Raw genomic sequence first — 140328 nt, 5'->3', positions numbered from 1 at the left:
CTGGCCATTGCCTTGGGTTCTGATAGCCTGAAGGGAGGATGCTCTGAGGGATGACTCAGTGCCAGCAGGGAGGGTGGGATGTAGGCATGGACTGAGGCATCCCATGGGGCCATGGACAAGGGGAGGTGCCCTGGTTCCCTGCTCGATCCAGTGTCCTCACATGTCCCTGCCCACACAACCCCTGTCCGCCACTAGTTGCCCTAACTGGGAGGTTTTGGCCACAGGGAGCAGCTGTGGAGAAGGTGGCTTCTCAGTGCTCCTCCAAGGCTTTCAGTTCCCATTTCTTGCCACTGTTTCCTGCAGCACCACACAGGCTCTACCAGCAAAAACACCACATCACAGTGTAAGGGCAGCTGTTCATCTTCAATAGAACTGTTTTTTTCCTGAGGTCTCCTAATTGCTCATGCAGCCAGGAGGAGCCTACCAGATGTAGAGCAGCAGATCCCATTTTTTAAAAAAAAATCACTGTTAGTGTCCAGTTGGAGTTGGGACATTTCTAGCAGGATCGCCTGTGGGCAGGGTTGCTCTCTTCCAGTAACCTCGTGGACTGTTTTGTTCCCTCAGACACTCCAAGGGAAGATAATTTCTACATTGGTGGGAATTCTCTGACTTCACAGGTTCCAGTGCAAGGGCAGTGCCATAGTGGGCAGGCACTGGGCCTCCCGCCCCACAGCCATAGGGCTCCCCTTTCCTGCTCTCTCACGGGACAGTCTGGGTCACCCCAGCAGGTGAGGCTGCTGGTACAGAGGGCTGTGGGGAGGCCATTCCTGTCCTGAGGGGCTGAGGCGATGGCCGGAGGGCTGTGGGTGTCTGTGGGTTGAAGTGACGGCAGGTGGGCCATGGGTGTCTGTGGGCTGAAGTGAGGGCAGGAGGACTGTAGGTGTCTCTGGGCTGAGATAATGGCCAGAGGGCTCTGGGTGTCTGTGGGCTGAGGCAATGGGCAGAGGGCCATGGGTGTCTCTGGGCTGAGGTGATGGCCGGAGGGCTGTGGGTGTCTCTGGGCTGAGGTGACGGCAGGAGGGCTGTGGGTGTCTGTGGGCTGAGGTGATGGCAGGAGGGCTGTGGGTGTCTGTGGGCTGAGGTGACGGCAGGAGGGCTGTGGGTGTCTGTGGGCTGAAGTGATGGCAGGTGGGCTGTGGGTGACTCCAGGCTGAGGCAATGGCAGGTGAGCTGTAGTGACTGTGTGCTGAGGTGATGGCAGGTAGAGTGTGGGTGTCTGTGGGCTGAGGTGATGGCCAGAGGGCCGTGGGTGCCTCTGGGTGTCTCTGGGCTGAGATGATGGCGGGAGGGCTGTGGGTGTCTCTGGGCTGAGGCAATGGTGGGTAGGCCATGGATGTCTCTGGGCTGAGGTGATGGCAGGAGGGTTGAGAGTGTTTGTGGGCCAAGACAGTGGCTGGAGGGCCATGGGTGTCTGTGGGTGTCTGTGGGCTGAGGCAATGGGCAGAGGGCCGTGGTGTCTGTGCTGAGGTATGCAGGGGCGTGGGTGTCTGTGGGCTGAGGCAATGGGCAGAGGGCCATGGGTGCCTCGTGGGCCTGAGGTGAGTGATGGGGGAAGGCCATGGGTGTCTCTGGGCTGTCTTCATGCCTTGGATCATGATGTGGGTGCATCTGGGCAGCTTTTTCCTTGTGGACATGGCTGCACAGGCCAGCCAGTGTAGATTTGTGACCTCCTCTGCATTCCTTTCTGCAAGTGTTTACTTTAAAGTCTCAACAAGACCTAAATTAATTCCCTTAATGTGCTTTTGGCCATCCCCTTTCCGCAGCCCTGTGGAGGAGCTGGGGAGGTGCTGGCCCCTGTGCCTGTGTCAGGCAGGCTGTGAGATGAGGCTGAACTTGCAATCCCCCTCCTCATGCTTCTCTTTGCAGGGGCCTCACTGAGGAGCTATGGGGTTGAACAGAGATAGAATAGCACAAACTGGGGTTTTGGATTGAAGAAGGGGGGCAAAAGGACCCCCAAACTTGCACATAGGTAAAATAGGTGGTATTTCTGCCTTGGGAACACCATGGTACTCCCTGGAGAGATTCCTGAACATTGAGCACCCCCCTCGGGGCACAGACCTGGGCTTTGCAGACCCTAGTGTCTCTCTGCCTTGCAGCCTGTGGCAGCCAAATAGGAGCCTCAGTGGACAAAGCTTGTTGCTTCTAGCACAGCAAAATTCTAAACTTTAACCAAACCATGCATAATAAATGTTAATAGCACCAATTTCAGTGCTTATGGCATCATAAAGAAACTATTAAAAGAAAGAAAAGCAGCAAAATAGGTTTGTTGCTCACTTAATTGTGGAGGCTTTATTATATCCTGCTGTGCTGATGATAAAGGCCTATTACCAAGGCTGAATCCCAGTTAGGTCAGGTGTGTTCTATGTCATTATAGTCACGAGCATCAGGTGTTTCAGTAGTGCAACAAACTATTTGGGATTAGCAGGGCAGTTCTTTAAGAGTTTGCCCACATAGAGGCATAGACTCTTGATTTGGCCACCATTATTGTCAGCATTGCACACTTACATGGCTGCTGTGTATGCAAAGGTGTGGACAGATGGCTTGGAGATCATTAAGCTGAGTTAAAAATGGCTCTGTTTCTCCTTTTCCTGCTTCCTTCCCCTGGTCATTAGTTAAATGACTGGAATGTGGGTTAAATAAATACCCACAAACCACCTGTGTCTTTCATTTACTTCCCAGAAAGAAGAGACCAACACTGCTACCTGTTACTTCTGTGATGAAAATGGCAAGACAGTTCTGGATCTGCAGTAAACTCCAAGCTATGTGACAGCTACAGGTAAGCTCAGAAATTAAGCTGTTACTATGAAAAGCCAAAAGTTTGGAACCAATTTATTCCTTGTGTTGTTTGTTCTTCATGTTGAGTGCTGGAAAGTAAATTCAGTTTTGTGCTGTGCTCAGATACAGTCCTTTCCATAGGCTAAGTGTTCTGCAAGTTCCCAGGACACAATGGACTCTTTTGGAGGTATGGGGAGGCTGGATGAGCAGGTGTGGGACAGGGACTCAGGAAAGCATTGGAGCTGGGTTACAGTTATCAGATGCTAGACTTGAAAGAAGTTCTCAGTGTGCCTTCCTCTTCCCTTTCCTTTCCCATGAAGTCTAAGGCCTTGCATTATTAGCTCCTGCCCTTTGTTGTTCCAAAGAGAGGCTGGTCCTCCTGCAGCCTTTGCAGCTCTGAGAGAGCACAGACCTGCCCCAGGCCCAAACATGGACATAGGCTTGGAGTCTTAATGTCTAATTATTATAGCTAGTATTCAGAGGGAGCCTTTTTTTAAAATATTAAATGAATATTTACATGCTTTTCTGAACTGTTGTCTCAGACTTTGTATAGATTCAGGAAGAGTGTATTGAATGTTGATAAGTGCATACTAAAGAGGATGTGGTTAAGTTCACATTTGAAAATAGCTTTTCCACCACAAGGATTAGCATCTACTGCCTTTCTTTAACTGGTAACTTTTATTCTTAGTGTCAACTTCTGACAGCATCTCTGGAATATATTTGTAAATATATTTGCCAAAGTTATGTACTGGATAATTCCTCTGTTTCTAGCATGTTTGAAATGACCACATACAAAATGTAATTAAAAATTACCATGATACATGAATTGCATGCTCCTATCAGCTTTTAAACATCTTACTAGGAAATACTTTTTTCAGGATTTTTACTTTTTTTAATTTAAACTACTAATTAATAACTTACTAATTAGTAGTTTATTTAAATTACTATTTAAATTTACATTATGAAAATAAGTATATGTACCAAAGGGGACTGGCTAAAAGTATTTGTTTGTGTTAGAATATTATGAAGGATTTTCACACTAGCAGCCATTACAAAACCCAACTAATCCAGGAGTATGGGAAAGCCTGTGGTTTTCACATTGTTGAGGTGTGTGGAAAGGAAGAGATTACAGAAGAGGCTTGGGGGGAAATAAATGAGGGGGAGAAGAGGTTGACTTTTTTTATCTGGCGTATTGATTGGTTGACAATTTAGACCATATATATTTCTCTGTCCTCTCTGACTGGTCAGGATTAAAGATGTCTTGGAAAAGAAGGAAGATGTCTTAGATTCTCAACTATGATGAATTTCCACCTGGTGATTATCATATTCCTTTCTTTATAGAGTGCTAAGTTTTTGATTTAGTTTCCTCTGCAGAGAAATGGAACATGACTGAAGCAGACATTTACACTATGGTAGGTTTCAGAAGGTCCGTGAGCTTTCAGCAATGCCCTACACAAACACAACACAAATGTTAAAGTGTTTCTTGAGATAATGCTTCACCAGCGTTAATTTCTGAAATTGTATAAATACTGAAAGCACTTGGAAAAAATATCATTTTCCGTAGGTTTTCTGCTGATGATTTTGGTTGACTCGACCTTACTATACAAGCATGTTCTTATTGCACACTCTGTGTAAGTAGAGCACTCCATAATAATAAAAAATAGCAGGACACAAGGGGACATCATACTGTCCTTTCCTTCTTCCTTTTGTTTGAGCTTTCAGCCATCTTGGTAGGAAGTCTCCTTTTTATGTGTATTTCTTTATACTTAGCAACTGAATGTAACTTTTGTCTGTTTATGGGTTTTGCAGCATTTGAAAGATGACACTTTCCCACTGCACTGAATACTCTGCTCTTCTGTATGAATGATGTACACAGTGTTGGGGTATATACGTTATTTTTCACCAGAAATAGGTTCAGTTTCATGAAAGTAGAGAATAGCAGAGAAAATTTGCTGATTACCAGCACAACTTAGGCCGATGCATAACAGGACAGTACAACAAATATGTGCTTTAGAATATTTCATTTTCTCTCTATAACCTGCTTCTTAACTTTGCTAAAATTCAGCCTGTCAGTGTTGGTACTGTCTTCTTGTTAGCCCTTCCTAGTGTGTTTGGTAAACTGCTGAGCTGAGTGCGTTTGGGAGGGTGGACACAATGCTGCTGTCACTGCAGTCTGTGATAGAATGAGAATTGGTTTTGGAGCAGTATCCTTAGTGCTGCTATTCCCCGTGGAATCAGGAGTGGGCAGATGCTTTAGTGGGCATGTAGCCTGCATCATGCTCTTTGGAGGAGGCTACCATAGTGTGGGGATTACTGTACAGGCAGCAGTCCCTTCCAGTGCTGTGAGCCCTGCTTGGCTTGGAAAAAGGTAGAAGAGAGGAGGTGCACAATCTGCCACCCCCTTACTAGGCCTTCCTGTCTTCAAGAAACCATCAGAGCAGCACATTACTTTAGGGTACTGCCAGTACATCACCCCGGAGAAGATGGGTGTCTTATTTGAAACATACCACTTTCTCTTTTCAAAGATCTTTCTCCAAGCCTTGTGGACTGTATACTTCTGTCCTCACCAAGGAACTACAGAAATACTCAGCTGTGCAATCCCCTCTCCCTCTCCATATTCTTGGGAGAATGATGGACAAGGAATTCCAATAAAACTGCTTTTGTGCTTAGGTGGTCAGGCTCTATCTGTCCATATCTGTGAGATCAAAGAGCTTAATGAACACTTGCACTCCTGGGACTCAGGAGTTTACCTTTCAGCCTAGTAAACTTATCCCTGGAAGTGCCCTGCTTTTTCACTTGGAAATTGTGGTGTGCAGAATGAAAACTTGTAAGTGTTAGAATAGTCATTCCACAGACTTTCACTGAGCTATGAATCCCTGTTCCTAAGTCAAGACACTTCTCCCAATTCTCTCTCTCCCCCAGCACAACAGAGCTATTTGCTTCAGTAAATCCCCTGACAGCACTGTCTGTTGTGTGGCCCCTACTGTGCCACACCCAAACTGTCCAAGATCTTCCATGAATTTTCTTCATGCTGCTCACAATAGTGAGAGAAAAGTGGTAATCAATGGAGAAAGCATTAAAGCAGCTGAGGCTTATAGAGCACAGTGAAGGGGCATTGCCAGCGCTGTCCTGGCTCCCCAGATGGGATGTCCTAGAAGCTGCAGCTGCTTTCCCATCTTACCTTAACTCTCTGAACAAGGGTGGAGAGGAAGGAAGAAGAGAGAGACATTTCCGCTGTGATTGCAACAGGCAGTGATAGGCAAATTCCCTCTCCCTGCCCTGTGACAAGCCTGGTGTTGGTCATAAACTGCTGCAATCCTTATCGGGGCTTTTGGGGCCGCTTTTAAAAATAATTTCATCTTTGCTGTCACGTCTTCCTCCCTCCCTCGCTGAGCAGAGACTGACTAATTAGCAGTGGTTCAGTGGCAGATGCTATTGTGAAAAGGGTTTGATGGTGATCTAACTGGGAATAAAATTGTCTTAAAGGTCCAGGCAGACATTTTCTAACCTCTCTGTGATACAGGCTGTGTTGGCTGGTGCATGAAACCAGCCCACGCAGATGTGAAGGATAAACCCTTCTGCATGCAAATGGCTGCTCCTCTTCCAAGGTGGTACCTGTGGCCTTCTAGTTCATCCTGCACCAGTCCTCACTGGTGTGTTAAAAGCAATAATGGTGTTTACTGAGCTACCTAATCACATTTCCTACCAGGAGAATAAAGTGCCAGAGTTGATGGTAGTTTGTTACCTGTGTCACTCCTCCAAACACAGTTAGCAAGCAATCAGCTTTGGTTGTTTTCTTCTCAGTCTGAAATCACATTAAATCACATTAGTCATGTAAAAAGCTATACTGTTTTGAAACAAATATTTATCAACATATCCTATGGGGTTTATTTTTAGTCTGCTGATTTGTTTGACTACTATCTCATATGACCATGACATTTGTAAACAGTGCAGTGAGGATGTGTCACTGCCCTTTATGTTGGTATTTTTCTGTTAATTGTTATCAGATCACAAAAATCACATATTGAACCCTAAAGTCTCATTTTCACAACGCAGACAGGAGAGCTATAACTTGAGTTCTTGTGGTTACCTGCTCTTCCAGTGCTTTTTAGTTTGTTTTGCAGAGGAATGATTCAAGTGTGTAAATGTAGAGGACTAGTGCCATTTGAGGTGTCTGAACTTCAGCTATTGCTGTAGAGGAGCAGCGGCCTCCCAAGTGCCCTGTGCCATGATCTCAGCCCAGAGAAGACCTTGTAGATGCCCAGAAGTGGCCAAAATGTCTTGGACAACTTGTGAGGCAGTGTCCCTCAGCCCAGGTTTGTGCCAGCTGTTTCCTGTGGGTGTCACCAGGGAGATACCTTCAGCTCCCAGCCATCTGCTGATGCCTTGAGGAGATCCTCATGCCTCCCACTGAGCAGGCACAGGCTCAATCCTCTCAGCTACTCCCCAGCTACTGCATCACTCACTGCAAGCTTGGTGATTTGGGCATCCTACAGAGAATGATGTACATAGGGTGTTTTTCCCTGTGATACTATTTGGGAAAGCTTCCTCACATGTATGAGAAAATACAGTGGTCTTGCCAGCAGAAGTAGGGAAAAGCCTAAAAGTGTTAGGTTAAAACTGCCATGCTTCAATGTGTAATGAATTTGGCTTTTTATACATAACTGAAATATATCTGTGTAAGTCAGCTGTACCCATTGGTTGGAGGCTCCTAGAGATATCCAGCAAAGATCAGTGAGCAGTTTGGAGGCACAGGGGCTGCAGCAGTGGTGGGCTGTAGGAGGCCACTGAGACACCCAAGAAAGCAGCTTGGCCTCTTGCATTCCTCCTTGTTTTTAATGATAAACTGTAGAGAGAGATTTCCTGCAGTACTTTCTCATACTGAGCTGTTTTTCTCCATAGTAACTTCTGCAGCTGTCACAGGAGTGGAATGAGCTTTGAGACTGGGGGATGTGTTCTCCTCCATCTGAGGTGATGTTCAGGAGTTAGGCTGGAAGATTTTATACACCAAACAAGAGGCTGAGGCCACCAGTGGGGACATGTGTGAATTCTGTCAGGCCTCTCTGAAGGACACAGGTCTGGCAATGCAGCATGGACATCTCATCTTAGGTACTTCTCACCAGTTGTGCCCTCTCAGGAGAGGGACAAGAGCTGCCTTGGTAGGGCATGTCCTGTGGATGGGACTGCTGCCTTCTGCTTGTGCCACTGCTCTCAGGTGCTATTGCTGGCACATCCTTCCAGGCTGCAGAGCAGTGTGACACGGTGGGCTGCTCCATGCATGGCCAGGCTGCCCAGGAAACAAGTTTAACTGACCATGGGTGGTGTTTTCAAAATAAATCAAGGCATCTGTCCCCACTCATCTCTATTTTCATCCTGCCACAGATTGCCACACACCTTCTCATCTTGTGTGAGCACCCAGATGTGTCATCCAGACTGTGACAGAACAAGTGCTGTGTCAGAGCAAGTGCTTAATGTGCCTTTTCTAGCCTGGCTGATTTTGGTAAAAATTTGCCCATCTGCTGCTGCAGGGAGGTTTAAGTTCCTAAATCCCTTTATCTGCTTGAAAAAATCATTAGCTGCAGAAATAGAGAACCTGGTAGATGCAACTGCCAGTTATGAGAATGAATGAAAAAAACCCAAAGAAATGATTGAGATGGTCAATCAGTTTGTTGCCTAGGAGAGGAGGATTTTTGGGATGCTGGGATTCCTGCTGCATTAAAGGTATGCACTGACAGACCAGCAAGGCAAGAGAGAGCCAGAGGGCCTTGTCACTGTGTCATACTGATGGCTTGGTTCAGACCTCAGCTGGGGTGAGTGGGTGGTGTCTGTCACCTTTGCTTGACAAACTCGTGGTCACCAAACAACAAAGTGATTGTTATAAGCCTTCAGAATATTTTATAGGGCATGCATTTGCCCATGTTTATTGTATTTTTTTGAGCATAGGTAGTCTCTGTTATTTCAGAAGGGAAATCCTGCAGTGTTCCAGCCTTTGTGAGATCAGGGAGGCACCTGTGCCAGCAGGGAGATGGGTGCTTGGCACACAGCCCAGATTCTCGTGGTTAATGGGGCAGCCTGACTGGCTTTCCTGCAGTTCCAGCCAAGCTGAGAATGGCAGGAAGAGCCACACTCTACTTCCTGAGGAATGGGGACTTTAAAATTCATGTCAGTGCCATCCTTCAGCTCTGCTTAGCTAAAGATAAATGCTAATTATCAAGGCCTTTCTCAATATGAATGGGCATACATCAACTCCTGAAAAATGCACTTGCTGATTTAGTTAAAAAACAAACAAATCAATTTTGGGGCTTTTGAGCATTTAAGCTGCCTTAAGTAAGCAATAGATTTTTTTTAGAAGAAATAACTTACTAGGAGGCAATCCAGTGAGTCCACTAGGAATAGTAGGAGCACTAGGAGACCCAGATTCAAATCTTAGTTTTGCCATCATTTCCCAATATATTCCTGGAAAAAACAACTAAATAATTTGTTGGACCAGAATTATCTTTCAGTGTATTCACAGTATACCTTTCAGATAAACCCAAAATGATGGCAGGTTTGTTAAAACAGGAATAAAATCCACCTTGCTGATGGGATAATGTGATAACTAACTGGATAAAAAATGTTTTTATAGTAGTTTTGTACCACTGAAAAGTCATGTGCTGTGAGTCCATTGCTTGTCTGAAATCACAGAGGAGAATAGCATGTCTTGAAAAGAGCAACTGCTGAAACAACCTTGTAGTGTATCTACACTGATTGAGTGAAAGGATGATTCTGTCCTCATAATCTTAATATTTTTATCTGCTTGCAGTGAACTGATAAGGCTGATGGAGAGGCACTGCCTGATAAGTGCTGTACAGTGAGGTTTTGGTTGTTGGATGGGGTCCCACTCTACCAGGATTAAATGGATACTGGAACAAAAGAATAGAGAAGGTCCCAAACAGAGGCACTACTTTTCAAATAATCAAACAAAAAACCACTAAAGATTTTGGTCAGTTTGAGGCAGCTGTAGCATTTGTTTCATGGAAACCTCTGGTGATGAGTAAAATTGTGCTCTGTTGATGAAAGCACCTTCTTCCAGAGACCACTGCCTGCTCCTGACCTGTTGCTAATTAGTCTCCACCCTCTGATGCTTAGTCATTGTATTATTTGCCCTTTTCCATGGCTGTTTTTGGCATGGAAACTGAGACAAATATTGCTCCCCTGCTGGAAATCATTGTCATGTCATCAAGTGTACCTGTAAGCCCAAACAAAAGGGAATAGATTTTCTTTTTGGCCAGTAATCTCTGAGAGGAATGTTTTGTGGTTCAGGCATGTTATATGTTATGGTGATGCACCATAGATAGTTTCTGTAACATCCCAAATTCTTTTATTAGTTAAAAGAGCAAAGCTATTAATCAGCCTTTAAAGCTACTGTCAGGAAAAGGTGGAGGGGTTCCACACTCAGGGCCCTTCAGTAGGTGCCTGTGTTTGTGCTTTCCTGTAGCCTGCCATGAGGTCTATTGCCTCCAGCCACGACTTCCCAGTTCCTAAGAAGATTGTGCAGGAAGCTGTTCTGCAACTTTCATGCATCCTTTGTTCCATGTATCACTGGCTTGAACGCCTCCAGCCTCATAAGGTAAAGTTCTGTTTTGGTCTGTTTCCTTGGAGGAAGAAGAGTGGGACAAGTTTCCAGTGTCACCAGTGTCTTTCCCTGGTGTGACTGACTTCCTTGATTTGGCAGGCATTGCTACCACAGGGCTGTTCTTGACAACGTGTCTTTCTGCTGAGCTGTGCTTGACCAGATCTGGTTCAGGCTTGGTACAGTGACTCAAATGGGCTGGAGAGACCCTCAGGACTTATGGAAGCAATTAGCTTTAGATGACTGAGTTGGAAAGTTGCTTAGTGGTTGCACAGTAGGTTTCTGTAGCAGATGCACAAACATCCCATAATGCCTTAACCTCTGAAGTGGGACAAGAGCTCCTGGCTGTGTTCACTGTGATGGGTGGCAGCAAAGCTGTGGTGTGTATGCCTAGGCAACAGAAGCAAAACTTGGTCATTAAAAGCTTTAATTAACAAGTAACACAGATAACAGTTACCCAAGAATCCATGTCCTATACTGTACTGTTCCTTCCCCAGTTATCTCTGAATCCTGTGTCTGCTGCTTTATTTTCTTCAGCACTTTGGGCCTAGGTGGCATCTTACCTTTCCAAATGGGCTTGTCAATTGAAAAGTGTAATTTGCCTGGATGGCATGGATGTGTGCACTACTTGTTCAGCTCTTGGTGGGAAATCCAAAACACCTAAACATGTCTGGGCAGTGCAAGGAGTGTAAGGGTGCTTTCCTAGAGGGCTGGGAGGAGTCTGCTGAGCCCTCTGCACAACAGCAAGTTCCAGCTTTTTTTTTTCTTTGTTGTATTTCTGTGGGAATGAGGATGGCTGTGCCATTCCAGTAGAAGCAATTCCACCCAGTACATGTACTGGGCTGATGTAGACAGTGTCTAAAAATGCCACAAATGTGTTGACAACTGTCAGTGACTAATTTGAAGAAAGGATAAGAAGGTCATAGTAAAATGATTTCTGTGTGGCACAGCAATTATAAGAGTTGGAGTAGACCAAGCACTCAGTAGCACACCAAAGACTGGTGGCTTTTTCTACTTTCTCCACATCCTTTTCTTAATAAGCATCTGTTGCAATACAATCAAAGATCCAGGAGGAGAGAAAGAAAAGAAATGTGTGCATTTGTGTGAAATGATAAAATAAAGGCAGATTTTTTCAAATATGCTTCATGAAATAGTTCTGTGGTAACCCCAGGAGTTATGAAAGGGGCAAATGTTCACCACTAAATATTTGTTCCTCTTACAGTGAGCCTTGACAAAACTCAAATAGTCTCTGACCTTACAGAACTTAGTTTACAGTATCAGTAGTTTCCTGCCATGACTCAGTGGCTGGAACAGTAATATCTGACTGTCGTTTTTTTTCCTCTCTATTTCCAGATCTCTTTTGAAGCTTCTCAGAGTGGGCGGGGAGAGGCAAGTGACAGATATAGTCCTGGTTTTTGCCCTTCCTCTTGCACTGCCCCCTCCTTTAATTTTTTTTTTTCCCTAAACAACCTTCTCCTGCATTTTCTGTTCCTTTCAGTCCTCTTATCCATTGGTTTTCCCTTTCATACATGTCCTGGACCAAATCTTACTTTCCTTTTCATTCCTACTGGTAGCATCTATGCCTGATGATAATGCCTGGGAAATACTGAGATCATTCCCCTGGTTTTTTCCCCTCAGTGATGCTTTTCTACTCCAGATCAAACCTCTTAACATCCTCCCTTCCTCTGCAGTTATCTTGCTGAGCCTGCACTGCTGTAAGAAACTCTGCTACCGGCAGAGATTGATTGAGTTTTGTATAGTCTGGACTGGAAATGGTCTATGAATAAGGCTGGAATAAAAGTTGGCTGGAAGATTGGGAGCAACCTGACCTTTGTCTTTGGGTCCTCCATAGCTGAGATAATGAGTGATAATGGAGTAAGGCAATGGCAAGCCCCACTTGTGTGGAAATGCTCTGAATTCTGCCCCCTGGCCTTGCTATCCCAAGATTGCCCTGCCTCAAGGCTAAGAAGCAGTAGTTGATGTTTACACCTGACAGTTGTCAGCAAGCCCTGAGATCTTCCCTGGAGCTTGCAGTGAAATCCTCCTGCTGCTGCAGCCTTCAGTCTGGAGGTGGCTGGCCCAGGAGAAAGCACTGGCTCAGGGCTGGGGCAGCTAGGAGCAGGGAGGGTGTTCCATCACACCAAAGGGATGGTCCTTGACCCCCACTACTGAAGGAATTGTCCTGACTGTGTAGTCCTCACTGTGCCTTCTGACCCCATGTAGCCTTTTGGTCTGGACAGCAGAGCAAAATTACCTACTTGTCAAAATGAAGGAGAAGACTCCAGAGTCCTGATGTGCTAACATCTATTTAACTCCCAGATTTTCCAGTACTGACTCTTCATCTTCTCTTCTGGAGAGCTCTAATCCCTGGGAACTTCCACATTTAACAAGTCCTTTGAATTTGCAAGTGATAGTCCTGAGCCAACCTTCTAGACTGCAAAATTATTTAATCCTTTGAGTTGTGTAGTTTCTTTCCTGCTGAACTTAACTCTTGTTTAGGATATGAATTAGGAGCCATCTTTACTGGAAAACTTACCTTGCTTCTGAAGCCTTGCAGTAATAATCATGGCTCTGCTGCATGTATTCAGGAGGTGTGAATCTGGGAGGCTGACAACAGATAGAGGCCAAAATTAAGTGGAAGGTATTTTAGTCTGCTCAAGGCTACCTTCAGCTTTGAATGATCCTTTCAATTTCTGTCTCAGCACAGCAGGCCCCAGGCTGGGAAAGTATCTGAGCTCAGTAGAAGCTTCTGGTACATGGAGTAGGTTGTTATTTCTCTGAGGGGACCTCTTCAGGACATGTGAAGCTCATGAATGATTTCAGATGTGCAGCTTATCTGTTACTTGCTGTAGAGACCCCGAATACTGCCCTGGTAGATGAGGTGTAGAGCTGAGGCCAAATTGGAGCTCAGTGTTTGAATCTACTGACAGCTGTCAGATGACCATGCTCTTGCAGCCTCTGTTTCTGGGAGTCCTCATGCTCATGTACACAATGAGTTAGAAATGTGTGTCAGACAAAAATGTGAGGGGACAATCCACTGAGACAGCCCTCCACTTTTCCAGTGGGACATATAACATTTAGTAACATTCATGGTTCTACTGAACTAAACTCTGCACTATGCCTAATCTGGAACCAGCCTAGGTCTTTTATGTCTTGGTCTGGAGAATCAGAAGATGAGTGAGACTGCAGGTACTGAGGGTTCACCTTGGGGAGCATTCAACATCAGTCTGTAATTTTTGTTCAGCATGTTCTGTTTTGTGGACGGAAGCTTGATTAATTACATAATTAATTAACCTTGAATTTATTTTTTTTTGAAATGGAGTTGTAAAACTGACCCAGCTCTGGACATCACATCAGCAATGTATTTCAAGTCAAAATTACTTGGAAGTCATCACAATATTTTGTTTAGGCTGTGATCTGAGGATGTTTGTGGGGAAAAAAAATGTAGAAAGAATTATTCTAGGATACTGAAATTGGCCCTCAGATCAGTTGTGCAGTATTTGCCAATATGAGGTGTATTCATGCCTTTTGTGACCTGTGTTCAGGAGAACACCTAATGGCAAAATAGACAGCAGAGCAGAACAAACTGCTTTTCATGTGGAAATACAAGAACAAGTGATATCTGCACAGGGGCCAGACTTCTCTTTAGCTTGAAGGACTCCATTCAATTGCTTTTTAGCTGTGCTCAAGGGAAGTCTAGAATAAGTTCTTAGATGAGCAACAAGGAATGTTTTCAGTGCTATGAAATATAAACTAGTTGGATTTGCTTTATTTGAAAATGAAGAGGCCAACACAATAGAAAAGGTGATTCTTTTATGAAATCTCTACTTCTGGGGCATCTTCCTTGTTTCCATATGGATGTTCACGTTGCTGTTTGGGGTGTGATGTCCCTGAGCTGTGGTGGCTGTTGGTGCCTTCTCGGATTGCTCGTGGCTGAAGGGAGAGGCTGTGAGCAGGCAGAGCTGGCCAGCAGCTCTCCTCTAGGAGTGTGTGTTAAGCAACAGAATTGTTTGAAGCTGTTCTCAACGTCTCCAGGCTAGATATAAACACATGGTGAACGACTGCTTTGAAAATTGCTTTTCTTTTTCACTTTCTTGTCCTATGTATCTTCAATGTTGTTTTATCCTTTTCTTTTCCTTTTTTCCAATATGTGCAATTTCCTATGAGAATTCAGCCCTTCAAAGCCCTGAAAGACGCTTGTGTACATACTAAAAAAAAAAAAAAAAAAAAGACTTCCCGTCTTCCCGTTTCCCATGGCTGGGATTTCCAGAGGGCTGTCAGCCGGAGCTGTGAGCGCACCTGCCCGGCCCCGGGCACCTTTCAGACGGGCATCGTTCAGCGGAGCGCCGGCCCCGCCGCTGCCTGAGGCTGCAGCGCCCTCTCTCGGCCCCGCGGCCGGGGGAGCCGCCGGCAGCTCCTGCCCAGCCTCGCCAGCCCGGCGGCTCCCCCGGAGCAACGCCCACCCTTCCCGGCTGGAGACTCTCCTCACCTGCGTGAGAAGTACATGGTTTGTTCAGCTGGAGAAGGACCAGGACAGTAATGCCCAAAGGATGATATTTTATCTCCTGCTTGTACAAACAGTAGCTCTGCCTCAGAGGGTTCCTTACTTTAGGATCTCGAAGTGTTGAGGGATCTGGTATGCTCGAAGGAATAGAAACCTTCTGAAAGTTTAGGTCGTGGTTAAGTTGCTCTGCACAACAGAGAGGCTGCTTCTGGAAAGTTGGTAGCAGAATTACCCTTGCAAGCCTTTTGCTTGATAGCTCCTCTTTTCCAGGTACTTCTTCAAAACCAAGTCCTGTCAGTGTAGGTCCTTCCTTTTAATAAGGAACAATTTATCAAGACCCTGAAGCCTCTCAAATCTATATACAGATAGACCAGTCAAGGGAGAGTCCTAGAGAGCTCCCAGAGACATCAGATACTGAAAGTGAGCATATCAAGTCTGGCTGATAAATAACAGCCAATTTAGTCATCTAAGTTCTCTACTGCAAAGCTCTCCTTTACCTAGCTTGAAATTTTGGGTTTGCTAAGTAGTGTGAGTACCATGCTGATTTCAGAAATTTTTTTCCTTGTATTACTGTCTCCGAATTCAATTCTCATATTTAACACCATCATTTGCATGTGAAATCTTTTATATTCCTGAAGGTAATGAGAAAGTGAAATGAGTCCTGTCGTTTCAGAACAGTATTTTGTGATCAGGAAAGTGACAGGTCTGCTTTCTCAAGCACTGTATGGAGCATATTAGGCCCAAGCACTGTGGAATTATAAAGTAGAAGTCAGACATCCCTTTCAGATCTTATCATGAAGGTGTCTGTGTGTTTCTGTAGCTCTGTGCTATGGTTACCATCTATCCAATGTCTTTCCATGACTTCTGGTCTTTTGGAATCCCAGTTGCTTGGCACGGCCCCTTAAGCTGCTCTGAGGATGATTCTCTCACAAAGTGTTGGGTGCTTGCACTTGACATTGCACCTGCTGTTTTACAAAACCATTGATTCTGTGACCAGACCTTTAGCCTGGCAGCACACAAAGGTAACTTGGAGACACAAATACTTGTAAGTGGGTGCTACATCAACCAGTGTTTTGTACTTTATTCTGTGGTTTTTATTATAGCTGAAATGGAGGTGAACAGACAAATCTATGCCTTTGCTCATTTTTTGTCTTTAATAAAGTACATATATTTCTGGTATAATCTTATTGCTGCTATAGATCCTTCCTTCATTCTTATACTATCAAGGGATGGTGAAACTGGTTTTAGAGGTCACCCAGGAGTTTCTGTAGCATGGTCCAGGCTCAAAGGTATCCAGACTGCACTTTTTCCCCAGTAAGGCTCTGTCACAGTGGGCCTTTGCTCTTGTAGGGGTCCTTTGAGCCTTGCAGAAGCAGTCTGGACTCAGAAGCTCTCTGGTGGCCACAGGGTCTAAGATCTCACACTGGTATTGCTCCTCTTACCTGCTGTCTTTGAGATCTGAAAGCTGGTGAGAGAGACACCATATGCTCAGGACCAAGTGGGATCTATAAATCCTACAGAAGCGTTTGCTGCATTATCTCAATCAAATTTTGGGTTTAAATTGCTTAAAAAGCAAGTAAAACCTGTTTCTTCTGGCTAAGAGCTGAAGTGCTTAAGCAAAGGTCTGTCTTGCATGGAGAGTGGAGATGCTTATACTTCCAATCTTTTCATGCTCCAAGAACACATATAAATCACATTTTTACCAGGAAAAATTGATTTCCCAAATGATTCCCTGGATATTGGGAGGGTTTTGGTTTTTCTACACATCCTTCAGTCTCTTGTCCTGTAGCAGGAGATGGAAATAATTTTGGAGGAAGAATCTTTATTAGTGATCTGGATGAGGCAATCAAGGACACTCAGTGAGTTTGCAGATGACACCAAGTTGGATGGGAGTGTTGATGTGCTTGAGGGTAGAAAGGTTCTTCACAGAGGTCTGAGCAGCCTGGATTGATGGTCCTGAGGTCAGTTGTGTGAGGCTTAGCAAGGTGAAGAACTGGGTCTTGCCCTAAGGTCACAACAACCCCATGCCTTGTTACAGGCTGGGGGAAGAGTGGCTGCTGAGTGTCCCCACGGGAAAGGGCCTGGGTGTGCTGGTTGCCAGCAGCTCAACACGAGCCAGAGTGTGCCCAGGTGGCCAAGAAGGACAATGGCATCCTGGCTTGTATCAGAAGCAGTGTGGCCAGCAGGACCAGGGCACTGATTGACCCCTGTACCCAGCAGTGGTGAGTCACCTCAAATCCTGTGCTCAGCTCTGGGCCCCTCACTGCAAGAAAGACATTGAGGGGCTGGAGTGTGTCCAGAGAAGGGCAATGGAGCTGGGGAAGGGTCTGGAGCACACAGGAGATGAGGAGGGCCTGAGGGAGCTGGGGCTGTTCAGCCTGAGGAAAAGGAGGCTCCAGGGGAACCTCATGGCTCTCTACAAGTACCTGGAAGGAGATTGGAGCCAGGGTGGGTGTGTCTGGGAGTGTGTGTGTCACTTCTCCCAAACAACGAGCAATAGGATAAGAGAAAATGGCCTCAAGTTGTACCAGGAAGGTTTAGATCAGGTATTATGAAAAATTTATTCCCAAGGAACTGGAACAGGCTACCCAGGGAAATGAGGGAGTTGCAATCCCTGGAGCTATTTAAAAGATTTGTAGATGTGGTGCTTAGGGACATGTTTTAGTGGTGGGCTTGGCAGGCATGGACTAATGGCTGGACTCAGTGGTCTTAAAGTATTTTCCCACATAAATGATTCTATGATAATTTCTTAGCACTTCTCATGTTTCTTCACTTCCTACAGAAAATATAAGGACTCTGAAGTTTTGAATCCTTTACCTTCTGGTCTCCAGAGGATTTCTCTTGGCATGTATATTCTGGGGGCCCTGTCTCAGTCATCGAAAAAACAGAGGGTGGAATTGGTGAAAGTGGATTTTTTTGCGCAGTTTGCTGCATAGACTGAGATATCAAAATACCACCCATTATAGTTTGTCAGGACTTGGTGTGTCACCTAGTAACAGACTTTGCAATTAGATATCTCTGTTGCCCCTGCATGTTGAAAAATCCTGCCAAGCTTGGGAGGACTCTGCTGCTGTTGTCTCACTTGAAAGATCTGTACTGGCTGATGGGCACTGAGGATTTTTCATTAACTCCAGTGTTTCAAAGCCTTGGAAATTTGTGTCATGTTCTTTCTCAAATGCCTACCTTTGGTATCTTTCCTTCCAGCATGTGCTTTCCCCTAAATACCTTTGGTATGTTGCTATGCAGTGGGATATTCCTTCCCAGTTGCTTTCTGGTACCTGCTGCCTTTGGTGGGAGCCCTTCTAAGCTCTAAAGCATAGAGAATTTTTCTTCAGAAAGTCTTGTCACTTTGAGTTGAGGGTAGCTTAACATCTGGAGCAGCAACCTAAATATTTATATGTGTCTACTACAGTGAGTCTCCTTGGTAGATCATCCCAGTTAATGAATTTTCAATATGGCTTTAGGTAGCTGTTGTTTTCATAAACAAATGGCTTTGCTGTGCATATTTCTCCACGAGGGGTGGTTTGAGCCAAGTGCTGCTGACAGCTGTGAGCAAGTGGCGGTGCCATCTCAGACATTTCTCGTCCCTTTGATGTCACCCACTTAGTGGTAATGCAGCACAGTGGTTGTTAATGAGAAAGTGGGGTGCACTGTGCGCTGTCATTGCCACACAAGAGCTTTGGTGCTCGCACGTGTCTTTAGTTCTGTGTGTGAGCACCCTGCTGAATCAGTGGGCAGCGTCAGGGAGACGCTTTCGAGTGATTTGTTTTATACAGCAGCGAACAAGCAGCCTGGCTCAGAACAGCTTCAAAGAATGACATTTTTAATATTTTGATTGACTCAATCCAAAAAGGGATGAGACTCCAACAGCTTGGGAAGACGCAGTCACTGTGGTAGGTGTTACCCAGTGATTAATGTCTCTTACTTTAAATACAAACCTTTCAGCTCCTTTCATACATTTTTGCTAGCAACAGCAGATTCTGTGCCAGTCTCCTTGGTCTGAATTTCTCTAGGTGCAGACACTATTGCCAAATTTGGTTTCTTGGCAATTTTGGGCTTAGGAGTTCAGCTCTGACTGTGCATTCAGATACCCAAGTGTTCTGCCTGGACATTGTTGATTCTTTGAGCTGATTTATAGAATGTGTTATTCTGCTTTTCTGAGGCATTTTTACTGTATGGAAAACATTTTGTGCTTATTATCACTTGCCACATGCATTTAATCTATTTTTGGTAATTCTTCAGGGCCCATCACCATGGTATCCTAGCACTAGTGAACATAATGCTGATATCCATTCAATGTGAACCAGTGATGCACAACTCCTTCTAATATTAACACAGCTTTGTTATGTTAGTGCTTTTTCATTTTGCAAATACAAAGCATTTATGCTTTTTTAGAAAAGGGTTGAGACCACACATACTGCAGACAGAACAATTTCTAAAGGCCAAATGAAGCTAACAAAAGCAGTGGACCAACCATGCCCATTGCTGCAGACTACACCTCCTTGCTGTCTTGGTGACACGCTGGAGGGTTTTTTGGTTGGTTTTGGTTTTTTGTTTGGTTGGTTTTTGTTGTTTGTTTTGGTTTTTTTAATGAAAGTATCTCTTATAGTGACACATAAGGCCAAGTGTTGTGGATATCCATGTCTTGTGGTACTCTCTAAATAATTTCTTGTGACATGTAGACTACTCTGATGTGTAGAGGGTGTAACAGGTTGCCCGTGTAAGGAGGGGCACTGGTCTAACACACAGGGGCAGATGGTCACTAAAGCTGATGCCCAGCAGTGGATCCAGGTGTGCTGACTGCTGTCAGTCTCCAGTGTCACTCACTGTCCTGCTTTCAACCCACATGAGTGCAGAATAGTGATTCAACCATTTCTAGCTTTCTCACAGCTCACACTGTAGGAAAACAAACTGCTTAGGGAACTGTGTAGAAGATAACATTGTAAGAGGTTGTGATTCAGCTCTTTTTTGTTCAACACAACACAGAATTTTATTAAGGTAAATGTCTCTGTGCAAGACAATAATACATGTGTTTAATGTGTTCAGTACTTCTCTTGCTGCTGACATTTACCTCTTGCTAAATCATTATGCAAACGATTCTGAACTAAGTGCTTCACAACTAAAAACTGAATGAAGACAATGCTGTGTTTATTCTTTTGGCAAGTGCAAGCTCAGGTGATATTTGAAAGACATCTGTGTGGGAAAGGTGTAAACACCTTTAGATCCAAACCAAAGCAGGAGCCTTGTGCTGCTGTGAAAGTCTGTGCTGGGAATGCCTGTCCCTGGTAAATGCTGGGCAGGTGTGCAGAGAAAAGGCTGCTCTGAGAGCCAAGAGCTGTCTCCTGGGGCTGCTGCTGAGTCTCAGCTGGCTTCTGCTCCTAGTGTACATGTCCTACCAAAAGTGGAAGGAGGGCTTGGTGTTTGAAGGCCAAGATCCAAAAAGGCTCCAAATGACTTGAATGCCAACAAAAACTGGACTCTCCTTTCCTTTTCCTTCTCAAACAGCAGCAGGTCTCCCACTTTTTGTGGAGCATTTCACCAATATAAGGCAAGTAGTTTTTATTTACATGTCTAGATGTGGTGTGGCAACTTTATAAAAGTAATGCGTGTGTATTTTTGCTATGCCTAGAAAATATTTTTAGAAGGAAGTTTAGTCTCTTGACAGAAGATAGTTTTAAAGTTTCTCTCTGGCCATAGGTGTGCAGTCTCTGTTAATTGTGTGTCTTCATGGGGAGAGGGTGAGCACAGCCCCATCTGTCTCAGGGCTGTTTCCAGCTGCTGCATGTCCTCCATGATTATGCCATCCTCGTAGGAGATAAGCTGTTGTGATTGCTAAACAAGCAACTCCAATTTACAGTACTGGATGGAATTAGATGACAACTTGCTGTAAAAACTTGTAGGCTGACCATGCAGGCAAATGCTACTTTTGCCAGTAAGGGCACTATTTCCTGTCCTTGAGTTTTTATGCCCTTGTTCTGTATATTATTCTCCTCATAAAAGGAAGTTTGGTGTTCCCAGTATGTGCTGGAACTCTCTGCAGTGTTCCAGTGGATTCCCTGTTTCTGTGAGTATAACATTCCAGAGTGGCATGGCTCACCAGAGGCCAGGAAAGACCATGCCTGTGTTGTTGTGGAGGTTGGCAGACCTGTAAAAGCTCTTGGCCAAAGGCAGGATCAGCACTACCTGTCAGTTCTGAAGGATGCTTTTCCTGGCTGCTAGAAACTTCACATTTTCCCAATGCAGGCTCTAGCTGTTCTTCTCCCCCTTCACCTTTCAGAGGGTTTTCTCATGCCTGAACCACATCATCTCAGCTGTGCAATAAACTCATCACTTCCTACACTCTTCTGAATATTATGGACATTAGAAAGTAGATTGTTTCTTTCTTCCAAGCCACAAACTTATATATATATCTGTAACTGTTTTCATGAGTTCCCTAGTTTCTTGAGAGAAATAATCTCATCATCTTCCTTCTTTTCCTTGATTGAAAGGCCAGAAAACTGTCCCAACATTTTTCTTGTTCCCTGTATTCTTTCCAGTCATTCTCATATTTTGTCAGGTGCAGTGCCTAGCCCTGGAAGCAGGCATGAGGGAGATGGGACCTGGGAGCAGGGCTGTGTGCACTGGATGTGTGACTTCAGGAGCACTGGAGGCTTCTAGCTCAGTCTGTCCATGCCAGTGCTGTGTTTGAGTCTGTAACACCATGGTGCAGCTGACTCCTGGTTTCCCTGGTGACCCATCCACCTCCAGGTCCTTCTCTGCATTGCTGCTGCCTGGACAGGTTATTTTCCTCCCTTAGCTGTGAACTGACTCTTCCTGTCTGACAGAAGCATCTTTCAATTTTCTCTATTGAATTTTCCCCCCTCCCAGAGCACTTCTGCAAGCACTCTAAAAAGTTTTAAGGTCCAAACCTGCTGTCCAAGATACTGACAGTCTCATCTGTCTTGCCTCCTGGCTTGTGGTGCCTTGAAAGGCTGTGGTCACTTTTCTTCTACTTGTTTGTGTTTTTCTGTCCTCAATCCCAAGCCCAAACAGCAAAATACAGCCTGAACATAGCTCATGAGTGTCAAGCCAAGAAATATTGATCTTGCTGCCGTTTATTTTGGCAAGGAATGGCTGGAAATGGCCAGGACTCAGCAGCTCCCTCCTAATGCATCCAAAAGCCCAAGCTTGATGAGCAGCAGGACCTGAACAGTCCAGCACTGGCATGTAAAATCCCAATATCAATAGTAAAACACCACAATAATCTACTGAGTGACAGATCAGTTTTCTTTCCACTAATACCAAAACTAAGTACATGTTTTGATTCAAACTGGCAGTCTAGAAACCAGCTTTCACTCTGCAGACATGTGAAACTCTGACATTTATTCCTTTCAATCTATTGCATGAAATTACCACAACTTCTTTTAAAAATGAATTACAAGCTAGCTTTTTCCTGTTTCCCCTTTTCCTGCCAGACTTAGGGAAACTGTGGCTTGTAGTTCATGTAAGATATTCACACTGAACACACAAGCTGGGCTTGAAGGATCCAGCCCACCCCTCTGCCTCTGTGTCACACTGTACACTGCTGGCCCACTGCTGTGAGTTTCCCACTGTTTCCCCTGGAGTTTTGGTGGATAACTCACTGGGAGCAGCTGGAGCTCCAATAAGCCCTGAGCACAACTCAGACTCCCAGGCACTCATGACAGTATTTTTCCTCAGTTAAACAAATGGTTTTTGTTGGATTTTGTGGTTTTGTATTTTGCTATTTTAGTACCAGAAGGAGCTGCTTTGCTGGGACACTTACTCCTTGTTACAGGGATATTTTGGTAAGATGTGTGTAGTTTTACGAGGAGATTTGTATAATTTGGATAATTATGAGCAGTGGTCCAGGTCCCTGCAAAGACTCAGGGGACAGTTCAGAAAACTTAAGGCTAAAGGGTGACTCCAGCAGGTGTGACCTGAGTGTTACACAGCTCTCTTGCTCACTGCTGTTTCACAACCTTGCTGGTTTGCTGCTAACATCACAAAGAGTGTCCTCAAAAGGGAATAACAATTTACAGCAGACTCCCATCAGGTGGCAGAGGACAGTGAGCTGTGATCTTGGTCTCTCCTTCTGCCATTTGCAAGCTGGCATCTTTTCCTGAGCACTATCTGTATTTTATCCTTAGGTTCAACCTCTATATTCTTCTGTTTTCTGTCTTCTCATTTGACAGTTCACAAATAAAAATCCCTCTTAACAATTTCTTCTGTAACTACATAACTGGAAATGCAAGTGTAAATGGAAGTGTAAAGTTTCTTCCTGTTACTTATTAGTCAATGGAATACATTTTCTAGTCTCAGAGAGATTACAGTCGTATTTCTTGCCACTTTTTTCTAACCTGCTTTCTCAATTAACATATTCCTTGGAGGAAAACTTTTCAATTCAGCCATCAGAGTAGCCAGAGCTGTTTTGTATGCTGTTTCTCTTTTCATTACTCAAGCCTGTATCAGGAAGGACAACAAATAAGAGTTGTATGAGTGTCTATTCACAGCCCATCAAGGAACACAGCAAAATGTGAGCTGCCTGATTGCTGGCTCAGCCAAAGTCCAGGGCTGTTGTACTGTTCAACTCCATGTATTTTTATCTGCTCATGTTTCAGACTTTGTGTGCAAGAATTTAGATTGAAAATGTTACTTAAAAAGTCTGTATGTGAGAGAAGGAAGGAAAGATCCTAATATAAGGCTAAAGAAACTAGTGTGTGGCTTGACTGTTGTGGTCCAGTCATTTTTTCCTTAAGTCTCAAGGGGTTATAGATTGATGACTCTGTTATTTATTTATTTTATTTCTTTTTCTTACTGAAGCATATGATTAAGCCCAGAAGCTCCTTGAGTCTGTAAATATGAAGAGTCTTGGCATTTCATGCCTTCTGTCACACCAGCTAGGTTGCTGGTTTCTGTTTTCCTCTTAATGTTTCTGCTTCTAAGCCACCTTTCTGTATGCTCCCTGTGCCAGGGTTATTTTGAGGTGACAGCAATCCTTTCCATGTCAGTCCAGGATCTACTCTTACTGAAGGAAGCAAGAAATGGCAATATTTTCCTTGCCTTGCAGAACTAAAGTGGTAGAGGAGGGAAGTAGAGATCATAGATGGATGTCAGGCCTGGTTCTTGGTGGTTTTTGCTTAGTTGTGTGAAGGATGTGATATGCAGGGCCTTTTTCAGGGTAGTGTGGTTGTGAGAATTGATTGTTCCTACCTGAAACTCCACTTGTGAGCACCATGGCAAGGTGTGACCTTCCTAGCCCTGGGCAGGAGCAAGTCTTGACATTGACAGCTGGGCTGTACTGAGATCAAGTGAGGGTTGGTAACACAGCTCTAGGTCAGGAATAAGGGAGGAGGCAGAGGACTCAGTGTGTGTGTAAGACTTGAGGTGGAGCTTTGGTTTGGACAAATGCTGTACTGAAAGTGGGCAATGGCTTAGGGGATGCTTTTGGATGGATGGGAGTGGTGGGGAAAAAATATGGGTACGGGTGGGAGGCCTCAGAACTGGAACTGCCAGGCTGCTCCATAGCAGAGCACACTACAATTCTGAGCCCTTGTTTTACTCTGCTCTGCCACTCTCTGCTATACATATATAATGTGGAAGCAGAAAGCCTTTACATTCAACCCACAGAGAAGACAGATGTTTCCTCATGGTAAGGGAAGCTTTGAGATGACAGATATTGCAAAGCACACCTTTTAAAAGAATTCAATTGGGTGCCAATTAGCTATAATGAAATAAGTTTAGTGTGGATGTTTTCCATGGGAAGTGAGCAGTAGATGCTGCAATGTGCAGTGTGAATGGCAGTATCCTGCATTGCAGGGCCTTGCTGTGAGAGGGTCACAGATGGAATTGTTTGCAGGTGTTCCAGGCATGTTTCCACTGTCAGTGTAAATACTGGGGATGAGTGCACCAGCTGGCTAGACTCTGGGCTGACCTAGACAGCTTTTGGAAATTCAGGATATGCCATTCCTAAAAGACTCTTAATTTTCCCATCCCACCCTGATTGAAAAATTCTTTATTCAGCCAAAATGTGATGGAGAGAGTGAAGAGTCCAGTTCAGTTCCTGTTGAGAGCAGTAACAGATCTCAGCCAGGGCAGGAGCTGGCTGACAGTGGCTGACAGCATCCCGCTGCATCAAATCAGTCCAGTCCTGGCACGTAGCAATCCAGGGCAGTGTCTCCAGTATCCATGAATTTTCTTTAAAAGTTTGGAATCAGATTCTGTTCTAGTGCTGGTGTAAGGACTAGCCAATTTGGCAACAATTTCCTTTATGCTACCTTAAGACCTGATTCATGGCTCTGGTCTGCAACAACAGCGACAAATAACCCCCAAAGAAACCCAGCAAAAGGGCTCTTAGGTGAAGCACTCCAGCCCCTCCATGGTGAGTGCACATAGGTTATAGAAACAATATCCTTTGATTCATTCAAAGAATATTGTATCTTTTTTCCTGTGTAAAGAAAAAACAATTTAAGAAAGGAACAAAGAACGAAAAGGATTTTATTGTAAGGAAAATAGTTTGAAATGAGCCTGGGCATGGCAGCATCTACAAAGTTGGTGTTTGCTCGCTGTAGTAATCACATCTTTGGCACAAAATGGGTGACTGAGGAAACACCACAGTCAGCGCAATTGGTTATTTCTAAGGTGTATCACTGGACTTGTTAATTTTTGCTATTTTTATAAATTGGTCAATTGTAGACTTTTATGCATAGATAGGATGGATTTGTGTTAGATGAGCTGTCTGAAAAGTTATTCATCCAGAGAGAAACAAGTGGGTCAACCCTTGAGACAGGTTACTGAGACCACTGAGATCACTGGAGTCATCTCCATGGATTGCAGCAGCTGCTCCTAGATCTGTTGGAGCCTTTGCATGCTAAGGTTTTAAACACCTGCAATCCTGGAGATGTCTTCAGGAGCCACCTAAAAACTCTTTCTTGCCTTATTTCTGCTGTTGGGGTGGGAAGGTCTGGCAGCACCCACACATCCTTTCAGTGCAGCCTGGGGATGTTAGGGAGCCCTGGGAGCATGAGCCAGGCTGCTGCATGTGGGTGCAGCCCTACACTGAACATTCTGCTTCTCAGCCCTGACTCTTATTCTGAGGACTTGACCTCTAGAAATCATATTGTACCTCTGCAAGAGTTAAAATCCATGAGAAAAGTTTATGCAGTGCTATTGAACAATATGTATTATCCACAGTAATAAATTATGGCCATAGGGCCCAGCCTGGGTGAAAAGAGACCTGGTGTATATTCACTTTTAAACCTGATTTCTGTTCTCTGCTACACCATACAACAGGAATGAGCAGTTCTGTGTGAACACACCTGCCAGTTAACACCTCTGATATTGCTGTCCCACTGTGTTAATGAAGAAGAGAATGTAAGATTTTCTACCTCATTTTCGCCACGTGCAAGCTTTTATTTTTGCAATAGGAACTCCATTTGAACAATGTGCTTCTGTGTATGCTGCTGCCCTAATGCTTTCAAGTAGCAACTGCTTTGATTTGGGCACAGGCAAATTGGCACTTCTCCTTACATGTTCCTCCTCTCCATTTATGACCAGTTTATGTGGAAATACATTCAGCTGGCCTTACTCAAAGTAGAATTTTCAATGAGAAGGTGAATTTATTTCCCATAGTTAAATTATTCCTTTGCTATATGAAAGATCTTGCTGTTTGCTGTGAGGTATACAATAGGCTTCTTGCTGGCATTTCAGGATGGAGGGAGCCAGGAAATGTTGGTGAGTCTTGCTGCAAGTCAGAGGAACTTGGCATCATACTCCTACATGGGAATGGAATTCTTCCCTGCTTGCTGCTGGAGTAGTCCTTAAACAAATAAATAAGGGGACCAGTCAGACTGAAACTAATTCTCCACCCTGGTGTGGAATTTGCTAGATTTTGAAAATGCTGGTAATATAATTTCTGTTAGCCCTTCTGAACTTTCTGGTTACCAGTGGGAGATCTGTGTTGGATGGAAGCTGGGGTGTAGTCATAATCTTGGAGAAAGAGGATGGTGGCAGCTTCTCTGAGGGCAGCCAGTGTGAGAACTTCTGATTCGGGTAGCAGAGCAGCACAGGCAGGAAGCCTCTGTGTTGCACCAGCCTGGGCTTCACCAGGCTTATGACTAAAGGTGGTCTTTAAAAAGTCATGGTGCCAACTCCACATGGGTCATCACCAGGCTGCTCAAGGGGAGGAAGGTGTGCTCCAGTGGTGTCCTTCATCTTGCATCAGAAGTGCATCACAGAGGGTGCTACTTGAGCTCAGTGCCATCTCCTTGGTAGGGCCGTGCTCCTCACACCACTGACACCAGTTTTAGGGGAAAAAATCTGTCCGTTGATTAACAATTTCCAAAGGGCCTCTTGAAAAATGGCATGAAATACCCCAAGAGGTAATTTAGATGGTGATCACTGAGGTGCTCTGCAGGGGAGCAGAGAGGAGCTGCCCCATGTCCTGGGGTGCTGCCCAGGGACAGTGTGCACAGTGCCTTTGGTGGGACCCTGGGTGTGACCCCAGCATCTGCTCCCCCACCCAGGCATGGAGCAGCTTGGGCTGGGCAAGACCCAAGGAGTCAGGAGACTCCTGAAAATCTTGAGAAACGCTGATGTTGTGCAGCAGTCTTGCACACTCCCCTGGCTCTTGCTTGTGTTTGGGCTACAAGGTGTGATGGCAGCAGGCTGATATTTCTTTGTGGTTGTTTAGGTGGATGGGAGTTTCTGCCCCTTGGGGAAGGTGCACTTATCCCTTAGGGGATGTGTGTGGCACAGCCAGACATTTTTTTTGTCTTTACCCCTTATTTGGGTGACAATTCAGAGATGTTTGCAAGCACCATTTAAAACAATGCACAGTTTTTGTTCCATTATGAGAATCACATCGTAGATTCTCTCTTTCTAATATAATTTGCAACTAAAAATAATTTATATGTTGTCAGCCAAAATGCAAGTCATGTCTAGAATATGGATAGAATACTAGAAAAGTATACATGCATGCTTTAAAAAACTCCTTTTGCCTCAAAATTTGAGCCAAGAAGAAAATTAATTTAGCATCTTTAATATTTCAGTATCTCTTGAGTAGAGATGATTTATTTTCAAAATTCTGTGGCACTAGATAATCAAATTTCATTTTTAGATCACGCTACTGCTTTTTAAAGTTGTAAAATAGAAATTAGTGAAATATGCTGGCTTTTTCAAAGATATGTTGTCTGTGAGGATGAAGTAAAAATAAAGATAGTGAAAAAATATATATTGGGCTGCTTCTTAATGCAGTCTCTGCCACAGCTGACTTCCAAGCATCTTGGCAATCTTCACCTTAAAGAATTTTAGTGATTCAGCATCACTCCAAAAAAAAAATTTTTAACCCAATTTTACTAAAATTGACAAATACTGTCTTGAAAAATTCCCAAGAAGGAAAAGCTTACACAGTTCTGTGGTTTAGCCCCAGCCAAAGCCAGGACACACAATCAAGTAAGAATTCATTCCTTGGTTATACATTGCTTCGTTCATATTTTTCATAGAAACAGATGAAACTTAAATTCCAGAGCATGATGTGAAGGAAAGTGATAGTCTAGTCACAAAAGTTTGTTCCTTTTTTTTTCCCCCCGACTGTGTCTCTTTTTCCAATCAATGTTTATTTGTATTGCTGTCTGAATTGGTTTTGGACACTGACCTTATGATGTTTCCCTAACTTGAGACCTCGCAAAGTGAAAGACAGTTTCCTTAAGCCCCAGAAGGAAACAAATTAGATGGGACCGGGTATTTAGATCACATTGTGCAACCAAACTGAAGGGAAAAGTCTTTGGCTTGCTGCCAGGCCAGCTGTGGCTCCTCAGATGTAGCTGACTCAGAGCATATCAGACAGTTCGTGCTGGAAGACACGGTGACGGAGTGGTTTTGGACAGGCTTCCAACTTGTGTTTGAGCAGGCAGGGAGAAGGAAAACAGTGCAAAACCATGGCATTTCTTCTGTAATTCAAAATAACCTGTGTGATGGGGGACCCTCAGGTTAAAACATGTATTTACAATACTGAACACTTACAGTTTGTGCCCGACTTGCACTGGCCAAAGCTTCCGGACTCATGTCAGGAGCTGGGCTGTAGAAGTGGCCAGAGGCCACAGTCTGTTCTGCTTCCATTTGGAGCTTGCTGAAGCCATCCCTAAAAATAGATACCTGCCTGTGAGTCACAAATTACCAGTCTGAAAAGAAATTATATTCATAGCCCTGAACTTTAAGTATGTTGGGAGCCTTCCCCAGGATGTGTTTTGGGGAGAGGGTCCTCATCATACACGAGTGCCTGTGGACTTGGCAGCACCCTGAGCTGGGGACTGTCTGGGTTGCTGGGTGCTCTGATTTCTCCCTGCTGAATTCTTTTGTCCTATCATCACTTTGAATATGAGTTAATTCCAAAGCAGAAAATACTCAGGGCTGTCTGTGAAAAACACAGCCAATTCCTGCTTGTGGTTATTGCCTGTGCACCACGAGCACTCAGCATCACTCCCTCCCTGTGTGATGGATACAGCAGTAAGAATTTAGAGGAAAAATCCTCATAAATTGCTTTTGGCATGTGCTGTCTCCATTCACCCTTAAGGATGCTGCCTGAAACACTGTTTTTCCTAAAATTCAAAGTGTTTCTTTGCATAGGAAATTGAAGATCTTAAAAAAATTCATCTCTGTTGGTTCATGTCATACTGTGCCTTTTTGGCAGAGGTTCCAACAGTGGGACTCCTTTATTTGGAGCATTAGGTTGATTGAACTTATAGGTGTGAATAGTATTTGCTTTTAATTTAAAAGAGACAGTGAAAGGGTTGAGTGGCTTGCCTCTCTCAGGTGTATGATTTGTTCCACACAGTACCTCTCTTGATGTTGGCTGTACCAGTGACTAGAAAGAGGAGTTTTAGCTGCTGGAGTAACTACACCAGTTGGGGAAAAAAGTTAGTATGGAAGATATTTAGCCCTGAGCCTCAGAGCTACAGAAAGAAGTTGGCTGTTTCTTTAGGAAAATGAGTGCTTTCAAAGAACAAAGAAGATTTCAGAACACCCTCTTGTTCTGATAAATAAAAATATTTGCAACAGTGTTTTCAGACTCCCTGCTGACAGAGGGGGCCAGGCCCATATTCTCAGAGCCCCCTGTGTCCCACCCTCCTGGGGCAGCAGCATCCAGGCACACTTTGCAGAGTGCTCCACTGCCTCAAGCCTTGGTGGGGCTGTGCTTTCTGCATGGGGTTTTCCAGGGCATCCCAGAGGAGATCTGCACTTATGATTCAGATTTGGGGGGGCAGGCTTTGGTTCATCTGGATTCTGGACATCATTCGGAACAGCTTGGAGCTTAGCCACTAACACTGGTTTTTCTTTTCCTTTTTTTGGTTTGTATGACAATCATATTCAAGTTCTTCCTATCAGAGCTATTGGTGTGTTTCTGAAATTAGTGTATTCAGGAACAGTTTGTTTAGTTTGTGTACCACAATACATATGTTTTCCCATCAGTGTATTAAGGCAGTGGATAAATACATAACTATTTGTAAGAATTCAATTCTGTTTCCTTAAGTTGCTTTAAGAACCTTCTATTACCCTTCATATGCAAAGCAAGTCTGTAGCTGGAATTCATATTAAAGGAAACATCCAGCAGCATAATCCATTTCACCTCTGCAACTGTGTTTACCATTCTTAATAATAGTGGTTACTTATCTGTGGTTTGGTTTTGCAGTTCTCCACATATGTTAGGCATACAATTTCCTGTTATATTTTAGTTGGCAAAAATAGAACTGACATTTTTCACACAACTTGGTTTTTATTTTCTAATATCTGTATAAAAGACTAGATTTACTGACAGATTGTTTCAGAAGGACATCCAGCTTCCCCCAGACCTGAAACCTTTGGAAGTTTAAAGCACTTAGGAAAGACTGACATCCTTCTCTTGTGTGACACCTTCAGCACTGTTAACAAGGCCCCACTGACTGGGGACAGACTGCAGGGCATCCCCTCACTTCACTGAGTTAACTGTGGGCAGCACCTCAGAAATGACCACAAATACTTAATTAACTGAGTAGATCCCCCTTGACTGTCCCACCTTACAGAAACAAGTTTCTGGACTTCTGAGGTCACTGTTGCAGCTTTTGAGCACTGGCCATGGGAAGCTCAGAATTGTTTTTTGTCTCCTAGACCCTGAGAAAGGGTGGGTTTGGACCTCCAAAAATCCAGATGCTGTCTCTGAGAGCTGTGAGAGAAGGAAATGAAGTCAGGGACAGACAGCAGCCTAGGTAGGAGCCTCTTGCTAGGAAAAGTGGGACAGGAGGGAGGATGTGGAGAAGAGGTACAGCTGAAGCTGCTTCCCATCCTTTTCACAGCATGGCCCTTCTGCCTGAGCTTGGTCTGAGGTTTGGTATTGCAAGGAAAAATTCCAGACACATTACTCATTTATGTTAGAGTCTGTTGACCTGATACTGTAAGCTGGGAAAACAGACTTGAAACAAAGAGGCCAGACATGAGTGAACAGAATGGTAATGACTTTACAGTAAATGGTGTCGTTCTGAGGAGGTTAATAATATGCTCATATTTTACTGAATATATTAAAAATCTTAGTTAAATATTGTATGTTACTGGAAGGGAAATAAAATTTTATTTAAGTGGGAGCATTTTAATTTTATCACATTTCCTTTGATTTCCTTGAAGTCTCCAAAAATGATTTTACAGGATTTTTAAAGTTGATAGCATATATGTAATTTTTCTAGGCTTGCTGCTGAAAAAAAAAAAAGAAAGCAAGGCTTCAAAATTAACATGGTTAAAATCCAAGCCCTGCCAAAACTTACACATGTGGACTTGAAAGCCTGCAAGTATTCTCCATGCACCAATTCAAACTACTCACATGAGTAAAGTTAAGAGCTTAATTGCATGCAGGTATTGTTTCCTCAAAATTAGGTAATTTGGTTTCTGAGACTGTGAAGACCTGGTGTTATGCAGCTCCCATGACCCCTGAAATAAGAAAGCATTGTAAAGACTGCACAAAATGACTTCTTTTGTTAAAATATTACTGAGATGAATGCTCCCCTCCCCGCTCTGATTGATATAATCTGAACGTTACATCATTTCATCTAAAAGAGCTGCAGGTTTATAAACTTCTTTGTGCAGAGCCATATGAAATGAAAACTAATGAGGTTCAAAAGGTTTCTGAACATTTTTAAAAAGTTTCATTTCAGTTTCCCATCTGGAAACTACCAGAATTGAGGGGGGAAGGGCTCTTCATTTTTTTGCACAAGATCCTCTTGAGATCTTTTGTTACTGTGAATTGGCCCTCAGGAGCCCACAGAGTCTATTCCCAGATGTTTTCCCACACGCCTTTTGGAGCAGAACCCCAGGAGTTTTCCCATCCTCCCTCCCCGTGGTCTCTGTATGGCACAGGTTAATGCAGGGGGTGAATCCCACCTCGTGGACAGGACTGAGGTGCAGCAGCAGCTTTTTGCAGCACCAGCTGTCTGGCAGAGGTGGCTGTGCCTGTGCTCTGGGCAGGGCTGTGTGGAGGCAGCGGTGGCTCCTGGTCCCAGCCACCACCCTGCCAATGCTGTTCACCTTCCTTCCTCAGGCCCCAGGGGTCTGTATATCTATTCCTCTATATATCCCCTCTTTCCTTGCTTGTCATTTGGGTTCACATCCTTTATAAAATCTCAGGCTGGGCCTCTTACATTAGTTTCAACTGAGAGCACATTTATCTCTTTCCTATGAAGTGATTTTTTTCCCTGTAAGCAGTTGTGAGTCCAGTTAGAGATGACCTTCTTTCCTGAGTGATATTGTCAACTGTTCTTTAATTCTCATGTGCTGTCTCCTAATGAAAAGCATTTTTTCAGACACCTCATCAGGCCAATGTCTGTCCTTTCCTCACGGGACAGGAGCCCTCTGATGACAGGGCTCTCCCATTTCAGACTAAACTAATTACTCGATTTAACATCTGCTGGCTCCCTGGAGCAGTCAACTTTTAATATCTCTCCCCAGTTTCTGTAAGATGGCTGGTTTTGTGTCACAGTTCTGGCTCCTGGGAGCTGCCTTTCAGTTGCAACACCCAGTACTCTCAAAGCATTTTAACAGAAGTTGCTTGTGATTTACTTCTGACAGAACCTCCAACTTAAGCCAAGATCCTTTTAGGTGTGTATTTTCAAGGCTGAATATTAATTTTTGGGGTAGCCAGTTTTGGCCCCCAAGCTTAAACTGTTTAAAAGTTGTTCTGAATTTTTGGAGTTCATTGACAGGAGTTCATCCTCCAGGGATCCTGGCATTATCCCAGAAAAAAGCTGTTTAAAGTCTGGAAGCAAACAAAATGCTTTCCCTTCCCCTTGCAGCCTTTCCTGCTGTGTATGGGCTTTCACAGATCATCCCAAATACACCTCTCCTTCTTCCCTGTGAGCAGCAGCAGCACTAGCCAGGCTATGTGGCTCTGGGCTGCACTACCTCCTCCCTAAAGCTGTAAAATTCTACTTTCCTTGACTTAGCATACCCCCAGCTCCAATGAAGAATCAGAGTCTTGAGGTTAGTGTATCTGCAACAGTGTGACAGCACTTGTGGGTGGCCAGCCTCCTCCTTCCAGTCCTGTTCCATAGGAGTGAGCCTGAATAACCCATCCTCTGCCATGTCTGCCCCAGCTATAGCCTGGCCTTTTCTGCCCCCTCCCACTGAAGTTCTTATCTCATTGTTCTTATAAAATCTCCAAGTTATTTAAATCATCTACACTTAGCATGTATGGCTCCTGATACTTGATATACCTGTTTGCTCCTTGTCATCCACAGATAGCTGTCAAATTCACATATTCCACCAATAAATGACACAGAATAAGTAATGGCACAGATGAATAGGGTGAATGGCATTCACTTCAGCGCTGATGCTTGGGGAGCTGAACTGATCCTGCTTGCTGCAGCACCCCCTTAATGACTTGCTGCTTCCAGGATGGCAGCTGGGTTTATATTCACCTTTATTGTACTAATAACTAGACAATAGCTCTTCTCTTTCTGTGAGCCACCTCTGTGTCAGAGATTTTGTTAAAACCTGACAAATGACTGCTATTCTGCCACAGAAGTCTTCATTTTCACTATCTGTGCTCAGCAACTGCTAAGCTGAAAAAAGGCAATCATTGGAGTAATAAGTCCTAAACACAGAGTTAGTATTTGCTACACGAGTAAAAACTGCAAACAAGAGCCATAGGTGACTCACTACAACACTTTGGTGTGATGTGTTTCCAGAGGTTTGGCAGCCAGCAGAGCACTGTAGATGGCTCAATATATGACTGCAAAGGAAAATAAATTAAGTAGCAGGAAACCAAGGAGAGGCTTGAGCAAGATGCTGATAAAATTACAGCAGAAATGAAACCCAAGCACTCTCTGAAGAGCTGAGTAACACGTATGGTAGAACTGTTAATGTACCTGACACAATACTTTTAACAGCAAAATCCTGTTCATTTCCTCCACTAGATTTGTTTCATAGCAAACAGGAGATGTAGTCAGAACAGAGCATTTAAGGCAGTGCAAGATGTGCTGGCCAGTGGCCAGTGGCTGCCTTTCCTCCTGTCTGGGCCTGGTGGCTGGCAGAATGCTGTGATGTAAGCACCTGCAGGCAGGGCTGCCAGGTGGGGCTCCTGCAGGACACTGGGGTCCCAAGGAGGCCTGGTGGCCTTCACCCCACTTGGAAACAGCCTGAGCCTGCTGGACTGGCTAAGGGGCCAGCCTGATGCTGCACCCCAGCCAGTCAGAACCATGCAGCATTCTGGGCAGTGATTTACAGAGCAGCTGTGCAGTTGCCTGGCTTCTCTTTTGGTCTGGCAAAACCTCTCTGCAGCTGTTGAGAGAGGCTTTCTTTCCTTTTTCTCTCCTGGTTTCCCCAAGGGTTACCATGCTCTTCCTTTCCTTGCCTTTGGCTCCCCTTTGGTCTGGATTGCGTTTGGCCCCATGGCTGCCTCCCTGCCCTCTGGGGCAGACCCTGTGGTGGTTTCTCCCCAGTTTGGATTCAGTGCCACTTCAGGGAGGTTTGGGGAGGAGCAGGAGAGAGGGAAGCACAGGCCTGTGGTCACTGCTGTCCCCAGGTGTCACACATAAATTATGTTTGTTAGCCATGGTACTGCCAGCACAGCTCTTTTGCTGGGCTGGAGTTTTACAGTGAATCACAGTGAATACTGTTTGAGCATGTATTTGCTTTATCTTCTAGTAACAAATCAGGTTGGACAATGAAGCCCAAATGATAAAGTACCTAATAAAGAAAAGTGAAAAATCAGATTCTGTTACATATTTGACTTTATTAAGTTAAGGAGCAGCAGAATTAAAGCATCTATTCTCGCTGCTGGTACTTTTTTTTCCAGTCAACGCTGGAAAGTCAGACCACTGGTACTGTCAGAACAGGTATTACAGTCACTGGGGAGAGATAATGAAAAAGAAAAAAGAAAAAAGCAGAGTTTGGGACAGTTATCTCAGCAGTAGATTGTATCTGTCCTGAGAAGCAGTGGCTGGAGACAGAAGTGACACAGAAGGAGGTGTAGCCCTGCCTTCATGTGAGCCTCTTATGTGTGACCAAGAACCACCATAAATAGATGGAGAACAGGTTTAAAGCAATACTGTCCAATGAGGTTTTTGACTGAAGTACAGGTGGTTGCAGTGGCAGCATATTCCCATGTTATTTTATTCTCCATGCAATATAGCTCCTCTAGAAGTTGCTGTTCTGAAATTTTGCCCTCCAGAATTAATCCTGAAGTACTCCAGAATGAGGCAGAGCAAGGCAGTCACTGCTCCCAGTGATCTTTTGCAGGTACTGCAGGCAAAGCTGGGGCTCTCAGCAGCTCCTGCTGCTCCTGGTGCCTGAGCCCAAGTGCTCAGCCCTGGGCAACACAGCACGAATGCTCCCCATGGGGGTGAGCAAAATGCCTGAAGGTAGAGGTTAAACCCCTGTGGGGAACTCTGAGCACAAGTGACTCTTTTCTTCTGCTTTATTTCCTAAACAGCATCATTTAGAGAAGGTGTCCCTTGTTTCTCTAGGAAATTGTGTCTTCTGGCATGGAGATTTTTTTTAAGGGTAGGCAAATATATCATGAGCATTCATTCTAAATGTGCTGGGTTTATTTTTAGACATGGGGCATTAATGAAACAAAAATATTTTTCAGATGTATGAAAACACTCTTCCTCTTAAATGATATGCAATGTACTAGTTTAGATTAATACCATGAAGGAAAACAAAAAACCAGCAAATAGCATTTCTAATTGGTCTTCTGGACACTTGAATATTAGATGGAATTAAGTGCTCTAGAATATTTTTAAAGGATAATGCTGCTGTTTTCTGGTTGTACTTTGTATTTGTCCACAATGACTTGTTTGTCTGTTTGGCAAAACCACATCTAATGGCCTGTGAATCAAGCCCTCTGGTAGACCTGCAGTGTTTCCTGAAAGTGCACACATGAGGAGTCTCCCAGGGACTCTGTGCTCCATGTTTTCTCAGAAAACAAGCTCTACCAGTGTGACTTTTTGAAGAAGAAAAATTCTCAGGTTAAAAGAAGGCTCTTTTCATCTCCTTGGAGGGTAGGTCCTTCCCCTGTCTTGTTTTTGAGTCTGGTGCCTCCTGCATTACAGCCTCCAGCCCACTTCTCTGTGTCCTCAGGCAAGCCACCATCTCTCCATCACCACTGAGACTTCAGGGTGCTCCCTGTTCCTCCAAGGAATGGTATCCCAAGCCCTCAGGGGGTTGAATTGTCTCTGTTCTCTGTCATGCTCCTTCTCCAAATTGTGGGGGCCCTTAGCTCTCTGAGGAGGGACAGCTCCTCTCTCCTCACACAGGATCTGTAGTGCAAGAGTTAGGGCAAAGCAAATTGGCAGCTCCCCCTCCATTACCTCTACATCCAGCTGGGACAGAGCTGGGCCACTAAATTTGATAATGTGGATTACTTCCTCTTTTGCAGAATGACTGTTTAGTGCATTTTTAGAGCTGAATTTTGGAGCCTCCCTGAAGCTGGGGCATGGAAAAGTGGTAGGAGTGAAGATGACAGCCTGGTATTGCCATGGCAGTTGTGCTTTCTTGTATGTTGCCCCTTTGTAGTGAGAGATCATGAAACTTGTATCTGGCAGGGGGGAGGCAGTAAATACAAATTAAATACAAATTGTTGTCAATTCACTGTAGAAACTTGAAACTACTTAGTAATATCCAGCTGCACAAAGTTGTTTCTTTGCAAGTTTATTTACATTTGTTTCATAGACAGAAGCATGAGGAAGTGCACTGTGGAAGGCAACCAGAGCAACTCAATCTGCTGGTATGGGTTGAAGTGCCTAGACAGTAAAATTGCATTTCTGTTTTTTCTCTAAATAATTGAAAGGGGGAAAACCCTAACATCTTTGTCTGTAAAAACTTTGTTTATATGAAGGAAAGTTTACACAGCTTGTAGAGAATTAATTTGTAGGAAATGAAACCTCTGTATCTACTTCATCTCATATTCATGGTCACCATCTCATTCCAAATCATACCACCACTTGGGTTAAAACTTTAGGGTTATCAGGAAGATTTCAGGTTTCAGAAAGAAATGCTTTTAATCTTAGATTGAGAAAAAGTTAGAAAGAAGAAATATTTAATCTTACTTTATAGACTTTTTAGAAGAGCTTGAATTAGTTTATCAGTAATTCTGCTCTTTGTTGTGGGACAAAATTAATATTGGTGCCAGCAATATTAGGTGCAGCTGGGAGCCCATTTTGTGCTGGCCTTGCTCCAGTAAAGGTGGGTAAGAGCTACTCAGCCCTGCTGCTGAGTTTGGGACATGGATGCTGTAGGGATGCTCGGCTGTGCTGGGCAGGAATGGGGAGGCATGGCCGATTTGTGGCCATGGGAACTGGGGGAGCTGTCAGTGTCACAGGAAAGCAGCATCAAAGTGATGGCCTGGGCTCTGTCTGCTGCTTCCCACCAGCTAGCAGAGGGTCAGGAGAAAGCCAAACTTCCCAGTCAAAACTGAAAGGGAAGCTTAGAGTGTTTGAGGTCACTTTAAGAATGTAAAGAAGACAGGCTCCTGAATGAACTTTTTATATCCTCTGATCCTCTGCCTCTGCACATCCTGCTCCCGTGGGCAGTGGGAATGACAAAAGCCTGAACTGTACTTGTAGTATTTTTAGTTCAGACTGCAGCAAGAGGTGCTGGACATTTTATGGGAGAGCACATTTCCATGTGTCTTCAAAAACATTTGTTTTTATCCATAAGGCTTGGGCAGATGCCAGCTGCCATCTGAAGTCTCTGTGTAGGTGCAGCAGTTAGCTGAAGCAGGTATGTTCATGTTTGTGAAAGGTACTTGTCATAAAAGAACCTGGTACCTAAACTAAAACTGCATCCAAGGGCACTTGAAATCTGTGGCCAGTGAAGATGTTCTGGTGAATGTGCAACCCTTCTTGAGGTGCAGAGAGGAGTCAATGAATCCAAGGGTTCAGGTGCACAGTCAGAAGTGGCTCTGTGTGGCTTTGGGAAGCTCCTGGCCTGCATGATGCCACAAGGCCTTGGCACTGATGCCATGTGAGACTCTGAGCAGTTGCCAGTATCCTCCAGCCCTCCTGTGGTGCCAAGTGAAACTTCCTGTTAGTAAAAACCTTCTTCACACCTGGAAGTAAAACCCCAGTGGGTTCACGTGATAAACAGGAAGGAAACAAAAGTGTCATTTCAGTGTTTTCAGTAGATTTCCCTTGTCTTCCCAGGGAGTTTAAGTACTTCCTTAGACTTGGTTGGCCTCTGAAGCTCTCCTGGCCTTCCTTGTTTAGCCTGGCACAGCTTGAAGTTTTCCACTGAGCCATTACCAGGCACTCATGGTAGCGTCCACTCCCCCCACTCCATTTCCCTCCCATCCCCAAGCTGTGGATGTCTTTTAAAGCCAAAGCAAGAGCAATGATAAACAAATAGTACAACCCAGGATTCCTGTGAGAGAGAAGGATACAGACTCAGTAATAATAAGGGTCATAAACATAAAGGAAAGGCAAACAGGAAATAATGGGGGTACAGGTCGAGACACAGCAGGGGTTGGATGTGACTGGGACGTGGAAGTGGCAGCCACACTGCCAGCTGGTGGCTCTCAGAGCTGGCATTCTCTGACCCAGGTTGCAGTGGGTCATGGTACTCTTGTTGCATGGCCTCTGAGTGCTGGGGGCCCTTGTGCCAGAGAAGTCCCTGTGGTGCTGCTGTGCTGCCCCAAAGGATCACCCCAAAAGCACAGTCAAGAGGTGCAGGCAGTCCCACATGGAGACTTGTTCTCCTGCAGACCGTGCTGGAGGTCTGCCATGGAGTCAGTCCAGCACATCTAATGAATACTGAATTCACTGCATTTTCTAAAGAAGAAAAAAAAAATTAGATTTATTTTCAAGATGGATCATCATGTCTTTAACTTTTTTTTCTTTTTTTTTTTTTAAATAAAGACCAGTGCATAGCAGGAGGGAACCTCTGCCACAAAAAAATCAATATCAATTACTACCCTGTAAAAGACTAGGCACGCACGCTCGCTGTGGCAATGCCCAAACCAAATCCCCTTTGTGCAGGGAGTACTTAGCTCTTTCATAGCATTTGTGGCTGTAGTGGTGGTTGAGCTATTACAGGAACAATTGATGAGGCTAGCTGACGTCAATACTTGACAAGAACTTCCTGTTTTAGAAGTAAAAATAAAAATGAGTATCTTTAAAAATATAATTTAAGGTAATCAGAATGCCATATAATAGGAACTCTGTTGCGCATAATTGGTGCTCCTCTCTCATTTAGCATTGCAGTTTGTCTGTATTCAATTTCCTCACATGGTGTGATTATTGCTTTTGATTATTACTATCTACATCTAATGACAAGTAAACTTCTGGTTTTTTTCCTCAATCCTTTCAAAATGACCTTGTGCCATTCTGCATTTAAGGGGAAAAATACACATGTACTTGGCTGGGCAACATCATAGATAGGTTTTGCAGTCACAGGTTGCTACTTCAGTCAGTATTCATGCTGGTTGGTTGGTTTTGGTGAGCAGCTGTATGTGAGCACAAGCAAAGACACAGAATTTCACCTCAGAGGTAAATTTCTTGTACTGCACTGGCACTTTGGTGTTTCAGGGTTAGTGGTTTTATGTCAAGGTCAGGCTGCAAATCAGCATTTTAGACTGAGCACCAGAGTCCCCATCTTTATCTCCTAATCTTATGTGCCATCCAGTATTCCCGTGGATCTCCTGAACTATTCTGCAAAACTCAGTACAATACTTGAAACCCAAATATTATTACCATGTAACATTGCAGGGACTATATAAAAGCTCACACAAGCATGGGTTGAAAGGAAGGTTTTAAACCCTTCCAGTTAAAGGTTAAAGAGCCTTTCAAGCTGTAAAAAACCAATCTTTTGTCCTTGTCCCCAGTCATGGCAGAGCTCCCCTTGCTTGGCCACTCAGGGGTGTTGTTAGAACAGGGAAAGTAAGGGAGTGACAACCTTGGATGGGCATGGATGTGAGCTCCTCTCACCTGCCTCAGCTCAGGTGGGAATTTTGGAGGCACCACAGTTCTTTCCCCTGGTGCTGGCTGCAAAGGCAGCATGGAATTTTGCTTCTCCAAAGGCAGGCTGACCTCTCTGTTGCTCTATGGGTTTGGGCAGGAGAGGGTTTCTTTTACAACCTCCCTTCCCCAGAACACTCTTCCCCCACAGCCCTCCATCGTGGCATTGGCTGCTTGTGTTATCACAGTTCGCCCCCAGTTAATCTGTTCCTTGGCTCTCTGTCCAGGGAATATTAATTTGAAAAAGAGGATCATCAACTTTAACAGCTTTTCTTTTCTGTGCCAGCTGCTGTAATTTCTCCTGTCACCTCAGAGGATTTTTCACTCAATAGTGAGACCAAGAGCTGTGCAGAAAAGGCAAGGAAGCCCTCCATTTGAAATGGGCTCTGCTGAAGGAATGCTCCCCCTCCCCAGGCCAAGGCTGAATTCTCTCCTCGGATGTGTAGAAATGTGCATATCTAAGTACTGTATTTTTCTGAATGTTGACTCTTACAAGATTTTTGATGAGATTACTAGATGACCTCTTAAAGCCCTTTCCCACCCAATTATTTATTATTCTGGGTCGCTGTAAGATTTCATAATGGCTCCTTTATGACTCCTTACATAGTTTACTTGCTATTGAAGTTAAATGAATTGCTTAGTAAATTCCTGGATGCCCCTTTTTATAACTCAATTGAGTGCTGTATTTTGTGGCTCTGAAATCCTCTGGCACCTCATCTGTTCTCCATGAACTTTCAAAAATCACTGCTGAAGGTATCACACTTCCCTCTGCTAGCTCTGTTAGCAATCTCTGATGCTTGTCATTCGGTCCCATGGGTTTATAAATACTTTCCCAGGAATTCTTTTCATCTTTCCTTTTGATTTACTCATGATTCAACCAAATTGTCTGTAGAATCCAATCCTCAAAGTTGTTCCCCCGCCAATCCTGGCCTGTAAAAAGGCAGCAGTAATTGTGTAGAGACCTCAGTTTCCCAGTGTAGGAGAAATGCTCTTGGTTAAGGCTGTCAGCTAAGACCCAGAAATACTAATTGCTGCTGTACATCAAGCAGCTTTCCTGCTCATGATTGCTAACAACACATTGGTCAGATAGCACACAAATTATTCTTCTATAAAGGAAAGTTGTTCATGAACCAAAAAAATATTTGGTCTGAATATCAAGACTGTCAGTACTTGAAGAACTGACTGCTCTGACCACATCTGATTTGATAATTTTGCTTCAAAATTCAGGTTCCATCAGGTCATCAGCACATCAAGTGGGCTATAACAAAATGTGATTAGGCAAGTTATTGTCACAATTGGAAGAATACCAATTTTTTATCCACTGATATAAAAAATGTCCTGAATTCCCTCGACATGAACACTGATAGTGATACAGATCTGATAAAATCTTTAGTGAACTGGGCTTAGTAAGGAATATGTAAGCAAAAATTCCCTTGAAAGTGTGAACAATCTTAAGTAATTTGGCAAAAACTGTAATAAAATAAATAATTATTCAGATAAGTTTTACATGGTTACCATATGCCACAAGCTAATGTGTAATTGAATTTAGATGAAGGAAATTTCCATTATATAAAGGTACATTTAAGCAGATGAGAAACAAGTTTAGTAGCAATCAAAAATTAAATTAAAAAAATAAAATAATTTCTAGTTATCAGGGGCACTTTTGTTGAGGGAATCCTGTGACAATAAGCCATATGGACCAATCATATTTCTGACTATGTGCTGGTATCAAAACACTCTGGCCTGTAGCAGAAGCTGTTTAGCTCTGCTGAAAACCCTTCCTGCACGTTTACAGTCAGAAAAACTTCCACGTGATCTGGAGAAGAAAGGCACCGAGGTCCCGATTCCACGCACACGCATATGTTTACACCCATGAATTAGAGTGGGAACATTCATGTGCAGAAAGCTTAGCATATGTGTTAATCTTTGCAGGACTGACATGCCCAGTCCTGATACAGATCCTTGATGGAGCTTGCTTTCCTGCCAAGTGTTTATCCTAAGCTCCAAATGGGCCAGTCCTCCCTCACGGCAGGGTGTGAGCTTCCCCCACAGCAAGATCTGCCTGCAGAGAGATTTCCCACAGCAGTTCCAAAAATATGTCCTCAGGAGAATACTTTTCCCTACCTTCTGCAAGTCTCAGCCCATGTGACATTCAAACTTATGTTGCATCCCTCCTTTATTGTAGAAAACATCACTGGCTGTTTTTTTCCCTTTCAGGCTTTTCCAGAGACTTGCTCTTCTATTTCAGTAGCTTTTCAGTGCAGTTGATCTCCACCTATGGATATAAGGAGCAGTGGAGTTTAATGTATCCATCCATAGTTTCAGACCTCAAATTTTACTTTAAAATTGGCAAGAATGGGGTAGGACTTGTATAGAGATAACCAACACTCGTGTAACCAAATATTATTTCAGCTTCTGCACTCCAATAGTTACAAGTGGCAATAACTAGATTATTAGATTTCACCAAACACAGGCAGTATTTTGATGTGTGGGTGTCAGTTGAAAAATAGACCATGATCTTTAGAAGAGCCCATGCTGTGATATTTCTGAATAGTCTGAATCCACACCGTCTTTGAGCTCTGCTCCTGTGATCACAGCTCTGTCCCTGTCCTCCCTGATGTGTCCCTTCTCTTTGAATAATTTTATTGTGAGAATCCTGTCGAGTAACAAACAATATTTTGCTGAGATCTTCAAGTAAAGCACTCATCATTTTCTCTCCTTCTTCCTCCCCCACACTTTCATTTGCTTTCACACTTGTAAATGTCCCTTCTACAGCTGATCACTTACTGTTAAATATAAAATAATGGAAATAGATTTTCCTGAGAGAGATTTTAAGTTCTTAAACAAAACCATTGCATCCAAAGACCATACTGAGTGACTGATGCACAACTTCACCAACTGGTGTTTACAGCTGAAATATTGCTGCAATGTTTGCTGTGTATGTGAACAACAACAAACTTTCCATTGTGTATGTAAACAAAATCCTCTGCAATCCTGTGCATCTGTACAACAGATACCAGGGAACATCCACATTCATGAAGGAAATTGAACATTTTTTCAGTTAACCATTTAAATGGTACTTAGTAGAAAAGCTGAACTGAAATCCAGGCACAAGGATTTTCTAAACAGGGTGATAATAGAAATTCTGCTATGTACTCAAACCTAGGTCATTTGTATTCCTAGAAGCATCACAGTTTTCTGAGCTTCCTGAAAGTGTGATGTGTATCTCTGTTTCCCACATACATTACTCCATAGACATAAGTCATCTGTTAAAACAGGCTCTATAATAATCCAAGAAGTGCCTCTGTATCTACCGTGTTTGTTTTGGCATTTGTGCTCTAGGCAGATGCACAGGGGGAGGGGGTGATGGCTGTCCAAGGGGCCTGTGACACTTGGGGACAAGGAAGTAAAATCAAGACATTTGTGATGTAAAAGTCTGCTCTCCCAGTCCTCTCATCTTTTATAAAGACAAGTGGATCACAAAATCTGGGTGACAGGAATAACCAGGTATGTGTGTGTGTGATGTGCATCCACATGGCTTCAGCCCCAGGACCTTTGCTTTGGCACCTCTGTTATTAAGCAGCAGAGCACAATGATTACTTTCACAGTAAAAAAAGAAGCAGGTGTAGGACATATAAAATTGTAGCCCAGACCCTGGGGGCCATTTGTCCAAACCAAAGAGACAGTGCTGGGATGAGGATGTGCAGTAGCATGTTTTGGAGTGCTTTGCTAGCAGCTAAAGTCAAAGTCTTCTGTTGTGGATTGCTTGAGGAACACACTGCCCAAAGCCAGGTATAAGTCTGCTGCTCAGCCCAGGATCTTTCCCTTGGGGTGTGGGCATTGGGATAGTTAACAGGTAAATGTCACACAGGGACCAAAGAGGAGGAATTCTCAGAGTATTGTGTTTTTAATTCAGTCATCCTGTGAGCTCTCCATTGAATAAAACAGGACGTGGCAGATATTCAGTCCTTTATTACTTAGAGGAACTTCCCAGCCCATTGGAAACTTGGGAAGATCTCATCTGATCCCACACTGGTGCCTGGTACTATTGCAGTGATTGTTATTCTCTATCTGCACAGGCCAAGTGAAGCCCAGCATGGGAAGGGCAGTGTTCCTTGGTAATATGTTGGAAAAAACCCCAAGTGACAGGATGTACTTTGCATGTGTGTTTTCAAAAAAATCCCATCCCAGCAATGACTGTGAAAGAGGAGAATAGCTGTGACTTTCTGTTCCCAGAGGGCCTTTAGCTGACTGGCACCTGAGTATGCATGGATGGTAAGGTGCACTATTTTAGCTTTTTCTTTACATTTCATCCAGCTGTGCTTTGAAGGTAGATAGTTATCAGCATCAGTAGGAGTTGGAAGCAGCAAGGAATGGCATAGCTCAGAGTGCTTCTGCTTTGGGATGGTGCTGTGGAATTTCTGTTTAGCAATCCAGAGGCTCACTGCATCACCAACATTTAACATATTCAATTACTGCAATCTTTGTAATTTGTTGTGGGATGCCATTCATTGGTAATGTACCTGAAACAAGAAGGACAACAAAGAAAGCAGTGAAAAGCTTTGTAGCTCTCATTTTTCCCCAAGAAAGGTATTTTCTGTGTATGACAAATTATAATTCTGATAGAAATTGTAACAAACTAACAAAATGCAGATCTGTTGAATGCAGTAAATCTTTGTCAATAGCACACATACACTAAGGCACAAATCTTCTCCATGAAAAGTCCTCAGCATTAAGAAGCAATTCCTGTAACAATGGGTTTTTTGCCTTGTGATAGTCCCACACACCTACTTATGTAGACATTCCAGACGTGAAATTACCTGAAATTGGTCAGATGTCTACGAAAAATAAACATTCAGAACTTACAGCAAGAGAGAAGTATTAGGAATTATTCTTCAGGCTGCAGCAGTCAGCCCTTAAAAGAACATAGCAGGGGCTGGAAAGCATAGCTCAACTTCTCTATTGTAGGCTTCAGAGTGGCACAGACTCTTTTTGAAAGGGCTGAAGAGGAGCAAATTCTCCCTGTGCACCCTCTGGTTGTGCCATTGCATAACTGCAGCAATGTGCAGCCTTTGTTAGCTGTTTTAGAAGTGGGCCATGTCTGCAGAGCAATCCTCCAAGAAGGTGGCAGTGAGACAGGATTTCATTCATGTGTCCTCTGAGCACACTTGCATGCTCTGCTTTGCTGTCCCATCCAGCCTTTTTTTGGTGAGTGTAGTGACCAAAATTAACCAGGGAAGTGGGCTAGGTTTTTACTTTGCATTTGTTTTTGGTTACTTTTCGTTCTTACTTGGCTGTTTTTCTTTCTTCCTTATTCCCCCTTGCCTTCCTTATCCCTGCAGATGAGTAAGTGCTGCAGGGAGCAGCTGATGTGCCTTTTCCCCAGGCTGGAGCCAGCCCCACTGGCAGCAGAGCCGCTGCTGTGGCTGTGGCAGGTGCCCTGCAGTCCTTGCTGTGCCCCCTGTGTGGTGCCTCCCGCCCTGCCTCTCCCTGTGGGGCACTGCACACAGTCAGGCACCCACCCTGCTGCTCCTGTGCCTGCCAGAGGGTGGGAAATGCTATTCCTCTCTCTTCCATGCCTGTGCCCAGGGAGGAGAGCATGTGAGGAAATGGCAAGTGAAATACTGTAATTCATATCTAGCCAGCGAGCCCCGTGTGCCCAGTGATGTGCTAGGCTGAGTGGGTATGTTTAAGGTTGCTGAAATCAGTATCTGCAAAATGAACTCTCACTTTTCCTAACAATGCATTTATTTCTCAATTCTTGTAGTTTTAGTTAACAATGGTATATGCTAGTATAATGCAGTCATATCAAATGCAAGTGTGCAGTTGAGATGGCCCCAGGTCCAGATCCAGCCTGAGAGAAGGCTCTCAGTGCCTCTGGAGCAAAAGTGCAAGGAAGAAATTGTTGGAGTAGCTTCTGTGGCTACTCAGCTCTCCCCTGTCTATGAGCTGACCCACAATGTGCAAAAGCAATCTCCACTGTGCCCTCATGTGAAAACACAAACCCACTTGGGCAGCTCTTGGGATTTGCACTTGCCAAGTTTATCCAAGTTTCTCGGTGATTTATGCAGTGTTAGTAAAGAAACAGCAAAGAGGAGTGGGGCTCCACTGGCAGGAGGCAGCTCTGAGGCAGGTCTGTCAGTGAGCAGTGAGCAGCACGGTGCTCTGGGGCTCAAGCCACTGCTCCTTTCTGCAGACATGGGGCCATAGTTTGGTACTGAACTTTTAGCAACAATTGAAATGAAATGAAATGCCTTGCAGAGGGGTTCAGGGCCAGTGATTTTTTGAGACAGAGAATTGTGTGGTGAGAAGCTTTTGAAAGACTTTGCAGATTATTTTATACTGCTTAGTTTGTGGTGCATGTTCTCAGTACATGCTACTGTGAATGCTGTGCCAGACTAGCACTTGGGCACTGAGAGATGGATCATACACCATATTCAAAATTGATTTCTCACCTTCTCCTAGCTTGAATGAATGTGAACGAATACATGAGTACACAGACCTGCTAATTTCACTGTAAATACTGAGATACACCAAAACAATCAACCAAACCAGCCATGAACCAGTTTAACTTAGATATGGAGTGGTTTATGGCAAAGGCTTTAGCTGCTCACACCCACTTGTCTGTCAGCCTAGCTAGAGGGTCTCTGAGATGTTTCATGTGACTATGAAGAGTACCCAATGCCATGGCATAATTAGAGGCAGTCAAATAATGATAATGCCTGGATGTCCAAGAACAGAAAGACTCTGAAGACTACTTGAGAGCCTTTTTGGTATACTAACCTGTATCCAGGATCTCCATGGGAAGACAAATGCCTAAGAAATATGAGTGCAGAAATTGAATACTTCACATGCACTACAAAGCAGAAATGCCATCTGGTCTAAAAGCAAATACCTGATAGTTATCCTTGGCTCCCAGATCTATCTCATTACTATAATTTTCTCCATCACAAGGAGAAATATCCCATTACTCTTAACCATGTGAGAACTATGTTTTAGGCAGGATTTGTGCCAAATCATCTAGCATCAGGAGGGATGAAAACAAAGCAAATCCAAGCAGGTTCATTTCAGAGGTAGGCACAATCTCCAGCACACCATAGTTTGAAAGTGTACCATTTTTCTTGCATAAGGCAAGAAAATACTTGAATTAGGGATGGCATTAAGAACTGAGCTGCTTTACTGGTGATGAATGGCCACGGAGCTACTGGCCTACGAAACAGCAACCTCTGCCTCAACTGTATGGTAAGGAGTGTGTGACATGGAGGGAAAATCAAAGCTGCCTTTTAGTTATCTTTCCTTTAGCCTTTTTTCTAAATACTAAATAGGTATTATCAATGCAATTATCAATGCAATACTTGTGCACACAAGGTTTGTGCCATGCTGGTGGTTTGGAAGTTACCAAGGAAGTTATTTTCATACACACCAGGACATCAATTCAGCCCATTCACAGCCCCTCCCCTCTCCATCACTAGTTTTAAACCATATAAATGAATTGTAATGCCAGTCATTTCAGCAACACAGATGTTTGCAATAAGCAGGCAGCTGAGAAGTGTAAAGTGAAGATGAATGTATCATTAGTATGCATAAGTAAACTTTTGTGGCCCATTTGTCAGATCAAGTTGAATTGCACTGAATCAGTCTTTACAGATTACAAATGTCTTGTATTAAAGCAACAGGTTTTTAAGAAGACTGGGAAATGTCCTACTCTGATTGCTCCCTGTAAATACTTTAGTGCAGAAACTTTGTCCAGTATGTTCTCTCTCTTGGCTTTGGAAGTAAAAGCTTAGGTAAAAGCTCTATTATTCCCAGTCTGAGACCTCATTGTGTGAGAGGCTTCCAGATCCTTTCCTATCAGGGAGAGGTTCCTAAGAGTTATCAACTACTGCATCTATGACAAGATGTTCCAGTGATATATAGATGTGTTCCTTCATTTGTTTTTAAGTTGCTCTTAAACACATTTTCTTTGGAGCAATGTTTCAGCCCAACAAGACAGGAAGGTAGATTATTTTTTTTTTGCCTTTAAACTACTGAACATTTTTAAAAGTGAGCTATGCTTCAGTGTTTTTTGGCACATGGAATCCATCTTAATGTGGAGTACATGACAAAAAGTGCCATGCTTTCTATAAAGATCTTAAGGAGAATGACTGAGCCCCAGTACCACATTGTAAATTAACTATTGTCCTTTGTCAGCATCGAGTGTGCCCCGTCATGTCAAATAACCACAGCTGGCATCCTGTCTATGAGCATGACCCCGTTCATTTCATTCACCCAGCAGTGAATAATTCATATAGCAAGTTTTACCCTGGGCAAAATACACTGACATGGAGTCACTAAACTATAGTCATTCACAGAACAAAATAGTTATTCATGCTTTTAATGTGAACCACTAAATCTTGCCAATTAAATTTGAGAATGAATCGAATTAATTCATTTAACATCATCTGAGCTCACAACACTGTTGTTGCATGCTTGCTGTGCTTTGCTTTACTCTGTCTTTTTTTTTTTTAATTTCTACCTTGAAACTGATATGCTGGGCTGAGCAGGTTTTAGTGAGTCCTGTCTGGGGGAAGATCTTTGCAGGAAAGAAGGTAATTCCTAAGTCACGATGTAGCTCCCTCAGCTGATGGAGTTAGTAGTCAACTACTAGATGGTATTGTGGTTATTGATAGCATTTTATGCAGCTAAGCAAGCAATGATTTGTCCCAAAACTGTCCTTGCCTGCTGATGTGTACCAGGGCAGGGTGTGATGCCTTCCAAGGGGATGTGGATGGAGCAGGATCTTCCCTTTCCCTTGGTGATGGCTGCTGTGCTCCCAGGGGCTGGGGGATGAGGTGGGCCTGCTCCAGAGATGGAGGGAGAGCAGTCAAGCCCTCGTGCTTCCTGTGAGACCCTGCCTGGCACATTGCTCCTGGGTAATAAACAGGCAATGGTGCTGCTCAGGTGGCAGAGGAACACATGCAAGTGAGGTGGAGCAGATAGGAAGGGATTACTGTGCTGGCTTTTGCATAGCTTGGTTTTTGATGAGGAGGGAAGAAGCCAGCCACCAAGAGATTTTTGTGAGGAGCTGCTAAAAGCTTCCTCTGTGCCTAGCAAAATTAATTGCTGGCTGGCTCTGAAAACAGGCACAATGCTAACCAATTAGAAAAGCTGATAATGCCTCTGTGATAACATATTTTAAAAAGACAAAACCATGGGAGCTCTCTTTCTGATGTCCAAGGGATAGCCATGCCTTGGCTATTTCAGTCAGTCTCCAACAGCTTATATAGTCTAAGGCCCCTCATATTTTCTGGTTTTTGTTCAACTACTGGGGTTTTTTTGGTCAGTTTTCGGTTTTCTTCCCAGATGTCTAAAGTTACTTGTTTGGAAAATAGCAATGGAAGGATGCAAGACAAAGCATGGTTACCTTGCAGCTGGCTAAAAGCTGTAGCCCTGGTGTCAGCAATTCAGCTGAAGCAGGTTAGATGCCATGCTGCCACCACTCATCCTGCTCCATGTTCAATGTCAAGTGTAAAATTTGGTACAAAATCTTGAGAGTCTTCCAAGCTGACTAGGTCACTTTTGAGATGATTTGCTTGGTTTGGCACAAAATAATTAGCTGAAAACTACTTATCTTAACCTCCTGGAAAAATAGATCATATTCCAAAACACCTGCTTCCTTCTTAAAAATCACAGCTTCTGATCTGTGTAATGTAACACTGACAAATCCACATTGCTGCTTTTATTGTAATTAGGGCTCTGTGTGCTGTGTTGTCACAGCCTCTGCACAAGGCCTGCTCCCCATGTGTGAACAAGTGAGGTGGGCAGAGACAGTGGAGAGGGTTGGGATTGGAGCTGGACACCATGCGGAGAGAGGACACTGTTGTCATGGACTCTGCTGGCTTCATTGCCTCAGAATGGCACAGCAGAACTGTGCAGAATGGGTCTGTACCCGTGTCTGATCCCTGGACAGGTCTCACAGCAGTAGAAGAGTGGTCTCAGCTCTCAGTGTGAACTGCAGCTGCCTTCACTGCAGGAGCTCAGGTGTGCAGGCCCAGGCTGTCTAATGGGTGTCACTAATCCCCCATGGTTTACTTGGGATCACAGCTCACCCAGAAAAGCTCCCCTGGGAGCTGGAAGGAGCAAGGGGATACATGTGCATGGCTCCAAGCTTCCCCATGGCCCCTCTCACCCCTCATTCCTTGCTGCCAGTGCCATCCATGGGAGGTGGTGCTCCTTTGGTGCCACCTTCCCAATGTGGTGCAGGCAGAGGAGCTCTTAGGAGGCTCCAACAGCTCTGCCAGAGACAGCAGCTTCTCACTGGGCCCTCACTGGAATTAATATGCACATTGGTGATCCATAAACTGAACCAAACAGAGCACAAATATCTCTCCTCCAGTGAACCACTTGCAAGAGAAGTTATGTCCCTGTATGAGAAATTCTGGGTGCAGTGCAGCTTGTGTGGGTTATCTGGGGCATGGGCTCAGTGTAGTCAGTCTTATTTTCGTGTAATTGTTAAGGGGAAGGGGTATGTGAGCTGTGAGTTATTGTTATTTTTTAAAAAGGAAAATTATGCTGTAACTCACTTGCATTTTAGTGAATTGGCTTTCTGGCCCTTTTTTCCTTGAAATTGCTCTGGTTTCCCTCCAAAAATCATGCTGCTAGAGAGAAGAGCCCCTGCCCTCTCTTGATGGCAGGCTCTGCTTCAGCTTCTGTGAGGCAGAGGCTGAGGGATTGCTGTAGCTGGCAAAAGAAGGCATGGGAAGAGGCAGTGAATAAACATTAAAACTAGACAAATTCCAGCTCAATAAAGGTGTACATTTTTCACAGTGGGTAGATTTTAACCATTAGAGTAATTTTTTGTGGATTTTTGGTGGATTTTCTGTCCCTTCAAGGATTTAAATCAAGCCTGCAGGTACTTTGATATGCTTCAAGCAGAACTTGCAGACTTGATTCACAATTGCCTGAATGAGATCTTTTGGCCTGTTTTGTACAGCTGGACAGAGCAGATGGTCAGAAAAAGATCTCCCTAAGAGATCTGTGTTTAAATAAGCAAACAAACAACCCCCTTGAAAGTGATATCCACACATACAGATGGATGAAAATTACAAGTCCTTAGCAATGCTTGAAAAGGAGATGTTTGTGTCTCCTGTAAGTGACCCATTTTTGGTGTTCCAGATGCAGGCTAATTTGCAGGGAAACCTGGTAAACTGTTCACGCTGAGGACAATGTTAAAATGTGGCACTCGTTGGGGGAATGACCCCACACCCTGCAGCCCCATGGGGTTGACAGGAGCAGCCCCTGGTTCTTCCTGACTTTTGGATTTCCACTTTGGGATCCCTGCTATCCCTGCTTCCTGACTTTTGGATTCCCACCCTCACCTGAGTGAGGTGCTTTGGGTCTCTGAGCAGCCAGTGCCCAGAGGGTGCAGAGCAAGGCAGCACATGGGGAGGCTGAGCTTCTCCTTAAAGGCAGCTGCCCAGCCTGGGTCTGTCTGTACAGCTCTGGGTGCTTGGATCAGGCCCCTCTTCTCTAAGAGCCAACCTGGGAAGGCCCCAGCCATCCCAGAGAATGTCAGTGAACAGTTGGAGCTCTTCATTAGAGAAAACCTAATTAGACGTTTATTATTTATGTGATTTTACATTAATGGCCTGGCAACAAGATTTATTTCTCAACTTATTTGTTTCACAATGTGGTCTCTTCAGCAATCAATTGATATTTGGTTAGCTTAATAACTATCTTGTTAAAATTAAATTAAATGCTACTCTGATTTAACTGTATTAAAATAAATGTTGTCATTGTTAATGAAATGCAAATAACTATTTAAATTGTGGCAGTGCTTCATTGAGTTGCCACTGTTGGGTGGAAGGGTGTTGAAGAACATGCCAGTGAGGCGGGGGATGGCAGGAAATGCTGGAGCTGGAACCCCTGCCAACACCAGCAGGGCAAATGGAAGCTTTCCCCAGCTCCAGCAGGTCCTGGGTGATAGCTGCAGTGGTGCATGAAAGCAGTTCCTCTGTTTAGACAGGATATCTGATCTTACAACTTTCACTATCTGATATGCCCACTGGGCTAGGAATTAAAACACTCTGGCTATGAGCATCTAAAAGCAGGTGGAGATCCCTCATGTCTAAATAAATAACAGGGAGTTAAAATGAGGGGTCCTCAAGCTTTCCCTGCAGTGTGGGACAAAACCTGCCAGAACATTGGTCTCTGTGCTTATTCATTCATTTCTTGGCACTGGGTGTTCCCATGCACAGAGGCCTGAGCCTGCTGCCTTGGCTCAGGGATAGCAAGGAACCTCTGCAGGTTCCTGCTGTGCAAATGCCTGCCCCTCTCATGTCCCTGTAACACCCCTTCCTCTGGCAGGCAGCAAGCACAGACATGGAAAAAGGAATCAGTCTGGGCTGCAAATAAGGATTTCTGAGCAGACAAAGCAGCTCACTTGTCTCTGCTGCTCCTTGGGTCTGAGGAGAAATCCCTGGGTGCAGGCAGACTGTGGAGCTCTGCAGACCTTTCCATCCCTGCAGATGGAAAGAATGATGCCCATACAAAAGTTAAAATGTGTCCAGAGCTTTCCACTGATATGGATGCTTCCATGAAATAGTAGAAGCTGCAGCTAAAGTTAGCTAGAGTCATTAGGAGAGAAGTCCTGATGCGTTGCCAAAGCTTTAAGCTGAAACTATGCAATCTGAAATGTGTGGTGGGTAGAGCTGATCCAGCTTCCTTTATAGTGGGCATGATTGCACTTGTGACTGCAGCAGGAGCCAGGGCAGGGCTGCCTGAGAGAGAGGGAGAGAGATGGGTGAATGCAAAGGTCAGCCTCCACAAGTAGGGTCAGGTGTGCACCCTGCATTCAGAGGGGTCTGTGTGCTGCCCAGAACAATGAGAAAATTAATACAATGGTGCTGCACAAGCAACTGCTCTTGTCTTTCATTTACATGTGCAAGTAAATTGTTCATTTACATCACTAGTGGCCACATTTGTATGCACAAGTCCTTTTTACTGAGTTATAAGTACTGTAAGGACAGTTGCCTGTACAAAGTTGGATCAATGCCTGCAGAGAAATCCTTGAAATAACTAAGTCCAAAAAAGGATGGGCCACAGGGTGAGTTCCCAGTCTTTCTCTCTGAAAGCCTGAGCACATCCAGACATTTAATATTTACACAAATGTGTAAGCAGTTAACTGGGAAGCAAAGAGCAAACTCCTAAAACAAACCCTGCTGCTGTTTGTAACTCTTGTATTATTGCTCATATGTGTTACCAGTTATTGACACATGTGCAAGGAGCCCACATGCATGCTATAGGGAGGCATGATTTTAAAAAACTTATTATTTTATTTTATTTTCATTTCTGGATATAATGATGCAACAGATCTAAGTCTGGGGGATATAATGGATAGAATGAAGAATCAGGAAAAAAATAGAGGTTAAGTTTAGCTCAGTATGAAGTGTGCAAAGATTTAGACTTGGTGTGGTTTTCAATAAACTTAGATGAGCAACATATGATGCCTTGTGTTATATTAATCTCCAGTGCTTGATGTTTCACGTGATTTTCCAGCAGCTTTCATTTATTGAATTCCCTGCTTAGATTTTTAGTGAAAAGCAAAGAAGATTATGAAACATCCCGTTTTTAATTCTAATTTAATTGCATACAATTAGCTAAATACATCATTTGTTACAACTCCAGTTAATACATAGTTAAATGTAATTTTTACAATAGTGTGCCAAATGGCATATTAATAATATTTGATATCATTAGCATTCGATTGCAAAAATATTTGCATAGTGTTTATTAGGATGTGATATGATGCATTTCTGCATTGGTTGACTATGTAGGTGACTAAAGATTACAAAATAATTCTCAACCCAAAGCCTGGATTTTAAAGCTTCCAGATTTGTTTATTTTAGAAAAGAATAGTCAAGTTCCTGACACTATTTTTGTGGCACGGTTTTCTAGAATAAGTGTATTCAGCCTTATTCCTGTCCAGACTATATTTCTGTAGCTATAGCTGAACCCCAGTTCCTTGAAATTTGGTTTCTTTCTCTAATTTTCTGTCTGCCAAAAATGATGAGGGGAAAACTGATCCTGCCTTGAGGATGAGGGACTGGAGCAAATGATCTCTGTGGGGCCTTTCCAACACTTTTTCTTTGATCCTGCATAGTTTGGAGCTGTCATACATCCAGCCAGATCATGGTGGAGTAAAAGCAAACTGATGTCCAACATTTGGCTGCCACATCTATACTGAGAAAAAGAGAGTGGTGCAGCTCCAGCCATCCACCCAGTGGTTTTACAAGGACTGTGCTGGTGAGACAGGGAGATACAGGGCCCTCTCCTGGCTTGGGTGTTACTGCCACTGCCCTGAGGGATTTAGTGCTGGGTTGAACCCCTGGCCTCCAGGGTTCCAGCCTTCCTCCACTGCCCTGAGGGATTTGCTGCTGGGTTGAACCCCTGGCCTCCAGGTTTTTCCCTGAGTCCTGAGAGTCTCCTTGCCTCCCAGCTGCAGGGAGCTGCTGTGGTTCCTGGCTGTGCTGAATGCCCTTTGCTGCAGGGCCTGGAACACATGGCACCAGACATTAATACACAAAACTGTGCTGCAGTTGCAGAGGAATTGAAGTGTTGCCTGGTGTTGTGCAGCACAGCAAACCAGCAGCAGCTTGTGCCAAGATGTCCCAGTCAGCAGTGTGCCAGAAACATCAGGATATTGCAAGAGAGACTTGAGGTTCTAGATTCCATCCTGGGTTTGAATTTTTTAGTCTCTCTTAGCCCTAGGGATGGTTCACTCCTGTCTGGCCCAAAAGCAATGACAGGAAGCATTTGTTAACTTGAAATGACATTTGGCCACCCAGCATCTGGACTTGCCTTTCCAGGCCTGCAAGTACTTCCAGGTGTTTGGGGCAGACCCATATGTAAAAACATCTTTTTCAAGAGTAACAGTGCTCTGCCACTTGTGCTGTCTGCAGTGTGGAAGCAAAAACAAACAGGAAACCTTAGGGATGAGGGTCAGGCAGAAACATAGGTTCTGGCAACTGGTTGGAAACATTTAATAATAATGACTAATTTAGAAAAATCAAGATGAGGTGTTATTTTAGTTGTGGTGCCAAGTTCTGGGCTGAGTGGCCTGGAGGCTGGAGTTCCTAGATGTGATGAGCAGAAGCTGCAGCAAAGCAGTAGGACTCTGTATTTATGCAATACTATGACATTGAGATTTGCTGTGAAAATAACTACAAGTCGCTGCAACTCAAGAAATGCACAAACTGTGCCCCAGAGCTGCCTTTGCATTTCCCAGGGATCACCTCTGAAAAGAGGGGAGCTCAATCTGTGTTTTTCCTGGAGTCTTTGGGCTGCATACCTGTGTTTCTATTGGTGATAACCCCGGGCAGGCAGAGGCTGTGAAGGCTGCTTGACAGCTGTGGGGCATAATGATGAGCTCGAGGAAGAACAATTGCTTTGGGTTTCATTGTATCCTTCTGGATTTTTGTTCAAAGTACACTTACAGGACGCTTGTGAGGGGGTTTCTTTATTTCTTTCCTTCTCTCTTTGTCTTTTTTATTGTCTTGAGACAAAACTGTTTAGCAACAGAGATTTGCAGAGTGGAAAGTAACAGCAGAGAGAGGTGAGGTGAACATGAACTGGTTTCCGCAGTCTTTGACAGCTCATCTGGTGGGAATAATGAGTAATTTATGTAGCATTCCCCACTTCAGATTATCAAGTGGCTAGACTGAAGCTGGGAAACACTCCAGGTCCAAATCAGATACAACAAAGGGGATATTTGTAGTCCTTTGTGTATTCCTTTATTCTACTCATTTTTATTAATTTCCTGATACTGAAAGTATTTAGGGGGGTCTGGGAAGGAAGACAAAGTTTCACATCCCACACTCTGTCCTCCTGGTAGTCGCTCAGGGTGTTGGGATCAGCACATTCATGGCAGGCCTGTGAGGCTGCACTGTGAGGTTTGGATGAGATTCAGCATCAGGTACTCTGCCCTGCTGTGACAGAATCTGTCATGTGCTTGATTGAGTCCATCATTGATCAGTGAGAAGAAACTGAAAAAAAAATATTTAGGTTTAGTTTACCCATAGGGAAGGGTCACTGTGAAATACCACCAAATCATTTGCTGGTCTACAAGCAAGTCAGCAGCCTCTTCAGATCCAGAGTGGCACTCAGTTCTGCTTTGTCCCAGAATCTGGCCTACCAGAGGATGGCTGCCTCCTCGGTAAAAGCACAGCCAGGGCAAAACTGGAGTCCTGTCCCTGCAGTCCCAGCCCATAGAGCAGCTCCTGTCAGCTGTGTCTGGCAAACAGCCTGGATTTGTAACCTAGTGGCAGCGTGTGCAGTCCCATCTCACTCACAGTCAGCATCTCTATGGGTGTCCTGTCCTGACCTAGGGAAGGATGAAGGTCAGAGAAGAACTTGACCAGGGATGTAACATTTCCCATCTGGTCAGGGCATGCTGGAGACAAGTTCTTATCTTGGAGCAGTTCAAAGAAGGGCAATTAAATCTTAGTAAATTCAGAAAGAGTTTTCCTTGAAAAGCTCCAGAAAAAAAGCTGAGGGAGAATGTGGTCCAGATGATTCTAGATGCTGACCCATCAGCTGCTGCCTCTGAAATGGTATCTCAGCCTCATCCCTCCTTCCATGGGTCAGGACAACGCTCTGGGGCCTGAGCATGCCAGGGGAGCTGGGGTGACCTGTTCAGAGCCCTGGGCGTGCTGCAGCTCTCTGAGTCCTGCCAGATCTCCTCACTCTTTGGAAGGCTTTCTGCAGCTGAGTTCTGGTTGCCTGAAGTAGAAATGGGAAATGTCTCCTGTTCTCTGAAAACAAAAAGAACCAGCGAAATCCAAACAAACCCCTTAGAGGTCTTTTCCTACTGCAGCTATTCTAGTATGAGGAGTTAGGATAACTTTTGTTGGTGGGGGCAAGAAGATATTTTGCCTGGCTGTTAATTTTGCCTGTTTTGCTGCTAATGAAATCACATGCTACCATAATGCTTAAGGGCATATCACCTTACAGATTGTAAATAACTTTTTGGGGTAACTATCAAACAAATTTAAATGTGTCCTACTTACATTATTTACATGAGCTAGGCTTATAGGAAGTAATGTTACTTTTCCATTGGAAATCTTTATAGCAAATTTAACGTTTCTATTAGTTTCTGAACATGTATGTCCTTGAAAAAAAAACATGCCATCAGTTCCTCTGAGCCTGATACTCTCCAGCTGCAATCCCTTTATGCCATTGCACTGTCTTTTGTAGACAGCATTACTCGCTCTGCTTTTATACCAGTATGTCTGGAAATAGCATTAGCTTTCCTACCTCCAGTCAGCATTATTGGGCACTAATCCTCTTTGGCAGTGGGAGCAGCCAGCTCGCTGCCAGCTGCTGGCAGGGCTCTGGGAAGCCCTGGAGTTGGTGTCAGTTTTAGAAGTTGAAAATGCATACAGTGTTCAACAGAGAAGTATCATAAGTTTCTTTAAGATGAGTGAGCACACACAGCATTTAAGGCAGCTCTTAGGATGGGCCCTCTGTACTCCCATGAGCATTTGGTAGCTGCTAAGAGAGGAAAACAAAAGTGAATCATCTATTTTTACCATTCTTATGGCAATTTACTCTGCTAGCATCTCAATATCTCAGTTTGTCTGTAAAGTGGACAAATTGCTCATCTGGACACCACCACAGAATAATGAAGCTTATCTAATATCCTGCAATGATAATGGAATTGTAGCAAGTGCCATCAAAAGGGCTGAAAGGAGAAATTCTTATTCTGATTTTGTGAGTGGAGGAAGTGAAACAGAGAATGGTGATGACCTGTCAGAGGGGGCAGGTGGCAGGAGCCAGGTTTCCTGACACTCCCTGCTTCTCCTTTGGGGCATCAGGTGTGCAGTCAGGAGAAGCAGTAGGGACACTGCCATAACACAGGAGCCTTCTTGTACCTCTTGAAGTACTGTGGCTCTGTAAGCACCCATGCCTGTAGGATATTGGCTTGCCTGTGTGCCAGGAGTGGCTCCTGCAGACCCTCCTTGGGGCTTTGAGATCACTTGAATTTTCCCTGCTGGATCAGGAAAATTCATAAGAATCTTCTATCATAAGAAGAGAAATATCTGCAATTCTCTCCTCTAGAATCTAATATTAAGATTTTCATAATGCTCTTGCTTATACATGCTTCCTCACCTTGTTCTCCTTTTATCAATATAAATATAATTTTTCTCTCCTTTTAAGCAAAAGGCTAAAATTTCTTTCCATTCTACACAAGCTAAGCCTAGAATACCTGCAGTTAGCTGAAACACTACTAACAAAACCTCTACATTTTACAAAGAGTTGGAGGCAAGAGGATGTAAAATTCAAATATAAGCATATGAAAGCCAAACTAGCCTTTGGATAGCTATGATAATTCTTTCTGTCCCATAAAAGACTGGTAGTTCATACTGTTTTTCATACTTTAGTTGCTGGGATTTCATACCAATTATGGTATTTATTTAAAATAACAAGCTATGTGAGTCCATCCAATTTCCAAGAACCCTATTGCCACAGTTCATTACAAGCTATGATTAGTGGCAGGATTACATTGTTAATGTGTGCAGGTATTCTGAATATTAGACCTACCTTTTGTGTGTAGTTCTCCTTTCTGGTTACCTGGGAGTTGTCTGCTTATCACCTCAAATCTTTACCAACAAGAAATTTCACACTTGTAAAACAGACATGCTGTTCTGTTATAGTGAATCAATGGCTTTGCTCTCAGGCCTCTTTCTGTGTGTTATTAAAAAGAAAAGATTTTCTACATACTGCATGCATGTTTTTGCTGATTAAAAGTTTGCATTGAGGTTTGAACTGAATCTTCAGCACAAGAGAGAAGGTAAAAGTTTGCTGACAGCTTGCAATTTCATGGCATGTTTCACTGAAGTTGGAGGGGAGAGGGGAAGACACAATGATGGATCTTGGTACCCTTTAGGAGAAGGATTGGGTGATGGACTAGAGTTTGGTCTCCAGAAGACTGAGTTTCATTTTCTAGTGCAAGCTGGTGTTGGCTTAGACTATGTTCAGATGCTCAGCTGAATTTTTGGCCAATTTCTGATACAGATCTACTGTTCTGATTCGTTTATAACATCCCTAGAATATGGCTTAACTTCGCCATTAGCCGATATTTTCATTAAGAAATCATGTATTTAAACAGGGTTTACATCCAAAACTTATGGACCCATTTTCAAATCCTACAAGGAAAAGCCAGCAATAGTCAAGTTTGCTGTGGCTCTTTGAAGGTGAAGGACACCCCATGTGACTCTACAACAGCTGCAGAGGCTTGTGGTCCTAGAGATCTGGCAGGTTAATTCACATGAGAAACACTTTTGTGTTTTAGGTGCAAGAAGTGTGAGTCATAGAAGGGTTTTGGTTGTAAGGCACCCTAGAGATCATCTAGTTGCAACTCCCCTGTCATGGGCAGGGATACAACCCACTAGATCATGGATACATAAGTAGGTATATCCAGGCATGAAGTGGTTACCTTTTGTACTTAAATGCAATCTTCAGAAATGGGTGCACTGCCCATGCAGTCCCTTTGTGGAGCTCTGAAACTCTGCATTGGGAGTATGCTAGCAGGGTGTTGTGGTTTGACACTGGCCCAGTGCCAGGCACCCACCAGGGTCACTCACTCACCCTCCTCTGCCACAGCTGGGCAAAGGAGAGGGAAAAAAATTAACAAACACTTCATGAGTGAGATAAGGACCAGGAGAAAATACTTCAAGGGCAAAACAGGTGCAACTTAAGTTGCAAAGTCAATTTTATTGCTAACAGAATCAAAGGAGGATAATGAGAAGTAAAATAAGCCCTTAAAACACCTATTCTCCCCAGCCCCCCGCTCCTTCCACTGCCAGCACAGGAGGCAGGGTCTGGGTTTTGGTCAGTTCATCACCGAGATTTTCTGCTGCTGCTCAGGGAGAGGAGTCCTTCCCTGTGAGACCCTGGGGTCCCTCCCATGGGACACAGTTCTCAGTGATCTTCTCCAGCACGGATCCACTCTGGGGAGCAGCAGTCCCCCCAACACTGCTGCAATGTGTGTCCCACCCACAGGCAGACAGTGCCCCCAAATCTGCTGTGGCGTGGGTCACTGGGTCACTGTTCCATGGGGTGCAGCCCTCCAAGGACAGGCTGCTCCAGCCTGGGAGCAGGGGCCTCTCTCTGCTCCAGGTCTCACTGGATCACAGCCTCATCCAGCATCCACCCACTCTGGTGTGGCCACCTTCTCCATGGGCTGAGGGTGGATCTCTGCATCCCCCGTGGATCCCCATGGGCTGAGGGTGGATCTCTGCATCCCCATGGGCTGAGGGTGGATCTCTGGATCCCCATGGGCTGAGGGTGGATCTCTGCATCCCCTGTGGATCCCCATGGGCTGAGGGTGGATCTCTGCACCCCCCGTGGATCCCCATGGGCTGAGGGTGGATCTCTGCATCCCCCATGGATCCCCATGGGCTGCAGGGGTGCAGCTGCTTCACCATGGGCATCACCACGGCCTGCAGAGCAATCTCAGCTCTGGCACCTGGAGCACCTCCTGCCCCTCCTTCCCCACTGACCTTGGTGTCTCCATGTCGTTTCCTTCACATGTTCTCACCTCCTCCTCTTCTATGACTAAAAGAAAAACTCTATGACTTTGTTTTGATTTTCTTCTTAAATATGTCATCACAGAGGTGTTACCATCATTTGTAATTGGCCCAGCTTTGGCCAGCAGCCTGTCCATCTTCAGAGCCATCAAGGATTGGCTCTGCTGGACGTGGTGGAAGCTTCCAGCAGCTTCTCACAGGAGCCACCTCTGTGGCCCCCCTGCTACTGAAAACCAGGCTGTGCAAAACCAGCACACAGGGAGAGCAGCATTTGCCACAGTCATGAGACAGTACTCAAATGACAGGTTGGAGCTGTGTCTGTCACCAGAATTTATCTGCAATGGAAACCTAATGCAGATAATCTAAGCAGGACACTTGCAGAAAATGTTTAGTCCCTATATTGCTGCAAGATTAAGACAGTTTCAGTTCAAATGAAAAGCCCTCATTCTGAGCCCTGTATTAACATATTTTTCATTTCTTTCTATCCAAGTTGACCAAACTGAAAGCAATCTGCCTCAAATTTCAGAGGCAAGATTTTGTGCCAACATTAGCTATAAAGTGGGTCAACTATTCAAAGCTGGTAATTTATGTGAATATGGGATTTGTACCAATTTGTTGTTATCTAAAATGACTAATGTTTCATAAAAACAAATTTCTGCATGTGGATTGCTCTGAGAGTGGCAAATACTGCTTTTCTACCAGTGTGTCACCCACTACTCGTGGGTGACTGGTGAATTCAGCCAGGCAGGCCTGTCTCCCTCCTTGGGCACTGGTGGCTCAAGTGCAGAAAGGCATAGTTGCCCTTGAAACAATCAAAAAAGAATTGGAGTAATCTCTGCAGTGAAAGAGGAGCTATGCCAGATGGACTAAAATATTTTTTAAGGTCATCTGATGTTGTTTAGGGGAAAAAAAAAAAACCCTTTATAATATGTATTTGCAACCATAACTCCCCCCAAGACCTTCCCCAGGGCAGGAGACAGTTGATTGTCAGGCTGGTACATGTTGAACTGATCAGTGTAATAGTGAAAGCTACAATGGGTACATTGAATTCAGTGTTAATTCCTCTCCAAGGTGAGCTGTACCATAGATTTGGTCATTTTGTATCCCCCTGGGGCTCACCAGGCATGGGGCTGCAGGGAACATCCCCTGCCGTGGTTCTCACCCATGTGTGATGTGATGGCCTTCATCCCATGGCCTTCTGCCCTGGCAGCAAAGCCCCTTGCTGCAGGGCAGGCTGTGGGATGAAGGCATCTCCCTGTGGAGGGGGTGGCTCCTTGTGAGCCCCCTTTTCAGGGGTACCTGGTCTGGCTGGGGTGGATTCAGTAGATTCTGACACGTGGGCCATGGCAGAGCAGCAAGGAGCAGATTGGTGCTCCCTAAAAGCAAAGGACCTTTTGGCACGCAGTCATTAGCTGCTGCTGAGTGCATTAGTCATCTTCTGTCTTTCAGAAAGTCATCATTTTATAACAGAAAATTGCTATTTTGTTTCAAGTAGACTTAATTTCTATAATAAGAATAAAGCCCCTTAATTAGGGTTATGAAGAAGCAGAGTACCATGTGCTTAATAGGCAGGGCAGTAGCTGCTGAACCGGGGAGGGGGATGGGCTGAGGAAGGGACATGGAGCTGCTGTGGCATGGCAGGGTATGGCCCTGCACCACAGGGGCTGCTGTGGCATTGTGCAGGTATGGCCCTGCACCACGGGGGCTGCTGTGGCATGGCAGGGTATGGCCCTGCACCACGGGGGCTGCACGGCTGTCCCGCAGCCGGGGCTTGTGGGTGGGCAGCTCCTGCGCGGTGCCACCGGGACAGCGCTGGAGAGGCGCGCTTGGCCTCTGCTGGCAGCAAGGCTTTTTGTCTCCGTGTTGTGCTGAAGTCCCTGCACGGAACAGCCTGCCCGGCACCGCTGCCTTCAGCCACTGCTCCGACAACCCCGCTTTTTTGCCCGGGAACTGGGGTGGATTGTGTCAGAAAAACAAATTTTAGTCTATCAGAAAAACAAATTTTGATCATTTATATTCAGTTAGTGTGATTTTGAAATTGGTTTGACTACTGATACTACCTTCGTTGCTAGCGTCCCATTGCGAGTGAGCACCTGTAGCATGTCATTTCTTGGACTCCCCTTCGTTCACCATTGCCAGATAATTAAATGACGCTTCCAGGTATTTAGTCAAGTCCTCTAATAAACGAGTACCTAGGCTGAGGTTACATGGAGCTGCCCGTCTCTGGTAGCAGCAGGGCGTGTTCCAGTGGAGTACACACTGCCCCGAGGGGGACGGGAATAGTGAGGGCATGTGAGCCGCCCCGCTGGGGCGAGAGAGGGCCTGAGAGCATCCTGCACACATTCATTGTCAGCCATCACCACCTAGTGGCAAAAAGCCTGGATTCATCTGCCAGTTTACGTGTCTCTTGCAAAGCTGTTTTTGCCTAAACTCGAATTTTCTAAAAGGGTACTCATTTGCAGGTCTTATCCTGGACTCACACCAGCTTTTCTAACTATAGCTTTTATAAGTATGCAAGAATTTCTCCTGTGCAGAGTATCACTTCTGCCCACTGCAAACTGACATCTAAGCTGACTCATACTTGTTGTCTCCTGAACACCTCGAGTGTGTACACAGTGGAAATGGAAGTGTTTGATTTACATTTTGCTCAGGAAGTGAACTGACCCTTGACATCACCCAGACTTACATACTCAGATTCACAGCCCCAGTCCTGAAATCCATGGAGATTGGCATCTGTGGTGTAGGTTTTCATCTGCTTACAGGAATAGAAACCCCTGTCCCCAAAATAAGAGATAATCTGGTTCTTCTAAGTAATTTAGTGGTGTACCCTAGAAAACACAGGTGGTGCTACTATGTGGTACTGAGGTAGTAAGGGCACCTCCCCTTCCTCATTAAAAGGTGGTTAGCAAAACTAAGAATTTACTGAAGGCCAATAAAAGAATAAATGGGAATAGAAACTATATTGCTGTCCTGGTCCTTTCTTGGCTATGTCTGCTTCAACTGTCTCAGTTGCATTTTAATCTTCATTCTCCCCGCCCATGCTTCTGCAATCTTAAACTTATGTCTGTCCCCTGGCAAATGTTCTTCCTCGTTCACTTGGACTCAGGATTTTGTCTTCTGCTTGTTGCACTCAGCTGCTCCCTTGGAGTGGAGTCTACAGCTGAAATCTGGATAATGTCTGGCAACAACATTTTCTTTAGAAAGGGACTACAATAAAATTAGTCACTGACAGCTCAGTGTGCTCCCTGTGGCAATTAAATAACTGACAATGGAGTTATGGCTCCTTCATTTAGTTGTAATTATTCTTTTAATTTCATTATTTCCTAATGGATAAAATGTTTAATGCCCTTAAGAGGTACATTGGCAAGGTGTTTGCTGGCAGAGCAGTCTTGCTCTGCCCCATCACTGAACTAGTTGGCTCCCAGCATTGCTGAAATACTCCTCTGCCTCTGGGGGATCAGAGAAGGGTAGGATGAGCTTGTGTGTGCTCAAAAACTGTCCTTTGAGATGGTCCCTCTGTGCCTTTTAAACCCTGTTTTAAAGCTGCTGTGTGCAAAAGGGTTTTTCAGCTTACCCCCATGCTGTCCATTGTGGAGGGATAGAATCTAAGAAAATTTTGCAGAAGGTTGTTTCACACCTGAGGAGTTGCAGCTGCACTCATCACCAGAGATTAGGAACAGGCCTGCCCTTAACAGGCCACAGCTGTGTCCAATAAGATGAGTGCTACAAAAGAGTGGGTTAGCTGGGTGAGGAGAGAAATGGAGTTTGTTGGCTGTGCTGAGAAGGAGTCGGTGCTGTGAGGAGCTGCTCATGACCAATCACTGAGAAGGGATGGGAGCTTTGCAATAAGATACCAACAGTCCATTACCCCAGATCTTCCCAGGGTTGATGGGGAACCTATACTGGCTTGGGAAGTGCACAGCCACACTGGTAGGCACAGGAGAGCTGTGGCCCTCGTCACAGGAATGGGTTCAGCTCCCATAAATCCCATTTGCTTCACCTGCCGTTGCCAGGCTTGGGTGATGCCTCCTCCATCCCCTGGTTCCTAAGGTTAAACCCCACCAAGGGCTTCTGCCCGGGGGTGGCCCCTGCATAGCCTGGCACACACCACGGCATTCAAGCCCTGGCAGCATGCAAAACCAGTGACTTCCACGTGCTCCTCCTAAACAGGTGCCTGCACAAAGCTTGAGAGGGTGGGATAATTAAGCCATGCCATATTTAGGAGGTCACCTCTATAGCCTGGATCTCAGAAGGGTTGGTAGGCAAGGCAGGCTGACAGAGAAATAATTACAGGCTCTGCTGTGTGCACTTCTTAGTGTGAACCTTGTGGGTTTGGGGTGATGATGTTTCTTGATAAAATACTCCAGTTTTCCTGCCTGCTTTTTTTCTTCCCCATGAGAAAAAAAATTTAGAAGTATCTTCAGAGCCTACTATTTCCTGCAAGAGGAAAATTTTCTGGAAATTTTCTGTAGACGAATATGTTCTGTGATTCCAGAAGTGATTTTCAGGGAAAGGTACATATGCAATTCCTGGACTAGCTTGTTGGTAGTTTTAATTTGAAAAGTTTTGGGGTTTCTTTCTAATAGTGATAGAATATTAACTTGAAGTAAAATCAGAGCAAAACCAGCCTTCTTTTGGTTGTTTTCTTGACCCTCTCCTAGTGTGCACACCTGAGCACGTATGTGTGTTGTTCATATGACCAATATTCAGCCTCCCCTCTCTTACACAAGCGCCCCACTCAGTGCTGGCTGGGGGGAGATAAGAAATCCCTTCAGGAGCAGGGGTCTGTACTTCAACAAAGGGCAAGACCATGTGTGTAACATTTGTTGTGACAATCCTTCTGAAGTGCAGCACACTGAGCCAAGGTCACCCTCGGTGTCCAGCTGAGGGCTGATGGGCTGCAGATGTCCTCTCAGATGTCCCCTGTGACCTTTAGTCAGCCCATGAGGAGGACAGGCACGAGGAGCAGGGCTGGCGACAGGCAGCCTCGTCCCCGGGCAGCGCAAAGCCGGCACAGCAAGTGGGAATGTGCCACCTTAGGGCAGCAGCTGCCCACGGGCTGCCACAGAAAGCATTCTGCAAGTGTCTCTGGTGCCATGCAGTGACTTATGAGCAAGCTGAAGTTCAGGGAACACACCTGCTGCATGAGACTTCTTTCATGTTAAAAAGACTGAGCTGGTAGAAAGAAGGAGGGAACTAGGGTAGGGAAGCAGACAAAAAGATCAGCCAAGTTCTGTAAAGGAAAGCACTGCTGTGGGAATGGCTGAGAGTCCAGCAGAACTGCCAGCACCCAGGCAGCTGCCATCGGTCACTGAGCTGAGACAGGGGACAGCAAGGACTGGGAGCACACAGAATTCCCTCACTGCTGCCAAGCCCCCACGGGCACAGGTTCCCACTGTAAGGCAAATGTGTATGGCTTGAACAAATACTACAAACAGAGTTTGGGGAATTTCTTGGAAACCCTAGTGCTAAAGTCTACTACTTTGAATTAGTAATTGGGCTGCAAAACGTGTGTAAAGCATGATTTGAGCACTGAATGTGTCAGGCTGAACCTATGCTGATGTTCTGTAGGTCAAAGCCCCTAAGAAACAGCAGGCAGTAATGAGGGCCCCATCCTTTCACTCTGCCTTATATGTGACTCTGGCTTTCCCTCATCTCACACCAGCACACACTCAATTCCTCCAACCTGTCACATTTATCTTTGAAAGTGACTTCTCTAGGAAGTGGAGTATCTCTCTTCCTCTTTCCCTCTCAGCTCAGAAGAGCCTCTTCCACAACATAATAATGAACTCAAAATCTGTTGTATATACTTGTTCCCATGATTTTATGAAAAATTCAAGACAACTTTTACCTGCTTGCAGTGTGAGATGCTAGGACTGAGGTAGTGTGAGGAGAAAAGCTTGTCAGACCAATGACTGCATTTAATTTATGTTGCTTGTTTCTCCTCCTTAGAGAGAGATGTACAAAAGAAAATTCAAGAGATCAGAATAAAAAAGCATGGCTAGATAGAGGGTGGCATTAGCAACAAAATGGGAAAGGACATTTTGTTTGTGTTGCAGCAGGATCTATTTTTAAGAGCTTCATGTAGTAAAATCACTTCTGGGATTAATTTTTCTAAAAAACAATAAAAAATAATGCCCAGGCTCACTGCAGAGAGCACAAAATAGTCCACTCCAGCCACTTCAGACAGGATGTATGGAAACAATCAGCATTAGGCTGAGGTAAGAACAAATAGAGGCAACTATCTGATGACGCAAAATAACAAGAGAGAAGAGCTGGATTTTGCTCAAGTAGCTTGAAAGAGGCAGTGGCATTGGAAGGATTATTAGGGATGATAGAAGTGATGATTTGTTTGACCTAGTACCTGCCCTAAATGGTGGCCATCTCTTTGAATATGAGTATCCCATTGAATATTTGCAGAACTCTCCTTGAAACAAAAAATGTGTTCAGATCTTCTCCGGATAGGGGGAGGCTGTTGTTACTACTGAGTCAGAGCTGGGGGGAGGGATCAGATGTCATTAAGTGTTCTGGAAACATGCTCTCTCTTCAACTGGCAGGAGCAGCTCAAAGTGATTGGGTTTTTCTATGTATAGCTCTAATTAAAGGTCTGTGTTTCAATTAGTCTCTTGTTTTCCTGGCCTATAATGTCATATGTCTGTCAGAACATTTTGTTTCAAGCAGAAAGCTCACCTGTAAAGGGCCAGCCAGTGCATACACTGCTCTGAGCTATTTTTAGTAATAAATGAGGTGGGATTTTAAAAATTTATATGGGAATGAGGCATCCAGGTCCTAATGAAATTCACTTTGATGTCAGCATACAACCTATCAAGGAGCCTTCAAAGTGTCTCAAAGGGCAAAACACGGTAACACTGTTTCAAATTGATTTTCAAAGGTGAGTGGTCAACTTTGTTAGAACATTTTCAGATTTAAAAAATATTATAAAATTGACATTTCCTGACTACAGAAGTCCTCACAAGCTGAAGCTGGTTACACTCAGCCTGGTGCAGGTGCCTGTTCTTGTCAAACATTGTCTCTGTTAATGAGACAGGACCCTGGTTCCCCATGGGAAAAGCCCTTTTTCCAAGTCTAAGCTGATGAAATGATGGCTCTGCAGCATGCAGTGTGTGAGCAGCCATCATTAGTGCCATTCCCTGCGAGCCCCTCTGCCCTTCATGTGCCTGACCCTTCCCTCTGTTCCCCTGCCTCTGCTTTGGGCAGGTTATCTGACCCTGTGGGTCACCACAGAACGATTTTAAGCAGCATTGCAGTAGGAGAGCAGCAGGTGACACCTGTGAGCTGAGCAGGCAAGATGGAGCAGCTGCCTGCAGGTCCAGTGCTGGGAAGGGTCACAGCCCCACCTCACTGCCATGCTTCATCTCAGGGATAAAGCAAAGTCCAAGCTGCTGCTGCTTGGCTTCTTCTGTGCTGCTTCTGAGGCTTTTGGAAGAAACTATGTATTTGACAAAGTTAAATGACACAGTAACTGAGAAATATATCTTTATTATTAGAATGTTTATATTCTAAAAACTTTGATCTGGGATTACAGTACAATCCAATTTCTTTCTAATTAACTAAACTGGCATTTGTTTAGCAAGTAAGTGTAAATTAGGCTTTGAAAAGTTTAAAAACATGCAACTTCTCTTACTCTTTTCCTCTTCCTCTCCCAAAAGGAAAACTTACAGTCAAGATTTTGGCATGATAAATAATAAAATAAACATCTCATTTGTGAAATAGTAGTTGCACTTAACTTTGGTGACTAACAGAGTAGATAGGCATTTAAAAATAAAAATATTCTTTCAGTGTAAAGTGGCTAAAGAAATGAATTAATATATATTTACTTTATTATCTTTCTAATGTTCACCTTTGTTATCTTCAAAGAGGGTCCTTTTTTTCAGGTTTGTGGAAGGATGTGGGAAGTAATAGAAAAAACTGGTTCGATTTTAGCTTGCCTATAAAAGTTGTTGTAACACACAATCTGACCCAAGCCCATGCAACACAATGAACAATTCCTTTTCACCACACACAATGCCTAGCATGAAGCCAAGTGTGGCCTTGTGACATAGTTAAATAAATATTGAAATATCATTACAACCTAAATACCTGAATTGGTTTTACACTGTGACTTTCTACTGAAACAGTGTTGAGAAACTTTTAAACATACATCTGATTGTTCCATATACACTATTTAAAATAAAAGTGAGGAATAATACTCTTTCTTCTCTCTGCTACTTTCTGGGAGCTCTGTACACTGACAAATGTATGACATCTGTAGTTACCTGATCCTAGCTGACTGATTGGTCATCTTCTGCTTTAAAAATATTGCAACTCAGGTGCTTATTGCAGCAGTAATCATAGTGATACACTGTCTTTTTATACTCAGTTCTGCTTACAGACACAGTTATAAAAAATGAAAAACATTTTTCACAAATCTTTGTACACATACTGTAAAAATCACCTTCCACATAAACAATTTACATCTGTTATGAGCATTTAAAAAATAAATCACATAGACCTGTGTCATCTATCCTTTCTCTTTCTTGAGAAAACAAATCTCATCAGTAACATCATCAGGATGTTTATATCTGTAAACATGGCATGAGGATTCATGTCACCAAAATACTGTACACACAAAAAAGTCATCTTGATAAATAAATTCTCTAATAAATAAGGATCCTTTTAATTGGCACAAACCAGTGTAAACACACACATTTGTGTTCTGCAGTCATCTCCAACTGCCTTGCACTTGGGTTCTTAGTTCAAAGTCAGTGATCTCTCAGCCCTGTAAAGATTCTTCAGAGATAAAAATGTCAAGGATTTGGGTTATAATCATGGTTATTTGGGCCTCTCATGCCTGGGACCAAGCACAGACATTGAACACAATGGCAGGCAGTGCCACACTGCTTGAGCCTGTACTTGCTGCACCACAGCCGATCTCCTGCTGCTGGCATTGGCACTGAAACTCCTCCTCTGGCCCAGTCTGGCCTGTGAGTGTCAGGGCAGCTCCTGGATTCCTTGCTGCGGGACACCTCAGAGGAGCCCAAACTTGGACCAAAGAGATAACATGGCTGCCAGCAGGATCAAGGAGTTTGGTGTATTTAATAAAAGATGGAAATGTGCTTATAGCCAGAAACCCAGGGTAGCAATCTAGTGCTGCAAACAGCCTTCAAGGGACTTTGAGTAGGCCTTTTGCATCTGGGTATGTCTGTTAGTCACTGATCTCACACCTACCTAAGCTGGAAGATTGAATATTTTGGTGCCGATTAAATGGATTCCTCTGAGCTTCAGGAATAACACAGATGGAAAATAATTTACCAGTTGGTTAGAGCATGCTGCCACTAAAATAATTAAACATACAGCCACAGTACTGCCCAGCAAGATAACTGCAGTCATTTAAAATAAGCTCTATAAATGACTAAATAAATAAATAAATACAGGAATAAATAGAAAAACCTCCATGTAAACTGAATAAAATGTCACTTCTTTTATAGCGCCCAAAGAGGGAATGGCATAACTAAATAATATAAAACTTCCATATGTATATATTTCTATATATTATATCTGATATGTTTTGGCATGGCCAGATGGATAGGAAAAAAGTAGGATGATTAACTTCATTCAATATTTGCTGTGTTGAAGCCAAGTTCCCGTGCTGCTGTACACTGCTCACCGTTCCTATAGCGGCTTGGCCTTCTTACCCATCTTTGATTTTGCACTCACTTTCCTGGCAGAGCAGACTGGCTCACCCTTCTTTTGTGCTCTCCATATTTCTCTTGGGCAATCAACAGGTTCATAGAAGCATTTCACTGGCTGCAAGCTGGCTTTTTCATCCTTTGCTTTTTTCAACAAGATCCTTCCTTTTTGAAAGGAATGAGGCTTTGCATCAGGGATGTTGTATGAAGTGTGTTGACTTCCTCGGCTCCTGAAATGAATAATAGTGATTATTAATAATTGTTATTCAGTCTTGCAAACTGACAGGTCCCCAAAATATCCCAAACCCTTACATTTTTAAAAACAAAAATAGTCTTGTTTTACAGAATGAGGCTGCATGTTAAAAACAGAGTTGTAAGATTAATTACATTCCTTAGTATACAAAAGCATTCCTTACTAAAACAACCCTTAGGTGTGTTACTGGTGCACTCTTCATGTGTGTTCCTCTGCACTTTGATTCTGATCAGCACTCTGCTGATTTTGGAGGGCTGAGACCTTACTGAGGTCTATACTTGGTGATCTGCAGGGACTTTTAAGATGCACATGTTCACATTTTGCAAAGAATGAACATCCCTTGGTCTTTGGAAGACCACACAGCACCAGTAAGAGTAGAAAGAAGGTGCAGGAACTGTAGGGACTTCTTTGTGCAATGTCAGGGCTGCCCTGGACTGCACCCAGGCCCCAGGGAGCTGCTGCTACAAATGGCCAATAGCTCAGGAATCTCCATGCTCTGCCTTTGTGCTGACCACACATCCAGGGAAACTTCAGCTTCCCTTTTAGGCTTTGATTTGAAACAGGAGAAGAAGAAAGGGGAATACAAAAACTGGTGGGAAGAAGGGTATGAAAGCTTAAAGGCCAAAGTAAGCTGAATTCTTTGTTGTCTCTGTGTTGGCTCAAACCCAGCAAGATTTGCAGAAATTGGTGAGCTCAGGTGGAGTGACAGCTAAGTGCCCAGTGCTGCAAAGGCTGAACCATGCACTCTGAAATATTACATCAAAACTGCAGTTCCACAGTTTAGCTAAGATCATTATAGTCCCTTTTAACATAATCTTGAAATGTTTTACAGCAGATACATTAGTGTAACAGCAGAACTATGAATGTAAGGCACCAGCTCATGTCTAGCCAGCTCCTGTGACTGAAGAACAGATGTGCTGATGTACAAGCTGATCTCTTAAGGGATCCCACAGGGCTATTTTCCATAGCCTGGTATTTCTGAAAACCATGTATGTATAGTATTATTTCTTCTAGGAGTTAAATCATATTGCATGCTTGACAAAGCCAGTTGTGGGAAAAGCTGTGGTTACTCATGTGTGTACAGTGTAAACCCTCCTGCTCTTTAGGAAGATGAGAAGTGTGTCATGGAAGTCTGTATTTGTTGGTACAAGGCAGTGAGGGCCACCTGTCATTGTAGGAACTAAGCCTGACCTATGTAACTGCATTACCTGCTTGGCAGCTTTGCTAAGCAGATTTCACTAGGGGAGGTTTAGGGGGTGAAATGCTGTGCAGGTCCAAGCTGGAGCTTGCAGGCACTGTGTCATCCTGGCCTGTGCAGGCCTGGGCTCTGACCACTTGCTGGGGTTTAGGAATGACCTGTGTAAATTGGAGTGGCCACTCCAGTTTACCATCAATTCTTGGGAATTGTTTTTTCCAGTCCATTACTCAGTTGTTGTTTAAAGATGCAGCTTTCTGTTTGTCTCAGATGTTGTTATGGTGAAGAAGCAACATCATTTATTCCCAAAGCATACACAGGCATTATTGTAGGTGATGTTAGGCAGTCCCCTGCTGCACTGAATGAAGCTACTAAAACCAAAGGTCAAGGTCAATATGATCTCAGGGGCTACCTAAAGGGGCTAAACTGTACTTAAATTGAACTGTATGGTAGAGAAGATGGATGTCTGTCCCCAGTTCACAGTCAGGGTAAGAAAGTACCCAAGATGGAGGAAGATGCATGTGAAATGCAAAGCTGCCAGCTCCAGATGCAGGAAATGCTTTTTCACTGAAAGCAGCAGCTCTGCAACATAAGTGACTGCAGAGAGTCTGAACTTCTCCTCACACATATTCCTAATCTGTTGTGTTATGGAGAAGGACTCGTGGTGATGCAATGGGAAAAAGTCCTGAACTTGCGTCCCCACAAGGAAAGGCTGCCCTGAAGAGGGGAGCAGTGCTGGCTGCCACTTGGCCAAGCAGCACCTGGTGCTCCAAACCACCTGCTGGGACTCATGACCAAGTCACAAAGACATGGGAGACCAACCCCAATTAGTTCTGCTGCTCCCAGGACAGCTGCTTGAGTAACCTGAGATTGTCAGTGCCCATGCTTGGTCAGGGCACTTGTTTGGTGATATGATTGTTACTGTCAGTTAGGAAATGACAACTGTCTCTCTCCTGCCTACAGAATGTTAAAGGTATTTTCAACTTCATTTGTGTGAGACAAAGAGATTCAACTCCTGCAGCTTTGCAATAGGCTATTATAGTCAGCAGGAAGGAGTAATTTGTTTAACAGAAAATTAGCATTCTTTATTTTCTTTAGAGAATATCTGATTTTAGTTTAGTTTCAGCAGAAATCTGGTTTTCCTCAATTACATGACATAAATAGAGACCATATGCAGGTCCCAACCTATAAGGTAAAATGTAAAAACAGAAATGCAAGCACGTCAACTTATTGCATTTAAGTTAAAAAAAAAAGGAGATATACATACAGGCATCTGGGTTTCTTATTTAATGAAATGTCTGTAAACTGCAATGAAAACAAAGCCAGGTTATTACTATTACATTTTCAAGTAATGAAAGTACAAGGATAAAATATACACAATCTTTAAAATTGTATTTCCATTCTCACATGTTGAACTAGAACATTCAGGGAACAAACCAAAAAAGTCACCTCTTTTACAGATTATTACTCTTCCATCTTATGAACATGGTTTTAAAATTCATAATGTGTGAGTTGCTAGTGGTTGGATTTTTTTCCCCATTATTTTTATTGTAACTATAATCAAAGTAAATTGCTAAAGAAGTGTGGGCTGAACAGAGATCTTTCACATTAGATTAAACAGTATGGATACAATGAGAAGTAATTATTGTGTTCAAGATAATTAATAAAGGCCAGTGGCTGAATAAGCTGTATGAAATTAACTTTCTCTCAGATCCTTTAATTTTTCAGTGATACATTTCCTTTACACAAGTGGCTAGGAAACTCCAGCTACAAGCCCTTGGCTCTGCCAGACTTGCACTGAAGGGTGGAGGGTGAGGACACAAACATTTCTCTCCCCCTGCTGCAAATCCTGAGACCAGCTAAGGACAGCATAGCTTCAATGCCAGGCCAAATTTGCATGACTTCATTTTTTCAGCAGTTTGGTTCACAGTGTGGAAACACTTTGTCTAGTCCCTCTTTTGGTGGGGGTCAGAAAAGGAGGTGTTTAATGCCAGCTCAGCTTAAATTGATTTTTTTTTTTTTTGGTACTAAATAGGTTCTTTGTATTGCGCTCTCATCAGAGCTGCTACACTGAGCCTTTGAATATCATTTAATGAAGTCACTGAGACAAGTAAGTCAGATTTGGCATCTGAAAATGATTATGTTCTTGTAAATGTTCCTTCTGTCCCTGGTATTGTCCACACTTTGCAGATGGATTTTTGCCCAGCCTGACTTGGCTTGTCATCTGTCTTGGTTGGTGTCTGGAGCCATCTCATGGTGGACTTTCCTGTACCTCCTGAAGGTCAGGATGGTCAATATTTGGATGGATGGCCTTAGAGCAATGCTGAAGTCACCCAGAAAGCAGGGCAGGTACCTTAAAAATCAGAGCCCTCCCCAAGGGACACTGCTGAGCCTGGCATTATGATAAACACATCCAGAGCAAGAGAGGTGATTTAATATTGAGGCCCATCTGTACAGTGCCCCATAATCTTCTCACAGATACTGTCTGAGATGCCTGCACTGCATTTCAGCTCATCTTACCTAAAGCTCTGGGAACATTTCCTTTCCACCACTGCATACCTGTTCAGTGCTGGGCATCATCAAATGCCTTCTTCTCACATGCCAGGCTGAGCAACTACTAAGCACAGGCAGCATGGGGTATTCAATTAAACTGAAATGTTCCTTCAAGTCCTGTGCCTAAAACTTGGCATATAAATGTAATGCACTGTAGGAAAATACTGAGTTTAGGTATTAAAAATGACAGCTTTAAGAGAAATAATGTATTTTAAAAAGTAATGTTCTTGGATTTCTAATCCATGGGATACAGGCCTGTGGGAATCCATTCACCATTTCTAAGAGTACCATGATAGGTAAACTAGCAGAGGCAAGATGATTTGCCAGCAAGCTGATGTGTCACCTATAGGGATCTATGTCTTTCCTGAAAATCTTCAGGCTTCCCAAAAAGACTGCCAAGTCACTTTTAAAAAAGTGTTCATGGCAAAGGCAACAGCAGCAATAGCCAAAGTTGAAAAAAATTTAAATATGTATCAAACATTTCATTACTCTCTGCTCTCCCTTTATCGTCTTTGGCTGTTGCTGCTTTCACAAATGCACATCTGCCTGCAGCAGTGCTTAGCCTGAGCCACCAAGCCCACCCATAACCCAACTCTGGCAAAGGGAAGGGCAGTGCTGGCTTACCACGTGCTCGCTGATGTCAGTGTGGTTGCACACCATCTGCTGGCTTTGGTAATATTCCAGCTGCCTCTCTGCCAGATCCACGCGCTGCAACAGGTTCTCGATGAAGTGCTGCAGCCTGGCTTTCCCCCGCACTTCTTTTTCTGCTGCTTCTTCCAGGAAGTGGTTGAAAGTAACAACTTCTCTGCAAGATGGAAACATTGCAAGGAGGCCACGTTTAGATAACAGCAGCTCACTGGTCTCACCGATGTCAAAAATGACTGGTGCTTCTCCAGTTTGTCATGGAGGGGCTAATTACTGTCCTCCACCACTGTCAAAAGATTTCAACTTTTTTGTGGACAAAGTGAAGATCTGGAACCCTGAATGCTGAATTTAGGTTCATGGGCAGTGGGTTTGGGGTGAGGTTTTTTCATTTCATTTGGTCTCTTGGAATTAGTCTTTAGTGGCCCACAGGGCAGAAATATGATTAAGCATCACATCTCAGAGTATCTGGAGACAGCTGTATCTGCTTTCTCTTTTTTTATTCAACTATGAGAATATTAGCTCTGAAATGTGAAGAGAAACAGATGAACTCCCAAATTAATCTTTTCATTTCATCACAATCTAACAATGGTCACTTAATGTTGCTGCTGGGGTGGTTTCTAACTCAAAAGAACTTCTGTGGCCATTGAATTTAATTTTGACTGCATTACTACAAGAATGTCCAAGTGTGGTGTTATGACCTGGAGGCAGAGGGAGCATGGGAGATTAACAGATAATCTACAGATTATAGAGCAGGGAGCACATGTGTGGGAAGAACAAGTTTTAGGTAAGGAGTTTAGGCATGTGTCTTGGTGTCCTGTCTGGTAACCCAACTGGAAGAAACAGAGAGCACCAGTGACTGTGAAAGCTCTCAGCTGAGCCACTGCTCATTTCTAAGTTCTCTGCATACTTACTATCAGTAATCAGGACACCACCTGGACCTCCCATGTCAAAGGATTATTTTGGTGGAAGAAGTTTGGTTGTAGATTGAAGCACGTATTACAAAAGAGGACAAATCTGAACATGTAGCAGTTCCCTGTTTAATAAATGCCTGGATAAATATTTCTTACTCTGCCAGGGAAGCCATGATAATTTTCGCTTTGTACAAAAAGGGTGGGAGTTGAAGGAACTTGCCAAATGAGAAAGGGCATGATTGCTCAGTAGAAATACATTGCCTGAGGAAAAAGCATTTTAAGTAGAAACTATGAAACAGTTTGTGGCAGAAATAACCTTTCAAAGCTTAGATTGTTTATAACAAATCCAAAGTTTCTCTGCATTTTGTTGTTTTAACTCAGCATAGTTGCAGTTAATTGGTTTAATGGAGTATAGTTGTTTCAACAGTGAGCTGCTTTGTGCTACGAGTCAGGCATGAGTGGTCAGCCCTGGAAATTCACCACCTAGGATTCAGGCTGTGCCTGCCTGCTCCATACTCCAGCAGAGTTCTGTTTGCATGGCTGATCTAATGGCAGGAATCAGGTAAAAACAAGCATGTATTGTTTGGATGAAGAATGTGGATGAGTAATAGTTTATACTAACTCACCCATAAAATCTGGTTTAAGAAACAGAGAGGTAACTTGTTTGTTAAACTCAGCTAATCCATTTCATTTCAAGGCTCTGAACAGTTTAGTGATTATTAGCTTGCCCAGAACAACCTGATACTAGAGAGCCACTAGGGAATGCTTAGGGAGAAGCCAATCTAAACTCATTAAAGTACATTTTAAGGGTTTATTGTCACCACACTGTAACTTCTTTGACTTCATAACTTATGATTAACTTCATTAGTCAGTTCATATAATTTTGGGTTAATGTAGGAGCAACTGAAGTCCTTGCTGTTTCATCAGGGTCCTCTTTTACAGGGGACAGGGAGCTCAAGAGGACAGCAACTGAGCAGGTTGGCTCCAAATCCCTCTCCTTTTGGGTAAGGAAGAGCTGTGCACAGCCTGGCAGGCTGCTGACCCCCCAGTGGGAAGGTGGGAGAGTGGGGAGCTGCCAGCCTGGGACACCATGAGGATGTCCCTTCTTCCCAGGCACTCAGTCAGCTTCTGAGTTTGGCTGCAGCAGGAGGCCACAAACATGAGAAGCTGGCATTTTTTTAAAAGAATGATAGTTTCAAGAATGTTAACATTTGTAATTATCTCAGCAAAGGTAATTAGTAAGAATTCATTAGTTGCCTGTTCTATGGCACAAATAATCACGAAGGGATTTTCCTTTCCTACAAATGTCTCATTAATATACCATAAGGAGACCAGGGGGGAGCAGAGTTTTTTCAGGAAGATCTAGATGACTGTCAGGAGGAGAAGAGACTCATAATGTCAATAAACTCCCTAGTATTGTCCTTGCTTTCTAGACTAAAGATAACTTGGCATCCTACATGCCATTATTTGTAAGAACTGTTATTGGCAGCAATAGTAGCATACCCATAACTTCTCTCTGTTTAGCTGCCTTTGTACAGCCTATGTACCTACCTTTAATAACTTTAATCTGAAAGTTTTCCTTGGGGCTGAAATACACTCTGTAAATTCCCTTTGGAAAGCCAGGAGCCAGAACACACCCACACAGCAGGGCTCTGTCACACACCTTGCACTGATAAGCAGCACTTCTGTTAGTTCAGCTACTTTCTTTGTTTCCACTTCATTCTCATCTCTCAGAAGAACAAGATCAAGCCCTAAGGAGTGACTGCTAATAAGTCTCTCTACTTGCTCCAACACTTCTTCCTCAGAGAGCTCACTCCTTGCCCAGCTATGCCTTGGTTACCTGAAGGGAGTTCCCAGAAGAATTTTTAGCCTCCTCCCACTGTGAACAATAGGGAAATGGTTCAAAGAACTCCTGTAGCTTCCTGCAGCTGCTGTTTATCTGTCTAATTGCCCTTCTTGTCTCTTGTAGTTTGCCCAGACTTTTTCTTAACCATACTGAGGACCCTTTCCCTTCAATTTTATTTCTGGATATCTGTGATGATTTTTTTTGCTTATATTCTTTATTGTACTTTCAATTTATTTCTCCAGACCTCTGCCAAATTTTTGAGGATTATATGACAGGATTCTTGTCTTTCACTCTCTACTCTCATGCTTGTGGAAAGATGGGTGTTCACAGAGGTCTGACACTGCTCTTCATGAAGTCAGGGGGAAGCTGAAGCCATGAATATTGTGGGGCCCACGTGGTAGGGGCATAAACCAGAGCACAGCAGCATGGGCCCACTGGGCTCTGTGTCCTGACAGCACAGCCTTGTGAGCAGCATTCACCTGAAACAGGAACACCTGAGGTGTTGCCCTTCTAACAAGGGGTCTCTGCTACCCTGCACTGACTATTCTACATCTGGAGCATTTCTGTTATACTGAGGAAAGGTTCCATGGAGTTATTAACTCCCCCTGAGAGCTCCTCTGCTCTCAGCATCATCCCTTTACTGCTCTGCTCCTCTGCCCAGCAGACTCCTGCCCCCTTCCCCCAGCTCTGCACCCTGGCATTTGCTTACAGGGGTGAGAAACAGCTCCTGATACTGTATGTTCTGAGTGTGTAGATGATGCTCAATGCACCCTAGATCTCTTACATTTCTATAATTTCATCTCTTCACAGTTTACTATTCCAACACTAAGGTATAGTGTATGCAGAATATTTACAGGGCTGTGACTGGGCAGCAGGGAGAAAACTGGATTTCTTGCTTTGTCCTGGGGGATGCTCATTCAGATGAAACCTTTAGGAAGAGGGAATTGCTCCTGCTGCCTGGAGAGCAGGGATTGTATTGAGCTGCCAGCAGCAGGATGAGACAAGTGAGAGGGAAAGACAAGGGGGATGCAGCCTGGGAGGTGTCCAAGAGGAGCAGGAGATGCCTGTACTGCCAGAGTGTCAGAAAGGAGTTCTTTGAGAGCCAGAGGAGTCCAGGGGAAATTTACTGTAGTACAGCAGGCACCTCAGAGGTGTTCAGCTGAAAAAACAAGTGGAGGGAGAGGAACTCACTGTAAGTAAGGCTTGCTGCCAAAGCTTTTATTTTAATTTCACTCTGCCAGGCAGTTCACCTGTTACAGTTAACTAGACTTAAGTAGTTTGGCATTTTGCATCCCAACTGCAGCCTAGCCCAAAAAACTTCTTTATGGAGGCTGTTACCATGAAACAACTTGAGATGTGGTAAATAAAGTTATAAATCATAGGCTGAGTATGTGACATTTATTCTTGTGCCTTTACCACTGGATTATTCAGCGCTCCTTTAGGATGAGCGAGCTGCAGTTCTTGTTTACTGGAGCAGTTGGCAGCACAGGGATCCTGGGAGATGCTCAGTGTTTTTATGACTTTCAGCAGCTAAGAGTGACATGCACTGACTAAAAGCAGAGGGTGGGACAGCTCCAGCTCCTTAACACCTGACAAGAAGGGCTAATGAGTTCTCACATTGCAAGCAAGCCCTCCCACGGATGCATAGCACTGGCCCCAGGACTGTGCACAGCCACACTGACACCTGCAGCTGCTCTGGAGGTGGAGATAAGCACAAGGTTCCATGCAGGTTTTGCATCCAATATCACATCACTTTGGAGAATCACATTTAGCATAACTCTGTCTAAAATCAATAGAAAACCAAACCATTGTTTTACCTGAAGGTGGGAAAATTCCTATCACAGTAAGTAGCAAAGTGATTTACTTCTCAAAATATTTAATATGTATATTCATTAAGTATTAATGCCACTGACCTTATCCATCACCCAACTGGTGTTTTTGCCTGAAGGCTGCTGTTATTCATTAGGTTGTGGTTTCACATTACCACATCACTAAAAGCACATTTGATTTAAGAGATTCACACCTCCTCCCTCAGAAAGTTATTGTACCCATTCAGTGGGCTGTGCTCTAGACAGAGCCCTGAATTTACTGGGTGACACTGAGGATTTTAAGCTTTATTTCACAGAGCCATTCTGTGGGACAGTCATGCTAGACTTAAACCTGTGCAGCTGCATGGGGGGGAGTAATCTCTTGAGTAGGAAGATGAAAGGAAACAGGAAAGAGGGAGCAGGATTACCTAAAACTGAGGGTGGTAGAACAATGTGTAATTGTAGTTGTACTGTGCTTAAAGCAAATCAAAACTGTTTTGTGGTATATTGAAACCCCTTTTTGAGGGAAAGCTGTTTTAAAGCACAAATTGCAGTGATGTCTAAAAGCCAGATCTTAATGCCATTGTCAAGATGTTATCTGCACAGATAATTTCATTAATTGCAAACTTAAGGTGAAGCCACTGGCAAGAATAACTACTGCCCACAACAGCTATTCTGAATTAATCCTTGCATTCCAGGCTATGTCAAAGCAGAGGCATGGCCAGTCTCAAAACAAATGCATGAGACTGGTTAGAGAAATGACTGTCAGAGATATGGCAAGGTACAACATTAATGATCTTACTCTGTGATTAGGAGACAAAGTGAAGCTGTTTAAATTTACCACTGAAGGTAGATTCCAGCCAAAGACCATCCCTTCTTACCCTGTTCAAACTTACTGAAAATCAAACTCTGCCAGTTTCAATTTTCTTACATTACATCCAGAAACAAGCCTCTCAGTGTCCTCTAGCAGTTAAGTTCATAGCTGGTTTTTGTTTCAATGGTTTTCTTGATATCTTATTCAACAAAGTCTTATGCCCTTTGGGCATGCTTCTGTGTTATCTTTAAGATCACAGCGCTCACTGTGAGTTGCATTCTCCTTCATCAAACATGGAATAATCCCTTTCAGGGCACATTTTCTAATTAAATAATTCCTTTGTTCAGCAGCTCTGTGCTTAGAGTAATACTATTTCAGCTATGCATTAATATAGTCAGTTGTACCTCCTACAGTCAGCTGTCCTACCCCTCATCAGAGTTCACCTCCACGAGGGCCTCACACCAGTATCAGCACATACCTGCATGCATATTGGCACTACAGTTTTTGTAAGGGAACAAAGAAAATTTAACTAAAATGGTATCTTCACTTCATTGCTGTCTTTGTTGGACTGCTAAAGGCCTTATTTAAAACAAACAAAAAATAATCAACTGACAAGTCTAAAGAAATAACCGCACTGATCCTACAAGTGCTTCAAATAGGCAGCCCTGTTCCAGCTGATGGTCTAAACCAACATTCAGATGTTTCAGGGAAGGTGTTTTCTTTTTTCTGCTGCTAAGAGGAAAAGATTTTCAGCTACACTAGCTCAATACCAATGCTAATTTTAGGAAAAAGTTATCCATATTCACAAGATTGCTTATGGAAAAAAAAAAATCCAAAGAAACCGATGAAAGCATTTATTTCTGAAGGTCAGCAAGTATCAAAGCAGTCCCTAAGGGATGCCTCTGACTTTCCACAATCTGCAGTGAGAACTGCTTCTGCAATTTCCATTATGCAGTCTTGTTTGGCTTTCTAATCATCTGGATCTCTTCCAGAAATCAAAGCCAAAGCTGAGATCCTAATTTTTGAAGGACAATGTCTTCTCAGCACACCAAGTAAGTTTTGAACACACAAAGGATTGAATGTACAGGCAGGTCTCAGAGTTTACCAACAGCCCATGAGAAAGCCAGACAAGTGTCACTGTTGTTACCAAAGTCAGGAACTTTTTCTCTACTAGAGCACATCACCCAGCGCCTCCCTGCTGCTGGAGTAAAGCTAACTGTCCCAGGCATTTTAGAGAATCAGCTCTGAAAAGCTGCTCTAGAACTACCAGTCCTGCTCTTACAAAGCATTTTTTATACCTACCTTCCTTCTCAATTTGCTAATTATACAATGACCTTTCAATAGGAAAGACAACCAGTGCATTTTTCTATGGCACTATGCCTTGTTATCCCCCAAGATGGGAAATGAAGGAATCATCTAAATGAGAAAAAAACCCAACACACTTCCAGTTTTTCCTAAGCGAATTCAACCTGTTCTTCCACGCTGCCTACCCTCCCAGTGTCCTCAGAGTAACCTCAGAGGCAGTGCTGTGGGAATGGGCACAGACACAGGCAATAACAAATTCTGACTGCCCTCTTCCCCCCTGGTACTCAGGGCTGCTGTTCTTGCATCCTACCCACTGCCATGCATTACACATTTACCTGCAGAAGTTAACACTACTGTGTAAGAGCTGTTCTCTCACTCCTATTGCTGCACTTGCTTTCAAGGCTTTTTGTTGAAAGTGGAAGCAAAACCCTAAAGAGCAACACTCTGTGAAGTATTCTGTGAGTACTCTGTGAAGTCTCTTGTACAGCTGCTCTTTTGGTTCATGTTTCTAGCCAAGTAACCTTCAGCCTTCCCTGTAACATCAACTTAGGAGCTACCTCATCATTTGTTTATGCATTCACTCTCCTCCTTTCAAGACAAGAATTCTAACAGCAGTGATCTGAGCTCCTGCCCCTTTCCTGAGCCTGGCAATGTCCTAGTGTGAAGGACAATGTTTTCCCACTTCTCTTTCTGTGTTCAGTCTCTTCTGGCCTCAGAACACCAGCCTGACAGTGCTGTTGGTAAGTAATCTGCCAAAGAGCATGTGGCCTCTTCCTTGTTCCTTTTCCTAATACAGTTAAAAATCACAACTTGAGCTGTCTTTTTCTTTCCTAAGATCAGTGTCCTGTGCCATCCTCCCACATCATACCCATTCTTTCTCCCCAGATGACTCAACTGCCCCTTTTCTCTTTTCCCACAAGGTCTTTTCTTCTACAGCACTGCAGAACTTTGGGTTTGTCCCACTGAATGGTTTCTTTCTCCCAACAGTCATTTTTTTTCCTTTTGAGATCCTACACTTGATTTTTAAAAACACAATCTGCCTTTAGTTTGGGGTAAGATTCACGCCACTAAACTTGAGATATCTGAAATTCTGCATCTAGCCTAAGACAGCTGCTTACCTGAGGTCTCCTGGTAGTCTGCAGAGGGAAGAAGAATCTTCACAGAGCAATCCCTCCTGCTCTAAGATACTTTTCTAGAGGAAATAGGATGACTTACTGTGAAAGAGCCCAGGAGGGCAGTCTGGCTAGATGGGAATACCAAAACTGCTTGAAACTATGTTATCTGCATGGCTTCCCTCCAGCATATTTTCAAATCTGCCTCAGTTACACTATTCAGCTTCACCTTAAGTCTTTCAGTCTTCTCCTCCATGAGGATCACCTCATACTTTAAAATCAGAGGCTCTGTTGAATATCCCTTCAAAGATCTGAGAGGCTCAAATCCCACCACCTTTATGTATCCCCTCTTCTGGAAAATCTCTAGCTCTGCTTCAAGATAGATGGCTCCTACTGATCCTCATCTTTTCTTTCTTGTCCTTAGACTACAGGAAGGAATGATGAAAGCCCTCCAAACTTCCTACACTGAACTCCTACACCACCTTCCTTATTTCTTGTAAGATCAGTGTCATGGCAACTACCACTTCTCATCTTCTTTTTGTAAGCTGATGAATTGGTTTAGAGGCATACCATTACCAAGGCTCTTTATTTCTATTTCTCTAAAATAAGTTGTGTTGCTCTGAAAAGCCTGAAAGGTTTCAGCAAGTGCTGAATAAACTAAGTAGTTCATGTATAAATTATATATCAGCTATCACTACATTTTTAATGGATGCATCATGAATGTATTTTTAGATGGCTTAGGTTAGTCAGAACTCTGGCATCTGCTTCCCAATCCCATATAAGTGATTCCTGTTCCACAGTTCTGTGTCCATCTAAAACACTGGACATGAACTACTGGGACATGGCCTTTTCAGCACTGTCACCAGTAAAGCTTCATTGATGCACAGGAGACTGTGCACTCCACAGGCTGACCATGGTGAGAAGGCTTAAGGGAAAAGGTGCTATTAGGTATTCTTGCACACTTCATCCAGACTTATCCACCCATCTCTTCTTAAAAAGACCATGCTTTAAAGGTGGCAGTGTAAATCACATTACATGTTGATGAGAGCTTCTACTTGTCCCTATCCCCATGAAACCAGAGGCACAACACAGGCATTAGAAAGTGTAGAAGTTAGTCACTGGGGAGCCAGGCTGAAAGCCACCTGCTCAGGGAGCTGTCCCCTGCCCTGTTAGTCACTGGGGAGCCAGGCGTGAAAGCCACCTGCTCGGGGAGCTGTCCACTGCCTTGCAGGGGACACGGTCACATGGCTATAACTCCAGCAATATAGTGATCTGAAGCGGCGAGCTCCAGGCCCTTTCACAATCAGCAAGCAACTGAGCCATTCCCTCTCTTCTCCCCCAAGGGCTGTCACTCACGCAGGAGCTGGCCAGCCCTCGCCAAGCCATCGGCACTCGCCTCCCCACTTACTCCTCTTTGCGGTGAAGCTCCTCCTCGGACTCGCTGAGCCGCTGCTTCAAGGCTGCGATCATCTCCACCGCCACATCCACCTGCCTGCTCAGGGCCCGCTCTCGCCGCTGCACCTCCTGCTTCTTCTGGGACAGCTGCACGAACGCTGCCCGCACCTCCAGCAGCTCCGCCGTCTTCTGGGACAGCTCTTTGGTAAGCTTGTCGATCCGCTTCTCGATCGTTTTGTCCACGGCCTCTACCATCCTGTTAAACTTTTCTCTGACGTGTGCCTCGAAGGAGGCTTTGGAATCAGCGGCCGAGAGGCCGGGTTTGGAAAGCTCGCTGGGAGACTCGGCCGACACATAGTTGGCCAGGAAGGAGCCGGGCCGCTCGGCCGCCAGCTCCCGCGGCTGCTCGCCCTTGCCGCTCCCGCAGGACGCGCCGCCCAAGTTCAGGTAGGGCCCCGCGGGCTGCGCGGCAACGCCGCCGGGGCTGCCCGGGCTGCCCTGCGCTGCGGGCTCCGGCGGAGACACCGGCTCCGCGTCCTTCAGCGGGGAGAACAGGCTGCTCCTGGCCAGGAGGCTGCTCTCCTGGAAGCTGTGGCTGTACTCCAGGTGCACCCGCAGCGAGGACAGGCTCCGGAACCTGGTGTGGTCGCCGCATCGCGGGCAGCGGAAGGGGAGGCTGACGCCGCCGAGCGGCTCCGGCCAGGGGTGCCCGCCTTCATCCCGGGCTGTCTGTTGCATTCCTCGCCGGAGGGAACGGCCCGCGTCCGCGCCCCACGGGAAACTTGGGAAACTTTCCCGGCGATTCCTCAGGGGTACCGCGCCATCTCCGCCCGGGGACGCGCCCACCCGGCGCGGCGCTCCGGCCGCACGGCCCCGCCGGCTGCGCTCGCTCGGCGCGGCTCCGCTCGCCTCGGCCGCCGCCCGGGCCTTGCCGGAGCGGAGCGGCGCCGGGCACCGGCTCGGCGCGGGCCTCGGCCGCCCGCAAGGTCGCCGCACTCACCCGACTTGTTGCTAGTGGCGGCAGCGGGGCGGCGTTTTCAGCAGAGCCGTAAATCAGCCCGCGGGGCGGGGCGGGCGGGGCGAGGATGCGGAGCGGGGAGCGGCGGGGACGCGGGGATGCGGAGCGGGGAGCGGCGGGGATGCGGAGGGGCGGGGATGCCCGGCGGGGGGTGCTGCGGGCCGGCGTGGGTGGGTGTCAGCAGCCCACGGGGGCGCGATCCCGGGGCCGGAGCCGCTCCCCTCGCCGGAGCGACCTCCTCCGGACCCGCCTGCCGTGAGCACCTGGCCGGGGGCGTTCGCGGGGCTTTGCGGGGTCCTGTCAGCACAGCAAAGCAGTGAGTGAGCTGCGCGGGGTGTGCTAGGGTGATGCTGAAGGATAACGCAATATAAAGCACCTAAGCATCAAGACAGGACTGGCACATGCAAATAAGTATAATCTGGCTTTGGCTTTCAGGGGTATTCGGGGCTTTCTGGATATTTAATAGCCACTAAGTTTTGTAGGGTTTTTAGTTTGTTCACTTAGGAATTTAGCAATTTAGTCTCAGTATTTAGAGAGGGGAAACAGTAATTGCAGTACTCCCATTTGGAGTATGACAAATGCATGTCATAGACACATAGAACGGTTTGGGTTGACCTTCAAAGGCCTTCTAGTCCAATCCTCCTGCAATAAGCAGAAATATCTTCAACTAGATCAGGTTGCTCAGAGCCCTGTCCAATGTGACCTTGAATGTTTCCAAGGATGGGGCATCCACAACATCTCTTGAAACCTGTCCCAGTGTTTCACTGCTCTAGTTGCACAAAATTTCTTCCTTAGATCTAGTCTAAATCTATTCTGGGTCTAAACCCATGTGATTGATGTTAGAGAACCCTGCCAATAAGCCCTCTGAATAGGGAGATGTGCTTCTTAACATTTTTTATGCCACAGATGTGTGTCTATTTTATAAATTTTTGGAAACATGAGCAAGGCTGATTGTAGAGTAGCAGCCTTTTTGAGGTAGCAGTGAAATATTGCTCTTCCTAAACCTAGTCCTTGAGGCCATACTGGTAATATGCTGCAGATTTTTTTTTTTTTTATTACTGTGGGAGTACTGCAGTAAAGTTTAATTCTGTACTATTATGTCTGTTCCTTGAGCACAATATACAGGCAGAGTCTTAAACACTGAGAAATCTGAGCACATTGATAGATACCTTTGATGTGATTAAGACATTCCCAGTAAATTATTCACCAGATGGTACATCAAAGGAAGTTACTCAAATTGCTTTTCAGAGCTTCAGCTAATCTCTGAAGTGTGTGGGCTACCATCCAGGCTGCAGCATTTTGCATGAGTTGGTTGTCCTTTATTACCTTGCCTAAATGTGGTGATTTGCCCTTCTCTTGTCATCAAGCAGTACCAAAGCCTAGAAAGGAGGTCAGGAGGGAATAGCTTTGAACAATGTTTGCTGCCAGATTTGGGACTCCTCATTTTTTCTTTGTAGGAGGCCAACACTCACAGGATATAACCATGTTTTGTTTCCCACTTTCTTGGCTCTTGCCCTCTACTGTCCAATCTCTCTCTGTTGTGCCTATTGCCTTCCTAGCTCCTCCATGTCACAGGTACTCGGTGCTGATGCTCCACGGTGCAGATGAATGCTCTACAAGATGGTAAGCTCAGCATGATGGGATGCTACCTGAGGCTTCATCCACATTTAGAAGAGGTGACACCCACCTGCCCTCTGCAGCTGACAGTAATAAAAAGGAACATGGTCTTAAGGAACAGAAAATGTTGATGACTTTGAAGGAGCCCATTGTTCTGCAGCCTAAGCTACATGGTTTTGGCCCATTAGATCTGAAATCAGGCAACCATTTAGCCGCAGAAATTCTTCTTTCAAGATTTCTCAGGGTTTACTTGCGCTCCAAGTATTTGTTTTGCTGGATTGGGATCCAGCTCCTCATGTCTTCAGTTTTCAATTCCTGATGCTGCCATTTAGATGTCCAGTTCAGTCATTCTCTCAGCATTTGGACAGGATCAGACTCCCTTTAATACACAGTAACTGTGCAGAGAATGTGCATCAGCCATTAGATGTCTGAGCTGCATCCTCTCTGATTTAAATCTGGAGTGGGTAGAATCTACCCCTATCACTTAGACAAAGCCCAAATTGACACAGCCATGATGTAGGACTCTGTGAAATTCTGCCAACTGCTGGGGAGGCATTATCCTGTTTATTTGTATACATCACTCTCTTTCAAGATCTTTTTAAACACTTTGCAGTATAATTTCCAGAAGGATAAAAGTTATTTAAATGAAAACAGCATGTATCAACCTGTTTGGTGCTGCAAGGGAGGTGGAATATTAAAAGTATTCAGCCTTTTTTCAGGTTGTAGTCTGCAGCTGTTTTACAGGGTCCCATCTGACCTTAAAATAGGTTAAAGCTTCCTTAAAGCTGATGATTCCACTTTACTGAAGGTAGACAGAAAAAGGAATATTATAAAACTGGTTTTCTTTTTACAAGTTACTGTACTTGTTTATCTTATGATGTTTTATTTTTCTTATTCTAAATGAGGAACATAGGTGAGCCAGTTTTGTTTTCACTTGCCCTTCAATGCTGACATGTTTGTGGGAGCCTTTTTTATGTGGTGTAGAACTGGATTCACTGTGATGACTTTGGCTACATTCAGCAGCCTCTGATTTCCTTGTTTGTGTGCTGGTTTGCTTTGAAAAGGTGTGTCAGAAATTTTTGTCTCTCCTCTTCACACCCACGCTCCCCACACAGGTCTTCATTGCATGATCTAGCCCGTTTATAGGAGACATGAATTTGCATGGAATTACTTTTGGGGAAGTTTGCCTGAACTATATATGGTTCCATAAAAACCACAGCTGCACATCCGTTGCCACTGCATACAGATGGGATTGGGAGTTTGGCTCAGTCCCCTCATTCTGTAAAGCTGTGCCCGAAATAGGTGTGCCTATTCAGCTCACTTAATTTGTATGCTGGGAATGCTGTGTTTTTCTCAGTGCTTGAGTGTGAACTACAGATGCACACAACTTGAGCAGCTGAAACTTACCTGCATTTAATACTTGCCATCTTCCTGTTTATTGAGAGGAAGTAAGAACTGACTAGTAAAATCTAAGGAAAGACCTTAGAAACTTGAAAGAAGTATTTGAGTGATTCATGTGGCAGTGGTGCCTTAGATGAGGATTCATATTACCTTTACATGCAGATATATTCAGGAATCATCAAAGATACAACAATGTTCATTTTGCTGCCACTGGCACTCATACCCACGCAGTAGGAAGGAGGCTTTTGCATTTTAGCATACTGATTGAATGGCACTGCTTGCAGGGAGAGTGAACAGGAGGGAGGAGAACATGAATGTATGTGTTGAGTTTGTGACTCTTGGTGCTGGTTAGTTGTTGCCTTCTCCTCCTTTTGAGGGGCACTCCAATCTGAATGTCAGTCTTCCATCTTTTGAAATCATACGTGAAGTCAAGTCTGTGTTTTCAAATGAGTTGCCACAGCATCAAGAGAGGCACCAAGCTGCAAGACTGCCCTTGGTCCTGCAGCAGCTTATCCTGCCTGGTTTGTAGTCAGCTTCCAGCCTTCCTTCAGGCTCTCCAAACTCATTATTGTCCTGATAGGAAACCCCTGGCTGGAGCTGACTCTGGGAAGTTGTTGCTCTTTCCTCTTCTCTACCCATACTGTTGCATGCTCTTATGGGAAAATAGAGACTAAAGGGTTCTCTTATGGGTTGATTTGCACCATTTAGTCCATACATGGTGAGAGTTTTCAGATGTCAAATGGCTGTGAGCATATTTTCCCAGAGACAGGAGAAGATGGGCTGTGGGGAGGAGTGTCAGCAGGAGATATGGCTGCAACTTCAGCCATTTTCATTTTCCTTCCAAAAAAGTGACTTCAGTTAGTTAGGAGGGTAAAGAAAATCAGCTCTTGAGAAGAAAAGCTGGGAGGATTTACCTTCCAGCCAAGTGACTCTTTACTGTGCTTATTTTGAAAGGGAAGAGGAACATACTGAGTTTCCAGTGCCTCTTCTTCAGAGGTCAGAAGTCTAAGCTCTGAGTTGTAACATCCATGAAAATAAACTGGAGCCTTTTAACAAAGCCATTTCACTCCTGCTCCTCATGTGAGCAGCCACAGTGTAGCAGCACCTCTGTCTACAGCCCTGGGACTGTCAGGATGAGGATTCTGTAGCTTTAAGATCAAAATACATTGCAGATGGTAATCTATGATTGAAGCTAAGATATTTCTGGGGGGAGCACTTTCTAACATGGCTGATAGTAAAGCCCAAGTAATGGAAGAGAAGAATCCAGAGCTCATCCCGTTTCAGTTTTAGTTTATTTGAAAACGTTGCTTGTTCCCATGTTCTGGCCAGGTAATGCTATCACATAAATCCAAAATGGATTTGGGGTCAACCGGAAGGGACAGCACAAGCAAAGAAGTTTCCACACAACATCTGGCCATATAAACAAATCAATGGCACAAAGCTCACAGTTCTTCCATCACTGGTCTTTCTGCAAATTAAAATATCAATATGAATGATGATAGGTTTTTGCAAAATCATGTGTCCACTGAAGTTTCAATTAGCAGAACAATGGCCAAGTGCTGGTTGGAATGAAGCATTGGAAAGACAGAACCTCGGAAGGTATTTATGGCCCTTTCAACTCAAATTCAATTTCATTTCAAATTACAATTCAATTTCAAATGTCCTTTAGGCATTTTCTGTATTCAGATAAGAATTTTTAAATCATGAAGAAATTACCATTACATTTCCTATGTAGTATCCATACTAATATAACTTGGAATTATTTAATTTTCTTAAGTAAAATCCCAAATTCACGTCAGTTCCTATAGCCAGGGACTTAGGTGCCACTGAGAATTTGCTATGTTGCTTCTGGTTCCTGCTGGCATGGGCTGCTTGGTATTTGCTGTCACATATCAACAATCTTAACATATGATTTTTAAGGACCACTACATTTGGGCCACTTACCTACATATGATAATGCAATAACTCAGAAGGAACACAAAGGAAGAGTATACTGAAAAATATCCAAACTGTGAAGCATACAGTACACAGCAGTTCTTTCAAAAGGAGGAAAACCAAAACAGGAGGAAGGGAATAAAATGTCAGTTTGGGCAATAAAAGGTATTTTATTCTCTGTTTACTATTACACAATGGTAATAAATTCAAACCAACAGGGAAACCTTAGCTTGGATTCAGAAGAATACTGACAAAACTTAGTAGAATGCTACAAACTTTTCTGTAGCTTGAGTGTAGTAATTTCTATTCCCTGAGAAAATTTGGCTCTGCAGCTTTTCACATTGATGTCATATATTAAATGATTCCATATCTTAAATTCCCTTCTGCTCAGGGTACCTGCATCCCAAGTATCACACAGGGACACAGAAGACAGTTCAGACTTGTGTCTTTAATGTCATTTGAAAGTATATTGATTTTATTGGGTGCTTAGGGACAATTCTATTCCTTCACACTCTTTCCTCTTTTTTCTGATATTCATGTGAGCACTTTGATGTTTGCATTACATGTAAAGGTCTGGGGGATCAGCTATTGCTGTCCTGGGAGAATGACTGAGGCTGGAGGCTTCTGCTGGGTAGGACTCTGAATGGGGGGGATGAATGAGGCTTTCAAAGTTACTGGAGAGGGGCTCACTTAAGCCAACAGCCTTTCTATATCATAAAGAGAAGACACAATCTACAGGAAAGGGACAAACTTAGAAGAAAAGTACAGAGCACTCATCAGTTCCTACATGGCAGTGAGATGAAAGACCCTGGTTTTCTCCAGTGTTTTAGCTTTGCTGCTAACATGCAGTTTTCAGATTGCAGCCAAGCAATGCTCAAACTGGGAAGGAAAAATGATATTTTTCTGCACAGGATGCACAGCTCTTCTGGAGTCCTTTGCCTCTTCTGCAGCAGATTGCATGTGACAAGGACAGATATCTGTTAGATGGGGTGAAAATCACCTGAGCATGAAAGCAAGGCAATTGTTTGTCTCTTGGTGCAGCCCTGCTCTTCTCTAAATGGTACTCACTATGGAAGTGTTAGGCAGTGTCTTGCTGCAGAAAGTATTTTGTGCCAAATGGTCTGTGTTAAAGCAATGTCTTGTGTAGTGCAAGCTGAGGTGAGTTTGTTCTTCGAGGGACTATTTAAATTCTGTTGTTTTAATGAATGCTACCCTTTGCAGTTGCTAAATCTGCAGTGTTCAGAGCAAGGTGCTGGACTGTCTTTAATACAATTTTGAAGGCCCTGCCTGTGAGCATGCAAGAAGGTTCTGTCAAATAGTTTTATGCACAAAGGAGCTTCTTCTCAAAAGAAGGCTCTGAAGTCAATGACATGTTCTTATTCACAGGAGCTAAAAAGTGCAGTGAACTAAAGATATGTATGCAGGTAGCAAACAAATAAACAAGCTGTGCTCTAGAAAATGTAACAGATACATATCCTTGGAAAAATTGGATAAATAAAAGGCACAGTCCTTGGGAAATACTGTGCTCCTGCCACTGCCACATGTACAGTGAAACACAGATATATTTACAATTTGAAAGATAGGTAAGAGTCAATATGTAAAAAATTCCTGAAAACAGAGGTTTTCACATCCACATCTATCTCTCAGGCAGTAGGTCTTGAAGGCTGTGTAACCAGACACTTCTGGCTCCATCTGAGGCTGGGAACTGAAAGAACATGTGTTCACCAAAGGAGAAAAATGTACTGGGCCATGGTGTTTTCTATCTTTTCCTCAAATTTTTTTGCCCCCAGATGGCTGCTAACTTTATATAATTTGCAGCCAAGGATCCTCCCACAAGGAGCAGGAACAGAGCCCAAACAGATCTCATCCAAATGGGGCTTGGTTCTGTCTCCATACTGATTCATGCCTATGCTAAACTCAGGTGAGCCTTCCCAGCATGCAAAATTCCCCATGCAGTTTCTCTCCAAGGCTTTAATGAAAGCTGCAGTGCTACGTGTGATTAGAGTCCCTTTGAAACATTTTATCCCAACTCAGGCTATTTGGTTAGATCACTAAATTTAGTTTAGAAATGCTCAGAGGTGAAACCATTAGTAACAAGAGAATGATTCATTCCTTACAAAAATCAGATGCCTCAGAGGCATAGCCTGGAGAAGTTGTTTGCCATGGATGACTTTCTAGCCAGCTATTGAGATGACTGCCAGTAAAGTACACTTGGTGGCATGTAATGGATTGTAGGAAGAGTAAGAGATGGTGCTGAAGGCAATCTCACCCCTGAGGAGTTGCAGCTGTACTAATTACCAAGGATTAGGAACAGGCCTGCCTTTAATAGGCCACAGCTGTGTCCAATTAAGGCTTACCTTTAATAGGGCACAGCTGTGTCCAATAAGGATGGGTGTTAGAGAAGGGTGAGTTAGCTGCTCTAGAGGGGAGTTGGAGAATGTGCTGGGAAGAGGAAGGGTCAGGCGATTGGGTAAGGGACAGTAGGGGTGTGTGTGTCCCAGGAGGGACAGTAAGGGTCAGGCAGTTGCGCAAGGGACAGCAGGGGTGAGTATTTCCCATGAGGGACAATAAAGGTCAGGTGGTTGTGTAAGGGACAGTAAGGGTGAGTATTTCCCATGAGGGACAGTAAGGGTCAGGCAGTTGAGCAAGGGACAGTAGGGATGAGTATTTCCCATGAGGGACGCTAAGGGTCAGGTGGTCATGCAGAAGAAGGACAAAAGGAGTCAGCGTTGTGAGGAGCTGCCCATGAGGACTCCCAGAGAAGGTATGAAGGTTTTACAGTAAGGTAACAATCCATTATGGTGCCAAAGATGTATGAAACTTATTACTTTGAAAATTGTCTAAGAAGTTCTCCACCAACCTAGCAATGTCATGTCATAAGATAATTTGAAAGGAATGCCTAAAAAATTGTGTGACTAAGGTGGTAATGAGAAAAACCTGTTGAGATTAGTAATGTGTGTACTGCCTGCATGAAAGCTGCCAGTGAAGTTCTGGGTGCTTCAGTGCCTGGTGGTGCCAAGTGGCTGTTTAAATCCATTCAGCAAGAGTGTGTTCTTGTCTGTGTAGCCACATGTGTGTGTGAAAGAGCCTGTCCCTCACAAAAGTGTGAGAGAGATGGACTTAGGGAGAGAGACTTTAGGCAAAGGGCAGATGAGGAGCAACAGCTCACTTGCATCTTTCAAAGCTCCCTCCTGGAGCTTCTACTAAAGATGGAAGTTAATACACTTCTGCTGTATGGCAGAGTAGGGGTATTTTCAAAAAAATAAGACTTTGTTGTGATTGTCCACACTATGAACTAAACTAAGAAAAAATGGTCTTCCTTTTAGGTAGTGGCTTGCTTTTGCTGGTGTTTTCTCTCACAAAACATAATGCCTTGTCCATGTAAGCAGATAAGGCATTATATTATACATATCTATGTAATGCAGAGATTGTTTATGGACAGGGAAGACATTCCTGAACAGAGAAGGAATAAAAGAGAGCAGAGATTTTAACTTGTTGGTTAAAACAGACTTAGTGAACAAACACTGTTAGCAAAAAAGTATTTGGGGATTATCTTGAACAGGTGTCCCTCTGTACCAGATTTGGATAACTTCCCCTCTGGATCTGCATTCACTTCTTAAAGAACCTGTTATAAAATGCACTTGCTGTTTGTTGGTTTTTCTTTAAACATCCTGATTGCTTTTTGATGACACTGTACAAACACACAGTTAGAATCAAGTGCTAGAAATAGCTTCCTAGAACTCAAATTGATTTTTTAGATAAGAAAGTAAACATGTGCATGTGTGCAAGTCATGCATGCATCCAGGCAGAACTAGTTATTTTTATTCTTCTAGATGAAATTGTCTGTAAAAACATGAGGTGCTATTTATTGTTACCATAATTTTAATTTAAAATTCTAACAGTGACATGAAGTGTTGTCTCAGCTCATTTAACAGGCTGTGAAATGGTTAGAGGGATGATAGAAATGTCTGACAAACCAACCTCAGGTAAAATGTAGTTACTCATATTTGCTACTCAACCCCTGATTTTCCATAATGATGAGTAAAAATGGGTCATCTTGTTAGGCAAAAAATATTATTAGCAAGAAGTGTTTCCATCTCACATTGAGGAGAACACATACACAGCCCAGTTTCATCCCCTCCCCATGGTTTGACTTTGAGGGGAGCTGGAGTAGGGGAAAAAAATTAGCTGGGCTGGTTTCCTTCAGTGCAGCTGAGGTAAGCTTGAAGAGAGGGTGTGCTGCCCATCAGCTCAGCCATGGAGTGTTCTTTGCAGCAAACTTCTGCCCCTGGATCCTTCTACACCTTGGAATGATATCCCAGTCCCTCCTACATGTGAATGGACAATTGCCACCCAGCACCCCAGTGATTCCACAAAAAAGCATCACCTGCATAAAAGATGTGGTCTGGCTCTGGGCTGACATCCCTGCTGGGGTGCCAGTATTGGCTGTGATGTGACAAGTACTTCTTGTTGCATTATGGCTCTTCTGAGCTTTCAAGGAGGCAAGTTATTCCACAGTGGTATTGCACTCTGAGGGCCAGAGGAGGTGACTGGATTTAGGGAGAAGTGGGGTGGAGGCACAGCAACTAGGGATGCTGAGAATAGAAACATTATCTGGCAGTTCTAAAAACTTCAATCCTTTTATTCCTATGGATGTATTTTTTTAATCTAAGCCCTTGAGTGGATGAACTGTTCAATATTTATTCAGTATCTATTTCTGTAAGAAACAGGACATAATTTGCAAGCCAGATTTTCCTTAAGGACCAGAGGCTTAAAACCTCTGATAGAAATTTCCAGCTAGAAATCGTTATTATGTTGCACATATCAATAAATATATTGAAAGTAATAAGACTTTTTTTCTCTGCTATTTTCATAAAATAATATTTACATTAATATTTCTTGCTTTGGCTCACTCTTTCTTGGCCTGATCTGCGTGACAAATGCCCATTTATGCAGCTGGAACCCAACTCAGGGCAGAAAAATGCAGAAAAACTGCAGCTTTGTGGCAAGGCAGGAAAAACTAAGTAGCTGCAGATGGTTGTAGCCCCAAGTGTGACTGGGAAAATTACTGAGAAAAACCAATCTTGTATGAATGAGAAACATTTCTTATGGTAAAGGGAGAGTTTGCAGGAAGTACAGATCCCTGTCCGTGCTCCTTTGAATATCCTCCCTGAGACTGGATCCAAACAATCCAAATAGTGTGTGAAATGCAAAGTTAATTTATGCTGGGCTACTGTGCCTCAGTTATTGTGCCAGCTGTCACCTCAAGATGTGCAGTGGTAAGGGTGAGTCACTATTTACTTCTGCTGCAGTGCAGGGGGAACTGGAGTGCAGGTGGCTGCACAGAGGGCAGCTGAAGTTGCTTGGTCTCAGAGCACATTGCTTTGCTGCTTTTCTCTCCCTAGATACCTATATTCCAGTACTTGGAAAAATCAGACCAAACTACAAACTCACTTCAGATGGAGATTGTTTCCAAGTATTGTGTTCTGCAGAGACATTCTGCATTGTTTGGGAAAAACAGGTCCATCTGTAAATACTTGGCCTGCATCTACCTTCAGGAAAAGAAAAGAAAGCCAGTCCCAAGAGCTACCTGGAGAATTGCTCCTTTTACCTGGGTGGCTGCTATCAGAAGTGGGTTTACACCTGCTCTCACAGCAATAGGTGGAGTCCTCTGTCTCTCAAAAGGAAGATGATTTTCTGGCATTATTTTCTCATATAGGAGTTTACTGTTAGATTTTTTTATATTCTCAGTGCATGTAATCACCTTTTCAGGTTCAAAGTGGCAATCCATTAAATGATCCTGTGACTTCTCCCTTGTCTCTGCAAGATCAATTGAGAAAAATCCTAACAGGCCTAACCTGGAACCAGCACACAGAGTGCCCAGTTAGATTGTCCCATGACACAAACTGAATTCACCAGCACACTGCCTAGCAAACATTTGATGCAGCTGTCTCACACGGGTATTTTATACACCAAATGCTACCTGCAGTAAATACCCAAGAAATCAAACCAGGACTCTGTAACCAACAGAGGAATCCTGGTAAAAGGCATGGTAAGGAAGTGTAGAATCTCCAGGATACCCTCCTTGTATGGAATGTCCCCATAATATGGAGCTGAAAGGACCTCTCTGGGTTTAAGCAGCGGTGTTATTTTTGTGTCACCATTTCTCTGTGTATAAATGTCCCTCTATAAGCAATGGAGTCAAGCAGCCAATTTTGATCACCTTTGATTTTGAAAGGAATTAAAGATGACCTCATTCTTTCAACTGCTGTAAAGATAAAAAGTGGAATAGAAAAGACAGACCATGTAGATTTCTAAACTTAGGGAAAGGCTGCAAAACTTGTGCCTTGTTAGATCCTGTGTGTCCACATTGTCTTCTCAGCTGGAGAAAGGCTTCTAGTGAAGCTCTCAGCCACCTGGGGGGATCCTTGTCCAACAGGATACTTCTGATGGGCTTGAATCTCTGCCTCTGTGGGAACAACATGTGAATTGGCTTCAAAACCAATGTCCCTGGTCTCCCAAGCAGAATACATGTGACTGCTGTACCTTGGTTAGTCACTCATCCACTGTCCTGGGTTTGGGCAACTTTAGGATTTAGAGGATGATCAAACTGCAGTTTTAAGTCATGCAATGTTTAGTTTGATTGTTTTCAGGTTTGATCTCAGGAACTGTTTTCTGAATTCATATGAGGATGGATTTTATGTAACTTACTATTTCTGTTATAAAATGTATTTTGAGTACATTTATCTCTTATGGTGATTCAAAAAGACTACATTAATTTAATCTAAAGGCATTTCAATATAGGATGACATCAGAAATACTGGGACGAGTCAGTTTCTGGCCTCTGGATAAAGGAAAAATAATTCCTTGTACATTCTCAACCTTTACAGTTTCTTTTAGAAATTCTACAGGAACATGAAATGATCAACAAAATAGTTTATTGAAGCACCTTGGTATCAATGTTTAGTTGATGGCATCATACAGAATGTGATCCTGGTGCCATTGGGAGCATTATAGCAGTTGGAGGAGAGCTGCAGAATGTTTAAAAAAAACTTGAGCAGAAGATGAAGAAGCTCTCAGGATAAAATTAATCTGAGAACACCTGAAATAGCAAGAGTTTATTCTCAGCTGTTCTGGCTGCTCTGTCTAATTATGGCAGGAAGATAAGGGTGATACATCCTAGCTGGCTTGGGCACCTGCATGGTATAGGATGACATCTTCAACAACTGGGTCCATGACTACCTTAGAGAGGGAACCTATTTCACACTGCTCAGCTAAGAAAGAGCCTATAAAGTTTTCTCTTACCATAACTTTCAACATGATAGGGTTAAGCTTTAGCTCATTGTCAGACAGGTGATTAATTTTCATCTCAACCAATCAAAACTGAGCCTGAAGTGCATTACAATAAGGTAGTTACCCATATTTTTGTTTTGTAGGACTCCATGTTGCCTTTCTGCCCAGCTAAAAGATGGAGAGACTTTCAACTGACCTCAGCAGGCTGAAATGAAGAAATGAGTCACTGAGCTCCAGTAAGTGGCCAGGTAAACACCCTAAACTCCAGTCCCTGCCCATTCCACCAATCTATAGTGGTCACACACCATGGCAATCAAAGCCAGTGGCAATCAATGGGAACAGTTTGCTCTTCAGTTTAAATAAGTAGTCAGTTATAAAAAGCCTTTGCAATTCTTTCCCACGTGTCCAGTACAAATCTTCATAGATTTCTATTTAGGATAAATCTGAAGAGGAATTGAATGCATTTCTACTGGCACACTCTGAATTCAAGGAGTAGGTGTAGCAAGCTGTGGGAACTAAGAAATTAAGAAAAATACTGCAGTGCTGTCAAGAGTAGGTGTAGACATTTTGTACCTGCTAAACCAAAATGATGGGCCTAACATTTAAAATAATATGCTGATCTAACACTTGAGCAGAACAGTGATTTAGATAGACAATGATCTTTTCTCTGCTATCCAGTTTCCCTAATAGTAGAAGGAAGCCAAATGCTTTGCAATGCAAATCAAATGCCAAATAAAAGGATGGTGTGATTCATCTGAAAAAAATGTTTCACTTAAGAAACCCCAGAAGGCAGGATATAGATCCCCTGTTTAATTCACCCTACCTCCTTCTGACTTCTCTGCACTAGCAGCAGTGACTGTGCAGGATTTTCCTTGTTTTGTAGGTTGTGCCTTTGGGTTTCTCTGCCATTCAGTGGAGGTTTGTCTGGTGAAAAAAACATGATTACAATGCTTCCCTTTTTTGTTGCTGTCTGCTGCATTTACACTTCAGTTAGGGAGCAAGCAGAGTAGTTAGTTACTAGTTGAATCCCAAATCTCTGGATAATCTAGATGGCATAAAGCCTTCTTCTTTTCAAGTTTATGTGCTGTAACAGCAGCAGAACAGCTTTGTTGGAGCTAGACATAATGTGTGGAAAGAACATCTCACCTCATTCTAAACCTGTAGAAATGCCTTTTAAAGCCTCAGTCTCACGTTCCTTTAAAAGCTAATACTAGAAGTGTGGTGAAATGTTTAATTTTTTAATTAAGCATGAATTAGATCTACTGAATGATGAGGCCTAATTTTATATTGAAAAAACCTAACATCTCTAGAAAGTGAATGCAATGGAGGACCAAAACAGAAACAGGTGCAAGAATGTGAGAAGCCAGACTTTGCAGAACGTATTCCTAATGTAGTGGAAAATTGCACATTTGAACCAGCTGAAGAGCAGGTATGCACTGAGCTTGAGAGGACACCACTCATGTTGCTTAGGGCTGAGTCCTACACATTTAACTGCCACTGGTTTAAGGGCTCCAGCTCAAGTCAGTGTCTGTAGGAGCATGTAAGGGCTGCAGGCACGGGCTCTTTATGCTACTAGCAGTCACATTTTGGGACTTTATTAAGACTCAGATTTGCTGAACAGACTGTACTGTAAAACCATGCTAATTAGCATCTAAAATTCTTGGACAACTGCCACAGATTCCTGGGAGCTGTCTACACCACTAGCAAAATGGTTTTAGAGTTGCTGATTGCCTGAAATAATTTGGGGCATAACTTGTCCTTTTGCAGTGATTTTGATTGTTTCCATGTAGTCATCCTGGCTTTAGACAAACCCTGCAGGTGTGTACCTGAGAGCTGTTCTCTAGGGTCTTGGAGGCAGAGATTGAACCAGTGGGTTTGTTCTAGAGTCTAACCCAAACTGCTTGGGATGATGCTGGATAGGAAGTGTGTCTGTGTCTTTTTCACAGGTTGTTTCAATTTTCTGTGTTAGGGCACTATTTGGTGAGTTGGTGAAGGGATGAGTTACAGTAATTAATTCCTTATTTGTTTATCTCTGCAGTAAGGTTATAATTTCCATCTGCTCCCACAGTTTACATCAAACTCATCAAAGAGTTTCAGCCATTCAGTCAAGGCTTTATGGATCAACTTGGGTCAAGCAGTGATTCAGTGATAATATGGTTCAGTCAACCTGAGACTTTCACCTGTTTGGCTCAATTCCACTCCATGACATCTTATTGTTTCTAGTTTACTTCTGTAGCCTAGAATGCCCTGTAGATTTTTGAGGCTCAAATCCCATCCCTGAGTGATTCAGGAGAGGCCAGACCCCACTTTAAGAGACATGCCATACTGTAAAGCAAAAGGGCACTGATCTGTCATCTCATGTTCTCCCCTCATTTGGTGGATTGCTTTTGCTGTATCCAAAATCCTGAACTCTGCAGCAGAGACAGGAGCCCAGGGCTTATCCTGGGTGCATGAAGCACCAGGATTGGGTGGAGACTTCTCTTTAAACCTCCCTTAAGCTCACTCTTAGCTATACTGGCTGTCCATATGCAGCTCTAAGTATCATACCTTGATTAAGCAAAAGCCTTTTGGCTCCGTGATGGGATTTCTCCTCTGAATGAACTGGACAAAGACTTTTTGGAAAAGTCACAGCACCTAAAGATATATAACCTGGAGTGGTGTAATGAAGCAGAGCAATGCAGACTCCCCAGGCAGGTGCAAGAGAGCCCTTCATTGCAAAAACCAGGCCTTTTAAAGCAGTTAGGCCTTTATCGGTTACATTCTAATTAAGCGCAACAAATGTAACCAACAACCATAAACCACAATATGAACACATAATGGTTATATAATTTGTTTTTCTACCTCTAATTCAGCTGAGTCACTTTCCCATAGTCTTTTTCTGTTCAGCTGAAGTAACAGGCCTGAGCCATGATTTTACAAGGGTAACAAGGCCCTTCCTTATTTTGTAAGGTTTTGCCTATATGCAACAGGGTAGGGCTTCCCAGTTGTGGCAGGTGCCCTGCCAGTGGTATGTAGACGATTTCACGATGGCATGAAGGTATTTAATGAATATTTGAATGCCTCTCCTTGCCCTAAGAAACATGGCCCAAGATGGAGACAGGAACTCCAGAACAGCTGCCTCTGCCATCTCTGCCTCCAGGTGAAATGAGCACTCTGGAGTGAAGCAGAGCTCCCTGTCCCCTGCCTTGCCCCAAGGAATACATAGTTTTGGTCCAGAAGTTCATGATTTTCCTCTAAGGCTAGCCCACTGTGTTTGTGCCCCAGTTGTAAATGTCAGGGGTCCAGCTGAACTGCTGACCACCTATGTGAAATCCCAATGAAGCAGTAAGGCTTTTAAAATTTTCCCTTCCTAACTGCATTTTCTTATATTTTAAATAAGCATATGTTAGCCTGGAGACTTCTGTCTTCTGTAGAAAGCTGTTAGCAACACTGTATATCTCACTCATTCCAGCACATTTTACTTCCCACAAATGTTGACAACCCTGTGCAAAGCAATGAGGATCTGTGCTTCTGACCATCACCTGTCAAGGAGGAATTCAGAGAGGAAAGCCAAGAAATCAGGGATGAGGAATGGATGGGAGACACTATTTGGCTCATTTGTCTCATCTGCTGAAGACAAACAGAGCTGCAAAACTGGCAGCAGAAGAGAGATGTTACTCCCATTCCTCTCCAGTCAATCTAGTGAATAATTAATGCACTTTTACTCAGTATATAACAGTATACTTTTAGCAACACGTGCTACTAGTGCAGCTATTGAAGTACTATCATATTAAAGATGCATAATTAGATGAACTGCAGGAACCCAAGAACAGGGTTAAAAATACATGGCATGCTTTGGGGCAGCAGTGGTTGCTGCCGTGAGCAGCACCCCGTAAGGGCACTCATCAGAAAGAGGCGGCACCAGCCTGTTTTAGGAAAGTAAATTAAAAGGGAAGGAAGAAGCCAAGACAGGCACTGTCCTGGCCTTTATTTCTGGCACTGGCTGTTGTGGCTAAACACGAGGGGGTTAGCGCTGCAGTCGGCAGCCCTGCGGCTTTCCCAGCGAGCCCGGCCGGCCGCTGTGCCGCGGGGCGCTGCTGGGCCCGGGGGCGGGGCGGCCGCGGCCGTTGTGGGGCGGGAGGTTTGAACGGCGGCGCCGCCGAGGAGGACGAGGATGATGAGGCGGCAGCAGCAGCAGCCCGGCGGGCCGGGCGCCGCGGGGCCGGTGAGTGCCGGGGCCGCCAGGGCAGGGCAGACCCGACCCGGGCCACACTCTCGGGTGCCGCGGGGGCGGTGTGGCGGGCGGTGCCGGGGGGCGGGAGCTGCGCTGTCTCCGAGCTCGGGTCTGTGGGGGCCGCGGGCTGCCCGCGCCCTGTGGGAGCTGAGGGGGCTCGCCTGAGGGGGGACGCGGCAGAGCGGCTGCTCTGGGCCGGGCCGAGCTGGGCCCCCCGCTCACCCTCCTCTCTGCAGGCTCTCGGAGCTGCTTCCTTGCACCTCTTTAATCTTCCTTGGTTTTCCGATTCATGAGGGGTTTTCTTACACTTCGAGTTGCTTAAAAACCCGAATAACTTGAGCTCGGGAGTGTCTGTGAATCTGTGGTTTTCAATTGCAGCAAATGCTCTTTCTCTGTTTTTTAGACAAAACAAATGTTTGTTTTGTCTACCTGCAAAATGCCCAAGCTGGTGTCTTGACTGTATTGCCCCTGTTTTAGGAGAGTACCCACTGCCTGGCTACTTGCTTACTTTAAAAAGATATACTATACTTATGGGGTTTAGACTTGTAGGGTTTAGATGTAAACCACTGTGGCAGTAAATCAAAAGTGTACCTTGGAATAAGAATCTGAAAGCCTGTGATGAAGTTACCAATTAAATGAAGTAAAATTTCTACCTTCAGCAGCATCCGTATATTTTTTTCAGCTGTTGGTATTTTTGTTTGTTTTGTGACTTTTTAATACTAGACATTTCTTATACTGAGTATACTTATGTGGGGAATACAAAGACACTTTTTAGAAGCGTTGCTGAGGCAGCTCCTGAGTGTGGGGCTGAAAATCCCGCAGCTGTGAATGCTCTGGTCTGGGTTGTGCTGCCGTTGGGGGGGAAGGATGGCCCTCACAAGGGAACGGTGTGCTGGTAGACAGCATATGGCAATACAGTGCTGTGTCATTCCTCCGAGTCCAGATGGTGTGCCTGTAGTTTTAGACAGAATGGTGGGGAAAAAAAGCTGACCCATCTCTTTTGGTAGGCACAAAGAACTTTATACATTCCCAAATCAGGCTGCTAAATCCTTCATTCAGATGAGATTTACATAGTGTGGTTATTTAAGCTATCTTATCTATCTATCCAACAGCCACCTACTGCTAGTCCAGAATATTTTATGTGAACCTGGCTGAGATGTAATGTGGACTGAATGCATTGTGCAGTTCTTGAAAGCCAGTATGGGTACATGCAGATGCCCCAAATAGGAATGTTTATTTCCTCACTGTAGTTCTGTAACAGGTGATAGATGTGGAGAGGAGCCAGGGCAGTGCTGAGGCCTGCTGTCTTGGGAATTATTAGGGGGAAGTAGGATCTCATTCTTTGGAGCTTTGTAGCAGCTGATTTATTAGTTTAGGTTCAGAGAATAAGTAATTATTTCTTAGAGACAGGTGTGGGCCTTGCTTAGGGTTTTCATAGCCGTGTAAAATTTGACTCAGAAGAAAAGAAGATGGATGAAAGCTATTTACTGCTCTCCTCTTTTTTTTTTTTTGTTTTCTTTTCTGGGATGAGTCCTAAGAAAAAGTGTGAATAAAGATGCAGGTGCTGAGAATGCAGAGATGTTGTTGCCCTGCTTTATCTCCTTCTGGCTGTGATTGAAACTTTAAAAAGCAAACCTGTGAGGGTTAAAAATGGGATAGTCTGTGGTGCCATACGGGGTCCCAGGCTTTCATATAGCAGCTGTTGAGAGTACCAGCAGAACTTCTCTATCTCTGATGTGAGCTTTGGGAGCCATTTACCACCAACCAACCATGAACTTGTTAATTCCAGAGGTAGCAGAGGCACTCTTGTTTAGTAATGGGAAAGCGTCGCTCTTCACCGGCCTGCAAAGTATTTGCAATGCAACCCTGCAATACCATGACAGCATTCTGTTACTCACTCTGTTCTTCACGTGTCAGAAATAAATACTCGGGTTGGCCAGGGACAGCCACAACACGAGGTCATGTGTATCAGCCATCAGTGGCATCTAGTGGCCTTTGGGAGACAGCACTCTGTGGTCCTTCACCTTCATTATTTCCTGGCCTGCTGTAGATTGACCTTTTTGAAGTTGCAAGTGAGGAATAATGCAGATTTATAATTTTTTTCTGTGAAAGTAGCAGGAAGAAGTTGACTTCTCAGCAGTTTTTATAAAACCTTAAAAACCCCCACTCCTTCAAAATACAGTGATGGTGAATTCCAGTGACTTGCCAGCCATGTTTAGTTTAGTTCACTGTTTCAATGAAAAGTGTGCCTGACATGATGCCTGCATAGTCTTGAAGCCACCACAGCTGTTTTCAGTTCAGGGCCTGATGCAGTTGAGTATTGGGATCAGTCTCCTTTTTTTTTCCCTTTTGCTGTTACCTGAATTTCATATCAACCATAACTGGAAAAAACAGATTCTCTTTAATTTTTTAAAGACAGTCGAAGAAGTGGTGAGATTGAATTTCTGATTTAAAATATTTCAGACATTTTCTTCAGTTTAAAATTTATTTTAGTAGAGGTCACTGTTAAAAGTGAGTTGTTAATTTATAGGCTTTGTTCAGTTAACCCTCTCTAGGACCATATGTTATTATTATTCTATGAATGACACATGGAGGCACATAAAATTTTAGTAACTTTCAGATGGTACAGTGAGTTAATCTTGGATTGGAATTTGCATGTATAATGGATATAGTAAATCTGTTTTGTCCCATGTTTTACTCATTTATTCCTGAAGAGAGAACCACCATTCTGCATTCAGGAACCATTGCAATTGCTGTGCATAATTAAAACCTAGAGTTCTCTATCCCAGCTGCAGAGGATGTAAAAAATTGAGAGCACTCTTAGTCAATTTTTAGTTTAATCCTTTGGGTTTTTTTGCATCTCTAGGACTGTGACACCCAAGAGAAGATGAACTTTGAGCTCCGCATGCGGGAGGGGATCTGCAGGCTGCTGGCAGTGAGCACGCAGAGGGAGCAGCTCCTGCGCGCTGTGAAGAACCTGCTGGTGTGCAACGCTCGCATCCGGGCCTACAGGGCACAGCTGCAGGCCCCGGGGCAGCAGCAGTGAGTAACAGCTCAAATTCCCAGCAGGCACTCACTCACAGTCTGTCTAGGAATGTGGATTGAAATCCTTCCTTATCTCCTAAACATAAATTACTTCTGCCTTAAAGCATTACGTTATGAAATAATTCCATTATCTTCTCTTTACTTTAGAAAATGAAACACAAGTCATATTTTCCTGGGTAGATTTTAGTTTTGACATTAATTTAGTATCAAGTAACACAAATGGACATATTTTCTTGATTGTCGTTAGCATACAAAAAGGTGCCTAGCCAAGTCAAAACAAAGCTATCCAAGACAGAACACAGCTATTTGTATTTTTCATGCTTTCTATGGTTATCAAGGGTCCTTTAATAACGGCCCCATCACGGTTAATTGGTACCCTCTGCTGGCCGCTTATGCTAACTACAGCGAAGTGATAAATGTAACAGTGGGAAGAAAAGTAGCTGAAAATATTCTCACTTTATAACTCCTGATGAAGCTAAAGTATGTGTGTTTTATTTGAATAATGTTACAAAATTTTGGTCTAAATGGAGTTTATTTGGGGTGCAATGCTGAGAATCGTGGTGCAGAGACACTGTTGCTCTCAGGTTAGTAATTTATTGGAATATTATATTGCAGTTTAGTGTAAATACGAACTCTGTGAGTACATGCTTGGCTCCAGTTCATTGTGTCTGTAGGAGCAGTTCCACTACTTTTCAGTCTGAGAAATGTTCCCTTATAGGAGAAATATGTTGGAGGAAAGAGCAGTGTTTTCTGTCCACTATTCTGAAGCTGCTTTTGAAAACTGGCATATGATACATGTGGTATTCTGTAATTACTGCATTTGTATTGCTTTTTCTAATAACATGAGTTTTTCAGTGACTTATCTTTTATATATGTTTTTAGTGATGGAATAATATCAAGTGTGTATATGTGCTGATTTACTCAACTCCTTGTGTTTGTCAGTGAGCACAGAATGGTGGTGGCACATGTCCCACCAGGCAGGGACACTGGACATGTATCTGAACAGTTACATTGTGTGCTTGCTGTGTGACTGCCATGCATTGCTTGGGTTTCTGTCTTCAGGGCTATTGAGATGCCCGTGGGGGCCATTAGAGGAGATGCATGCTATAGAGTTATTTCTTTATCATTTAAATTATATCTTTGGTACTTGATAGTCCATTTGGAGCTCTTTTTCTTTTGGTATTTGCTTCAGACTGGAATTTGTTTAAGGCTTAATTATTGCAGAGAGAAAATTCTAGGATTTGTCATCTGTGAGTTCTGATGATATTCTAACTGCCTCTGGAAGTCATGATGCTGCTAGCAGCTAGAAATTTTCATTTTATTAATAGAGGAGGAGGCAATTCTTTAAACAACAATAGAACCAATAAATTAAGTTGCGTCCTCATTGACACATACAGAAGGCAAAAATTGATAATGTATTAGATCCTGTTGCAGCTGGAAAAGACAAGGAAGATGTGTGTGTGACTTTACTTTGGAGTAAAGTCTTCTAAGGAATTTTTAAAAATGGTGGTGTACCTTCCTCCCAGATTATGCTTAAGAAATTAATGACTCATATCTTAAACCAGAGATACCAAAATTAACTTTAAAGAAAAGCATTTGAAATGAGCTTTAATATGAAAATCCTGACACTTCTTAATGTTTAAAGGGTTGAGTTTTAGATATCTAAATGCACAGATCTAAATATCTTTTTTCTTTTCTTCTTTCTGGAGGTCTTCAGAGAATGGGACAAAAGACCGGACGGCATGCAGAGCAAGGGTTGCTATATCAGGTAAGAGGCCGGGGAGTCACTTAATTACAGATGCTAATTAGCTGGACAGTGTCTTCTAATACAAACTATACAGAAAAGATGGTATTTTTAAAGTGTGTATGTGGTTCAGAGGTATCAATTCTCTAATGCCACAAGGGGACTTGTGCTTAAGTTACACATGGGCTGTTGAAGGTCCTACCCTCTATTTCCATTTTACTCACAGGGCATTGCACAGAGGGAAATACTTCTTTGCTGTTTGCCACTAAACACTGAATGCATTTCAAAGCTAAACCAGTGTGAGTGAGCTGAAAACTTTGTTTCTCCCCACAGCAGCAGACTTTGAAGTGATAGTATAGGGATGTCTAACAAATTAAGAGCAGAATCATAACTAGTATGCAAATGTTATTTAGGCAATGCATTACTACAGCAAAGGTGCAGTGCTATGGCTTCAATGCAGGCTAGTAACAACATTTAACAGCCATTCCTCATGGGCTGTTTTCTAGCCTGTTCTCAAACTTCAGCACTGTGGATTGATTGGTTTGTTTGCCTGTGACAGTAGTGGATGTTACTACATTCAGCAGTCCTGTGGCTGTTCTGCCAGCTTTGCTGACACATCTGTTTGTGCTCCCTGACCTGCTGCATTAAGAACAAAATAGTGTAGAACAGCTCACTGCTGAAACTGTTTCAGTTAATTCTGCATATTTTGGGTGATCTTTAAGCAAGGTAACTCCTAGTAGGAGAAGAGTGATGAGCACATGGTTCAATAATGTTTTTGCCAGCACAGCTGTTTGCAGAATGTGTATCTGTCTTTCCTCCTTATGGCAGTTGGATGAAAGCATCTGTTTGCCTGTCTGTGCTGTGGTTGCACCTTTCTTCAAATTTGGAGAGCTATCTGCACTGAAGACTTTAGGGTCATATAATACACTTCTGCTTTCTATCTTTAGAAAATCAGAATGTTTTAAGAACTCTGTTTTCTTAAAACAGTATGGAAAACTTGCTTAGGATATGAAAGATCTAGCTAGTTTGTTTCAATAAGACCATAGGGGGTGAAATACACCACTTTGTATTTGGTGCTGTCTGTTAATGATTCTGCACTGTTACCAACACAGGGGCTCTCAGAACTGAAGGTTCTGCCTCAGAAGTGTGGCAGAGATCAGGGAGAAGGGGAGGAAGCCCAAACTGCCTCTCTGTGCAGCCCAGCCTGGGGGTGCTGGCTGCTGCCATGCCTCCCCCCATTCACATACTGGTGTCAGGAAGCCTGGCCAGGTCCAGTTTACAGCAGGGAAGCCTAAATGTTGTTCTTGGCCTCTGCTGATTTATTCTTTCTGTAGGTCACCTCCTGATTTTCTACCCTCAGCAATCCATCCACTTATAAATTTATTAGTGTGTCACATAGTTAGTGCATGCCAGATGATGGCTACCAAAAAAGTAGGGCAGTCGTGACCAAGTGCAGAAGTTTGGGAAGAGCTGTGCAGGACTGCTGGGGAATATGCTCCTACAGAAAGCAGCTATGTCAGATACTGTGTGGGAAGTGCATTCCTTAATCCACAGCTTTTCACACTTCTATCATTTTTACTTATCCCCCATATTTTTGAATAAATTATGTCATTTATGTTATTGTACCAATCGATTTTTTTTGTCAGAAGACAATACATCAAATGTTGATGAAAAAGCATGATCATAATTTAAAGTAATTTTATAAAGGGATCATTGGGTTTAAATTTGATTAATTGTAGTATTTGAATGTATCCAGTTTGCATCCACACAGATTTACAGCTAATGGTAACTGAAATTAAGGTGTGTGAAAATTGATCTTTGTTTTTGATAAATGACAGCTCCTTCAGTCCAAGAATGAATTGAAAACTGATTTACAAGTATCATGTTAAACTTGTTCCAGGATTGATTGTCTATACCCTGATGATTTTCTGACCAAGGTGTAAATTTTTCAGCCAGCAGGATATTGAAAGTGGCACACAGAAGTAATCCTTAATCTAGTGCTCTAATTGCTAACAAGGGCTATCGAGTGCATTAACATTGTCATTCAGAGTTTGCTATGATTGAAGACAGAGGAAGCTTTTGTTTGTAACTGTTTTCACACATGAATGTAGATTTGAGACCTTTGTATTTTAGGAAAGAAATGTTCTGTGCTTTGTCTCTGACAAAGATGAATATATATATCTTTTAAAAGTTTGAGAGACTTCTGTAATGATTTTAATGAAACTACTTCTCTTTGTGTAAAACCCCCTATTTTTAGAAATGCTTGCTATGCAAATGCATCTTTAGAAGTGAAAGGCAGTTTCAGATCATGGTGATGTATTGATTTTTAGGAAGTTAGAAGTCTAAAGCTGTATGCTGGTAGTTCACTTGAAAGTTTTTTCGTTTTCGTGAACACTTAAAAATAGATGAATTTGAAAGTTTCAATATTGAAATAGCTTTTATAATAAGATGTCTCATAATAAAAATTAACTGAAATTTGAATTTTTCAGTTACCTTCTGAGACAGAGTGACTAAATGTGATTTCACTTAAATTTTGTGGGTAAGCCCCTGTAGGAATACATGACAATCTGATGCCAAAATAACTGGTACCATTGTGCATCTTAGCATAATGAATGTGAATTTTTCCATCATTCTCATATGAAGACAACACTGGAGTCAGCAATGCTTCTTTATAACAATATTGAAGACTTTTGTCACAAGACAGCTGAGTTCATGCTGTTCACTGCTGCCATCATGTGTCACTTAATATATTGCATATCCTTTTAAACAGCACCCTTGTACTTCAGAAATCAGGCTTGGATTTATAAAGCCCTCACAGCATTTGTCTTTTAACAGGGGACTAATAAAAAACATTATGTCTTCACCTGAGTCCTCTAAGCTGGAGGAAAATGTCACTTAGTACTATGTTGAGTTTAGTAGATAAATGGGAAAATTTAGTGAAGAAAATACTTTCCTAATATTAAAATGACAGGCATGATTTAAAATAATGGCTTTGTAATTGCCTCTCTACTGTGGTTCTGAAGTAGAAGGATATTTTTGTGTTAAAAGAAAAAAGATTTCTAAACTCTTTTTGCTGACTGAGACAATTCTCACTGGGAATGTGATTGCAAGTGGTATTTTCTCTGTGGTTAGCAAAACAAGACTGAAGTGTTGGCAGTATAAGTATCCCAGTCTTTTCATTAAAACAGGAAGGTTTTCCTCTTGCAGTGGGATGAGTGGTTTTCAGCACCAGGCAAGCAGGATTTTGGTTTACATCTATGCATAATAATGGGCTCAGAGAACACCTCTGAGAACTATGTTACACAGCTTCTCTGAAATGCTATTGCAGGTACTTTCAAAGGAGATTTAAAATATTCTTTATTCCAGCATAATTTCTAAACAGGAATGACGCTTCAAGTTCAACTAATGATTGCATTTTCTTTTGATGTGGATAATAATCTTGGAATAGTTATGCTGTTCTTTGGGTGGAAGGCCCTGTTACCACCAGAACATCAGAAAAAGCAACAGCACACTTTGTGTAACTTGTTTTGATCACAGATCCACAATATTGACTATAACTTAATCTCCCTTCCTTCTTTTTTCCCCCCTTTAGATATTCGAATACCATTAATGTGGAAAGGCTCTGACCACTTCAGCAAAAAAGAAAGTATGTAAGATGTAATTAATTACTCTGATAAGCAATGCTTATGCCTGTAAATTTAAACTGAATGAGGAAGTTCATACTCATTTCAAGCCCTTTTCTGACCTTTCATTAGGTCTGTATTTTACTCTTTGTTGTGTAAATGATTGTAATTTGAAGTTGCTGGTTGTAGCTAGAGGAGTTAGTTCAAAGTCCTGTGGTTCTGTGTTCAAACCCTACTCTAGAGAGTCCACCTGAGGAAGAATTCCAGAGGAAGCAACAGAAGAATGTATTAAATGGTTAACTGAGAAACTTGTGATTAAACACATTGTTCTATGTCTTGTCTGCACTTGAGAGAGTGCATTGGAGGCTGTTTCCAATGAGAAATTTAAATGAAACTTGACTGTTGGTGTTGAGGGTATTATTGGATAGCCTTCAAGTACATGCATTTTGCTGTGTCATGGAGATTAATCCTAAATCTGTTCCAGCTGTCACCTGGCATTGATTTCACTTTGATTTTCAATAGGGTCAGAGATGCAAAGCATGGCAAAATAGCCTAATCCTATGTAGCACATTCATAAAATGATACAGACTTTGGATCAAATGTTATTTTTTTTGTGTGAAATCAATTTTACTAAACAAAATTACATTTGTACTAATGTTTTTGAAGTTGCTAGCAGACACTATACCAGATTACTCAACTTTTTTTTTCCTTCCTAATAGAGGTAGGCATTTTTTCCCCTTTGTGTATATTGTTCTACCTATACAGGCTAATTATCATAAAATCCTATGATGAAAATTTGTGGTGGGGAGAATGTGAGGGCAGTTCCTTAGAGGTGTGAGTGAGTTTGGGTGGTTGTTTCGTGGCAGTGTTGGTTCTGTGCCGTGCCCTGTGGCTGATGCAGGTTCTCTGTGCCCTGCCCAGAATCGCAGCGCTGCGCCGTGTTCTGTGTGTTCAGCATGGGAGCTCAGGTTCTGGATACTGAGCTGACTCTTGTGGATGAGGCAATCACAGATATCTGTTTTGAAAATGTCACCATATTGTGAGTATCACTTACTGCTGTTGAATGAAGTACAAATATTGCTGTTTTCTTTTGCAGGTGGATGTGATTATGAATAAGATTGGCTGAGGTCCACTAGGTTTTGCTGAGGGCAAAGGAATCAGTAGAGGCTCTGTTCATTTTAGTGGGTGGAGGATCCCCATCTCTGGAAGGCTGGTTTTGTGTACAAGATGATGCTGGTTGGAGATGTGCCAGTTGATCTCTACTTCTTTTCATTTTTGCCCTGCTGAAGCATTTTTCTTTATATAAAGAGATAAACTTACATCTCAGGGACAGCATTAAATTATTGCTAAAACCTGAAAGCAGTATGGCATTATAGGTGTAAATGTTATCTGTCCAGCAGGGTACAGTCTCTTTCCTCATGTAACACCTCATGTCTGTTACACCTACCAGAGCTTGACTCCACTCTCTGCCTTTTATATCAACAATTTAGAGTCTGTTTTCTGAGGAAGACTGACTGAACAACCAGAACTACCAAAAACTTTAAATCAAGATCCTGAAAACTGAGTTTAAATCAAATTTAAAACTCTCCTTAACACCCATTCAAGTTAAGAGTAGGGATAAAGATTTAAATCTGCTTCTTAAAATTATGAGACTTAACCATTATAATTTTCAGTGAAGCACTGCAACAAAAGCAGAAAAGGCACCCTAACTTGCCTTGTATCCCACAAGGCATAAAAAGACTTGATAGAAAAGCTTTTGGAATGATTTCATTATGGCATGTGTGTAATGACATGATTTGGATCTGAAAGATGAGGTTAGGCTTCTGGCTTGATGACTAAGCTTGAGAGCAAGAGAATCAGTAAAACTGAAAACTGAGAAAGGTTGTGGGCCAGAGGATGCAGCAGTAGGTAGTTAAGCTGGAAAGGACAGATTTTATTAGATAGCAGTTTTTTCAGTAATTTGAAGGGGATGAGGTGCAGCTAGGATGTCTTTTAAACAGTTCAGTCTGACTTAGGACCATAGGCAGGGATAGGTTTCCAATCATGTGATTTTTGTGTAACAGTAGAGGGCAGATTTAAGTGTGTTTGAATGTCTTGCCTGTGTATTTCCATAACGTGGGTGTTTTTTCCATTTTTAACCTAAATGTTGAATTTCCTGTTTGTAATTGTTTATGCTGCAATTACCATCTCATGACCCCAGTGCCAAGTTACTACTGTGTACTCTAGTCCTTAATTCCATATTAATGTGTATCTGTGCCTGAATGGTCTGGCATTGCTTCCCTTGATTAGAAATATCTTATTTAATCTATAAAGTAGCAGCAGCTTTCCTTGGCTCCACACACAGTTTGTTAACAAATGCTCTGAAATTTTCTCCTCCCCCATTCAGTGATGAAGCAAGCCCAGATTTCCAGGTGAAGGTTGAAGTGTATAGCTGCTGTACAGAGGAGTCTTTATGCATAACAAACACTCCTAAGAAACTGGCAAAGAAACTTAAAACATCCCTCAGCAAAGCTACAGGGAAGAAACTCAAAGCTGCACTGCAAGAAGACAGCACTGAACCCCTCTTGCCTGCTGACCCAGTCATCCAGTAAGCCACATATATTGATGTTCTGGTTTTGTAGCTTTTAAAACAGAAATAGGCCAAATATAATTGTGAATTTTTGGCAAACTGCCAAGAAACTGGTTTTTTTCTCTACTTGCCCAAGTGAAAAAAAATTTACATTTTAAATAGGAAATGAGAAAGTAGGTGTGAATTCCAACCATGTCGCTGAGCCTTGGGGCCTGGTTCTGATCTTGAAACACACAAGCAGCCTTTATCTGTGTGCTCCACAGCCAGCCAGCTGCTAATTATCAAAATAATATTCTTGGTTTGATCTCTAGGGGAAGCTGAGCTTGTACAGTCTGTGTGTGACTCTGTCCATCCACCTCTTCTCCTCCCCCCTTCCCTGTTTATTTCCTCCCCCACACTCTTTCTGCACCCAGCCAGCGTTGCTCATACCTGGCAGGTAGATCAGTGTAAAAGTTCCAAGATGTGTGAAATAGCAAAAGTTGTGCATGTAGGCAGGAGAACTCCCTCCTGTACCCTCTGCCCTAATTCCACTGAAACTCTGCACTGCCAAAGGCACTTTATGGCTACTTAGAAAGAGATTTCTGAATTGACTTTAGCACAGGACATTTTAAAATGACTTACTGATTTTCAGTGTTCATAAGTGCTTTTCTCAATAATTTACCTGTTTCCTTTTAAAAATTAACTGCCTACTAATATTTTCCAGCTACTTCAATTTCATTGGGATTTAAGCAGGCCAAATACTGAATTTGCAAATATTAATAGCATCAGTTTTTTATTGATTTATATTTTTTTAGAAATAAATTGTTTTCAAGGAATTCCTTTTTTTGGAAACTGACAATAAAGAATCAATGCTTAATTCTTGCTTGGTGTTTAGTCTTAGTTTAGTTTCATATATTTATTTGCTGGGATTTTAAAAGGAAACATTCAAGCATATTCTATCTTTGTTGACCTGATATAACTGTAAACTGATTTTTCTGTTTGACTCAAAAATAGACACCCAAGACATCTTATCCAGAGAGCAAAACAAATTTTATCACTGCCTTTCCAGTGGATTCCCCCTAATGACAATGCATTTTTCAATGTGCATCATGTCAGGTGGCCGTGCTTCAGCTGAGCCATGAGACCCAGTTTGGATCAGATGCAACCACTGCCTTCTCTGCCCAGTATGGATTCCTGTCTTTTCAGGAAAAGCACCAGTAGGCAATTTAAACAGCTGCCTCCTCCCCTGGGTTTTGCTTTTGCTTTCTCAATTGAATTTTCCTTCCCTCCATCTTGGAAGTTTGTTGTTTCTACTCTAGATAATCATCTCACAGTGGCTATTACTTTCTTAACACAATTAAATGAACAATGAAGTGTTAAATGATGGCCTTGCTGGGTGATTAAAATAGTTGTTTGGAAAGAAATGGGTTCTTATAGGCAGAAAATAAGTTGTCAATTTTTTTATAGGTTTCCCCAAGGATTTATATTAGTTAGACCTTGGTATGTAGCCCTTATAAAAGGGAAGAGACTGCAAGATTACAAGAGATCTTTCAAGTATTCCCAGAGAGTTTTACCAGTCCAGCAGGGGAAATTAAACTGCAACAAAAAAGTGAACTTGCTCTATTATGCGAACACCTTTTCTCTGTAGATTTCATTTGTACAAGCCTTTTCCTTTCCAATGCACACATGAGTGAAATTCTCCATTTCCCAAAAAACTCTGTGATCCCTCTGTTTCAAACTTCTTGGCTTAGAAATCTCTCTGGTTAGTGAGGAAACTCTCAGACTTGGAACTTCTTGAAAAAGCTTAGTGACAAAGGGCTTGATTGGTTGCTTAAGTTAGTTAATTTGAAGTATACTGACATTCTCTCTTAATTGTCCCTCATTTAGTTTCTATACAATTTTTGCCTGCTTAGGTTTTCAATTCTAATGGTTTTTTTTTCTTTTTACATTTTTCATAGAAGAAAAAAATTTTTAGTGCAGTTTTGCTATTAAATTGCAGTGTAAGCAGGTTGCCCTTTGGAGAAATCACTGGAGAGTGTCCCTCAAGTGCTGTTTGCTGGTGTGCAGACCTGGCTGTGCAGGCACTGCTTGTTTGATGTTTTGTCCCGCCCTGGGCTGAAGGTGCAGCAGCCTCCCTGTCTGTGTGTGATCTGGCACATCCCCAGTGACACTGAGCTGAGGTACACAGTCCAATCTGGTGGCCTCACTTTATGGTTGGGTTCTTGTTAGCACCTGAAGGTTAGATTTGGTTTTACCCTCTATTATTTAAGATCTGATTGAATATTGAGCATATTGAATTTAGTTTTTTTCACCTCACAAGTCTTCCACTCACTCCTTCACTCACACTGAAAGAATGAAGTGAGATTGGGATTTCTAACATTGGGTTTAATATTTAGGAATAGATTCTGGAATTGAAGATGTCTTAATTAGCATACATGGATAGAGTGTTACAGTTACACCTTCCCACACCCAGGTCTGTGTGCAAACTTGGGTGCCTCTGTCTCTTGATCAGTAAACAGATTTAACAATGAGCCTTTGCCACAGGCATGTTGTGGGGATGAGCTGCTTGGGTTTTTTTAATGAAGTTGTTACATGGAAAAATACTCCAGATATGCAAAGTACTGAATGAGATGCAGCAGGCAGATTATTCTTTGTTAAACAAAGAAACTGCCATTTAAGGCAGTTAGCTAATTCTCTGAAATGCAAAGGAAAAACACAGTCAACAATCCTGATTAGCCAGTTAAATCTGAAAAATATCTGTAGATAAAACTTTCCTAAATTATATTGCAGCTGCCTGAAAGGAATGACTTGTATTTTAGAATGAAAATGTTACTGTGGAGCATATTTTAAAAGTGAAGTAGCTATTTTTTTTGGCAACGTTGTTGTGGTAATTAGTCATGCTTTAGAAAAAAAAAAAGTAACTTTAGAATCAGCACAGCAGTTTTATCTGTGAGAAGAAACTGAACTTTTTGGTACACTTTAAATAGAATGGTAATGCATTGCTCAACTGCTTGGTCAAGCATAATCAGTGAAGGATCTTTTGTTAAGGAACAGTTTAGCAGGGGATATACACAAATGCTGATGGGTCTTTGTTCAGATTTCCCTCTTGAAGTGCTTCATAGCAGTGGTTTTTCACCCAGCATGTTTTATTGTATTTAATTTTCTCTTTGTTCCCTGGAGACAGATATGTAACACACCTCCCCTCCGACCAACTTCCTACTTTTCCTCCTCCTCTGTCCTTAGGGCTAGGGGGAGGTAGACACTCTCCTTATTTATCTGCACAGCCAAAGGTCTGACAACTCTGTGTTCCCCCTGTGCTAGTAAGAAAAATAAAATTTGAGCAATACTAAGATGGAAAACTGTTCTTGATGATCTTAGTTCACTGGTGTCCTCTCAGCTTTTACACCACTAAGCTTTCTTGTGTTCTACTGAAGTTATTTTAAGGATCTTGTGCTAGATCCTGTTGGGGAGAGTAGTTAGTGATTTGGAGGGGTTTGTTTTCTTGTGAACTTTGTTCTAACTGCCATTAGCCAGGTGGAATTCCTACTGCACTGCTGGACTATAAATCTGTTACTTGGTCCAATGAGTATTTTAGAGAAAAGGTTAAAAGTACTAAATTTATACCAGTTTATTCCAAGAACTGCATTCCACAATTGCACTGTGCTGAATTGTAAGAGTGATACTTTTTCCCTAGGCAAAATGCAAAACTAAGATAAAAGATTCTGAAACCTCTAAGTCCAGTAAGTGAAAAGAAAACCTGTCTGCTACAAAACTGACCATAGGATGTCTGTACAGATTTCTGCCTGTGAATCATCAATCTATTGGATTATATAAAAAATACATGTATAAACAACTGGTTTATAAAGTGTAGTCTGCATAGGCAAAGCAAAGAGCAGAGCAACATGGAGAAGCATTATAATGCCTTTTAATTTTTAACCTGTATTTTCAGATAAAGTTTGTCATCAGTTGTTCTATTAACTTTAGGAATTTTGGAACCTATTACCAAACCTAATTGCTTTAGGCCTAGAAATAAGAGCTGTAAACTCCTATTGAAAGTTCCTTGGTGTGTGCCTGGAGGAGAGAGGTGCTCAGAGCATGCAGAGGGTGCAGGGTTTGGATGGCACAGCCTGGGGCCTGTTTGGCTGCTGCTGCCCCTTCAGGAAGATACACAAGCCCAGCTGGAGGCAGGGACACCATGAGAGGGGTCCTGGCCTGCAGGTGCCAGAGAGAGGCAGCAGAAAGGGTTGGAAGGAGGGATGGCACTGGCCTGGAACTGGAGGTGCACCCGGGGCAGGAGATGAGGTCTGGGAAGGACAGGACAGAATGTGGAGCAGGGTTTACAGGGAGAGCCACAGACACAGCAGTTGGCTGGGGAGAGGTTGGAGGTGTCCGTCTGTGGTCACTGCCAGCTCCTGCCCTGCCCCTTGCTGTGTCCTTGTACCCAAATGTGGTCTCTCAGGTGTGTCTGGACTCCCTTTAATGACTGCCTGAGCCACACAAAGCAGCAATGTCCTAAACATGCCTTTTCTTTCACATTTAGTGGAGCAAAGTTCAGTTTGCTGGCATACACCACTCTGGGGCTGGAAAGTGCTGAGGACAATTTCAGGACCCACAACCTTACCATTACAGGAAATGGTAAGTACATATGGTATCAATTTAAGGAAATAAAAAACCAGTAACATTTTGCATTAAAGTCTTGTAAACTAAAGAGCTTAAAGAGATTATTTTTCTTGATACTCAATATAGAACAACTTTAATAAAATATTTAACGGCTCTAAACCAGGCATCTGTACACAGCTGAATAAACTATAAGTTGAGTAAAATTTCAAGTCCAGATGAAAATTTAATTCTTTTGGGAGTTTCTTCTGTCATTTGCATCTCCATCTTATGTGAGTTGGAGTTATATACAAATTATTTCCCCTTCCTCACAACCAAGGAAGGGTATCAGAATGAAGAACAGCTTGTTTCTCTGTAGTCAGAAGGAAAAAGAAAAATTGCTTCATTTTGGTGAGATTGTTTGAGGCCCAGATTTAACACAGGATGGAAGAGTGTGTGTGCTTGCAGTCTGTGCTGGCTGCTGTCCTTCAGCTTGGGGGCAGCACGAGTTGGGAGCAGCCAGCCTGGAGCTGGCACTGTGGGACTGCTTATGCTGCAGCTGATGGTGGTGTTTGCACTTTTTGGTACTTTGTCCATTATTTTCTGCAAGGACAGCCCCTCCCAAAAGCCATCCTCCAATTGTTAACTTGAGGCATGGGACTCTCACTGTTGCTTCTGGGAATTTAAATCATTTACTGGGGTAAACTTGACCTCAGAGGGAATTTCCTTCTTTACATTTCAGTAATTCTGAATAAGAACAGATTTGAAGATTTATGGGGCATTTTTTTCTTGAAGTGTTGGATGAATAATTCTGAGTATCTTTGATATTTGTAATCCTTTCTTTATTAGTACTTTATAACTTTCTTCTTGAAGTTCCTTTTTCTGACATTAATTTACATAATTTAGTCTGGTGAGGAAGGACATACCTGGATATTTGGTTCATTACAAGCATTTCCAAACCTTGACCAAAGACAGTCACATTAGTGGAACATTGCATTACCTACTTCTAATTACAGAGGAGAAAGGCTATTGCACAGTGGAGCTGAGTGATTCCTATTCATTAGGAACTCCTTGGAACCCTAAATGCTCCTCTAGTGCTGAAGGCAAAAGCAGATCCAAATTCCTTATTGAAGCAACCTGAAGCAAAGTGCTCATGTATGAATGTAGCTGTGTGCCACAATGGGATGGGCTCAGGCACTTACCTTTCAAAGAGTTTCTAGCTCTGGAATGAGCCACATTTTATGTAAGAACAACTCTTTTTTGCAGAGCAATATTGCCATTTTTCCTTGAAAGTATTTTGGAATTTACTAATTTTTTCAATTAAAAAACATTTCCTGAAGACTAAAAATCAATTTTAATCTAATCCCACAGGATTAAATCTTATTAAAATATGAAAATATGCTTATTTAGACTCAGGATCTTAATGTAAAAACAGCTGTAGAAAGCTAAACTATATGTTCAGGGCAGTTTTTCAGACCTGAGTGTTTGTCTCTTTTGCCTTTTTCTTTCCCCCAGAGGAATCCTCTTTCTGGCTGCCCCTGTATGGGAACATGTGCTGCCGTTTAGTTGTGCAGCCCTCCTGCATGGCCAGGGATGTGATGGCAGGATTTCTAAATCAGCAGGTAAGGAGGCCTTGCCTGTGTCTGCATCCTGGGCTGTTAAAAGCTGTCACTGAGTCAGCTGTTGGAGCATTTGCTGTTCCCTGAAGTGGTGTGTGGAGAACTGCTGCTCTTTACCTGTTCTGCCTGGAGCAAGGGGGAAACTCTCTCACAGCCACATTCACAAAGGTGCCTTCAGTGGCTGAGCATGGAGAAATCAATGTTTCCTTGGCTGTTAGTAAAGATCAAGTAAAACTCTTGTTTCAGAGTTAGTGGTACTTGATGGCATCAGTCCTGGTGATCCCGTGGCTCTCGTCCTTGCACACAGCCCTTGCTGTGCTGCCACAAGAGTTCTGTCCCAGCATGGTGACTCAGGCTGCTGAACAGAGCCACATCTAAACTCCTCCCTTCAGAAATGATTCATGTGAACTCACTTCGCTTCTCTGTTTTGGTTTGTTGCACAACTGGGCAAATGAGAAGGTGATAGGGGAGGGCCAGAGGGTCTGGGTCATTTGTCAGGAGTGCTGAATTACAGGCTTTAAACTGATTGTGAAACGGTGATGGTTTTATGAAAGCTGTTCAGAAAATTCATTTGAGGAAGTGGAAATTCTAGACAAATGTCTTTGCTTGACATTTGTTGAATGTACTGTGTATTTCCAAAGTGAAATACTCTTTTTATTTCTATTATTGTGCAATTGCTGTAGCTAATAAAGGTGCTTTCTTTTTTTACACTAGACACCAGATCTAGATTTCATTCTGTGCTAACCAGCAGCTCTGTACTATTAGTGTCACATGGCAAGTCTGTGAAAACTGTAAAACACCAGAAGACATTTAAAGTGCTGCTAACATTTCAGATATCAGTGATTGGAATGTTCTGTAACAGAAAGTCTTTGTTGTAGGAATGAATTTGGTGAGGCTGAGGTTTGATCACTCAGGGCTGGTATGTGTGCCCCTTGCAATATTGGTTGTGTTTTAGGTTTATGTTTGGCAATTTCTCACTACTTCTTCCCCTTAGCAAATGGTAGGAGGTCTGACCAGCTGGAGGAGGCTGTATTGTGTACTGAGAGGTGGCAAACTCCTTTGTTATTACTCACCAGAAGAAATTGAGGCTAAAGTGGAGCCAGCATTGACAGTTTCCATCAACAAGGTAAAATTGGTTGTATGGGGATTTTTTGTTTGTTTTGTTGGGTTTTTGTTTTGTTTTTTTTGGGGGGGGGTGTTTAAATTTTATTTTATTATTTTGGGGGACGTTCTTTTTAGTTTAAGAAACATGTGCAGTAATTTGGGCTCTAGGCTGCTGGTATGCAGAATGCTTTATAGGTAGAATGAGGGTGGGATGTACTTCAGTGAAATTTGCAATCCCCCAGCAGGAGCATAACATTCCTTAGCTGTGGATGTAAATTCCTTCTATTGCATTAGACTGGTTAGCACAGAGGCAAAAAGGAGGGTGGTTTTCTATAGGAAAAGTAATAACCTTTTATATCACAGCTCTATAAGACAGCCCTTGGAAATGTATTGCTTGCAATCCCCTAGCAATGCTTTGGTCGAATTTTGTCCTCAGCAAGGTGGAATTCCAACAAAAGCTTTTTTGTTGTTACGTGTTACTTGGCCACAGTCTTAATTAGAAGGAGAAATGGAAAATTTTTCAAAACATTTTAGTGCCTTAAAATAAGCTGCTTTTCTTAATGCTGGTTTTGTCCAGAGCATAATAACTTTGGAAATGCTGTTCTCTAGGATGATATTATTGCTGTTGTTCATGCCCTGATTGAAAAACCTGAGTTTAAAATGTAATTTTAAAACGTTGCTTACTATTTGGCCAGAGAAGCAGTAATTGACCTGAAGTAATATTTAAATCAGTAATGTTATGGGAAGGACCTTGCAGAATGGCAAGCATTAGAGGGAACAGATGCTTTCAGCAGCTGGCTGTGGTGCAGGCACCAAGGGTCACTGTCCCATGGGGGCACGGGGTGACACAGAATGATTCTCAGAGCAGCAGAATCAGCTCTGGGTGCCTCGAGGGCTCCTGCAGAGGTGACTGCATTCTTGTTCAGACTGGGACTGCTATGGAACCCAAACATTTAAATGGGTTGGAACAATGTGAGCTGTTTGTGTTAGGATGGTTTTTTTAATTGCTAAGATTTAAATTGATTCCTTAAATAAAATTACCTGTTCTTCTAGTGTTATTTTTTCTTCCAACTGTTCATACATTTACATTAAATAAATATTTATACTGTGATATATATTTAAGTAGGTTTACTTCTTCAGTCACTTTCAATTTCACTAAGTCAGCCTCTGCCACAAATCTGTTTTCCAGCTGTTCACAGTATCAGTTAAGAAATGGTAAACTTTAATAACTTATAGAATGACTAAATAATTCTAAAACATGACAGGAATATTTTTTAAAATTATCTATCAGGCTGCCTCATGTCTTTCCTTGGGGTTCTCTGTTTTAGTCTAAATCCTGATCTTGCTTTTCCTTTTAAAGTAACCATATTGTACTAAGACATTGTGCTCCTTCGAGTAACCTATGCACCTAGAACCTAAAATCCAGCTTGATAAGCCTTTGCTGAGAGATTATCCTTGTGTTTGCAGGGTGTCCTTAAAGCTAACTTGTAAAAGGTACATGATTTCTGTGTCTTACATCATTTTACAAAAATACCAGGCTGCTGGAGAATGACTGTGAATCCTTCTTCAATGGAAATTAAAAAAAAAAAATGCTATTGAAAACATATTTGGATCCTTTACTACTTAAACAGTTTCTGTTGAAAATAACTTAATGCCTGCAGATGTTTTCTGATTCCTTTGTTATGAAATTTCTCTTAGGGATTAAATGGAAGCAGACTAATCGTATGGGCTTGTCTGCTACATGTTGTTAAAGAAATTTCACACAGCAATTTCAAAGTGAAAGTTGAGACTGAACATCAACTCTAGACATTCTAACTAAAATCTCTTTGGGTTGCATATGTGGCATTTTCATTTGTAATGTGAAGTTGATCCTTTACATGTAATTTAAAGATACTTTCTGAGAAGTAATGAAATCATCTGGATTTATGAGAAATTCTCTGGAAAATGTTCACACCAATAGCTGTATTTCCAATTCCCTTTGAATTGAGACTTGAAGAAGCCATTAAGACCAGCAGAGTCATTACTTCAGCTTTAGATGACTTCACTGCTACTGCTGTTGAGCAAGAATGGTTCTGCAGTTCCTATTATGCAAGTGCTACTGTTATTGTTCCAGCTAAATGTGATTATAACATATTATATTGCACAACTAAGTAGGAAAAGAGAAATGATATTTTCTGTAGCAAAGAAAATTTACTGGAATCCAATTTGAAGAAATATCCTTTATAGGCCAGTTCCTGATTTTTTTTCAAGTTTTCTTTAATTTGAAATGAAAAATAAAGGCCTTGCCTACACGTGAAAGCTTATTAAATTGGTGCATGTTCCAGCAGTTCATGTTACTTGCTCAGTGTTTGGAATACATAATCTGCTGTGTTTGGTTCATAGATGATAAAACTTTGTTTGTGCCATGGGTGCCTGAAGCTTGGGGGATTCTGGGATCTTGCTTCAAATTGCTGCAGTCCCACGATTTCCTCCCTGGCACGTTTTGCCCCTGCAGTCCTGGGGCTCTGTCCGTGCCCTGCTGCTGGCTGAGGGCAGCAGGTGAGGAGTGAGGGCTCATGGGGACACTGCTGGCCAGGGCAGCACCAGCAGAGGCACTAAATCAGTTACCCTGAATGACAGTCCTGGGTGGTGCAGCTGTGCTGGCCAGGTCAGGTACAGGGCTTTGGTGGGAAATGTGGTGATGGTTGCAGCAGTGTAACTTCAAGGGAACCATCCATATTTCTAGGGAAGCAGGGAGTTCACCCTTGGGCTGGAGCAGAGGAATATGGATGTCAGTTCTGGACCATGTGAACTTTTAGGGAGCCAGCAGCATGAGCAATATTCACTGTGTGTGTTGGGGAACTCCAGCACAGGGAAATGAGATAAGCCCTGAAAATATCTGTATTCTCTGTGGTAAGGACTTTGTCCCACTGACTGCCTTAGGAAAAGCCTTCATAGCTGTGAAAATCCACTGGAAAAGCACAAACTAGTTAAGTACCTCCCAGTGTCTGGTATCTCATGGCCCATTGCTCAGTTTACTCTTGCAGCTGCTTGAAAGAGGCTGTGGATGCAGGCAGGGGAAGCAGGTGGAGCACCCAGATCCCTGTCCCACACGTGCTCAAATTGAGCAGTTTGAAAGCTGCTTTATTGGCTCACTGTTGCTTCACAAAATGTTTGCTGGTCATGTATTGCTGTCTCCTTTTCCATGCTTTCAGCTGCTGCATTGCTCCCTAGAACAAAGGCACAGACATCCTGACATTGCTCATCCGTGTCACACTGACCAGCCAGTGGCCAGCACGATGTCACATTAGTACAAGCTCACAAAACAAGGAAGGGACAAAATATTAACTGATAGACTGAATTTGGTCTTCTGCATAAATGTGTTTGAAAGCCATAATTTGAAATGTAACCATTTTTCCCTCCTTGATTAAAAAAATTCATGGAAATTATTAATATTACAATGGAAACCAATGCATGTACAGGTTATACTTGCTTCCAGTGTTGTACTGAATTTCAGTTTATTTTTTTTGTACTAAAAACATGAAGAGAGTTTTCTAGATGTGATTTGATTTGTTTAACCTTAAAATAGATACACAGACCTTGGTCTCTAGGCTATTCAGTGTTTTTAAGAACTGTAATTTGTTTTGATGTCTTAAAATGATCTTTATAACCAGTGCTTTTTAGTGTGTCAGGAATGGCTTATCAGGAAAATGTACTTCAGCAGGAAAAAAGTTCTCTCTGTGTCGTCTTGTTGACTTAAAATACAAGCTTTCCAGAGAGGTATTATCAGGCAAAAAGATTTTATTTGTGGGGGGAAATATAGAGTAAGGTTGGTATTTACAAATACCATGTATTTTTCCCTTTTAGTCTTTCCCCATCTTCAAAGAAACAATCTTTTGCATAAAGAATATAAATCTGGCTTCAGCCTCCCCAGAAGAGTCACTTGAGTTCAAGATTCAATTGTTTTCCTGTTGCCATCCACTGATTGTTCTGCTCTTTACAATTGCTACAGCAGAGTTGGTTCAGTTTTTTTATAAGACTGGGAAAGATATTATTACAACATGGTAAATTAAAACACTTTTTGTTGTGTTTTTTTTGGGGTGGTTTTTCTGCTTGTTTTGTTTTTAATAGCTTTTTGTTGGTTTGGGTTTTGCTTTTATGAAGTGGAACTGGGCATGTCGTGTAATTCACCCAAGGCTGACAAATTCATCAGCCCATTGCTGCAATGGCGTCTCGTACGACTGCTGAAATATTCAAGCATCAGACAGAGATTGTTGCTTGAGGATTCATCTCCTTTGAATAATACCACAGTTGTGGGATAAAACCTGCAGCAAACATCATTAAATAAACTTGTGTGTATGGTGTGCTTGAAGTTCTTACCTGTCAAATGTTAATCTATTTGATTTCATTTTTTGCTGGTATCTATGGTTACCTGAGTTAATGGGATATAGAGCACTGATGGATGAATTACTTCATCTCCTATTTTTAGACAGAAGAATTTAAATGAACATATCCATCAGATATGCTACAAGCAGTTGTTGGTATTTCAAATGGTTACTTCAGTAATGCATTTAAAATCTGGGGAATGGTCTGTAGAGTAACTTTTGTTTTTCTGAGTATCGGAACTAGGCTTATCCCCATGGGATCCCGTGCGTAAACTTAATTTCTGTAGGTGCATGGTTAATGTCTTTAGCAGATGTTTGACATTTGCTTGAGTTGTGTAGAAGGGAACTGGTTGTTCTGTCCTCCCTGATTTTGAGGAGCCACCTTTGCGGGCAGGTTCCCTGTGCATCCAGACAGGAGATGTTTGAACACAGCCCTGGCTGTGACTGTTGGCCTCCTTCAAATCCTGGCACTGCCCATGCCAGGAGTGCCCGGGGGGGCAGTGCAGGCTCCTGCTGGGCACAGGGCTGCCTGCTGCCCACTCTGCTCTCCTGGCTGTGCCAGAAACCCTCGGAGGAGCAGTGCTGTAGTGGGCTGCTGCTTCTCCAGTCAGCTCAAGCTGCACGTGCAAAGACATTCCCAGGGCTTCTCCTTTACTTCTCCAAATAAAGTGATGTTAGTTGTTTTAATTTGCTCATCATGTTGTGAGGAGCAGCAATGTTGACCAGTTGCCTTCTGGAATTCTTTTAGTTGTGTTTTGGCTAAACTTAAAGCTTTTAGCATTTTTCACACGCACAAAAATCACTGAGTTAGGGATAAGCGGTTTGTTTGTTTTTTTTTAAATTGTAGTAATGCCATAACAAAGAAAGTAAATACTCTGAAAATACCACTGGATCTAGTCTAGAGCAATTGAACCATGTCCCTGAACAGAAGGAAAAATCTTAACGGTGCTGCTGTGTAATATGAGAGCTTTTCTAACTCTAGCTGAAGAGATTTTTTAGACTTGTGTCATACTTCTTGGATATATATACACACATTTAATTATTTCTATGTAGCTTTTCCTAATTAAGTTAAAACTAAAATGTCTATTTTAAAACGGGAAATATTTTTTTTTCTATTAGAGCAAAATCTTATTCTAGTAAAACTGTATGGGTTACTGCTACAAGTGCCCCTTTAAAGATGGCCTAGGTAAGTTTTTTTAAATTTTCCCGCACTATTGTATTACCCTGAATGTCCTGCTGCACTAAGATGAACATTAAAAGGATACAAGTTTGCAATGCAGTGGGTAAACAATGGCCCACAGAAGTGCAGTAGCAGGTGTAAATGGTGGCTGTAATAATGTGCTTGTCCATCTGAATCGTTTGGAGAAAAGGAGCTGCTTGCTGTTATTGTAGATTATTCACTAAACTGCTGTGGAGAAGAGCGAGCACTGTGAGGTGAGCTGGTGAAGGTAGAGAGAAGGGGAACACAGAATTACAGTACATTCTGTAATTCAGACTGAACTGTAGTAATTGTGCTTTATTCCCTTATTTTTCATGTTTTATGCTATTTTAACAGTTTTATGATAAAACAATTTTATAATCAGTTCCTGACATTGGTTCTTTTTTTTCCATTGGGTATTAATCTGAAGTAGACAAAAAAGCAAATTCTACCTTCCTTACACTGTCACTGGCCCTAAGCTGATGGCAGTGTGAAGCAGTAAAGTCACCAGCAGAGTCTGTTGTTCCTAGGAAACCAGGATTCGAGCTGTGGATAAGGACTCCAGCAGAAGAGCCAATAACTTCTCTGTTATCAACCCCGTGTCTGGAGAGGGGGTGACGCAACGTTTTGCTGCTGACAGTAGGGATGAACTTCATCAGTGGATGGAGGCTTTCTGGCAGCACTTTTATGATCTGAGTAAGTGAGCAGTGCTGGCACTGTGCCCTCCGAATGGGGCATTATGTAACATCAAAGGGATCTTTGGGCAATTCGAATTGCAATTGCCTCATTAGCCTTTGTTTGCAGCAACGAGAAGAAATGTGTTCTCTGGGATAATGCTGGGTGGTGGTCGAAGTCGTTGGAAGGCAAATATTTGACTAAACCAAAGTCCATGTTCTTGCAGGAAATCAGAGGCAGAGTATGTCCATCAATCTCAAAAAACTTGTTCTCACAGCAGTGTTCTTGATAATGTTCTTAAAGACTGATAAATTCTCAGCATCTCTTCCTCCTTCCCACTGCAGTGGGAGGAGTCCACCTCTGCCTGGGCACCCAACCAGTGCTGTGCTGGTTTGGTGAGATGCTGCAGCATCAGACCTTGGTGTGGAAGCCTCAGTGCCAGGTGGTGAGGATGCTGGAATCGTGTGGGGCCTTGGCTGGGATGTGGATTCAGCCAGCTCTTGGAAGCAGTCACAAGTAAACTTGGTGTTTCCTTGCTTAGCAATGTTATGGATGAATTAAATTGCAATTTGTTATAACAGGGATTGCTTGATTCTGTTGTAGTTCAAAGGTTTTGGCAGCTCTCATCACATGGGAATATGCTCACCCAGCCACACTCCATCCAGCTGGGCAAATACACACTGCTTACCTGGCTCTGGTAAAAGCTGCACCTCAGCCTTTGCAACAGATGTTAAAGGGTTACCCCGATCCTTTGGCAAACCTCTGGAACAGCCCTGATCTTACATGGCAGAGGCAACTCATTTATTGTGTCAAATATTGTTGAAATTGTGTATTGTGCTCCTTGTTTATCACCAAATCTTTATTATAAAAACTACATAGATTAATTTGCCTGTGTCTTTTTTCTCTGCTTTCTGCTTGACTCACAGATTTACTGAGAGTAGAGACTGTCAGCTTTTGTGCTGCCATTGACAAAGTAGAGTTGCTTCCTGATAGGCATTTTTATCAGGTCAGAAAACAAAACCAGGTCAATTAATGAAATATCAGTCTTTAGTCAGAGACAACACCAATCAAATAATTGAACTGAGGCTGTAGAAACTCAGAGTCATAGTTGTATTTCCAGTCATTTTTAACTTTGATTTACAATGAGAAAAGGCACTATCAATTAAAGAAACACACCAAGCAAAAACTAGGGCATCCTCTTTAAATTATCTGTAGAGCAGGGTAAAAGATCTACTTCTTATTCATTATAGATAGAATACTACCCACAGATTTTTGAGACATTTTCTTTAGATTCAGAAAAAAATGGGTCACTTGGCATTTAAATGCCTTTTTTCTTCCCTGGTTCTAAAATTCTCTTAAAATTAATGTGCTCAGAAAACTTGGAATGATTGGTATGAACAAAGTAATTTTACTGTGTCTTGTTTTCCTTAAGGTCAAAATCTATTAATAGAAAAAGAGATTTCCTTGTCTGCTAAGGGATAAAAGGCAAGTTATCCTCTATTAAAAACAGAATGTTCCTTTGCCATGACATTGTAACATTGCTGTATAACATCCAGCTTGCAGGATATTGGAGCTTGTTCCTGATAACTTGATGAAGCTTCCCAAACCTTAATTTTTTTTTCTTTTTTTCCCCTTGGATTTATACTGTTTGGGGATTTGAAGGCAAATTATGATCTTTAAGCAGCATAGTCTGACAGTAATGCTGGGATGCTTAAATTCCATCTAGGATCTTATGACCTTTTGCTAAGAGAATGAATACAGGGATGAAAATACAAATGTATCCTGAGCATTCCTGCTAAACAAAAGTAAATTCTCACTGTTTAGTATTACTTTGGAGATAGTTTCCTGACACAACCTAATAACTTCCATTTTTTTTTCCAGGCTGATGTGTTTAAGTTCCAGTCATTGTTCTCTTTTCTCTCTCAGGCCAGTGGAAGCATTGTTGTGAGGAACTTATGAAAATTGAGATTATGTCACCACGGAAACCACCTTTGTTCTTGACAAAGGAAGCGACCTCCGTCTACCATGATATGAGTAAGTGGGATTTGCCTTTTCAAGTTGCAGAGTAACAGAAACAACATTGTCTGAATTCAGATGGCTTCTGGTGGTGGTGGTGAAACATTGAGTTTTTCAAGGACAATTCAGACAATGAAAGAGCAACATAACTGCATACCAAGGAGTTGATATTAAATCTGAATTTGTAATAGTGCAAATAATGAATACATTTTTATACCTTGAGCTAAAAAATCTGTAGTCTACCCTGAACACACTCAAAACAGCTGTCACTAGAAATAAACACTCATGCTAGGAGTGGTATACAGCTCAGGAAATGTAAAGGTAAAATAGTCCAGCTTGCAAACCAATTGCATGAAATTAATCTGCCGTTCTTACAGCTATTTGAAGGCTCACCCAGCATAACTTACCTAATTTTTTGGTCTTTGGCAATGATGTTGAAAAATATGCTTGGAAAATCTAGCTAGAGCATATCTGGGACCTGTATTTTTGCAGAGAAAAATGGTATGCAGCAGGATTTTTTAAATAGTTTTGTTACAGAAATAATATTTACAGACTAGGAAAAGTAGGTCACTTGGTTTTACTGGATCCCATGCAGTATTGACTGAGAAACACTGTACAACTCGAAATGCCTGACTGCTTGCTGCTTGGGATGGAGCTGTGATGATGCTCAGAATGCCGTGTGGGTCACTGAGTTACCATGCATCAGAGCACTGAACAGTCAGGTTTTATCTAAGCTGGGAATGCAGAGCAGAAATGCAGTAAATGAACCACACAGAAGCTTTCCAAAGGTAACATGGTAGCATAATTTCACTGATACACATGGACCTCAGTGAGGAGCAGAACACAAACTCCATTTCACTCTTAACACACCATTTTTTCCTGGATTATAGACAGTTTTTGTAGCACCCTGTACCCAGCACTGGTGAGTCACCTCAAATCCTGTGCTCAGCTCTGGGCCCCTCACTGCAAGAAAGACATTGAGGGGCTGGAGTGTGTCCAGAGAGGGGCAATGGAGCTGGGGAAGGGTCTGGAGCACACAGGAGATGAGGAGGGCCTGAGGGAGCTGGGGCTGTTCAGCCTGAGGAAAAGGAGGCTCAAGGGGAACCTGATGGCTCTGTACAAGTACCTGGAAGGAGATTGGAGCAGGAGTGATAGGACAAGAGGAAACAACCTCCAGCTGCCCCAGGGGAGGTTTAGATTGGATATTAGGAAGAATTTCTTCCCAGAAAGGGTTGTCAAGCAGAGGCACGGGCTGCAGTGGTGGGGACACCATTTTGGAGGTATTTGGAAGACAGATGTGCAGATGTGCTGCTTAGGGACATGGGTTGGTGGTGCACTTGGCAGGGATAACAGTTGGACCTGGTGACCTTTACAGGCCTTTTCTAACCCACACTGTTCTGTGACTCTATTGAAAATCAGGTACTGCTGCTGTTTGAGGCTGGTACTACTGCAGTATACATGGAGAACTCAGTAAGAAGAATAAGAAATGGAGCAAGGCAGTCCTGAGGCACATAGAGAAAAAGGATATATGTAAAGATGTCCCATTTTCTACAGGCTGGCAGCACAGGACTGTTTAGTCAGACTTTCATGGGCCTCCTGTGAAACAAAATTTTCAAAGCATTATACAACAAAATCTATTTAATAACTAATACATACAGGCTTCCCTGTAGTACCTTATTTTTTCTTTTATTTGGAAAGAAATATCAGTGCCTACCCTGCTGCCTCAATGCCAGCTGTCACAAAAATAATTCCCTCCTGTCACCTCAGTTCTCTCTTGGATAGCATATGTAACATTTTCCATTTCATCCATTAATACTCCTAGTTCAGACTTAGTGAGACAGTTAATACAGGTTTGTATTCTGAGTAGTAATAAGAAAATAGATAGAAGCAAAATCATTGGTGGTGTTTTAATCTGGGTTAATTGCTGTCCCTTAAAATTACAGGCATTGATTCTCCAGTGAAACCTGAGGGCTTAGCTGATATCATCCATAGGAAAATTGAAGAGAGCGATGGTGAGTTCCTTCTTGGCCAGCAGCAAGAGCCTGCATCTGCCCTGTGGGCGTCACTCTTTGATGGAGCTCATGAGATGACTGTTCACAAAAACACGCATCCGGACCCCCAAAGAGATGCTACCAGTCCCAGTGACAGCAGAGGAAAGAAAAGAAGAGCTCCACCTCCCCCCTCTGATAAATCACCCTACAGTGCAGAGGCCCAGGTGAACACAGAGCAGCTGGGCAAGGAGAACTGGGGGAAGCCTGACCACACACCTGCCAGCAGCTCCTCCTTTGGGTCAGTGTTAGCTACGAAGATGCAGCAGCTGCAAACCCCCATTGCTCCCCCTCGCAAAATTGACCTTTGTGGGCAAAGCGGTTTAGCTGGCCTGGGGAATCCTGCTTCTCTGCTGAGCAAGAGCAAGTCTGAAACCAAACCAGTCCCAACCCCTAGACATAAAGGCATCACAGAAATACTAGACCCCAGGTCCTGGTTGCATCCATAGGCATCATATTTAGCTTAGAGAAGTCTTTGGAATTTAAAGTTTCTCAGCCTTCTCCTAATACCCTTCATTAAAAGTAGATTTTAGCATTTAGCTCAAGTGTTTCCTGTGAGCCAGGGCATTACTGCTAGCTGCAGTCTCAGCTGTAGTCATTAGTGCTCTATCTGAATAATTGCACTAGAATGGGGGGGTGGTTCTCTGTCTGGAGTAACGGTGCTATTTCTGAAAACAATAGTTCAGTACTTTCCTCTTGAAAAAACCACAGTGTTCAGGGTAAGCTCAGCTGTCCCCACAGCAGGGATGTTCCAGTGCCTCCTACCAGTCCCTCAGCTTAGCCCATCCACAGCTCCTCAGAATACTCAAGTGGGAATTCACACAGATTCAGCACAGATCTTGCAAAGCTGATTTTCTTGGGCGCCATGCTTGCTGCATCGTCTCCATCCCTTGCTGTTTAGGAAACACTGCCTATATGGTAATCGAGTATGAAAAGCTTTTGTGCTGTTCTGAATGGCTCTGTAACTCCATACACATTTCTGAGGCAGTTCCCTCAATTTAGTGTGGGATTTCCCAAGTTCCTGCTGGTTCATGTGCAATTGGAATGGACCAGAATTATCTGTCTTTGAGCAAGGATATGATCCATCACTGCTGGTTTATTTTGGGCTAAGACAAGCATTCAAAAGCAGTTGCTTGGGGTATGTGCTCATCTTAGGGTTGTTTTTCCTGCCAAACGTGGGTCTGTACCACAGCTCTCCTTTGTGGAGCCTCTCAGCTGTTCCTGCTGGGGAGCTGCTTTGTAAACAGGCACTGATACTGGTAACAAACAGGGCTTTGCACCACTTGTTCCTTCTGCTGTAGCACAGAATAAGCACTTCAGGTGGAGATACTGAACTCTGAGATTCTTTCATCAGCCTGTTCACTCCTGTTTCACTTCTATGAGAAGCACGGGTTGTTAGGGCTCCTGTGGCACCTACAAAGCATCTACTACATAAGAAAGAGCTGTGTTCTCTTGGATCCACAGCTGAATACCCAGCCATTTCCTTGGCTGATGCATTTGTCTCAGATGCTGCAACTTATCCAAGGGCAAAGGTCTGCTTGCAGTTCTCCCTCTGGAGACTTGGTGCTCAGACCTGTGCTGAGAGGGTCATATCAGTGACTGTATACATACAGTTCATTATTGATCATTTTTCCCCCAAAATGTGGATGGCTCTGGGAGCTTTACCATTTCTCCATAAGATACTGTGGGCATGGTTGGTTGGTGGTTTTATTTTATTTAATTTTTTGTCTTCAGCTGAGCTCTTGGCTCCACAGTTGTAAAGGTATCTGCTGAATTCCCTCAGTAGTTCATTTGGGATGGGGTTGAGAGGCAGGTTTCATTTACAAATCCTTTTGCAGGATTAGAGCCCTTTGTTCTAGAATGTCCTTGTTCATTCTTCATTTAATCACGTTCCATTTTCCCTCTGAAACAACCATAATCATTCTTACAATAAATCATGCTGTTACTTAAGTGGATGGTTTGTGAATGGCTTATAAATAGGAACAGAAAAACTGAAGAAAAACTACATGATTATGTAAATCAGACAGTCAACTAAGTGGACTGTGCAACTCTGAACAAGAAATGGGAAAAATTGGGAGGGGGAGAAGAATATTTTCCAAAATGCAGCTGCAGTTTATTTAGCTTTAAATCTAGCCTTAAATGTTTCTGTGCTCAGAAAGAAAAAACCACCTTTTCTTGAAACCCCCTTTAATTTTGTAGCTGTATTTTTAAAAAATCTCATAAATATATAAGGATAGAAGGCACCATAATGAGGATTTATTTTTACATTCAACAGACCATTGAATTTCAACAAGCTGTTTCTCTATTAAATTCAGTGGCTTTGTTTTGAACTGAACATAGGTATTTTAACAAGGCATTTAATATTAATTTGAAGGCTTCAAGTGATGAGAATTCACTCATACCTCCTGTTGCAATACTTAATTACCCCAGGTACATTCTTCACTTGATTTTCTATTTGCATTTCTAGCTCCACCTTAAGTTATTTTGGTCTTTTTATGCATTTGATTGCTTATATTGATCTCTGTAGTATCAGCTTTTCTAATTGCCTGTGTGTAGTTATAAATCATGATTATGTCCCTTTTAACCTTTTCTCTGATGAGAGTGAATTCCTTAACTTTCCTATGGCAGTGGATGTTATCCAAGACTCCAAGCCTAATTAATCTTCACGTTCCCTGGATTTCTCATGTACAGAAGTATTTGTAAGGGTGACATCTGCATTAGATGCCACATGTCAATAGTGATCCATCAGGACTGTACAGAGCCAGAATGTGATGCTCTTGCTCTGATGAATATCTCCCTCTCTCTTCTCAAAAACTGCATTATCTTTTCTTTTTTCTTTTTTTTCTTTTTTTTTTTTTTTTGTGGAAGCATTGCCTTGGATGCTGACTGTTATGGGCCAATTCCTCTTCAGAGTCTTTCTCAAGAATGTGGTACATCATCCTCTTATTATCTTGCCTTATATATTCTTGGAAATACAGATAGTATTTTACCAGCATTAAAATACTGCTCCTGAAGTGATCCAGATTGCTCTGTGTAAGTGACCTGTCCTCATTCTTTACCACTCCAGCAGTCTGCATGTCCTTTGCAAATTTATTGCAAGTGATTTTTACAGTTTATTCCAGATCATTGATTTTTAAAATTGAATGCAAGGTATGGTTTGTAGAGAGAGGTGATAAGTTTTTATTACATCAGTGACATGGGCAGGGGGTGGGGAAAGCAAACAGGCAGGCCATTGAATTTCTGTCCCTTTTATCCCAGAGCTTTTAAAACTTTCAGTAAGATGGCAAACAGCTAAATTTCTTGCTGAATCTCTATTAATACTGTATCTTGACATTATTATTATGATATTTTAAAGAAAATTACATGTTCATCACTTTTTCAGAAAGTTACCCAGGGTTCTTGTGGGTAACACCTCAGTGCAGGTGTCTCTGCAAGCCATGCTTAACATATCTAAGAGTAAAATGCAACCTGTTGCTCAAGACCTATTCTCCATGAAGCTGTGTTGATATTTTCTATCTATCCTTAAATTAGGCTCATGTGGGCCAGTATGATACTGCAGTGACCACCACTAAGCAAACAAGGGCATTCATTATTCTGTTCATCTGCTTCAGAACTACATAATCCCTGCTATGAAGAGTTGATTCAGGTTTTAGTGTTTGTTGTTACTTTGCCTTCTTTCCCCTGCCCTGTTCTGTGTTGCCATTGGTGCCTTTGCATCTTCTGTGAAGCAAGTTGGTTTAACCAGTAAAACCTGCAGGCTCCCAGGAAACACAGGAGAATGTAATGCTCCACCATCTTAGCAGCTGCATTCAATGAGGATCCTTTCATTGCATGGCTCAAAATATCAGGGATCAGAACCCAGAAGTGCTTTGGCAGATTGCTGCTGGGATGAGGCTTGGAGGACCTGTGGCTGCTCCCAGCCCTTGTGTCCCATTCCCCTGGTTCACATCTGTGTAGGCCAGCTGGAATGCTGTCCCCTGCCTGGGAGGTCCATTGAGAACCACTTCTGCCAGGGTGAATGGCTCCAGTGATCCAGTGCAGCTCAGGGAGGACGCTGGTGGCACCTGAACCACACGTGGGACTGGAGACTTCTCTGAGGAACGGGTCAGGCCTGCTCTGGAAACTGTACCTGCTTGTTCTCTGCTGGCATTAATTAATGTGCTTAAAGCCAGAATTGAGTGATCTGATGCAGTCTTGAAGTGGGGGAGACAGAAGTCAGCCTGAACTATTCTTTTAGGAAGTACAACTTGAAATTAATTGCTAGTTCAAACTTGAATATAAATTTCACAGAACATGAACTTCTGAAATATTGACTGAACAAAGCCTTAACTTATTAACTTTTTATATTTACCTAATGTCTTCAGCTGTTCACGTGGTGTTGGAATGGTAGATGGTACTTTCTGTGGTTTTAAAGGCATTACCTTCAAATGCTTACATTTTTACTAGAACTGTGGGGTTTTTTCCCATGGTAATAATACTAATAGTTATTTTATGGTGGCTTGTACGTATTTGAAAATACTGTCATAGTATTCAGAGTTGATTTCTAATTAATGCAAACTGCCTTAATAGAAAAATGGAAATTTGGACACTAATGTATTGTGAAATGTTAGAACAGAAATCTTCATATTTTGCTGCTAGCATATTGTATTTCTGTTAAAATATGCAAGTGAAATTAAAAACGTTTCTAGAATAAAAGGTTTTTGGTGTAATTTCTTTCAATCTGGAGCTACATTAAGCTTTACTCCAGTGTATAAGCCACGGCTGATGGCTGCTGGAAAATGAGAGCTCAGGAGTGGCTCCTTTTCCCTTGGGCCTGCCATCAATGTACCCCTGCAGGCTCACACTGACAACAGCAAACAGTGTCAGCCTCAGGTTTCTGCCCTGCATGAAGGGAGGAGAAGCCAAACTGGCTTTCATCAGTTAAATCAGTGCTCCCTGCCATTCACTGAATCCAACAGACACCACCCTGAGTGAGCAGGTGAAGTCAGAAATGTTACCAGATGCACCTCTTCTCCACAAATGTGCCAAAACAAAACACCCTGGTTTAGCTTTCATCTTGCTTCTCTCATAGTCAGGGAGGAAAAGATGCCATGGCACAGATTTACATCTTGCTCTCTGCCTTGTAAGGTGGCTTCATAAATAAGCCACTGACATCCATTGATTAATTAATTAATCCAGCCATTAATTGTTTTCCTTTCCCAGGCACCCTTGTGCTGAAGGGGAGCTCTTGCCCACCTCACCAGCTAGAGCTCAGTGTGACACTGCTCATTTAGAGCTAACTCAGCTGCTCAAGTAAAGTGTTCTTTTGACCCAGTTACAAAATTACTGTAATAAATGCAAAAGGAATTGCTAGACACTTTAATTTTGGAATAAGAGTCTATGAAAAAAACCAAGTGGGATTGACAATTACAAGTCAGGACAGTGCAGCTGAGTGATTTAATGAAAATTGTGCTGCAGCCAAAGCTGCTGCAGTTTGCTTTAAGCAATCATGGGAATATGATATGATGCTCTCTTCATATAACCATTAGCAAATGGTTAAACTGTAATTGTTCCATATATGTATTATATACTCACAAAAAACCCCAGTTTGTGAGACATCAAAATAAATGGCTTTTTATGAGGAAAGAACAATCTTTCAAGATTTTTATATCAAGATAACTTTCTAAATGGTTTTTATGTACATCCCAAAGGGAGAAAATTTATAATAACTAGTGAAGTGTCTTTTATTCTGTTACAGTATTTCTTCACATTTCTATAAACTTCTTGCAAAATAGCTACAAAAAGACATTATTTATAATATATGTTGTTTCACCTGAAGGGTTTTTTGCAGCTCTTGTCCAGTGTTTGGTAGTGATACAGGAATGCTTGCAGAAGAAAGTCATTTCATCCACAGCCTCTCCCCAGCCCTTAGTAATTACAGGCTGTTTAATATGCAGACGTGGGAAGCCTTTTAGTCTGTCAAAGTTTCACTTTATGTCTCTGTCTGGACATGAATTCAGAGTGGCAGTTAAAAGTAAAAAATTGTATTCTTTAATTTACTTAAATTTTGGCATCACTGCTGTCTTGTAGCACTTGCAGCTTGATGATATGCCACAAGAGTTTTCTTTCCAAGCTTTAAAATTTGTGTATTCTTTTGCTAAGAAGGAAAGGGTCAGCAAGTGTTCATCACATTCCTTTTTCCATCACTGACTATAAAAGTGGTTCCAAATACAAATATCATTGATTAAGTTTTATCACCCTAAAGGAAAATGGTCCCACTCTTTTCCATCTTTGTTTGGATTATATTTTCCATTTCCTAATTAGTGTCTATTTCAAAATCCCACATGTATTTTGATGATATCTTTCTTGAGCTGGGTTCCCAGAGCTGAACACGCACTACTCGCTCAGGGGCACTCTTGATTTACAAGAACAGAATATGTTCATTAATATTGCCTCCATTTTAGCTACTCATTGTGCATTAGCAAAAACCAAATCAAAATATTTCTATCACTCTGTGGCCAGAAAGGTGTGTGCCTAAATAAAGATGTAACTTAGGCAAGGGAAGATCTCAGTGCTGTCCCAGTGAGCTTAACATCTCACCAATTTCTCAATAGCAGGAAAAATTGTTCTAACTGTGTGGCTGGCACGAGTGAGCTGCTTTGTCCTCACAGCATTTTTTTTCAGATGGCAGCAGCTGCTTTACTTTCTTTGGTTTTGAGTGGTCATTACTCCTCAATCCAATGTCTGCACAAAAGGGTTGAGAGCTTTTGAAATAAACTGAGAGCAATTTAAGTGACCTTCCCATGACGTGGATGGATCAGCTGGAGTGGCAGCTGCCAAAGCACTGAGCTGACAGATTCTCAGCCTGTATATTTGGCTGGTAAGAAAACAGAGAGCCTGTGGCAGCTTTGCCTTTCTTGTGAATCCAGACCTAGGGCCTGGATGTAGAGGATGAGAATGCTCCTTTATCACACAGCATGGGACACCTGATGTGGGGCACACCAGCTCTTCAAGCATGGAAAAAACTTTGCTCAAAATTAGTAAGAGTCTCAAATTTTACTAACTAAATGGAAAGCTTTTTATTAAGGACAGATCCTAATAACGGTATTCAACACATGGCTTCAGGTCAAACTGGATTTAATACACCATGCATTTTATAGATCAGGATTTTTCTATTATTTTAATAAGAGTTCATTTGTGTGTCTAATAATACATCACATTTTACTCATGACCTCATTAGGAAGATTCTTAAACATTTGCTTGATCATTATCCTAAAGAAGGATAAAGGTCTGCTGTCTTGGGAACACCTCAGGTTTAACCCAGCTCGTGCAATGGCCACTTGAGCCTAGAGCCTGATGTACACTCTTCTGTTCATTCATTTAAAATATCGTATAATTCCTTGGCAAGTAAAGTTAGTGATTTCTAAGCATTAATATGTAACCTGCTATTTACATTTTTTGTAATTATAAACCAGAACACATGAGTCTTCAGCTACTCCACAGCTTACTAGAATGATTAATACAAGCTTCAGCAACAACTTGTTTACTTGCTTCTTTCTACATTTCCTTTGGCAGGGCAAATTCTGTCAACCATATCTGCAAAATAAAAAAAAAAAAAAACACAAACCAAAAAAAACCCAGGAAAAAAACAGAAAAAGGAAAAGGAAAAGATAGAGCCAATTATTTAGTTAGGCTCTATCTGTCTCATGTTGAAGCATTAAAGAGAGCCAAGGGACTGCTGCAAAAACAATTATTAGAATCAGGGTATATACAAGTGTATAAATTCAATTTGGGCTCTCACTGATTTTAAAGAGTCAAGGGAGGGGCCACAGTTCCTCTGCCCCTCACTTTTAAAGATGATCCATTGTGACAGAAGTTTCCATCACACTTTTTGAGGCATTAGTCCTTAGGGGTGTTTGGTTTGGTAAATAGTGCCATGTTCATGAATGACTTCAATACCACCATCCTCACAGACCCTCTGAACTTGGGGCATGAACTTGGGAAAAAGAATTCTATTTCTTCCCATTTCTAGAGAGATGATGCTAGCAAACTCTCAGCAACTTTTAATGTAAGCAGTTTTGAAAAGCTGACTGTGTTACTAATTACATGTGACCAAAAAAGCCCAATCAGGATGTTTTCTGAGAAGCCACCTGGGCAACTTTTTCAGCTTTTTATAATGACATAATATTCTGAGAAAATATTGTTTAGTCCTTGTTCTTCACTTTTGAAGCCCTTTACTATAGAGAATTTTGAATCTTTAAGCTCTCCTTCCCTTTCCAGTGTCACTGTCGGAATTAATCTTATCTGGCAGAAACATATTTCATCTCAGCTGACTTGCAAAGCACACAAGGCTACAGCAGTTGAGAGCAGGAAGCATGGCTTGGGCTTGGCCAGGGTGCTGCAGGCTGTGACTTGTCCATGGAGCAGTTTGGGACTGTCTCACGTGGGACACTCTGGTTCTCCTCATGCTGAGAAAGGAGCAGCAGTCACAAAGGAGCTGGAGAGACCAGAAACCCCTTTCCAGTCCATGCCTTCAGAGCCTTCATCATGCTTTATCAGCTATCCCACTATTTTCTACAGTGCTCTAGTCCCAACAAAGTAACTCAAGGTACAAGCTGTCCTGATGCCCTCTGGGACATCTGTCAGGAGGGAATGGCATTCCCCAGTATCAAGGTGCACCAAGACAATTTTGCCCAGCCAGGTCCAGAGCTGAGATCCCCACATGCCTTGTTCTGCTTTTAATCCCACTCCAGTACAATCACAGCAGCTCCCATTGGGAGAAGGTTCTAAAGTGCTTTATAATCATTAAACTTCACAGTACCCTCTGGGTTAATTATCTGTATGGCAGGAGAAGCCATCCACAGAGGTTACACATATGAGATATCCATGTCAGCCTTTATAGACCTGATTGTGCTCAGGTTTTTGGGCCCATTTTAGCAGCATCCTGATCCTATAATCAAATTATATGTATAAGTTGTGGCTTTGATAAAGTAAACATAAAAGAACAAACAAGCAAATGAGCTTTTCTACAGCCTCCTCCTCCTCTGAGTGCAGTGCTTCAAGGTCCTCATGGAGCTCTCCCTGGAGCAGGGCTGCAGCTCACCAAGCCTCAGCCCCTCCTGGCACTCTCATTCATGCATTCTGTCAAACAACATTTTCTTTGATTTTTTATCAAGATCTTCTTGACTGAGATCTTCAAAGCAATTAATTCAGTGCTCCATGATTGCAGCTGCTGAATAATTGTTTGTTAGAGCATTTTCTTTCCCAGGCAAGAGATGTAAAGTAGTTGCTCCCCTCAATAAACAAGTTGTCAAATGTGATTAGTTAATGGACCTGTAATCATGCGATAGCATAAAGGTAAGGATATGGTAAGTGTGATGTGAAAATGCATATTTAAATTAAAGCTATAGGGGAACATTTTCCCATAGGAACTCTTCCTATCAATGCTGAAATAGACAATTTACTATTCACAATGATTAACTGTAGATCATTAATTAAAGAAAACAAGAGATTAGTCATCAAGCATTTCAAATTAAAGATGCATTGATTGTTTGAGTTACTTTTAGGTCTGGCCAGGAGAGCAGGTCAGTGCCCAGGTCCCCAGGGCTGAGCCAGCCTTCCCATATAAACTGGCATGAAGAAGTAAAAGCCTGTTCAAATTAAGGTCAAAAATGCACCAGCCAGTATTAAGCTCTCAGAGCCTGAAATGTGATCCTATGTTCCTATTGACCAGCCCTGTAATTTGCCACAGTGTTTCTGGTCAGACACATTAGGAGGCAGAAATGGAGAACCCAGGCTTGTGGGGAAGAGGGAATGTCATTTTTTGGCAAGTGAATGCT

General features: G+C 42.9%; 2 protein-coding genes across 9 annotated transcripts; one reads left to right on the top strand and one right to left on the bottom strand.

Moving 5' to 3' along the window:
• Window positions 1-68411: 68411 nt before the first annotated feature.
• Window positions 68412-85439, bottom strand: ZNF365 (zinc finger protein 365). The gene is made up of 4 exons (XM_064717396.1): window positions 84467-85439; window positions 75242-75422; window positions 73332-73369; window positions 68412-70846 (listed from the first exon to the last, which is right to left on the bottom strand). Exons 1-4 carry the CDS (start codon window positions 85189-85191, stop codon window positions 70600-70602), a joined length of 1191 nt encoding a protein of 396 aa, XP_064573466.1. The 5' UTR covers window positions 85192-85439; the 3' UTR covers window positions 68412-70599.
• On the top strand, window positions 84574-133353 carry RTKN2 (rhotekin 2). Of its 8 annotated transcripts, none has more exons than XM_064717392.1 (13): window positions 84574-84658; window positions 97861-97953; window positions 104797-104972; window positions 106685-106743; window positions 110312-110365; window positions 111264-111381; window positions 112729-112929; window positions 117431-117525; window positions 119002-119108; window positions 120100-120231; window positions 126302-126467; window positions 128373-128480; window positions 130406-133353. In XM_064717392.1, exons 3-13 carry the CDS (start codon window positions 104818-104820, stop codon window positions 130957-130959), a joined length of 1749 nt encoding a protein of 582 aa, XP_064573462.1. In that variant the 5' UTR covers window positions 84574-84658; window positions 97861-97953; window positions 104797-104817; the 3' UTR covers window positions 130960-133353. The 8 variants fall into 8 exon arrangements, with proteins under 8 accessions (XP_064573462.1, XP_064573458.1, XP_064573464.1 ...); XM_064717388.1 differs by having other exon boundaries at window positions 97861-97965; XM_064717394.1 differs by lacking the exon at window positions 84574-84658 and adding an exon at window positions 85638-87094.
• Window positions 133354-140328: the final 6975 nt, after the last annotated feature.

The sequence above is a fragment of the Zonotrichia leucophrys genome, chromosome 6, assembly GCF_028769735.1.
Source record: "Zonotrichia leucophrys gambelii isolate GWCS_2022_RI chromosome 6, RI_Zleu_2.0, whole genome shotgun sequence".
In the NCBI taxonomy this organism is placed as follows: domain Eukaryota; kingdom Metazoa; phylum Chordata; class Aves; order Passeriformes; family Passerellidae; genus Zonotrichia; species Zonotrichia leucophrys.
The sequence above is the reverse complement of the archived record's forward strand: the minus strand, read 5'-3'. Positions and strand labels throughout refer to the sequence as shown.

Excerpts from the sequence above, each read along its gene's own strand:
- ZNF365 (XM_064717396.1), bottom strand. The coding sequence starts at position 85,191 with ATGCAACAGACAGCCCGGGATGAAGGCGGGCACCCCTGGCCGGAGCCG. Across the intron at positions 73,370-75,241 it reads CTGACATCAGCGAGCACGTG|TTTACAGACATTTCATTAAA; the intron begins GTAAGCCAGCAC and ends TTTTCATTGCAG. Across the intron at positions 70,847-73,331 it reads AATAAGAAACCCAGATGCCT|GAGCCGAGGAAGTCAACACA; the intron begins GTATGTATATCT and ends TATTCATTTCAG.
- RTKN2 (XM_064717387.1), top strand. The coding sequence starts at position 101,871 with ATGATGAGGCGGCAGCAGCAGCAGCCCGGCGGGCCGGGCGCCGCGGGG. Across the intron at positions 106,744-110,311 it reads AGCAAGGGTTGCTATATCAG|ATATTCGAATACCATTAATG; the intron begins GTAAGAGGCCGG and ends TCCCCCCTTTAG. Across the intron at positions 117,526-119,001 it reads CCTTACCATTACAGGAAATG|AGGAATCCTCTTTCTGGCTG; the intron begins GTAAGTACATAT and ends TCTTTCCCCCAG.